This window comes from Diabrotica virgifera, chromosome 2 (assembly GCF_917563875.1).
Source record: "Diabrotica virgifera virgifera chromosome 2, PGI_DIABVI_V3a".
Classification (NCBI taxonomy): Eukaryota; Metazoa; Arthropoda; class Insecta; order Coleoptera; family Chrysomelidae; genus Diabrotica; species Diabrotica virgifera.
The window spans coordinates 271,535,654-271,664,827 of NC_065444.1; the positions used below are offsets into that span (position 1 = coordinate 271,535,654).

General features: G+C 32.7%; 3 protein-coding genes across 6 annotated transcripts; all 3 read right to left on the reverse strand.

Annotated features, from left to right (window-relative positions):
- Positions 1–30,145: 30,145 nt before the first annotated feature.
- LOC114331398 (C-type lectin BML-2-like) lies at positions 30,146–71,988 on the reverse strand. Of its 4 annotated transcripts, none has more exons than XM_050643206.1 (4): positions 71,881–71,985; positions 35,932–35,984; positions 31,285–31,393; positions 30,146–30,510 (listed from the first exon to the last, which is right to left on the reverse strand). In XM_050643206.1, the coding sequence occupies exons 1-4, from the start codon at positions 71,942–71,944 to the stop codon at positions 30,230–30,232; spliced, it is 507 nt and encodes a 168-aa protein (XP_050499163.1). In that variant the 5' UTR covers positions 71,945–71,985; the 3' UTR covers positions 30,146–30,229. The 4 variants fall into 4 exon arrangements, with proteins under 4 accessions (XP_050499163.1, XP_050499162.1, XP_050499161.1 ...); XM_050643205.1 differs by lacking the exon at positions 71,881–71,985 and adding an exon at positions 46,854–46,969; XM_050643204.1 differs by lacking the exon at positions 71,881–71,985 and adding an exon at positions 40,281–40,388.
- An 11,336-nt stretch (positions 71,989–83,324) lies between these two features.
- On the reverse strand, positions 83,325–88,813 carry LOC114331399 (C-type lectin mannose-binding isoform-like). The gene is made up of 4 exons (XM_028280978.2): positions 88,736–88,813; positions 87,086–87,138; positions 85,257–85,365; positions 83,325–83,700 (listed from the first exon to the last, which is right to left on the reverse strand). The coding sequence occupies exons 1-4, from the start codon at positions 88,797–88,799 to the stop codon at positions 83,426–83,428; spliced, it is 501 nt and encodes a 166-aa protein (XP_028136779.2). The 5' UTR covers positions 88,800–88,813; the 3' UTR covers positions 83,325–83,425.
- Positions 88,814–107,704: 18,891 nt separating this feature from the next.
- Positions 107,705–125,748, reverse strand: LOC114331400 (C-type lectin mannose-binding isoform-like). Its single transcript, XM_050643202.1, has 4 exons — positions 125,671–125,748; positions 121,408–121,460; positions 114,428–114,536; positions 107,705–108,035 (listed from the first exon to the last, which is right to left on the reverse strand). The coding sequence occupies exons 1-4, from the start codon at positions 125,732–125,734 to the stop codon at positions 107,752–107,754; spliced, it is 510 nt and encodes a 169-aa protein (XP_050499159.1). The 5' UTR covers positions 125,735–125,748; the 3' UTR covers positions 107,705–107,751.
- Positions 125,749–129,174: the final 3,426 nt, after the last annotated feature.

The window sequence follows — 129,174 nt, forward strand, 5'->3', positions numbered from 1 at the left end:
TCGTTAAAGACTGTTAGTATTTTGGACATTAAATTTTCATTTTTTTCCTCCGTTACTCCAGAAATTATCAACGAATTTTCTCTTCTCTTCTCTTCCATCTCTTCATATTTCGTGGCAAGGTTTTCAATATTATTTTTATTTGAATTTGCAGTCGTTTCAATATTAGTACACCGCGTCATTAAGTTGTTCAATTTTTCATTTATGACTTCAAACTGTTCAAAGATCTTATTCAATGTTTCATCAGTTTTCGCATTCAGTCTTGGAACAATTTTATTTAGAATAGTTTCCAGCATATCTTCATCCAGTGTGCCAGTAATACTTTTACTTCTAGTTCTATCTGTCATTTTGTTGAAAAATAATGAATTACAGGCTGGCAACAGTGCAAAGATGGACACTTTGTTTCTTTATATTCTAAATATTAATACAAGACACTTACAGGAGTGATATTTTCAGATAAATGCACATACAGACACTTTGTTATGCACTTCACTACTGATATTGCATTAGACAATAATTAATTTCGATTACAATACCACCTAAAATACTTCTTTTGCCAGGAGCTCACAGTCACGATGTTTACAGCGACAGCGACATCTAATCGACTCTCTTGACCATGTCCATCCTCTCTTGACATCCAATCGACCATGAAGAGCTCTTTATGAAGAATAACTTTTCTTCGTCAAATTAAAAATGCAAGAATTATAAATGAAAATGTTGATTTAAAATAAACCTTTTTTTCGTTTTCAGCACCATCAAAACCTTAGGTTAGACGAAAATTAGCCATTCACCACACCGTGGTCATTATCTTGAGAAATAAGCGTTATTTTAAGAGTGCCACTCGTCTATAAAGTCACATAACTTTTTTTTATTGCATACTTTGCCTTGAAATTTGCCAAAAAACTTCTTCATGAATTGTATTTTATTCCTGTGTTGGTGAAAATTATAAACTAAAAAGTTTGTCACTAAACTTTTTTAAGTAAACATGAAACTAACGAAATCTGACGACAAAATGTTTAAAAAATAACAACTCCTCTTTTGATTTGTATAAACAGTTTGAGTAAAGCACGTTGTTATTTAAATACTTCAAAGATGACACAGTAAAATTTTCAAAAGGAAATATTTACAGCGACCAAAGATACAGCGAGCTAAATTCGAAAAATTATTAGAATTGATTTTTCGCATTTTTGCATAAAATTGTATTTTATAACGTGTACCACCAAGTCTAGATAAAGATAAACTTCATATTCAGATTCAGGGTTATCGAAAATATAAAGAATTACCAAAATTGGTCATTCATCTTAAAGTTGATTTTCGTGGTCGGTATAACGTAATTTTAGGAGTTGCTACAGCGCGCCTAAAAATGGAACAGTCTATTTATCATTAAAGGTGGGTTGACATTAGTAGTGAATAACGAACGTGGCTCACGCTTACATATTTTGCCCGTGCTATTGCTAGATATTTTACTATCTATTTTCAAACTCAAGCAGTACATTTGTATTTATGTATTGCATACAAATACAAACGTACTGCTCGAGTTTGAAAATATATATAGTATTTTTACTACAAAAGCGATATTACGTAGGTCAAAATTTTTGACGTAAGAGAACTGTCAAAACATTAGAATGTGACTTTTCATTATTGCCATGTTTATTATAAACATGGCAATAATGAAAAGTCACATTCTAATGTTTTGACAGTTGTCTTACGTCAAAAATTTTGACCTACGTAATATCGCTTTTGTATTAAAAATCGTGACCCGTCAAAATAGCCCGGTCAAAACAGCCCCGTCAAAAAAGCCCCGTCAAAATAGCCTCAACACAAAATAGCCTCGACAAAATAGCCCGCACACAAAATAGCCCCGACAAAATAGCCCGCACACAAAATAGCCCCGGTCAAAACAGCCCCGGCTAAAATAGCCCCGGCTAAAACAGCCTCTTATAAACAATTACATAATTATTTATACAAGGTGTCCAAAAACTTTTTTTAATTTAAATTATTTGACAAAAAGGAAGAATGTATTTAATTTATTTAATTTAAAATGCATTTTACTGTTGCCCGAAAACAGAAAAAAATGTTTATATCATAAATTAACATTGATTTTTGCTTAACTTTATTGTTCAAACTTCCAAGAGGCAGGAAAGACAGGACTCGAGTTCTCTGAAAAGACAATTTTTATTTAATGTGGTTAAGATAAACATCTGAATAGAGGATAATTACCATTTCCGGAAAAATGTATTTTTAAGGAATTATTTCATGATGAATTCTGAAGGGAGCTTTTTTTTTTCGGGGCTATTTTGTCGGGGCTATTTTGTCGGGGCTATTTTGTCGGCGGGCTATTATTCCGCGGCGATTTTGTCTGCAGGCTATTTTGTCGGAGCTATTTTGTGTGCGGGATATTATGTCGGGGCTATTTTGTCGGAGCTTTTTTGACGGGGCTATTTTGACGGGGTACCATTAAAAATACTATAATAAAATATCTAACAATAGCACGGACAAAATACGTAAGCGTGAACCACGTTTCCTTATTCACTAGTAATGTCAACCCGTCTTTAAGGGGAGGCCGTATACTCGTACAAACCTTTGTTGCTCATATATTATTGCTTTCAAAATATACTCAAATTGTATTTTTAAACATCTTATTTATTTTATATAATAATTAAATTCACTATAAAATGCCATTTATATTTTATTATAAGCTAATTTAAAATTTAGTTTGATATTCACGAAGTGTCAAACTTAAATGTAAATACCAAATATCATATGCTTTGCTTAACAAATTCAGATTAAAACTAGGCTACTTACTAATAGCAACGATTTCAGATGACATTTAGTGTGTAGTGTGTCGGAAGAAAATAAAAGGATTGTGACGTCACATTTTAGATTTTGAGGTCGGTTATCTCGAAGATGGTTAGAGATATCGAAATGCCGTTTTCAGATTTAAATTCAGAAGACAAAACTACATAGGAGTCCATCGGTATATCGGCTCTAGGTATTACAGGAGCGGCGACGCAATAACACACACACTTTGCGAATTTATAAACGAAAAGTTTTCGTTGAAAATTATTTGGTTTTATATTAGCACTTAATATTAGAAAAATCACCTTAAAATGGGACATGTTAGATGTCTCGAATTTCCTAAACCTGTTGTCCGATTTGAGTGATTTTTCTAATATATTAGAGCCTTGACAGGTAAATGTCATTTTATGCAATGTGTAACAATCATACTGTGTTTTTCCTTAAAGTTCGGAACAACCTGTGGACTTTTCTAGCATATATAAAATATTGGAATGATAATCCAATTGTAGCCTTCGGCTTTTTTAATATTTTTTTGACTCATTCGCTCATGTTCGATAGTAAAAGAGTTATGTACTTTTATAGTACAAATGAGGTATGCTACTTGGTCTTGATCAATATCATTCCAAATCTCGAGAGCTACTGTTTCTAGGAGAGTGCATATAGATTTTCACTTCGGAAAAAATCAAACAATATAGAGCTTTTTGTAGTTTTATTAAGAAATGTTTAATAAACAACATATCAAAAAGTTCTACTCCAAAAGTGGGTGCCTCATTTTTTATTAAACAAATGAACTACGAAATTAGATGTTTTTTTAAATAACTCAGAAATCATAAATTTTATAAAAAAAACTGACTTAACCATTGAAACATTAAGAAAATTTTACAAAAAAAACCCTATATAAAGAATTTTCTAAAATTAAATCTGTATGTTCTATGATTTTTTATTTATAACGCTAAAGTCACCCTCCTCACAAACATTGGCGCACTGTAAACTAGCGTACGGTGAAGTGCACAGTTGAGTTATTTTAATGTTATTCTTTAACTAATGGATCAAATGAAATTTTACAACTTGATCTTGAAAGAAGAATAATTAAGCTATCTTATGGTTATAATAAAAAGAAATAATGTATGCGCATAAGTACGGTGGGGGCGGGAAGTGAGCCTTACATGAATTTTGTTTAAAAATGTGTAACTAATACAATTTTTCTGATAAAACCCTTTAAGTTTGCACAACTTACCTTTCAAGTATCTTGCTAAATGATGTTTCATTAAAAAAAATCTCAAAAATTTAATTCAAATGATATGACGTCTCAAAAAATGTAATTTTTGAAACTTTCGTAGTTCTATAGAATTACCAGCATTTTAAGACGGTATTACTCAAGTTTAAATAGATCAATTACAGTTTTATAAGTGCTTTTTAAAGCTTAGGATGTAGTCTTTAAAATGCACTAAATTATTATACTTTAGAAATGAAATATACTATTTCTTTTTGAGAAAATTAAGAAAGGTAACAAAAATGTAATATAAAAATCGAAAATTACCAACTAAAAAAATGTTTATACAAAATGATCAAAACTTTTTTCTGTAAAACTTACCTAAAATACATTTAATAATAAGCTTCAACAATAATAAATGTTTAGCAAAAAATTTTTTTAGCTGTTATACAGTATGTCTGCGTAACTTGGAACCTATTGATAACTTTTTTATTATCAGTTTTACGAAAAAAAGTTATTCCTTATAAAATACTCTGCATCGTATATAATCTAAGATGCAATCACCAAATATCAAATTTAATTAATTTTATACGAGGTATGTCAAAAAATATGAATTTCACTCAAGAGTAAAATACCGTTACATTTCACAATATCGAAAATTGTTATTAAGAAAAGTTGTTTGGAATTAAAAATTTTGTTATAGTGTTCAGTTACATCCTTCTAATTAAAATATTGTGAATAATAAAGGTACTTAACTCTTAAGAAAAATTCATATTATATTTTTTACATACCTCGTATAAAATTAAAAAAGTTTGATAACTGATGGTTGTATCTTAGATTTTAGACCAGGGAGAGCATTTTATGAAGAATAACTTTTTTTTGTAAAAGTGATAATAAAATAGTTATCATAATTGAAATAAAATGATGATGAATATCCGTAATTTGAGAAAAAATTGAATTTTTTTTTCGATTAGAATGATCTAATTGTATATTTAAACATAGTTTATAATTTCAAACAACTTTTCATAATATAATTTTTTGATATTCTGGAATATAAAGGTACTTTACTCTTTAACGAAATTCATATTTTTAAAATAACTCGTATAAATTTGATAAAATTTGATATCTGATTATTGAGTTTTAGATTTTTGACTATCCAGAGCATTTTATGAAGAATAACTTTTTTTCGTAAAATTGACAATAAAAAATTTTTCCATGTGGTTTCTAGCTACTCAGACATAGTGTATAAGAGCTTCTGTATAAGAATTTTCAAATTGCAATGCCATATTCGGATTCACCATAATCAAAAACAAAATAGAAACATATTTGATCAAAGTAAAATGATGAAATTACCGATATTTTTAAAATTACATATTTATACGAAACAATTGTTATTGTTTAAACAATTAGCGGCCAAATCTGCGAGTAGAACTTTTTACTTTAACATGTATATAAACTAACAAAAAAATTTTTAGAAAAGTATAAGCTTGTTTGAATTTTTCCGAAACAATGCATGCTTTCATTCTAATTGCACTCCCCTATTCTACCTCTTCTAAGGTTCTAGGAGGTGGCAAAAGCTGTCATAGTCTTCTGTCAATTATGTTTACAAAATTGTCGATCGGGTTGTGATCTGGACTATACGATGCCCAATTTAAAGTCCGAAGATTTACCTTTTATAAGTACTCCGATACAACAGTTCGTGAACGTAAAGTCTTGCATTATCGTACATTAGCAAAAAATTAAGTATAAGTAGCGATTGCAACTGAGAAACAGAAGTTCGAAGACGCATTGCTATGGCAAAAATACGATGGGATTCCTAACTAAAGTATAAAAAGGCAGATCTATATTTCAAAATATGAAGATTAGACTATTGAATATGTGAAAAATTTTGTACCTGTGAACGACAGACTAGCGATACTCCAATTAAATAGTAAACCATTTAATGTCAATGTTACCCCTGCTTCAGAAAAGAAATATGACAATGATGTTGAATCATTCTACAGTCATTTAAAACAGACACTTAATTAACGGAGATTTTAACCCGAAAATTGGTCAGGGACGAAGAAATCTGACCTGGTAGGTTAATATGGACTAGGGGAAAGCAATGAAAGAGGCGATAGATTATACCAGTTCTGTCAAGAACATGACATGGTAATCGCAAATACATGGTTCAAATTACACAAAAGAAGTTTATATACATGGAAAGGACCAGGAGATAACTCACTTCATATAATTAGAAATCAGATAGATTATATTCTAGTAAACAAGAGATTTAAGAATGGTGTCAAGAGATCAACGACATATCCTGGTGCAGATATCGGTTCAGTCCATAACTCTCTAATAGCTGACATCCAAGTGAAGCTCAAAAAAGTCGAAGAAAGCCCCAAAACAACAAAATTACATATATCAGCATCCAACAAAACGCTAATAGAAAATGACCTGAATAATCAGCTAAAGAATTCAACAAATGAAAACAATACAGAAATATGAAACACTTTTAAAGATCTTACCTGGAAAGTAATGGAAAAATATGCAACAACGAGGCAGAGGCACAAAAAACAACAATGGATGACTGATGAAAACCTGGAATTGATGGAGCAGAGAAGAAAACTGAAAGACAACAGGACAGAATACAAAGAAAAACAGAAACTGATTAAACAAGAAATAAAGGTAGCTAAAGAAAAATGGATTGAGGATAAATGCAAGGAATTAGAAAAGTTGAATGAAAAACCTGATACGTTTAATATGTTTAAAAAAGTTAGAGAAGTAGCTGGTCTTTATCATAAGAAAACTCCACATACTATAACCGATTCGTCGGGAAAAATGATAATAGACGAACACGAAATGATGATAGCCCGAAGAACTGGAGACTTTAGATGAAGACGTAGGACCAGAAATACTAAAATCAGAAATACTACATGCTATAAAATTGGCAAAAAACAAGAAAGCCTTTGGTCTTGACAACATACCTACAGAAATGTTAAAGCTTATAAATGAGGAAAACATTGGAATACTAGTCAAACTTTTCAATGATGTTTATTCGACTGGTGATATCCCTGAAGATTGGTTAAAGTCCGAATTCATAACCCTACCAAAAAGGCAACGTCCGAAAAACTGTAGCGATTATAGAATGATAAGCCTTATGAGCCACACTTTGAAAATCTTTCTACGCATCATCCACGGTAGAATCAGAGATAAATGTGAAGAAGACCGGGATGAAACACAATTTGGCTTCAGAAATGGACTGGGAACCCGGGACGCACATTTTGCACTAAATGTATTATTGCAGAAATGCCGAGATCAAGGGAAAGACGTCTTTACTGTATTTGTTGACTATGAGAAAGCCTTTGATCGAGTAAACATCATAAATTTATTAAAATATTAAAGGATAAAGGAGTTGATAGTCAAGATTATACTGGCGTCAAACAGCTACAGCTTGCATAAATGGAAAATCAACAGAAATATGCATGCAACATACAAAAAAGTATCAGACAGGGTTGTATACTATCCCCACTGTTATTCAATTTATATTCAGATAGAATATTTAAGGAACCGCTGTATAATTTGGAATGTGGTATGAAAGTTAATGGAATTCTGATAAATACAATCAGATATGCAGACGATACAGTTATTTTAAGTGATGATATAAATGGATTACAACACCTTTTAAATGCCATTGACACAGTGGGAGGAGAGTTTGGCCTAAATATAAACTGTTCAAAAACAAAATACATGGTATTTAGCCGTTTGTCCCATGAAGATTCACGGTTATATGTTAATTGTCATATAATTCAAAGAGTACCCAGTTTTAAATATCTTGGTTGCCATATTACTGAACAATTAGATCCAGATAAAGAGATAAAATGTAGAATCGAGATAGCCCGCACATTTTAAAAAATGAGGTCATTCTTCTGTAATGATAACTTGAAAGCGCATGGTTAAATGCTGCATTTAGGCAGCCCTCTTGTATGGTGTCGAAGCATGGACATTAAAAATATCCACCATTAACCTTTTGGAGGCCTTTGAAATGTGGCTGCACAGACGTATACTGAAAATACCATGGACGGCTATGATGACAAATGTGGCAGTCCTTAAGAGAGCAAATGCTACCCGCATGCTGCTTGATAACATCAAATATAGAAAGCTGGCCTATTTTGGACACGTAGTAAGGGGAGACCGGTATGATATTCTTCAACTTATTATGATGGGTAAAATCGAAGGACGCAAAAGAATTGGTAGAAAGCAGGCCTCTTGGTTGAAGAATATCCGGGAGTGGACAGGAATAAAGAAAGCAGAATACATATTTAGAATAGCTCGAGACAGAGACAGTTTCGCCATGTTAATCGCCAACGTCAAGAAGACTTGATAGGGCACGTTAAGAAGAAGAAGACTATTGAATGCTCTTGTAATCTTAATATTTTTTATAGGGCACAAACTTGCTCTTTGGGCTCTAATGCTGCGCATACCTTGGACAAATCATCAGACAGATTTTTCAATTCTTAACCAACTTAATATTTTTTTTACTGAGCTTAATGCCTCGAAAACTAATGGTCACTGTCATGATACATTGAATTTATCCAATCAGGTACCTAGTGTCATGTGTAGTGTGTTGAGTAAGTGTATTGTTACTTAGAAAAGTCGACGTCATTGTCTGCAATGAGACGCTAATTCATTTGCTTGAAAATTTGAAAATAAGTAGTAGATAGACCAAGGATCAAAATCTATATGATGCGTAATGGCGCTTTTACCATGGGGGTGGTTGTCACACCATTTCGAGGGTGGAAATTTTTTATTATGTTTTGACCGCAAAAGTTGATAAAAACATTCATTCTAAGCATTCTAACTCAAAAAATGTTCTATACATTTTTTGATAAAATTAACAGTTTTCGATTTATTTGCCATCGAAAATGTTAGTTTTATATCGAAAAAATCAATGTTTTGATAGGTACACTCATTTACCATTCACTCAATTTTTGCCGTCGAAAAAAATTTTTCAAACCAAGTTCTTGAGAATTGAATAACCTACAATTTTATATGGAAACATTTTTTCGCATCTCTCATGCTAATCTTTATATTCTGAAGAAAATGGCATTTTTTACCAACCTAAAAAAATTCGTTATTCGCTTTTAACTCCTGTTTTTAAAAACTAATCATTCTAAGCCAGTCAAACATCTAGAATTGATTAATAATACATAAGTTAATAAGAATGAATAAGGCCAATGACTAAAAACACCGCTAACTTACAATATTATGCTTCCAATTGGATTTCTCCTTTTTTTTTTCAAAAAAATATATTGATTTTTTAACCATAACATTTTCATAGAAGATTGGTGAAAAAGAATTTTGTAGGTTTTTATAAGGTCTATAAGGCGGTTAATATTAATTCTTGTTAAAATCCTCAGTCGCAAAAAGAGGTGACTTTGAAAGAGTTGGTAAAGGTGGTTTTTGCAGGTTGTTACAAGTTTTAATTGTCGATAGCTCACTCAATTTTTGCCGTAGAAAAATTTTTTGCAAACCAAGTTTTTGGAAATTAAATTGGCTACAAGTTCATATTTGAACATTTTTTCGTTTCTCTGATGCTAATCTTGCTATTCTGAAGAAAAAGCAATTTTTTCCAAACTACAAAAATTCGTTATTTGTTTTAACTCCATTTTTTTTAAAACTATTCATTCTAAGCCGGTTAAACTTCTAGAACCTATTAATAATACATAAATAAAAAACACCAACTAAGGTAAATGACTAATTTTAATTAGGGTCATGATTAGGGGGTTGCTTTCAATCATTGTTTCGCTGAGAAAAATGGGGACTGACATTATTTTCATTATAAGTTACTTAATTTTTGAGCTAGAGACTTTTTTTATTTCTGGAGATAGATATTTTTAATACTTTAAATTAGTTTGAACAAGTTGTCCTCGAAAAATGCATAGTTTTCTCGTTTTTTGACTTTGAAGCTACAATATTTAGCATTTGACGAAGAAGTGCCAACATAATATAATAAAATATAGCTCGATTACTATTGGTCTTAATAATAATTAAAAATATCGGTTTTGTTTATTTGTTCAAAAGGTACATTTTTGTTAGGCAAAGTTGTTTTGATAAAACGAAAACTTTTGAAGTTGTTAGCAGAAAACTGATTAAAAACATTGATTTTTTCGATATAAAACCAACACTTTCGATAGTGAACAAATCAAAAACTAACAATTTTATTAAAAAAATGTAGGTATAAAATGTTTTTTGCTAAGAATGAACGATTTTACCAACTTTTGTGATTAAAATATAATAAAAAATTTCCACCACTGAGATGGGGTGGCAACCACCCCCATGGTGAAAGCGCCTTTCGGCATGATATACATTTTGATCATCCTTGGAGTATCCACTACTTATTCTCAATTTTTCAAGCAAATCGGTCCATTCTGTAAAAATTGCGAGGTTTTGTCCTATTTTAAGCTTTATTACTTGGACTAAATCTCACTTTTAAAAATATAATATTTTAGTACATAAATATAGGTAACATAAATATTTGTATATTATATAAATGTTTTAAAAAAGTCGCTTTTTAAATTAAGTACACTTACCACTACTTCTTGCCTCGGTTATGAAAACGTAACAAACTGTTAACTGTTACCAATAAAATATTTAATATCAACATTTTGCAGTAACCATAACATATTATAAACTGTTGTGGTTCTATTTATACACTGTTCTGAAGATACAGCAGCAAATTTGACAATGGTACCGGAAACAATACTTAACCACAATGTATGTATGTACATGGTGTCCCAATGAAAATTGTTACCCGCTTCTTTTTTTAGGTACCGTCTCCTCTTAGAAGGTTGGTAATTATCACAGGCTATTTTCACCTTTAGTCCAGAGAAATAAGGTTTTTGTCGGGACACTTGAGCATCCAGGTTGCAAATGGATTTTTTGGGCACTATATACCTAACACATTATAAATACAAAGCCCGTCACAGTTCGGACGAGAAACTTAGTTATTAACAAATAAGGGTCAAAAATGGTAGTTTTTTCGTTTAAATCGCTACAGGTAAAAATAGGGTAACTAAATATCTTATTTATAATATTCTTCTTTTTATAGATGAGCCAAGGTTTAAAATGGCCCTTTTTGAATTTTGGTCCGATGCTATTTTGTTTCGGAAAGTGCAAAATAAGACTAAAATATCAAAAAAAAAATGTGCTATAACTTTTGCGAAAATGGACTTAAGAATTTCATATTGCACGAAAAGTTGAGTCAAACATTTCATATAATGCACAAATTTTAAGACGATTCGTTAATTAGTTTAAATTTTATTCAATTTGTTTATCGCAAAGAGCTTTTTTTTCGCAATATTATTGTTCAGAAAATAATAATGACATAGCAATTCTGTGGAAATTAGATGCAAGAATAATAGTTATGTTCTTAAAGTTTTGAAAAAAATTATTAAAGTGTCGTTTTTATCACTCCGAAAAAAGTTTAATAAAATAGAGTCATTTTTGGCTTCTAAACAATTTGAATAACTTTGTTAATATTGACTATGGAGTAAATCTACTTTAGGATTTCAAAAGCTGGTATTTTTATACGAATTTTCAGAAAAAATCTTTTTGCCTAGGTTAATTAGGTTTATAGTTAGCCACTTTTATTATTTAATTCGCAGTTACTTCTATATACATAAAATTCTCCTGTAACAGTGTTAGTTACCATACTACTCCGAAACGGCTTGGCCGATTTTTATAAAATTTTACACGTTTACCCTGTAGGACGTTGAAGAGGTTTTAATCTATTTTTATACCCATAAGTTATAAGGGGAGTTACCCCCCTGACATTTTTTTTAATTTTTTTGGATAAAATTATCTAGCTTAATTTTTATATGATGTAGAATTTAAAAATACACTCAACCCTTAATTTTCGCTCTTCTATCACCAACCCATATTTGTTAATAGCCATATATATATATATATATATATATATATATATATATATATATTTACATCTATAAAATTCTCCTGTCACAGTGTTAGTTTCCACACTCCTCCGAGACCGCTTGACCGATTTTTATGAAATTATACATGTATATTCGGTAGGTCTTAGAATCGGTCGTAATCTATTTTTCATATCCCTGAGTGATAAGGGGAGTTCCCCCTAACATTTTGTAATGTTAGGTGGGGTTGTGTGTACATAACGTACTCTATAAGACTACGAGTACATACAAATTTAAAAAAATATGATCAAAGTCCATCAACAAGTTCCAGCGATATTAATCGCAGCATATGTTTGCAGAATCAGTTTCATTTTTTGAGTGCACGTATCTTAGTAATTCCCCTCTTCCGACCACGAATTAATTCCGTTCGGACGCCATTTTTAAAGCTTTATTTACCACTCTGTTGAGGTTCAAAGTTTACTCAAACTTTTACACATAACCTATATATCTTCAACTTCAAAATGGCTCTAGTTAGGTTGCTTAGTTGTTATAAACAAAGTAATCGTCAATTAAATAAAAAAAGTGGCTAACTTTAACCGTAATTAACCACAGCGAAAAGTTTTTCTTTGAAAATTAGTATAAAAATAACAGTATTTCAAATTTCATTGTAGTTTTAGCCTACAGTCAATATTAACAAAGTTAATCAAATTATTTATAAGCCAAAAATGACTCTATTTTAGTAAAATAGTAAAATGTTTTCTGAGTGAAATGTTGTAAAAATGACTTTTTAATGATTTTTTAAAATGTTTTGAAAATATGACTATTCTTCTTTCATGTTGTTTTCACAGAATTGCTGTATCATTATCATTTTCTGAACAATAACATTGCGAAAAAAAGCTCTTTGGGATAAACAAATTAAATAAAATTTAAACTAATTGACGCATCATCTTAAAATTTTTTGTTCATTGTATAAACTGTTTGATTCAACTTTTCGTGCAATATGAAAGTCCTAAATTCATTTTTGCAAAAGTTATAGCAAATTTTTTATTTTCGAAATTTTAGTTTTATTTTGCAATATCCGAAGCAACAAATAATCGCACCAAAATTCAAAAAACGCTATTTTAAACCTTGGCTCATCTACTAAAAAAAATATTATAGATGAGACACTTAATTACCCTATTTTTACCTGTAGCGATTTAAACGAAAGAACTCTCATTTTTGACTCTTATTTGTCAATAACTAAATTTCTCGTACAAGCTGTGACGAGTATTTTTTATTTATAATGTATTAGGTACTATATAGTACCCAAAAAACCCATTTGCAACCTGGCTGCTCAAGTTTCCCGAACATGGTATATTTTTGCCTTATTTCCCTGGTGTATGTATTTTTCCCTGCATTATGGTTTGTAGCAACACTTTTTATCCCCTCTCATAATTTTGTCGAGATATTGTAACTTTCCTATCTTAATCGTATTCATGATTTCCTTTTCCTTTTTCATGTTTCTGAGGACCTCAACATTTGTTATTCGGTCTACCCAACTTTTTAATATTCTTTAGTAGGTCCAAATCTCGAATGCTTCAAGTCGATCGGTTATTTCTTTCTTTAAGGTCCAGGCGTCCACCCCATACAGTAGCACCGAAAACACATTCACTATTTTGAGTTGCAAACTAAGGTCTCTACTGCATATTACCGTGTTACTGCATGTTACCTCCTAAAACACCGCAAAATAAATCTATTAATAACAAGCTGAAAATGCGAGCATTATCATAACGAAAACTTTGTTTATTTACGTATTTTAATTCATAATATGGAAAATTGCTATTATGAAAAGTTGTTTAGAATTAAAAATTATGTTTTAATGTGCAATTATATCATTTTGATTTAAATGTTGTGAACTAGTAAAGGTACCTTACTCTTGATCTAAATTAATAAAATTTAATATATGATGGTTGCATCATAAATCTTAGGAGCTTTTTATGAGGAATAACTTTTCTTCGTCAAATTAAAAAAAAAAAGAGTTATAAATGAAAATGTTGTTGGTATCCATAATTTGATAAAAATCTTCAAATATTTTTTTCCATTAGAAGGATGTAATTGCACATATCAAACCATAATTTTTTTATTCCAAACATTTCATATAAGTAGTCAGTTCGCTAAACTCAGACACAACTGGCTAGTGATTTTAGTCAGTAATTTTACCAATTGAGCAAAAAAAATAATTACTAAATAGTTAATAATTACTAAATAATTAGTAATCTTGCCAATTTTGCCAAAATTTAAAAGAATAAAAAAATACCTACTAAAATCACTAGCCAGTTGTGTCTAAGTTTATTGAACCGACTATAATAACAATTTTCATTTCATAACAAATGGAACAGTCCATTAAATGGGAGGCCGTATACTCGTATAAACCTTTTAAAAATAATTGTTAATAAATTATTGCTTTCAAAATATACTCAAATTGTATTTTTGAACATCGTATTTATTTTATATAATAATTAAATTCACTATTAAATGTTATAGATATTTCTTTAATATTTTATTTAAAATTTAGTAAATAACTCAAATAATGTAAATAATCTATGCTTTGCTTAACAAATTCATATTAAAAAACTAGCCTAATTACTAGCAACGATTTCAGCTGACGTTTAGTGTGTCGGAAGAAAATAAAAGGATTGTGACGTCACATTTTAGGTTTCGAGGTCGATTATCTCGAAGACGATTAAATATATCGAAATGCCGTTTTCAGATTTGGTTTCAGAAGACAAAACTTCATAAGAATCCATTGATAAATCTGCTCTAAATATTGCAGGAGCGGCAACGTAATAACATACGACTTTGCGAATTTATAAACGAAAAGTTTTCGTTGAAAATATAAATTCTAACAATAAGACACTGAAAACGTTTGTTTTCTATACTTCCACTAAATTTATTATAACTAAGTGACTACACCTGTTTCGGCAGAGTGCCTTTCTCAAGTGATATAGTTTGCCACACGCCACATTGTTTGATTTGCTTGTCTAGATAATGTTTAGAAGAAATGCGTTCAATGTGCTTCCCCGTTTAGGATTTTGTCCTCTTCAGGGTTTGAGGTGAATGTATTGTGTTGGCAGCAAAGCAAACAGTCCGAAAACCACACCGGGGCAAGCGCCGTGTCCTGGTGTTCTTGGATCCTGGGTTATGCCAGACGGTGTTGTCCAGAAGGCCAGAAGTCAACAGAGAAGAAAGTTTGATGGATTGTTGTTGGTTCCATAGACATTTACGTGTACTGTCCGTGCTTTGCTTTCGACCAAGCTCCCTAGAAACCATTGTACAACGACAGGCGAACCTGCGTCCCTCGTCGGCGGTCAGGAGGTGGCTTTGAGCGCAGCGTGGACAGTGAGCGTTCGAGTGGAGAAAATAGTTGCGGCTATTTTCTTGGGACGAACAGGTATAATTGTGCAATGAAGTTGGGAAACCGCAAAAAACCAACTTCTCCCTGTTCGGGGTAAGGAAGAGGAAATGTTAGAGGTGGGTACGGAAGGCTAACGGGGTAGCCTCAAGGATGTTTTCGTACTCTACCGGGAGTTCGTCAATGCATGTTTGCATTAGAGCGGACGGTACGTGAATCTTTTTGCGTTTGGGCTTTCGGTAGAGTACGTGGCCGGAAGATGAACAGGAACATTTGAGAGATTCTTGTGTGTCGGAAGGGGGGCCGTTGATTACTTTGATTGTGAAGTTCCTGTTCAGAGAGTTTATTCTCTCGGTGATTTTGGGGACGTTCGAGATGTTATGGATTTCGTTTGAGGGATATCGCCAGTGCTCATAGTTACATCTACGCAAGACTCTGCGCTCCGTCCTCAACAACCTCTCTTGTTTTTGTCTTGAGCAAAGAGAGTAGATACATGATTTGTACTCCATGACGGGTCGAATAAAGGTCTTGTAAGTGTGAATGAGAGTCTTCTTGTGTGTCTTGCCAATTTTTCCCGAGAGAGCGTTGAGAAGTCTGGCCCTGTTCCTTACCCTATCTAAAGTTGCCTTTAGATCTGCGTCCCAGTTGAGAGTCCTGGTAAACAGTACTCCCAAATAGTTCACAGTCGGGCTAACAACAAGCCTTTCTCCCAACAAACTCAGAGGATATTGGTCGTCTTCATTGCGAATGATTCTATTTGACACAGTAGGGGCGCGAAACACAATTGTTGTTGTTTTGTTCGCGTTGAGCGTGACTCTCCACTTACAACACCATTCGCCGACACCGTCCAACAGAGCCTGTGCTCTTCTGAAGAGGAGTCTTGGGTTGTATCGAGAGGTAGTTGAGAGCAGAGTCGTGTCGTCTGCATAGAGAAACAGCCGAGTACCTGGGATATTTTGGTTAGTGATGTCGCTGTTGTAGATGATGTACAACAGCGGCGCTAGGACTGAACCCTGGGGAACTCCAGCTTGTGGAGTGAAGGGGGTGGACTTTTGATCGCATATTTTCACTCTGACAGTACGGTTGTGGAGGTAGGAGTGTACAATTTTGGTAAATTGCAATGGAAGCCCGATGTCCAGAAGTTTCCGAACAAGCCCGTCGTGCCAGACCTGGTCGAAAGCCTTCTGCACATCCAGAAATGTGGCTATGGCGATAGAACCATCGTTGATGGTTTGAGTGACTTTGGTAGTGAAATCTATTAATGCATGTTTGGTAGATTTACCTGACTGGAATCCATATTGGAATTTTGGTATGATATTGTGGTTTTCGAGAAAGTTATTGAGCCTCTCCTTTAGGATTAGCTCAAGAACTTTACCCAGAGTATTGATTAATGAAATTGGTCTGTAGGATTCCACGTCGGTTGGGGGTTTGCCTTTTTTCAAAAGCATGATGGTGTTGGCCACTTTCCAAGGAGTAGGAAAATGGCTGTTTTTGAGACATGCATTGAATATTTTAGTTAGAAGAGGGATGATACTCTCTGGAAGTTTTTTGAGGCACCTTCGGTTGATGCCATCGGGTCCGGGAGCGCTGTTTTTGCCGATTTGGCAAAAGCTCTCCGTTTCCCTGTCTGTGAGGGGGTCCATGATAGGATCATAGACTGGAATGTGGTGGTTGAGAGTAACATTTACAATGTATTCTGTGTTGAATTTAAATATGCGATCAAAGTTCGGGTTATCTGGCGTTTGAAAATTGTTTTGAAGCGAATTTTTGAATGCTTCGGCTTTCCCTTCTGGGGAATTGACTATGTGATTGTTGACCAACAGATGAGATGGTTGAGATAATTTTTGTTTTGTTAGGACTTTGAATTTTTGCCAGAATTTACCTCCGTCTCTGTAGTCCAGTTTTGAGGTAGTCTCTTCCCACCGGCGAGCCGTTAGGACAGATATCTCCCTCTTTATCCTGGCACAGATTCGGTTGTACTCTGTTTTGATTAGTGGGTTTCTGTTGGCCTTGTATTGACGTAGAAGACGTCGTTTTTGTTGAATTTTGGCAATGATGTATTGTGGAAGTGCCGGTGATGTATAAGTTATTTGTTTGAGTGGAATTGCGTGCGTGATCGCCTCAGTGATGAGGTTCTCGATATTGGTTGCACTGGTGTCGATACTATCGTTAGTATCGAGTTCGCCTAACATTGGGAGATTTTGTGTGATGAAGTTTTGGAATTCAGTCCAGTTAGCGTGACTATAGTCTCTTATAGATCTTGGAGGGTTTGGTTGTTTTGGAGTGAGAATGTCGGTGTCGACAAGAAGAGGTACGTGGTCTGACGTTATCGAATCGCCTATGTGGCATCTATCCCCGAACCGATCCAGAATGTTACTAGTAACTAGGATGTGGTCGATAATAGAGGCCCCATTGGCGTTCAAAAACGTGAATTCAGTGTTGGTGATTCTTGAAATGGGAAGGTCTAGTAGATAATCCGTGAGGCGGATGCCTTCTGGGTTTTGATGGTGATCACCAAACTGTGTATGTCTACAATTTAGGTCACCCATCAACACAGCCTTGCCGAGCCTCGAAAAGTACTCTAGCAAATGCCTGTTGAGTGGTTGACCCGGGTGTTTGTAGTAAGAGACTATCGTGAGGGTTTCGTTGTTGGGGATGTGCACGTCAATTGCCAGGAAGTCCACATCAGGTGGACGAAAATTTTGTGGGAATGTGTGTGTGTTGTGCGGTATTCCGTGTTTCACGAGAATACCATTCCCACGTGAAACCTGACAGCGGCTTCGATGGATGATCGAATATCCTGCGAAGTGTGGATCGTTTTTCGACAGAGTATCTGTGAGTGCGAGGATCTGGATGTTATGCTTCGACAGGATATTCTTGATGAGGGGTCTCTTTTTGGAGAGACCCTGACAGTTGACTGTGCCTAGGGTGAAATCCATAAAGGGAGGGTGTTTAGTGGTTGGAGCGGAATGTCACCGTGACATTGCTCCCGTACCCGTGGACCACTGTCGAGTGGTCGTAGACTTGGCTAATCAGATTAGCCGTGATTGCAGCGATATGCTCACGAAGTTCAGGCAACAAGTTAAGCAACAGAGCGGTCTGAATAGACAAGATGTTTTTTGTTTCTGTAGGGAGTTCGAAAGGGGGGAATGATCTTTCGATCGTAAGTGGCTGAATTTCATGTTGGGCGGAGGGGATGGTGTGTCTTTGAGGACACTTGTTGGAATATGCGGGGTGGTCACCGCCGCAATTCGGGCATTTTGGTTCCTGCTGTTTGGTGCAGGCGCTGGATTTATGGTTGCCGCCGCAGTGGGGGCAGACGAATGCTTTTTGTGGGCATTCGTCGATGGAATGTCCGTTGATGCAGCATTTGCTGCAATATTTTGGAGTGGGTATTGTAGGGTCGGAGCCATGAGGGAGTTCGGCATTATAGATCTCGCCATCTAGAGTTATGCCTCGGCTCAGTGCTGACGTGAATTTTTCCAAGGATTTGGTCACCACCTTGATCACTTTGGAGTCCTTGCCTGTTTTATAGGATTTGACTCTCCACAGTCTTTCGACTGGGAATTGCTGTTCTGTGAGCAAGTCGGTGACCTCCTGCTCGGAGTAATCCACGTCGATTCCGGTTATGCAGAGGAGATAGGTGGGCTCTTTTGCGGAAGTGTTTGCATTTCTGCTACGGCTATGGACCGTAACCATGGTTTGGCCAGTTGCTGTGTGGATTGCTTTCTCGATATCCCCTGCATTTATAGGATTAAAAAGTCGAAGATGTGCGATTCCATGTGAGAGGACTTTGCAAGAGTGAATTTTGTTGGACAAAAGAGTGGTGGCATTTATTTGCCGAAAGAAGGTACGTTTGTTACAAAGATCTTTTGGGAGATCTTTGATTAGATATTCGGACAGTGTGGGATCGTTTATGGCGTTGATGACGTTTTGATTTCTGGCTTGGGTTTTGGGGCGTGGATTGGCTGCGGCATTGGCGTAAGACATTTGTCTTATTTGTCTTCTCTGGAAGACGAAATCGTTGGGTTCAGGATTGTTTGCAGTGCTGATGGTTGCTTGTTGTTGTTGAGAAGAGGGTTGCTGTTGAGAAGATTGTTGTTTCGATTGTTTGGGTGCTTGTTTTGATGGTTGAGTTGGGACTTTTGGTATTGCACCGTGAATATTCCGAGCGCTCTGAAGTTGAGGACCAGCCTGTGCTGGTGTTCTTAGTGGCGGAAAATCGTTAGCATATCGCTGCAGAAGGGGGTTGGAGGCGTCGTCCTGCTCGATGCGAAGGTAGGCCTCGCGATACTTGTTGCGGACGATTTGCATCTCCGCGCTAAGCGTCTCGAGGTCTAGCTCCGCCGTGAGCCGGTTGTAACCTCTGGATGGGGGCACAGTGCCTTCCTGATGCAAGGAAGAGAACTGGTTGGCTGTAGTGGTGGTGGTGGTGGTGGCAACGCTTGTCGCGGTCGTCGTCCGAGGACGAAGCGACCGGGTGGAGCTGACTGACCTTACAGAAGAAGGCATTTCAAATGGGTGAGGATGCAAGTCTAGCGATCGGAGGGCACCTCAGCCTCAAGGTGTTCTGGGGGGTAAACCCCAGGGATAAAGGTGGCTTGTCCACCCCTCCGTGCTTTTCCGGCGTAAGACAGTGACTATAATTACCTGGTGGGTGCAGTTTACCCTGCCGCTGGTGGGTCCCTCGTTGAAAGCCTTTTTCGCAGTTAGTTTGGCCCCCTTACTCGCACTTGTTCTTGTAACCGTATGTGAACACTAGGTAGAGTTCGGGGCGAGCGTGCTCGCTCGAGCCCAGGGCCAGAGTATTCCTCTGAAACCCAGTAATCCGTCTACCTTTTGGTTTACACGGCCAAGCGTCGTTGGTTTTTCACACTGGTTCCAAACTAATAGCTTAGGGCTAACCGTGCGCCGCTTCTTCAGCACTTGGTGCTCTCAGGCTTCTCGCTGTTCGTCGGTAAGAGTGGGGTGTGCACGCAGTGACCTTACTCTTCGACGTCCGGGACGAGAATGATATAGTTTGCAATGTGTTTACCTTTTTAAGTCTTTAACTGAAGAGGTTGAGGAGTGGGGAGCTGTTTGTCTCGAGTTGGTCATTCAGAATTACATCTGTATTTTTCAATTTATTAATTGCCATAGATTCTAAAAAAGATAGCTTAAGGCCTTTATTTTGGATATGCAGAATTTGAAACTCTTCATTGAAAGAATGATTATGATCTAGAAGGTGAACTGCGTATGTAGAAGTGTCTGTTTTTCTATTGTTGAAAGCCATTTTGTGTTCTGCTATCCGTTTGTCAAAGGTTCTGCCAGTTTGACCGATGTAAGTTTTCGGACAGTCACCACAAGTTAGTTTGTACACACCACTCTGTAGTTGCTTTCTCTTTCGGCTTTTATTGTTCTTAATATATTTACTTAAGTTGTTGTTAGTTCTGAAAGCTGGTATTATTCCTTTCTTTTTTATGTATCTGGCTATTTTTGTTGTTATCTTGCCAGTATATGTGAGAGAGCAGAATGTACTGGGTTCTTTTTGTGGTGGTGGATACAATAATTTCAGGGCTTTCTTATGGAATTTTTGGTTTAAAATTTTGTTAACTGTTTGTTCGTTATAGCCATTGTTTACTGCTATTTGTTTAATGATGTTTAGTTCTATCTCGAAGTTATTTTTTGTCATGGGAATTTCTGTCAGTCTATGTATCATGCTATGGTAGGCTGCTAATTCGTGTAGGATGGGATGATGAATTGTGTATGGTTGCGTCAGTATGGGTAGGTTTATGATATATGGAGAACTCATGTTTGTTGTGTAGTCTGGTAATCGTTACATCTTGAAAGTTTATGGAATTATTCTGTTCTGTTTCTATTGTAAACTCAATATTACTATGAAGTGAATTAATGTATGGTCAAGTCAATTGGTCAAAATATAAATCATATTACACACAGTACACACTAAAAATACCGGTGACCGGTGACAAAACACAACCCTGTCGTAGTCCACGTTTGATGGGTAGTTTTTCAGTACGACTATCTCCAACTTGGATAGACGCTACTTGATTGTAATAATATAAGTATTTTAGCGGTCTTATATCGTAGTGGTGAGAGTCTGAGAGTGTGAGTAAGAATGATTAAAAGATATATTTCTTAGTGTTTTTAAATGATACTCCTCGTCTAATTTAAAAAACTGTAAAGGGTTGCAACCACTGCCTAGAGATCTCGAAGCAAAAATTCTTTTTACACAAAAATTGGTCTCCTTAAGATAAACATCCGGTTTTGAATTTTTTCTTTTTTTATTTATTTTTTGTTTATTTTTATTAGGAGAACAAAATTCGTTGAGACGCCGTATATGTATATTAACTGATTAACTTTTATCAAAGTTTTTGGATAATTCAGACGGAGTGTAAATAAATTAATAAAAAATATTGATATTAATAAAAAAAATATCAAATCAAATTGATAAAAATGTCCTAGAGGAAGTGAGGAGGCGAATCTTCATTGCCAATAATAAAAAATTTTACGATTGCTTATTTAGTTAACTACTATCCAGATAACGACTTAAAATCCGATCCTAACGCTTCGGCCACACGGGCGATTTTTTACGGCGCCGTAAGAGCAGTAAACCTGACGAGTTGTTGTTCGACTAACTCCTATTTCACATAAAATTGGTGGAGGAGTTAGTCAACCAATGAGCGCCGTAAATTATCGCCCGTGTGGCCAAAGCGTAATGGATCTTTTCCTTCTTCTTCTTTGTGCGACTAGGATTACTCCTGTTTGTCTTATTCTATTTCAGTTGTTGTTGACTTTACATTGTCTTTCCACCTTTTTGGCGGCCTTCCAACGGGTCTTCTGCTATACGGCTTGTTGTTTTTACAGATGTTCGTTAGTCTATCTGGTTCCATCCGGTTTACATGTTCGTTCCAGTTTTTCTTTCTTGTTTTTATCCACATGTTAATATTTTGAATTTTGCATCGTTCTCGTATACTTCTGTTGCTTTGTCTTCTTTTAATGATATGCCCGCTATTGATCTTAATACTTTCATTTCGATATTGTTGCTTTCCGTGGTCAGATATTTGTTTCTCTATATGGTTTCTCGGAGGCAACCACTTACTCTTGCCACTTTTGTTGCTTGTGTTATGGTCTCTGTTCTTATATTCCTGTCACTAGTGATCTCTACTCCTAGGTAATTGAATTTCATTGCTTGTACTACAATTTTGCCGTTTATTTCTAACTTGCATCTACGCAGCTCTTTACTTATCACTATACATTTAGTTTTTTCTACTGATATTCTCATATTAAGTTTATTTGATGTGATATTAAAAGTGTGGAGCTGCCTTTGTAGGTCATCCTCGTTATCAGCAATTAGTACTGCATCATCGGCATAGCATAATATCGTGATTTTATGCTCTCCCAATTGGTATCCATGCCGTTTTCTTACTTCGTGAATTATTTGATTCATCACCATATTGAATAACCACGGGCTGAGTGAGTCTCCTTGGCGGATTCCTCCTTTTAGTTCTATGCATTTTGTTTCTCCTGTTGACATTATAACTCTGGTCTTGTTGTTCTTGTTAATTTCATTAATTAGCCTTATTATTTGGTGGTTTATTTGTTCAGCTTGTAATAAATTTAAGATATCATTTCGCCTCTCCCTGTCAAAAGCACTTTTTAAATCTACAAAGCACATGTATGCTGGTTTTCCATATTCAATAGACTTTTCTACTATTTGCCTGATAATAAAAATTGCATCTATTGTGCTGCGGTTCTTCCGGAAGCCTTGCTGTTCATCTGCCATATTCGCTTTTTCCTCGATTTTATCTTTTATGACTGCCGACAACAATTTTAATGTGCTGTTCATCAGACTAATGCCTCTATAATTTTCAGGATTTTTCGAGTCTCCCTTTTTGAGTATCGGTAGCAGGAGACTTTCCTTCCATTCCGCTGGTACTACTCCGATATTTATTATATCGACAAATAATTTTAGGAGCCATTTGAGTAGTGTTCCTCCTCCATATTTTAGCAGTTCATTATTTATCTTATCAGGACAAGGTGCGTTTCTAGTTTTTAATTTTTTTATTCGTTCTTGTAGCTCTTTTTCTGATATTAGTTCTCTATAGTGGGTTTCATTAATGTTTATTTCTCTGTTCTCTTCTTCTCCTTCTCCATATAATTTCGTGAAATGCTCAGTCCATTGTGTCTCCGTAATGTTATCTATCCGTACAAATTCATTCATTTCTGTTTTTTGTCTCCTTATCATCTTCCACACTTTTTTCTGGGATCTATAGAGGTCGTATTCCATATCTTTGGTAAATTTCTCCCAGTGTTCTTTTTTGATGTTATCTATTTCTTGGTTTACTCTATTCCTGATTGTCACGTAGTCGTCTCGTGCCTCCGGTGTCTTCACTCTTTTGTATGTCAGGAAAGCTTGTTTCCTTTAATTTGGTAGTGCTTTCACCCTTTCGTCATACCACAGAGTTTTGTATTCCCGTTTATTTCTGTTGACTTTTCCTTTGCCTAAAGCTTCTTCTGCTGCTTGTTGGATAATTTTTCTAATAATTTTCCGTAATGGATGACGTTGTCTATTTTTTAGGATACCTCATGAATTGGTCCATAATTTTTTACGTTTTCTGCCTTTTGTTGATGTTTTTCCATAACATTACATTTGATAGATTCGTCACATTCATCAGACAAAATAACAAGTCGATAAATCACATTCTATCAATATTTTTTTAAGGAAACTTGTGAACGATTTTTCACTGCACTGAAGTTCTGATTACCCAAATTTTCAATCATTTCTTCAGCTGTTTCTTTCAAAACTAGTCCGCTGATAGGAACATTAAGGGCTCTTTTCACAGTAAACCACTCTGTTAATGCCTGTTCGACGCCTCAATCTCTCCTAGTGCGTTTTGAGAGAAAAATAGGTTAAATTTATTAAGGATAAAATGTAAACGTGGTTTGGTCACGTGCTTCGGATGCACGTCAAAAATTATTAAGGGTAAGAACAGAACAAGTGGGTCGCGGTGGAGGTGTAGGTGTCGGTCGCGGTCGATGTCGACATCCACGTAAAACAAACACATTGTAATGAATGGAAGCGAACAGAGCAGGTAAGTCGCGATGGAGGTTTAGCGCGATGTCATCCAGGAGTTTTACATCGATGCTTTTGAAAATCAAATGAGTTTGTTTTACATGGATATCTACTGCGCGGCCTACAAGGATGCTTCCCTGTGATTGGTCCGTTCGAAGCCAAGTTGTCATTACCTGCGCTCTCTGAGTTGATACTTTTTATATAATTCCTTTTTTGTATTCAGTTTATTTTTGAATTTCTAAAGCACTTAAATACATTAAATTTTTGAAATATGAAGGAGGATCTGATTATTTACAGCTGACATTTCATCACTATCATCACTTGACTGATAGTCTGGGCTGATTATCGGAGAATAGGCCATTTTTGGGAAAAGTTATTTACCAGCAATTTTATTGCTAGAATCGAATATTATGATTGTATATATTAATAATATAGATATGCAAAGTCCGCAGATAGTGTGCTGCTTTCTTTATAAACAAAATGGCGCCCGAAAATCGTATTTTTTTCAATTTTTCCTCTATAACTCCAAAGACTTTAACTTTAGACCAAAAACACTCAAATAAAAATTCACCGCAATTAAATTCTGCATAGAAACTTGTTTTTTCCAATTTACTTCGACGAAAACTTTCCCCGGAAAAAGCGGGTTTTTCCAACAAAATCTTTAATTTTCAACTAAACTTTTAGATAAGTAGTTGTTAATCAATAATTAAATAACTTGGTAACGTAAAAGCCCTTTACGTAAATATTATAATTCCAGAAGCTGATGGAACTTGAGTGAACAGTTTAGCAACAATTGAAATGTTAATTGAAAATTTACGGTCGCTATAATAACGACAATAATTATGATGCATAAGAATAACTATGATTTTTCCATAAAAAGACACTATACCTATCTAATGTACTTTACAGAATTGAAATTGGACTATTTGAGCGGCCTGAGGAAAATTTTAAAATTATAAACAATTTTTTGGCTTATAAACAAATCGAATATCTCGGGAAATATTAAACTAAATTAAATTATGAAAACGGTATTCGAAAGACAGTGGCATGACACTTCTTGTAAAAGAAAAAATGTTTAATTATGACGAGCGGTTCCTGAGATACAACCGGTCAAAGTTGATCGAAATTTACGGCAAAGATATAAACAACAGTATCATAATTTTCAAACCACCAACTTTTTATTTTTGTCCTCTTTCTCCACACCAATTTTCGTATCTTTAAAATCTTCATAACATATATTATTATAATAAAAACTATCGATAATACGTGTGAAAATTGCCAAAAATAGCAAAATTCCAATCAAAAATTAGGTTGAAAAAAATGTAACCCTCAAAGTTCAAAATCGGTATACGTTAAAAAAAATGCATTTTCTCGGCTTCCCATGGAGCAATTTCCTTCATTATTTTTTTGTTCCCAGGTAACTCGAGTAGAGCCATCGAACTAACGCATTATTAAATGTCAAACTTGTTTTGTTTTGTTATAATAAATTAATTTATTTATTATATCACAATAATTTAATTTGTTTAAATAAAACTTGTTTAAATAATTATACAGCTTTTAAATTAGAATATTTATGTTTTTAACTTTAAAAGGTACACTTGTAGTAAGTTTATCTAAAAAAAAGCCTACAACTCAAAAAAATATGTAATTTTCTGTTCTTATAAAAAAATTAATCTATTATAACAAAACAAAAGCAAGTTTGACATTTAATAATGCGTTGGTCCGATGGCTCTACTCGAGTTATTAGGGAACAAAAAAGAATAAAGGAAATTGCTCGATGGGAAGCCGAAAAAATGCATTTTGTTAACGCATACCGATTTTGAACTTTGAGGGTTACATTTTCTACAACCTAATTTTTGATTGGAATTTTGCTATTTTTGGCAATTTTCACACGCATTATCGATAGTTTTTATTATAATAATATATGTTATGAAAATTTTAAAGATATGAAAATTGGTGTGGAGAAAGAGGACAAAAATAAAAAGGTGATGGTTTGAAAATTATGATCCTATTGTTTATATCTTTGCCGTAAATTTCGGTCAACTTTGACCGGTTGTATCTCAGAAACCACTTGTCATAATTAAACGTTTTTTCATTTAAAGGAAGAATCCTACCGCTACCTTTCGACTACCGTTTTTAGAATTTAATTTAGTTTAATATCTCCCGAGATATTCTATTTCTTTATAAGCCAAAAAATTGTTTATAATTTTAAAATATTCCTGAGGCCGCCTAAATAGTCCAATTTCAATTCTGTAAAGTACATTAGATGGGTATAGTATCTTTTTATGAAAACATCATAGTTATTCTTATGCATCATAATTATTGTCGTTATTATAGCGACCGTAAATTTTTAATTAACATTTTAATTGTTGCTAAACTGTTCATTAAATTTCCATAGACTTCTGGAATTATAATATATACGGAAGGGACTTTTACGTTACCAAGTTATTTAATTATTGATTAACAACTACTTATCTAAAAGTTTAGTTGAAAATTAAAGATTTTGTTGGAAAAACCCGCTTTTTCCGGGGAAATTTTTCGTCGAAGTAAATCGGAAAAAACACGTCTCTGTGCAGAATTTAATTGCGGTGAATTTTTATTTGGGTTTTTTGGTCTAAAGTTAAAATCTTTGGAGTTATAGAGCAAAAATTTAAAAAAACACGATTTTAGGGCGCCATTTTGTTTATAAAAAAGTAGCACACTATCTGCGGACTTTGCATATCTATATTATTAATACATACAATAATAAGATTCGATTCCAGCAATAAAATTGCTGGTAAATAACTTTTCCTTGTATTTTGCTAATTAGCCCAGAGTATGACACAACATCGCAAAAGCACAGTATTTTTGTCATTCAAATTTCATTAAACTACATCAATTGATAGTGGTTCTAGCTAGACTGACAGCGCAGGTGACCTCCTTGCTATGTGCTGTCGACATCGACCGCGACTTAACTAGTAGCATCCTCCGCGACCTACACCTCCACCTCGACCTACTTGTTCTGTTCTTACCCTAAAGTGGAAACCTCCAGGTAAGAAGAAGAGCGAAAGGCCTAGTCTGTCCTCGAATGGAAATATAAAAAAAGCCGTGGATCATCGAGATTTGGAGGAAGAGGACGTCCAGGATAGGAATAGATGGCGATTAGATGTGGGGATGCGGCGTAGGCCATTTTAAACCCCGTATATACAGTGTGTCTGCGTAACTTGGAACAGCATGGGAAACTTTTTTATTATAAATTTTACGAAAAAAAGTTATTCTGCATATACTGCTCTGCAAAGTATAAAACATAATAGACGGAGAGGCAGCGGTGAAAAATCTATTTAAATTTACTAAAGCTAGATTTTTCACAGTTGATTACTGTGAGTGTGTAGAGAAACATACTGCGATCGGTCAAGCGAAACGTAGAACAGGGGTTACTTGAGAGGGTATCAAAGTTGCTTTCCTACGAAGGTAATTATTTCCATTTACTAAGGCTGAAAATCAGTACACACATTATAAATTAATTATAAGGGTCATTCCATTTCAAATCACTCAATTTTGGAGCAAAAAAAATTTTGGACCTCCGATTTGTCTGAAAATTGGTATATAGCTTCTGCGGGACGTACACATAAGATATTTAAGGTCAAAAAATCTTCTTCTCTTTTTTTCTCAAAATGTTATTTTATGCGATTTTACAGTGATTTGGTGTTTATTTATACAAATTTGCATTTTCTATCGTAAAGTATCAATGAAAAACATAATATTTTAATAGAATGGACTCAAAAATGTCATTATGTGGCATTATAACAAGTTACTTTGATTCAAAACAAGCTTTTGATCAAATTTTATAGTGTAGAAAACGTTAAAATACCGTTTTTTACATTTTTCTCCATTCCCAAAATACGTCATAATCGATTTGGCTGAAAATTTGCCCACAGATGGATAAAATATAGGACTTTTAGTGGTGAGAAGGATTTGAATTATATTACAGTACCAAAAAAGTTACATGCAATATTATAGTCAAAAATATAGGCGTCTACTGTAAGTAAAATTTTCCAAGTTCAGTTCCTACCATTTTTGTCGAAAAGTTAAAAATGGCGGAGATATTGAGCCAAACAGGTTCTCCTTTAAAATCAAGATGGCGGCTAACGTGACGGAGCAATTCATTCGTGATTTTAAATTTAGGCTACTATTGACTCCCTTAAAGATCAGAAAAATAAAATTTTGGACAGCTCGGCATTCAAGGTCAAATGCTATCCCGACTGGACTAATATATACTTTTGAGTCTGATATTACTGCATGTAACTTTTTTGGTATTGTAATATAATTCAAATCGTTCTAACCACTTAAAGTTCTATCTTTTGGATATCTGTGGGCAAATTTTCAGCCAAATCGATGATGATGCATTTTGGGAATGGAGGAAAATGTAAAAAACGGTATTTTAACGTTTTTTACACTATAAAATTTGATCAAAAACTTGTTTTGATTCAAAATAACTTGTTATAATGCCATATAATGACATTTTTGAGTCCTTTCTATTAAAATATTATGTTTTTTATTGATACTTTACGACAGAAAATGCAAATTTGTTTAAATAAACACCAAATCACTGTAAAATCGCATAAAATCACATTTTGAGAAAAAAAGAAGAAGAAGATTTTTTGACTTTAAATATCATATTTTTACGTCCCGCAGAAGCTATATAGCAATTTTCAGACAAATCGGAGATCCAAAATTTTTTGCTGAGTGATTTGACATGGAATGTATGTACCATAAATATGTTATTATAGTCGGTCAGCTCTCCAAAGTTTCTCCAATCTTCTTAATGTCATCAGCCCATCTCATTTGTGGCCTTTCTCTGCCTCTCCTTTCTAAACATAGTCTCCGTTGTTGTATTTCGTGATTCCATCTTTTATCCTTCAGTCGGGCATTCTGTCCGGCGAAGTTCCATTTTCATTTTGGAGCATGTTCTCCTGTATCTTTTCCTTCTTTGGATTTTGCTTATAATCCATGTGTTTGTTTTTTTGTTTATAAGTCTCACCCCGAGCGTTGATATTTCCATCGCTTCTTGTGAATTTTCTATTTTATCCATATTGGCCTTGGTGAGTGTCCACGACTGTGAACCATATATGAGTATAGGGAGGGTTGGAGGATACACTGATCGTAAACTCAGGTTGTCAAATATTGTTCTATTTTAGTGTTTTTCAAGATCTAACTCAGTATTCTTCTGGTAATTTCGGCAGTTTCATTTTGATTGTCAACATTCATTATCTGTCCCAGGCAAATGTATTCGTTTACTGTGTCTTTTATGTACTTCAACGTTATTTTGTAATGTTAGAAGTATTCGTCATTATTTTTGTTTCCTTCAAGTTTATCTTAAGGCCTACTTTCTCCGAAGCTTCAAATAGTTCCGTCATAGTCCGTGATTAATTAATCTGCTCAGTTAATGTCTTTGAACGCCTTTTAGTCCCAATGTGAATAGCTTTAGAATTTCTACGTCATACAGTAATCTTTTTGTACCCTATTCTTGCCATTTTTTCTTTTCTTCAACAGATTTAAAGACATTTATTTATTTATTTATTTATTTTTTATTTATAATTTAAAGGTAGATTGTATAACTGAATTCAATAAAAACTACTAGCAATTGTCATATTTGTCTTTAGCGTAGAATACAGTAATAGGCTAGGACAGACAGATAGGTCTGAGAAAAGCTTAAAAAAGAATTTTTTAAACTGGGTATATTTTCATAAGTTTTTGATTTTGAAATAAAATGCATGTAATATGTATTATTCTTTTTATTATAATATTAATACCATTATTATTAAGTAAATAGCAAAAATTACTTTATATGGCCGTTAATCAAATTAAGAACAGCCACAATTGCAACCAGAACAACAAATCTGTTTCTCGCATAGAGGATAAAACAAGCGATTACAAGCGATATCGTTCCAAGTAGTAGCTGTTCCATTATTAGTAATTATGCTCACGCATTCTTCGTCCCCAGTAGCATTGTTTGGTTCATGAAAGACCAGGTCCCAACTAGTGTACACAAGAGCTTCTTGAGCTAACCAAAGCCAATGAACTTTGTCCTGGCGTCTATTTCCTGAAGTCCATATGGCGTTATCGATTCCTATATTCTTCACTCCTAAAATACAATGGAAAATAATTTGAAAGACATGCTGCTGGGGAAAGGTCAGGTATCTTTAAATGGATAAACATACAAAAGATCAAACAAGAAACCTTCAATGTATAGTAGGATACAAAAACATAAATTCAATAATGATTAAATCCCGTCTATCCGCTGATGATATAGTTTTAATCACAGTCACAGTAGAGGAAATGCAAAAACTAATAGACATTTGGCAAAAAGAGATACAGAATTTCAAGATGGAAATGAATCTCAATAAATCAAAGCTTATGATAATAAATGAAGATGAGAAAAAAGGAAGGAATTCCAATATAATAGTAAAGGAGCAAGTCATAAAACAAGGATCTACTTTTGAATATTTGGGAAATATAATAAAACAGATGATGGGAAAACGGGCATGGCAAGAAGTAACAAACTCATGAAGGCTACTAACGTGTATTACTCATTATGACGAAATTTTTGGGAAATCAGAAACGGACAATAAAACCAAATTCAAAGTATACAACAGTATAGTTAATCCGATAACAGCTATGAGCGGAAACATGGACTGTGCAAAAGAAACATGAATCAACGATAAACATGGTATGAAGTACATGAGAAAAATAGATGTAGTTGCAAAGTTGAAAGATTTAGAAATGAAGATATAAGGAGAGAGCTGGAGCAAAAACCGATAATTACCAAGTTCGAATAAAACTATAGATAGAAAAACAAAATGATAAATACTATCTTCCACTAATATTAATATGCAGTAAAAAGTATCGTTTTTCTTACCTGAGGTTCGCACAAATGCAGAGATTTCCTCATTCTTAGCTTGACTCTGGATACTTACTAATCTCATTCCAACGAGTTGGCATGCTAGCACAGCGTTAGCCCAATTTACCTAAAAATTGTAACATGAACATTAAGAATCATCATAAACACAAAAATTGTAATCTAAATACAGAAATTTTATGTGACAGGTATCAAGAATGGCTATTTATAATATGTATATTAGGGTGCATCGAAAAAATAAAAGTTGGAAATGTTATATCTAATAGCGTTTTTCATCATATTAGTATTTTTATTTTTTTTCTGAGCGAATTTTCTACCATCCCCCCCCCCCCCCCCAACGACCTTGAATTTTATTAAATATCTGATTTTTATGGAAATTTCAATTTATATTATTTGGAATAAAATATGAGCTAAGTCGATCTAAGATCAATCAAAGAAAACTAAAAATGTTGTCAATTACAAATTTAAACGATATTTAAAGTTTTATTTGTTTTTTCAGTCTCCCCAGGCCCTTTGAAATGTCCCACTTTGTGAGTCCGTGCGTGTAATTTTCGCTTATGTTTGATGCGATGCGTTACTTTGTTATTTGTAAATTAAAGATTTTTAAAATAGATAAACCAGGATCATGGGGAATAAAATCAAGATGTGCTGTGGACCGCCCCATTTTTGGGCAACCACCAAATATACCTGAAAATGTTTTACCGAAATACAAACAAGCGATGAAGTTTTGTGGTTGCAAGAGGATAAAAAACTCAGCAAGAAAGAGCCAGAATTTTCTGGTATTGCCGAACACGATGCAATTAAATTGGAGGAAATATGGAAAAAGGCTTTAATTCCAATAATTTAACATACAAGAATTATTCAGCTTTTAAAAGCCTATCATGACAAATATAAATATAAAACTTATGAAACCATTTAAGAACAAGCAAAACAGTGAATTTTACAAAAATAAAATTCAATGCTTTAAGAACAAAAGTAAAACTACACGTTTCCATCTTGCAGCATGCAAATGTGACACTCTGATTAATTGTCTTTGTAGCAAATCTCAAAAAGTGCCTCTGGGAGAGCGCGAATTTCTATTAAATCAAAGAGGTCCCAGAAAAATGGTGATAAGCTCGATTGATAGGGAAAACAAAAACAAATATAATCAGAGAGAACAACGGTAAAAGAAGAAAGTTACCGACGCAAAGACAAAACTTTAGCTCAAGTAAAAAACAGTACCAAGTTTTATGGTCAATCGATCGTGGAAGAACACATAACATTTGTGCATGAGCCAGGGTGCAAATATTTCGGATATGGGTGTCCGCTGTCTGGTATATCAGAAGGTATCAAATCCAGCTATTGCATGTGACGAAACATTCGTAAATACTGGCGTTAAGGGTGATGTAATACGGCTGTTAGGAGAACATATTTAAAAACCGCTTCAGTGGTTTGTATGTCTGCGACATTCAAATGATCTACCCCTTGGACATCAAAAGAAGTTTGCCAGTGACCAAATAAAAAAACGTGAGGGTCTTCAAACTTTCTCCTATAAAAATTTTGATTCAAACGACTACTTTGAGTTAATTAACTAACAAGAATATCACCTTACAGAACCACCTATATTCATATTCTCTAGATTTTCGAGTGACAATCTACGAGATTTTACAAAGAATCCTAACTTAGACCCTTTTAACATTGAGATTGAGAAATATCACTGCCACAAACAATAGAACGATGTGTCAAGCTTGTGACACAAGCTTCTCTATCAGTTTGTGGAGCGTATTCGAGGGATGAATTTATAAAAATTCGAATTGATTCCAGAAAAACTATGCCTCACTTTAATGCGAAATCGGAAAACACCTTCGAATAGAATGCTTTTACCTATTTTTTTGTAATATTCTTATACCTAATTTTGTACTTTGCTTTATATTTATTTTAGTATTAAAAAAATTGGGTGACGTCAGGGAGACGGATAAGTTAGCCTATTTTGTTTTAAAAATAATGTTTTAGTATACTTTTCTTAAGAGGAAACAGTAGCGATCAACAGGTAGCAAAAACGTTTCTAAAATTGCGGCTGTAATTTTGAATATTTTTTCGAGATATTTGGCACACATATTCGTAATATAATAAACAATGGCGGTACAGAGCCCAATTTAAAAAATATATTAATATGTGGAAATTACTCCGTAATTAAATACAATATTAAAAAAACGGGCCTGTACCGCCATTAAGATGAACAAAAAAATACACTTTTTTCAAATAAACTTTTTTATCTGATGTCTAGATTTTGTGTCATTTTGGAACTACTAATGAAATAAAAAATTTTAGTAGTTCCAAAATGACACAAAATCTAGGCATCGGAAAAAAAAGTTCATTTCAAGAAAGTGTATTTTTTTGTCCTTCTTAATGGCGGTACAAGCTCGTTTTTTTAATATTGTATTTAATTAGAGAGTAATTTCCACATATTAATATATTTTTCAAATTGGGCTCTGTACCGTCATTCTTTATTACATTACAAATACGTGTGCCAAATATCTCGAAAAAATATTCAAAATTACAGCCGCAATCTTGGAACGCGCTTTTGCTACCTGTTGATGGCTACTGTATCACCTTAAGTAAAATTTTTAATTGCCTTTTGAAACCAGAAAATATTTTCCAATTTAAACCGAATTTATTTATTCAAGTTCTATAAGGTGTATAAGGTATTACATTTCCCTTACAGAAGAAATTCGCATATTAATGTATTTTTTCTAATTTTTAGTTGCCGTGGGGGGCAGAAAATATTTTTTTATTTCAACGCAATTTTACTAAAATACTAAATAGTGTGTTAGGCAACGTTTGTGAGCTTAACATTTTTTCAAAATTTTTAACTCTCTTGGGGGGGGGGGGGCAGAAGATATTTTCCAATTTCGAAAAAATTTTACCAAAATACTTAACAGTTGATTGGGAAACTTTTGTGAGGTATTACTTTTCCCTAGCAAAAATATTTTTTTTCGTCTGTTAACATTTTTTCAAAATTTTTAACTGTATTGAGGGGGCAGAAGATATTTTCCAATTTCGAAAAAATTTTACCAAAATACTTAACAGTTGATTGGGCAACTTTTGCGAGGTATTACTTTTCCATCGCAAAAAATTTTTTTTTCGTCTGTTAACATTTTTTCAAAATATTTAACTGTTGTGGGGGGGCAGAAAATATTTTCCTCGAAAAAATTTTACCAAAATACTTAACAGTTGATTGGGCAACTTTTGTGAGGTATTACTTTTCCATCTCCAAAAAAAATTTTTTTTCGCCTTTTTCGATGCACCCTAATGTATATCCATATAAGACATTGAAATCAATTTTATTTTGATTGATGATCTTATAAATTTTTATTGGTGTTTGATTACACCAGGGACGTTAAACTGTATCGTTGATGTGAGCTAATCAAGAGCAAATAAACTAAATAAACTATTTTTAATGGGAAACAAGCCACAATTTTACCAAAAGTGATTTTATTAACGTTTCGAAGCCCAAATCGGGATTGGTTGTCAAAATACAAAATACTACTAAAATAAACAAAAATGTTGTTGCTAAGTAAAAAAAAATCTTCTAACAATTTATTTAATCTGACTCATTTATATTGGCAATTTAGACGTATATTATACATTTTAAAGTAGAAGACTTTAAAATGATATCGCCAATATTTATGAGTTGCGTTCCTGGGACGACTTTACTAAAAGATAGTTCATTCGATTACATGAAATCAATCCCAACTCAAGAATATTCGTCACAAAAAATATCAGCATGTGATCTGTCTTTAAAAAGACAACCAAATGCAACGATGACAGTAAAATTCTCGCGTTAGAGATCCCATAGTAAATCACGAGGGAAAACCAGGAAAAAACCTCGTGATACTATCCCATCGTAAGTATTTGGTCTTACATTTAATTTACTTTCAAAAAACTAATACCAAATTCTGACTTTAATATGTTTAAATTATAAATAATATTAATAATACATAGATATACATCAGTAACACTAAAATATAAAATTTGTACTAATTTTATATTTGATTCTAAAAATGCCACAAGGAAATAGCTTCAGACAATCCTAATTAAGAGCGTAGACACAAAATTTCGGACCACTGCTTTTTTAATGAATTAATATTTTTCGTATCCTGAGAAAACTAATAAATATTTTTGAAAAATTTAAGAGCAGAATGAATGATTACATTATTAGTGAGGGCCGAAAGTCCCTTATAATAAACAGAAAGTTTCTATTGAATGAGATATTTGAAATTAAAAATCACACTAAATTTTACCTTCTTTTCACCCCTGTAACTTATTAAAATAAACATTAAAGAAGTTTTCAGGTACTTTCGACCCTCGGTAATAATGCTACCTTCCATTTTGCTATTAAATTTTTCAAAAATACTCATTGGTTTCCTGAGGATTAAAAAAAATGAATGTATTTAAAAAACATTGGCTTTAAACTTTGCGCCTACACTCTTAATAAATTGAATAATCATTATATATTAGCAGATTACATCACTATGTACCTATATGGTTAGAATTTTTATTACTCAAAAAGTAGTATGTACTGAAAATTTTAAAAAACAATTAACTGGAAGAATAAAAAAATTCCAAAAATATGTATCCTTTAAGAATAAATAATGTATACTGTACCTGTTTGTCTCCTAAATAATAAATATTTTTTGGATTAGCTGCACAACATGTGTCTGAAAATGAAGAAAAATTTGAAAGTGCTTATTTAATTTAGAAAAATATTTTAATTATTTTTAAATGTGATAAGAAGAAAAGTATAGAAAAAGGGCGCCACGCAATTTTTGTCAATAAAAGGCTCAATTAAACAACAAATTACCCTTTGAAAACCAAAAGTATAAAAAATATGGAACTTACAATTATTGATTAAATATTGGCAATACATTCTACAAATAAATATCAAATATTTTCGGTAGAAATAGCGCACACACTTACATAAGGCTTACAGAACCAGGTCTTTCTTTCTCGTCCTAATAAAACTACCAGATTGTTTAAACTATAATCTAATCAAGGTGCTGATTATTAGTAGAAGAAATAAATACATTACTTGAAATGAGAAACGATTTCCTATCTCTATGTTTGCTTTAAGGCGGAAATACATATCCGCGCCGCGAACTCCGCGCCGTGTGTGTGCCGCGCGTTCGTGGCGCGGTTATTGTTCGTTAAAATTTTTCATTTTGACGATCCAGAGGAAACTTACGAACGTTTAGTAATTGTAGATAATCATGTCTCTGTCCTGTACTTCTACTACATCTTATTTTGGTATTGTTCTGAAACTATTTTCTTGTGTCATCTTATGCAATTTACTATTTTATGTGGAATAAGCCACAGTTTGGGAACATTTCGGGAACTACCTTTTTCGCTTCCTGGCAACACAAATATAATGGTAGGGGAGCCCAAGCGGGGATTTTTGCAGTTACTCGAGCGCGTCAGATTATCATATGGGGAGAAACGTGGTACCCTGCAGATGTACCTCCACCATATATGGGCTCTTAACACAGGGGAGTTCGTTCAGGGGGGCCCGAAAAAAAATCTATCCTTAAAATATTCGAAATTGTCAGATTAAGATAAGGTAAGTTAGGTACATGCAAAAGAGTCTATATTTCAAAAATATGACGATTTGAGCGGATCGTACGGCAATGGGTGAGTCAAAAAGTTTCACAAAAAAAGCGAATATTTCGCGAAATGAACGTCAGATTGAAAACTAAAAACTACGTATTCAATATTTTTCAAAAATCTATCGAAAAATACCAAACTTGACCCCACAAGGAGAGGGGTGGGGGGTAAATTTAAAATTTTAAATTCAAATCCCGCGATCTTTCGCAAAATAAACATCATATCGAAAAACTGCAAAATACACTTTATCAATGTTTTTGAAAAATCTATCGAATGGTTCCAAACACGACCCCCCACGGAGGTGAGGTGGGGGGTTACTTTAAAATCTTAAATGGTAGACCTCGTTTCTTATTGCAGATTTGGATTGTTTGTATAAAAATAAACAACTTTTATTCGAAACATTTTTTTGAATTATGGATAGATGGCGCTATAATCGGAAAAAGGATTGTTGGAAATGGAAAATTAAATTAAAAAATGGGAAGTCCCCACTAAAATGGAAGATTTTACTTAACTTTTTTGGTTTTAGGACCTAATAATCACAACCCAATAGGTCGCCAAAGCGCTCGAGTGACTGCACATTTAGCATACTTTGCTCCCCTACCATAATATATCTGCTTGTTCCTACAACCAGAAACAAAATTAGAGAACTATAGGTACTTCCAAGTCATGCGATACCTTTTTCGTTTTCCGGTGACACAATTGTAATGTATCTGCTTGTTTCAACTGCGTAGCTTCACTAGAAACGAAATTACTATAGGTTCTTCCAAGCCCTGTGTTAACTTTTTCGCTTTCCGGTGACCCAATTATAATATATCTGCTTGTTCCAACTCAGTTGCTTCACCAGAAGCGAAGTTAGGAAACTATAGGCTCTTCCAAGATATGCGTTACCTTTTTCGCTTTCCGACGACACAATTATAACATATCTACTTGTTCCAACTCCGTTGCTTCACCAGAAGCGAAGTTAGGAAACTATAGGCTCTTCCAAGTTGTGCGCTACCTTTTTCGTTTTTCGGTGACCCAATTATAATATATATGCTTGTTCCAACTACGTTGCTTCACCAGAAGCGAAGTTAGAAAACTATTGGGTCTTCCAAGTTGTGCGTTACCTTTTTGGCTTTCCGGTGACCCAATTATAATATATCTGCTTGTTCCAACTCTGTTGCTTCACCAGAAGCGAAGTTAGAAAACTATTGGGTCTTCCAAGTTGTGCCTTACCTTTTTCGCTTTCCGGTGACACAATTATAATATATCCGCTTGTTTCAAATGCGTTGCTTCACCAGACACGAAGTTAGAAAACTATAGGTTCTCCAAGTCGTGCGTTACCTATTTCGCTTTCCGGTGACACATAATATATATCTGCTTATGAATGTTTTTTTGATGTTGATAACTATTTCCGAAGCGAAAGTCGAAAGGTCAAGTAAACTTGATTTCAAACTCGAATTGTGGCTTATGCCCAAATAAAATAATAAATCTTATTTTTAATACATGTTATTTTTAGTACAACAATGAACTAACATTTTTTAAAAAGGTCCGCATGTACATTTTTTTATTTCAGCTTCTATTTCCGTTCAGATCGGATTTAAGTTGTTTCTTTAAATTAAATGGTTCTTTTTTGAGGATCCCACAATAATGATTTTCCACGGTAAACATCAATTTCCTTCCGACAGTTCCGACCATTCCATTACTAACAAATATTCAACTCATGCGCGCCAAAACCAACAAACCACTCGCAAACCCGTCCAAATACGTATTGTGAACCATCAAAGCGTTTGTTGAAAAACCGACAGAATTTAGATCGTGGTGCGCCGTGTGCGTGCCGTTTGTGCGTCGCTTGAAAACACGTACTAATCTGACGAATACGCTGCGCGCGAGCGGCTCGCACACCGAGCAGAGCGCATATGTATCTCCGCCTTTATAGATTATCAAAAGGCTTTTTATAAAGTACGGCATCAGAAATTCGTAGAACTTTTAAAATAAAAGAATGTGGACAGCCGAGATATACCTCTCATTGTCAATCTGTACTGAAATAAAAAAGCAAAGGTTAGAATCGAAAATGTCGAAGCAGAAACTATAGAAATTGAAAGAGGTGTTAGACAGGGTTGCGTGTTGTCCCCATTGTTATTCAATCTGTACAGCGAAGCTATTTTTAAGCAAGTCATATCAGAGGAAGAACATGGTATATCAATAAACGGAAAAATCTTAAATAACATAAGATTCGCAGACGACACCGCTATTTTTGCAGACAGTCTAGAAGCACCGCAACGAGTAGTAAATAGATTACATTAAGTTAGTATAAAACATGGACAAATGAAGGTTAAGAAAACCAAGTTTATGATTATTTCTAAGCGACATGCAGTAGGTAGACTAGATATAAATGGAAAATAAGTAGAAAGAGTGGATCACTAAAAATATCTGTGAGCCTGAGTAAATGAAAACAATGACCAAAATGGAGAAATCAGGACACGCATTGAAATTTTAAGACAAGCATTTATAAAAATGAAAAAAAAAACACAATGCTTGTTAACGAGACCATCTTCTGGAGCTTAGGATGAAAGCCTTAAGATGCTACGTGTTCTTGACTTTGTTATTTGGAATGGAAGCTGCGCAATGAAATTAGATAATGTAAAGAAGTTGGAAGCATTTAAGATGTAGTGCTATAGAAGAATTTTGAAAATAACATGGATCCAACAAATGTCAAGATGACTACAAACATTGTGATTTCGAGGTCATAAAGAATGTAAAAACACGAAAGCTGAAATATTTAGGCCACATTACCAGAGATCATAAATATGAGACATTACGGCTCATAATGCAAGGTAAAATTAAGGGTAAAGATCCATGGAAAGACGAATAATTTCCTGGTTGAGAAACCGCAGAGAAAGGTGTGATTACAGCTCAGTAAATCTTTTCAGAGGAGCCGCCAATAAGGTACGGATAGCAGTGATGATATACCACTTTTGAAAGGAGAAAGTACCACAAGAAGAAGAAGAAACAATTTACTTCAACAAATGGTTAAAGTACACAAACGATCAATAAATATTATTATGAATATATACTTATAAATGGAAATATGCTGTAATTATATTTATGAACTCAACGAAATCAAGAAAAATCGAGAAAGAAAGGCACGTAAGCTTCCCAAAAGAACTTTACTAGAAGTGGTGATTTTCACTTCAGGAAGTTACCACCTCAACACATGACAAATTTCTAATGCCATCGAAATCCGTAAATAAAAAAAGGCAGTTTAAAAATTTCAAAGCGCATAGACACTCAGTATAGAAAAATATTCAATAAAAAACTAAGAAGTTCAAAAAAAAATAAAAATAATATTTGAAACCTGTAGGATGAGATCTTACCCCCTTGTGATCCAGAGAACAGAAAAGAGCTGGAGAGAAACAAGAAAGTTACTAAACTGAACATGTTGTGAAAGTGATTAAAACTTATGTATGTCCAAAAGGTATTTATATAGTTAGAAATCTATTCAAATTTTAAATTATGTTAAAATTGTAATTAAAAATATCAGCACAAAATGTAAATAAGCAGATTTGGAAATCAATTTACGTAAAATCCACAAAAGCTATCGAATTAAAGCAAAAATATTATAGTCCAGGGCGCATCTGTTTTGAGATGGACGTTGAGAGGTGACTTAAATTTTTTTGCAGAAATTGCTTGAAAATAAATCAAATAATAATATTTGGGTTATCCTCCCTCTCAAAAGGTCCGGAATATTGTTTAAATAATCAAAATGTCAAAAATTGAAGGAAAAATTCGATTTTGTTCTTGGTTTTTTGATTATAACTTTAAAATTATTCATTTCCGAGAAAAGTTGTACTGACATAAAAGTTGCTTAATTAAATTTTCTACAATATAGAATTGGCAAAAAATTTAAAAAATAGTCAACCTAGTTGCAAAATAGCAATAATTGCGAAAAAACCATACAAAAACAAGTATTCGCATTTTACGTTTTTCAACCATTTATACTACACTTAGGACCTATATATTTTACCCAGAAAAACTTTATGATACAGTAAAACAAAACTGTAAATTTCGTTAAGATTGGTTCAATAGATTTTGCAAAATAAATTTTGCAATCCAGCCTTCGCAAAAAAAATTCATTTTTTCAGAATGTTACAGGACTGAAAATAAAGCAGATAGCAAGTTGAAATTTTTTTTGCTTATAGAAGTGTACTGTACCTTTCATTTTCAATTTTCAAAATTAAAATCGATTAATTACCACGGCGTCAGAAAATTTTTGAAATAAACAATAATTTTTGGTGCTACGCGCAGGACAGCGGTGTTCGATTGCCAGCGAAGTTGATTTCCACCAAAATTTCTTCCAATCTTTATCTAATATATTATTTTCTTACTCTTAGTTTGTTGTATTTTAATATTTTATTTCCACAAAAATCAAACTAATTTTATTATTGTTTGTGAAATATTGTTTAAACAATTGCATATGTTTAAAAATAATAAACTTTTATTATTTAAGTTAAAATATATGAGCAAAGCAAGTTTTTGCTAATAAAAGTATTTCAAAGGATAGAGTATGTGTTTTTATTTTGCAATAAACAAATTTATTTATTTATATCGAAATGTAATAAAAATTAAAATGTATCAATCATTATCAAAGGTCACTGGAATGCCCAATCAGAGCAAACTATCCGCTGTCCTGCGCGTAGCACCAATAATTAATGTTTATTTAAAAAATTTCCTGACGCCGTGGTGTTAATCGATTTTAATTTTGCAAAATTGCAAATGAATGGTACAGTCCACTTCTATACGCAAAAAATTTTCAACTTGCTATTTGCTTTATTTTCGGTCCTGTAACATTTTGAAAAAATGAACTTTTTTTACGAAAGCTGGATTGCAAAATTTATTTTGCAAAATCTATTAAACCGATCTTAATGAAATTTACAGTATTGTTTCACTGTATCATAAAGTTTTTCAGGGTGAAATATTAAGGTCCTAAGTGTAGCATAAATGGTTGAAAAACGTAAAATGCGAATACTTGTTTTTGTATGTTTTTTTCACAATTATTGCTATTTTGCAGCAAGGGTGACTATCTTTTAAATTTTTAGCCAATTCTATGTTGTAGAAAATTTAATTACGCAACTTTTATGTTAGCACAAGTTTTCTTGTAAATGAATACTTTTAAAGTTATAATCAAAAAACCAAGAAAAAAATCGAACTTTTTCTTAATTTTTTGACATTTTGATTATTTAAACAATGTTCCGGACTTTTTTGAAAGGGAGGATAACTCAAACATTATTATTTGCTTTATTTTCAAGCAATTTCTGCAAAAAAATTTGAGTCACCTCTCAACGTCCAAATGTACTAATATTTTTACAGGTGCGCCCTGGTCTATTAATATTTTAGGTAAATATAGATTTTAAAGACTCAATTAGGAGTGAACAGATAGGTACAATATAATATTATTAAAAAATGTGTATATTATTTAGACTAAAATACACTGGTGTATCGAATTGACTTATGGATGAGCAGTACGGCAAGGGATGGTGGCTTGTGGTACGTTGTTATTCACTCTATATATCCCTACCGGACAAGTTTGTCTTCTTCTTGTGCCGTCTTCTAACGAAGGTTGGCGATCACTTCTTTAGACGCCTTTCTATCTATTGCAACGTGAAATATCGATTTAACACTGAGGTTAGTCCAATCTCTGATATCCCTCAGCCAAAATTTCTTCTTTCTTTTCAAACCTTTTTTTTCCTCTTCTGTTCCTTGTATGATGATGTGTAGCAGCGAATATTTATCGTTTCGAAGTATGTGGCTCTGATACGAAATTTTTCTTATTTTAATTTTGTTAATAAGATTTCTGCCACGTAAAATTCGTCTTATCAATTCTTTGTTTGAGATTTTTGCGCAGTCCAAGGAGTTTTCAGAATACACCTGTATAGCCACATTTCGAATGTCTCCAATTTTTTATGGATTGGTCGCTCAGAGTCTAAGCTTCTACCCCATATAGTAGTTGCGACCAAATATAACATTCGACGAACCTGAATCTGGTGGCCATACTTAATTTTTAATTTCTTTTACAAACCAGCGGCTTTCCTCACGAGATGTCTTTAAATGATCATACATATACAGGCCCTCAGGATATTGCTATGGCTTTCTCTCATCATTTTAGCTCAATTTATCATGTATCATCCACACATCAGGGTAGTTCACAGGGATCTTTTAACTTTTCAGTTATTAGTGAAGAAGATGTGAAGGTTAGTATAAAAAAATTAAAGCCAAAAAAGGCCACTGGTAGTGATAATATCCCTGCCTATATCTTTAAAGGATGTTCTGATATATTTCAAAAACCATTATCACATCTATTTAATCTATCTCTTAAAACTAACACCTTTCCAGACAAACTCAAAGAGGCTACTATTACTCCAGTTTTTAAATCAGGTAACAGAAACAATATAGAAGACTATCGTCCAATAAGTATCCTTAATTCCGTGGCTAAAATATTTGAATCTATTCTCTATATGAATATACTGAAAAATTTTGAAAATGAATTTGCTCCATAACAACATGGTTTCTTGCCTGGGTTATCCACAACTAGTAATCTGTGCATTCTGTCTAATTTTGCTAGTGAGGCAATAAACAATAAACTCCAATTAGATTTAATAATGACCGACTGCTCAAAGGCATTTGATATGGTTGACCATGGCATTCTTTTATTGAGATTGAATGAGTTTGGTTTTTCGCATGATGCTTGTACATTTATAAAATCGTATGTGGAATCAAGGTTTCAACGAGTCAAAATTGGTAGGTGTTTTTCAGATAAATTTCAGGCTACATCTAGTGTCCCCCAAGGGAGCAACTTAGGGCCTTTGTTTTTCTTAATTTTTGTCAACTCACTACCACAATCTCTTAAATTTTCTTCTAGTTTGATCTATGCTGATGATTTTCAGCTTTTTAAGACTATACATAATCCAACTGATTGTCAGTTACTACAGGAGGACCTGACCTCAATTATAGAATGGTTTAGGGACAACAATATGATCTTGAATATTAAGAAATGTGGAGTCATATCATTTACTCGCAAAATCGACTACATTCAAAATAATTATAGAATTGACAACTGTTTAGTATCTAGGAAAACCAAATGTAAAGATTTGGGAATATACCTACTGGCTAACATGAAATTTAATGAACACTATATAAATATTGTTAATAAGGCCTACAAAATATTGGGATTTGTAATAAGAAATTCCAAACACTTTAGTATAAACACAACCATTAGACTATATACCGCTTTAGTCAGACCAAACTTGGAATATGCATCAGTGGTATGGGCTCCTGAAGCCAAATTTCATACTAATCATATAGAAAAGGTACAAAAAAGATTTCTAAGGTATTTATACCTTAAGAAATACAACGTGTATACTCCACCTTACGCCATCAACAGAGTTGCTTCAAATATTTGGCTTGCAGTCATTAGAGCAAAGAAGAAATATGCATTGTGTTGTGTTTATTCATAATATTATTAACAATGTTAAATATAAGACATGTGGTTTGATCAATTTTATTAGGTTTCATGTGCCAAAGGTCAACCTAAGAGTAAACAGTAATGACCTATTTTCTTGTAGTCCATATATAATCCTTGTACAATAATAAACTATATGCAATATCAGTGTAATGCATTAATAAAGATCTGTGATATAGACCTCTTTAACTGTAGTGTAAGGGATATTAAAAAATGTTATCATCAATAGATATTAAGTAATGGGCTCAATTTTAAAATTTTATTAACTTGTGCCTTTTTTTTTAATGTGTTTACTTCCTGTACTTTTATTTTTTACTTGTGTGTATATTGTATTTTTTTGTACTTTTTGTGTGTATTGTTATACCAAGTAATGAGCACTCTTACATGTAATTACTACCTAGGCGGTGTTTGTAAGTTTTAATTAAATAAATAAATAAATTTCTTATTTGTAAACATTGACTTTGTATTTTATAAATCAATTTCAAGCTATTTCTATTGTCACCTTTATCTCCTCATTTTGATTAACCTGTGAGTTTATAATTGCTCCGAGGTATTTATACTCGAACTTCTCTAGAGCTTTACCCTTCAACAGCAGATGTATGTTGTCTACAGGGTTTTTTAATATCACCATATATTTGGGTTTATGTACAATGATGAGCGCGCTAATAGCCGGGAAAATAACGCAAAATATGAAACACCTATTAAGTTGTGAGATAAAAAGGAATGAAACTAGTGGAGGTGGGGAATTTAGCGATAGAAACCTATAAATTTACATTATATTTATTGTTTCCCGTCTTTAGACGTATCAGAGGAGTATGCCAACTAAAACTGTCACTGTCATAGTGGCAGTTGCCAAACTCGTCCGATACGTCTAAGGGTAGAAAACAATAAAGATAATATAATTTTATAGGTTTTTATCGCTAAATTTCCCACCTCCACTAGTTTGATTTCTTTTATCTCACAACTTAATATGTTTTCCATCTTTTGCGTTATTTTGCCCGTTATTAGCGCGCTCATCACTATATATTCATTGTTAGTCCTATCTTTTTGCTTTCTCTGTTAATCATTTCTTGGAGAATTTGTAAATCGTCTATATTCTCTGCCATGATTGTGGAATCGTCTGCAAATCTTATGTTATTAATGATGCTCCTTTCACTATCCTAAAATATTTGTTGGAAGTAAACATACAATAATTGTGGCCACAGCACGCATCCCTGTCTGACTCCTCTTTGAATGTCTACTTGGCTTTTTTAACTATCTTCCACGCGTACGAACGCTATTTGATTGTAGATTGTAGTATAAATTTTGATTAAATTAATTGGTGTACCAATCAAACTGTATTTTTTCTCAAAGTTCGCATCACCCTGTGGATATTCTAGCATTTATAAAATACGGAAATTAAAATCCAACTATAGTCTCATGTTTTCTAAACATTTTGTTTTTTGATTCATTCGCTGTCATTAGACTATAAAAAAGTTAGGTACTTTAACAACTAGCCATGTTTTTCATCAACAAAGGGTGTTTTTAGATAAGTATGGCAACCTTTAAAGGGGCAATTCTGCATGAAAAAATAATGACAGTTTGCTTTATAAATGGTATGTCCGCAAATGCTTCATTTCCGAGATAGGGGGTGTTGAAATTTTTCTTACAAACTGACGATTTATTTATTGATTTAAAACCGGTTGAGATATGCAAATGAAATTTTGTGGGTTTTAAGACGTCGTTATTGCACATTTTTTGACATACAACTAAGCATTTAATATTCACCATTGGCGCGCATACGGGTAGTATGGCGGCTCATATTACCCGTATGCACGCCAATGGTGAATATTAAATTCTTACTTCTATGTGAAAAAATTTACAAAAACTACTTCTTAAAACAATAAATAAATCGACAAAAATTTTAATACCCTCTATCTCAGAAACGAAGCATTTGCGGACATAGGTTTATAAAGCAAACTGACATTATTTCGTCATGTAGAAATGCCCTTTGAAGTTTGCCATACTTATTTATGAACACTCTGTATTGACGAAAAACATGGCTAATTGTTAAAGTACCTAACTTTTTCACGGTCCAACATAAGCGAATGAATCAAAAAACAGAATGTTGAGAAAATGTGAGGCTATAGTTGGGTTTAAATTTAAGTATTTTATAAATGCTAGAATATTCCACAGGGTGTGGTGAACTTTGGGAAAAACACAGTTTCATTGGTACACCCGGTATACAATGAAAATTTACATGTTTCACAACACTATTACAGACAAATGGTTAAATAATAAGGTTATAACATATTAAAAAAATCACTTCAATGGGACAACAGGTTTAGAAAATTCGAGACATAAAAAATGACCATTTTTTAAGGTGTCCGGTTAATTTTGCACCTTAATGTATATTATATAAATGGTCGATTAATAAATAAAATACACTTACCAGTTGTTGCCTGGGTTATCAAAACGCAAGAGATTATTAGCAATAAAATATTTAACATCAGCATTTTGCAGTAGCTGTAAACATATAAAGTGTTGTGATTCAATTTATGCACTGCCCTAAAGATATATCAGCAAATTTGACAACAGTACCGGAACCCATACTTAACCACAATATACATGGTGTCCCAAATGAAAATTGTTACCCTAAAATACGGGAACATAAATGTTTTAATAAAAATACAACAAACGGTAAATTTTTAAATAATATGTTTATAATTGTTTCAACCAAAATGTTAAACGGTCCTAAAAGACAGTAACATTAAATGGTCCCTTCGTATCGATTTTTTAAGTAAGAAACTAAGCCTCAGCTAGTGTTTTACTAAAGCTCTGTTTCAAAGGCAATCAATTTAGCATCTTCCAAAATAACATATTATTATGTATTCTTCTTTATTTGAGTCTCATCTTCGATATGGTCTTCCTTTTTGGGATTGTAGTACAGTTGCCCAATTCGATGTTAATTTTCAAATTAAAAAAAGGGCAATAAGAAATCTGTTTGGTCCTAGACGAACAACACATTGCGGAAGCTGTTTTAGAAACTGTTTGCTTAATTCGTAAACACCTACATGTTTTTCCAGCAAGACTTATCATAGTTACTCCACAAGAATTTCAATGTCTATTTACCGTCTACTGAGTTAGTAAAGAAATCTATATTATACAAATTCTGCAAAAAAATTATACAACAATCTTACTTTGTTACTTAAACCTGTAATATTTTTCCAGAAGTTCCGTAAAATGACGAAAGCCTATTTATCTAAAAGACCATATTATTAAGTAGAATAATGGCCTATGCCTATGCACGTGGCTTGCTCATCTTAGTCGCTGCGATTTAATTTCTTGGACAATATCGTCGTCATTGTAGAGTGCTTTTAATTTTGATAGGGGATCTGGTCTTATACTGGTACTTGGTGAGGTCGTGGTGAGGTGCGAAAATTTTTTTTAGTACTTTTCGTTTAAAAAGTCTGAGCTTTTCTTCGTTTGCTTTGGTCAGGGTCCACGTTTCTCATCCATATGTTAGCACAGGTCTGACGATACATTTAAAGATTTTGATCTTTGATCTTCTTGTAAGATTTTTGATTTTATAAGCTTATCCAGTGCGAATAGACAGCGATTTACCGATTGGATTCTGTCTTTTATTTCTTCAGTAGCATTATGGCCCCCAGATACTTAAAAGTTTGTAGGTACTCTTTCGAGGTTTTGAAGGTGGTGACCGTGACATTTTATCATATATAATCTCTTTATGTCGTTCTATTTATACACATATATTTTGTCTTCATTTCATTATTATTCAGCCCTACTTCACTTGATGCTCCTTCCACCTTACTGAAAATGCCTTTTATGGATAGGATGAAGTCTCCAACAAGATCAATGTCATCTGCGTATGCTAGTAATAGCTTGAGACCTTGAACCGATAGCAAATATGTTTTTATTTCTGCCGATCTCATGGATTTCTGTAATATAAGGTTAAAAAGTAGTAGAGATAACACATCGCCTGGTTTTAGTCCATTGTTGATTTTGAAGCTGCCAGAGAGTTTATTATTTTCACGTACTTTAGATATTCCACCCTCCATACATACTTTGGTCATCTGGATGAGTTTCTTTGGTACTCAGAACTCCGTCATGGCATTCCATACTTGGCTTCTTTCTACGCTATCATATGCCTGTCAAAAAAGCTATGAAGAGCTTGTGTATGGATCTGTTATACTTCCATCCCTTTTCTAGAAGCTGTCTCAGCATGAATAGTTGATCTATTGTTGATCTATTTGCCCTAAAACCGGCTTGATATTCTCCTAGGACATTTGCTAATAGGAAATGGACATATATTCTCCTAGGACATAATTAATTGATCGATGTTGAAAACATCGATCATTGAAAAAAAACTTTGCCTAACAAAAATGTACCTTTTGACAAAATAAACAAAACAGTTTTTTTTTTTCTATTTTCTTTAAGACCAATAGTAATCGAGCTATACTCTATTAGGTATATGTTAGCTCTTCTTCGTCAAACGCTAAATGTTGTAGTTTCAAACTCAAAAGACGGGGAAAACTGTGCATTTTTCGAGGATGAGGATAACTTGTTCAAACTAATTTAAAGCATTTAAAAATATCTATCTGCAGAGATAAAAAAGTCTCTAGCTCAAAAATTAAGAGACTTATTATGAAAAGAATTTTAATCTCTATTTTTTTCAGCGAAAAAGTGATCGGAAACTTCCCCCTACTTACCACTATAAATAAAATTAGTCATTGACCGTATTTGGTATTCTATATTCATGTATTATTAATAGGTTCTAGAGGTTTGACCGGCTTAGAAGGATTAGTTTAACAAAAATTGGAGTTAAAAGCGAATAACGAATTTTTTTAGTTTGATAAAAAATGCATTCTTCTTCAGAATAGAAATATTAACATCAGATATACGAAGAAATATTTAAATATAAAATTGTAGACTATTTAATTCCCAAGAAAAGGGTTAGCAAAAATTTTTTCTATAGCAAAAATTGAGTGAGACATTGACAATTAAAACTTGTAATAACATGCAAAAACCACCTTTACCAACCCTTTTACAGTCACCTCTTTTTGCGACTGAGGATTTTAAAAGGATTTAATATTAATACCCTTATAGACCATGTACAAACTTACCACATTCTTTTTTACCAAACTTTCTAGGATAAAAAATAAAAAAGTTACGGTTAAAAAATCAAGATATTTTTTTGAAAAAGAAAAGGAGAAATCCAATTGGAAGCATAATAATGTTAGTTGGCGGTGTTTTTAGTCATTGGCCTTATTCATACTTCTTTATTTATGTATTAGTAATAGATTCCAGAAGTTTGACTGGCTTATTATTATTATTTTTGAAAAAACTGGAGTTAAAAGCGAATAACGAATTTTTGTAGTTTGGTAATAAATGCCATTTTCTTCATAATACAAAGATTAACATCAGAGATACGAAATAGCTATTTGTATAACAAGGGAGGAAAGTGCTACTTTTCCTCCCGAGAATGAAGTTTACTGCCCGACGCGTAGCGGAGGGCAGTAATCATTCAAGGGAGGAAAAGGCACTTTACTCCCATGTTATACATATGGTTTTTCCACCTTCCTCAAATAACAAGTCATTTTTTCATTTTTACTTAATTTATTTATATAACTAACCAACAAAATTTATTAGAACTAAAACTAACAAGTACGTACAATATAACTGTCAACTGTCAAATATAAGTCAAATTAATAATGTAAACATTGTTAAATCAAAATAACAATTTACTGTTTTTTACCATTCTGCAAAATACAGAGTGTTTTATAAATAAACGTTAAAATGTATAGAAACTTACGTAATAGAAAATAGATATTGTACAGGGCGTCAATAAGTTACATTTCATGAATGAAATACCATGACGTCACTTTTACTTTTCCTCCCTAGGGAGGAAAAATATTTTCCTCCCTAGGGAGGAAAAGTACAACTTTGCTCCCTACAATCAGGTCCGGAAAAGTATACTTTCGGTAGAGGTAGGTGGAAAAAATATTTAAATATAAAATTGTAGGTTATTTAATTCCCAAGAACTTGGTTTGAAAAAAATTTCTATGGCAAAAAATTAAGTGAATCGTAAATGAGTAAATTATCGAAAAACATTGATTTTTTCACTTTCAATAGCGAATAAATTGAGAAATATTAATTTTATCAAAAAAATGTACAGAACATTTTTTGCTTAAAATGAATATTTTATCACCTTTGCGGTCAAAGTATAATAAAAAGTTTCCACCCCAAGATGGGGTGGCAACTACCCCCATAGTAAAAGCTCCTTTCGGCATCATATATATTTCGATCCTTAGACTATCCACTACTTATTGTCAAATTTTTAAGCAAATCGATCCATTCTGTAAAAATTGCGAGGTGAAAAGGTTCGGTTCCTGGACTACTTGTCTTATTTGGAAAAGTATGAAGGGTTGTAACCACAGAACAGGAATAAAATAGCAAGAATTATTTTTGACAAAAATTGGTCCACCCAACACAATTTTTGGCAATGAAAATTTCCGTTGGGACGCCATATTATGTACCCTATATTAGCTGATTAGCTTGTATCAGAGTGTTGTGGTATTTGATAAATACTAAACCATTATCTTAGTTTGAGGTTTCCTGAATCTAAAATTATATCAATTGCTCATATTACGGTAAACACAATTATAATAAAATATATAAATAAAGTTTTATGTATGTAAGGGTAAATAAGGTCCCGTACTTACAATCAGTATTAAGATTTTATTACATTAAAGTAAGTTGGGGTGACAGGTAAACGCTATATACATCATCGGGCCCACAAGAAACTTAGGATATCAGTACAAGATATATTTTTTATAGTTTCGTTAAATGTTGATGGTTAATGTTAACTAATGGTTATGTTGTTGGTGTTTGTCAAAGGGCCATATCCTCCAGTCACTGATTTTCTGTGTGTTTAAAAAATTATGAACAAAACACACTAATATCATACGAACATCAGAAACACATAGTATACAATGATGAGCGTGCTAATAACCAGCAAAATAGCACAAAAGTTGGAAAACGTATTGAGTTGTGAGATAAAAAGAAATGAAACTTGTCGAGCTGGGAAATTTAGCGATATTAACTTATAAATTTACATTATATTGATTTTTTCCCACCTTTAGACGTATCGGACAAGTTTGGCAACTACCAATGTCACAGTGACAGTTATAGTTGACATACTCCTCTGATACGTGCAAAGGTGGGAAGCAATCAATATAAATAAATTTATAAACTATCTCTACTAGTTTCATTTCTTTTTATCTCACAACTTAATACGTTTTCCATCTTTTGCGCTAATAACCGGCAAAATAGCGCCAGAGATGGAAAACACATTAAGTTGTGAGATAAAAAGGAATGAAATTATTGGAGGTGGGAGATTTAGCGATAAAAACCTAAAAATATACATTCTATTTATTGTTTCCCACCTTTAAATGTATCAGAGGAGTATGTCAACTAAAACTGTCACTGTGACAGTGGCAGTTGCCAAACTCGTCCGATACGTCTAAAGATGGGAAACAATAAATAGAATGTATATTTTTATGTGTTAATCGCTAAATCTCCCACCTCCACTAGTTTAATTTCTTTTTATCTCACAAACAATGTGTTTTACACCTTTTGCGCTATTTTTCTGGTTATTAGGGCGCTCATCATTGCATATTAGCCCAGTGGTTGTCACATTTTAATTAGCATTTGTTGGTTCCCCATTTTCATTGTAACTTTGAAATCTTAAACTACTTATTAAAAGATTGGGGTGTATGATTAACTATTTATATGTTTCATTTCATTTCATCTCAAATCAAGGTTTTTTGTATAAATTATATATAAAATTGAAATAACTTCAATTTCAAAATGGGAGTAACATATTCAAAACCACCAAATACAAGGGGGATATTTTGGGGAGCTTTTTTGCGGTTTTAACATTTTATGCGGTCCCATTTTGAAATATCCTGAAGGACTTAATTATTTCAAATTTGGATATATATTTTAATCAAAAATCTTGACTAGTTTTATTTTTAAATCTGAAAAATTGTGAGAATCACAAAAAAACCTAATAAAACAGTTTCTCTGATTTTTAACGATGACGCAATTTTGTAAAAGCAACTTGTTTTGTAAAAGTCTTAACTAGGTACGCGTATGAATTTTTTAAATTTTTTACTTAATTGCATCCCATCTATAAAAAATAAAAACGATAAAATTACTTCTTTCATGGAGGATGGACGAGGAAGGTGGGTGAAAGGTTAATATTACCGCCGTCGTATGTTTTAATCACAAAGAACTTAAAAAAAAATGAAAAAAAATGTAATTCTAAGAATGGGGACATTTTGCTTATTATCAATGCAAGCGGATATTTCAAATTCTGATCCAAAACCATGAGTAAATGGACTAGTAATATTTATTATTCTTTTTATTCTTAATCCTATTTAGAAACAAAATATTTATACATTTTTACAATAAACATACATAAATATAATTTTACCCATTCGACAGGAATTTGAAAGAATGAATCGTCGAATTTTCCAGAAAATAATAATCACTTACACAGGGCCAATTAGGCCCCTTTAGACTTCTATGGTAGATTTGTTAAAAAAACCATTTAATAAATTTAGTAAACAATATTTTTTGTGTTAAATAAGGCTTTGTATCAAAATATTAAGAGCAATAAAATATGAAATCATTATTGCCTCAAATAAAAAAAACTACAATAACTTTAAATCGTAACAGGGGCCTAACTGGCCCCTCGGATTTTCTAGTGTTAAATGCCTAAGACCTAAGTGATCTTTAATTCTGTATAAGTTTTTTTTATAAAAGTTTATTTTCAAGGATAGGGAGTTTCCGCAGGGATGTCGTAATAATCATAATTACATATTTATGAAAAACCCTATTGATGGAGCATAAATCCATATGGGTCAAAAAGCACAAATTTTTTTTTTCCTACCCCCCCTTTATTTATTTTTTGTTTGGCTACAGTCTGATATGAAATAATTTTCATCTGTTAAACAAATTAGTGAAGGTAATAATAATAATATCGTATGGCATTTTTGCCGGGGAGATTCTTTCGGATAGTTCCAGAGCCAATTACATCTTTAACCCTGTTTCAAGTAACTAGTGTCGATGTACAACTAGCCCAGGGGGACCGACGGCTTAACGTACTCTCCGAGGCACGGTGAGACGGCTCGTGTCATTATTGGAAATGAAAATGGTTTGTCCATAGATAAGGTATATATAAGTAGAATAGATAGGCAACTCTTTAATACGTAAAATTGCAATGTATACAGCGCCCTCTGTCCGGTGTAGTCATGAACTAAATGGACAATGGCGGGAATTTTAAACGTTCAAATAAGCTTTGTTGCTAATTATTGTAGTAAAACAAGATTCTATAACATAATGCAAATTATAAAAATAATCGACAATTGTTTCTTACATTAGCGATTTTTTTTTGTAATTTGCATTACATTATGGAGTCTTTTACTGCAATTATAAATATAGTTAGTTCATACAATAGGAAAGGTAGAAAAACAAAATTCAAAAATTAAAATATTTATTTAAAAAATTAACGGCACAATTTACAGGAAAGTACCAAAATTAAAGCTCATAATAAAATTAAAATATTTCCAGTATCTTTTTGTAACATTGCTGAGTTTATATTAAACACATCAATCCTGACATTAAGGCAGCGCCGAAATTAACACAAAATTTTTAAATTACATGGATGCAAAGTAACCCAAAAGATTATTCCTTACTTCTCAGTCCTGTTTGGTACACAGCATTTAAACACCATTGACTTAAAAATTTGCACACAAACTGAATATTTTACTTTATAGTAAGAGAACAAAAAAGTCTTTGTTATACAGGGTGTCCGGAAAAGATTGGTCATAAATTATACCACAGATTCTGGGGTCAAAACTAGGTTGATTGAATCTCACTTATCTATATACAATAGTGCACACAAAAAAAGTTACAGCCCTTTGAAGTTACAAAATGAAAATCGATTTTTTTTTCATATATCGAAAACTCTTAGAGATTTGTTATTGAAAATGGACATGTAGCACTCTTACAGTAGCAACATCTTAAAAAAAATTAAAGTGAAATTTGTGCACCCCATAAAAATGTTATGGGGATTTTGTTCCCTTAAACCCCCCCAAACTTTTGTGTACGTTTCATTTAAATTATTATTGTGGCACCATTAGTTAAACACAATATTCTTAAAACTTTTTTGCCTCCTAGTACTTTTTCGATAAGCCAGTGTCTATCGAGATATTTTGAATATTTTTCGAATCCGCCACATATTTGTATATGGTTAAGTACGATTGTAGCGACCTGTTAATAATCTGAAAATTTGTTTATAATTTACATTTTTAAGTATATTTTGAAAAAGAAGCCACATCTCGATAAAAGGTGACTTATCAAAAAAAGACTAAGAGGCAAAAAAGTTTTAAAAAAATACTGTATTTAACTAATGGTACCACAATAATAGTTTATTTAGAACGTACACAAACATTTGGGGGGTTTAAAGGAACAAAACCCCCTTAAAATTTTTATGTAAACATATTAAAAAAGAAGCCGCATATCGATAAAAACTAGTTTATCGACAAAATACTAAGAGGCAAAAAAGTTTTAAAAACATTGTGTTTAACTAATGGTACCACATGAATGAATTAATTGGAACGTACACCTAAGTTTGGGGGGCTTTAAAGGAACAAAACCCCCATAATTTTTTATGGGGTGGACAAATTTCACTATAATTTTGTTTAAAGATCTGCCATAATAATGATACATGTCCATTTTCAACAAAAAATCTCTAATAGTTTTCGATATATTGAAAAAAAATCGGTTTTCATTTTGTAACTTCAAAGGGCTGTAACTATTTTTATGAGCACATTTGTACTAAGGTAAGTTAGGTTCAATCGAACTATTTTTGACCTCAGAATGTGTGGTATAATTTATGACCAATCTTTTTGGGACACCCTATATTTAGCTAATCTATAAGTAAAAAGTAAAAAAACAATTTAATAAAATAAATCCAAACACGTATGTAAACAAACAACGATGTCATAATCAGATGCCATTGACAAGACAAAATAAAATGACATTTCTGCACAGCGTTGCCACATTTTATTTAGAGAATCTACTGTGTCTGTAAGTTTAGCTAAAATCTACTAAATCAAAAACTAAAATATTCTATAAAACTTTATTAACGTATTTGTATATAATTTAGGACTTTTTATAATAAAAACAACAGCTGACTAACTAGAACTTAATATAATATGAATATTTGTAAAAAAACCAAACTTTTTTAGATTTTAACTGGGAAAAAACTATAATTAATTTTTATCAGTTTCATATTTAATATTTGTATATAATATTTTGTCATCCACTGATTTCTGCATGTCAGGATCAAATTCTTCACACAATTCTTTCGCATTTTACATTGGACACACGTAAACACAACATTTTTTGTTTTGCAAAGTTACATAATATGCTTAGATATTTTAGTTTTCCATCGTTAGCTTCTAAAGGCCGCGTCCCACCATCAAATAATTTGATCAAACTGGTTTGAGCAAACTGAAAGTGACAGTTAGTGACGTCACATCCTGAGTGTTCATTGTGGATAATAATGAAAAATTTTAATTTTAAATAAAGTACAAACAAGTTGGACAACTCAATACAAAAAATTTGATCAAACTAGACTGAAGACCGCGTCCCACCATCAAATAATTTGATCAAACTGGTTTGAGCAAACTGAAAGTGACAGTTAGTGACGTCACATCCTGAGTGTTCATTGTGGATAATAATGAAAAATTTTAATTTTAAATAAAGTACAAACAAGTTAGACAACTCAATACAAAAAATTTGATCAAACTTGACTGATAGTGAGAGCACAGATTTTTAGAATTTCAAAAAAACTGCAATTGTGACGTCACTTTGACGTACTTCCTCAAGTACGTCAAGTTTGCTCAAACTGTTTGATCAAATTATTTGATGGTGAGACGCGGCCTTGATAGTGAGAGCACAGATTTTTAGAATTTCAAAAAACTGCAATTGTGACGTCACTTTGACGTACTTCCGGAGTTTGCTCAAACTGTTTGATCAAATTATTTGATGGTGAGACGCGGCCTTAATAGGCTCACCGAATGCTATAACTCTTCAATAACACCTGAAGGCCGCGTCCCACCATCAAATAATTTGATCAAACTGGTTTGAGCAAACTGAAAGTGACAGTTAGTGACGTCACATCCTGAGTGTTCATTGTGGATAATAATGAAAAATTTTAATTTTTAATAAAGTACAAACAAGTTAGACAACTCAATACAAAAAATTTGACCAAACTAGACTGATAGTGAGAGCACAGATTTTTAGAATTTCAAAAAAACTGCAATTGTGAAGTCACTTTGACGTACTTCCTCAAGTACGTCAAGTTTGCTCAAACTGTTTGATCAAATTATTTGATGGTGAGACGCGGCCTTTTTACTGCTTGCACTGCTACTTGAAATCTGCAAGTTTGTTGAAACTGCACCAGAATCCAGTTTCATTTCTCTGTTTAAATTCATCATCTACGTCCTGAATCTTATTTTCGGTAATGACATTGGGAAATTGTAACAAAATGTCTGAAAACTAATTTAGAAATGGGGTAAATACTATAAAAAGCAGATTTTATTTCAGTCATAACAAAATGTTGAAATATAAAAAAAATTTACTAAAAAATATTGCCTATATACTAGAATTTTTTAAACAATATCAAAAATCTACCAAAAAAGTAGAAATCTACTAAATGTGGCAACGCTGTTGCAGTTTCTGCAGATGCGATGACATGCGCATTTGGAAAAGTCTTTAGTGGCGCCACCTTTCCAGTTTAGTCAAGAATTAAAGAGAATGAACCGTAATTGCCATTAAGGATAACAGTGCATGGGTTTGTCTTTGGCAGGGATCGAACCCACGTCTACTGGCGTATGAGGCCAGCGTTTATGCCGTTACCCACGGCCGCTCACTTACCCACGCCCGCTCGCATTAGTGACGGTAAAAATAAATTAAGGGTAGAGTGACGATAACGCCATTTTAACTGTTTATAATAACCATCCAAATAACATTTTAGTTGTAATTACATTAGCCTTATCTCTTTTACCGCGACATGTAAAAAGAATTGCTTTTCGGTCTTCTGCTGTTCGGTCTAGTGAGGTTTCGGTAGGTTGCATCTCCAGGTTGCATCAAGAAATCGCTTTTGGTGTCCATACATAGGTAATAAGAACGTGCACAAAATGATATAATTATGAAACATTTTAATAAAGGACATTGTGTGTGAAGGATTCCAAGAAAATCATTTTCTTTATTAATTCTCCTTTTTTTGGGTGGTTTCGAAAAAAAAATGGGGGTACATTATAGACATTTATAAATAACATATAACATATTTTATAATTAACATTTACATCAAGTCTATTTCCATTTTTACAGACTATCTATCACAGTGGGAACGACTGTTTTTATTGTTATTAATTGAACAAATTTTACAATAAATGCCACAAAACAACAGAGAAATTATAACTTCCTGTGGAACTTTCATTCCTGTCATGTCACCATTCAGAATTTCCGTTATCAAAATCACTTGCTTCCATACAGTCATGATGTGAACTTGTCAGATAGAGCTCATTGGTACCTCGGGCGAAAAGCATTGGATATCTTAATCATCCATGTTATAATTCACATCTTTGTCATATGTTCCGATGACGGATCAATTGTAAAGGGTTTTTACCCTGTTATTTTTACTTTGGTGGCTTGCATGTAGATTCTAAGTGAGTATAACCTATAACTTTTTATAACCTTAGTCAACATTTTAAATACTTTGCATCATTTTATCTGGTTGTACACATTTTAGGATTGCACTGATGATGATCGGTCAACCGATCGAAAACTAGTTCTGTCTTTGATGTAGCCCTGTATAGGGATTTTAACAAATATACCTTTTATAAAGGATTTTATGGATTTATAAATAAGACCAGTACATGGATAGTCGCTGAAAGTTTTTCTACTCTAGCTTAGGCAGCTCAGATGGTATAAGGGGGTTTTTTAGAATGTAACGCACTGTAATTAAAAATTTTCAGTTGCCCTTAAATGAAACCTATACCAAAAAATCAGCCACTTAATATTTGTGATTAATTGCCGTAGGGCTCCTTCTTTACTTTCATTACAGTTAGGGAAAAATAATTTTTTTAAAACATTTTTTTTTAATTTTGTCAACTTTGGGGCGCCACCCCCCCTAAACGGTGGGTGATAGATATATGCTGTCGGGAAATAAATAGTAGGACATATGGTCCTCTTCATTTTACTATTAATTAAATTTTAAATTATTTTTTAAATAAAAACCTTCAGGAAGAGCTACGTTTCGCAAAAACCACAAATTACCCCCTTTAAAAAAGTGGAAAGGGAGGTTCCAGGGCGAAATTTTTTAAGAAAAAGTTAGTCTCAGAATAAGCACCCCTTGATATACCAGAAAAAAAAATAAAACCGGACTTGTGTCCATTTTGCGAAGTTCAACCCCTGTTTCTTACACTATTAAGCGTATCAGAAAACTTCCGTAAACTGCTAGTGGGCAGCTTTCCCCCGAGTCAATACTTCTTTCTATTATATTTCTTATGATGTAAATTGTATTGTTTGTCTGTTTTTCTTTTCTAAACGCTGCTTGTTCTTCTCCCAGTCTTTTTCTATCTCTGGTCTTAGCATATTTTCTACTATTTTAAAAGATATCGATGACAAACATATCGCTCTATAATTTTCGCTGTTGAAGTGTTCTCCTTTTTTGTATACTGGCACTATAAGATCTTTTGGAATTTGTTGCTTTTTCTATGCTTTTTCTTTTTATATTTTCCATAGCCAGTTTATCCTTTGTTGTCCCATGTATTTGACCATTTCCGGGCCTATGCCATCATCTCTTTCAGCTATTATTGTTTTGTTTGATTTTTCTGATTTTTAAATAAAAATGCCTGTAATGTGTAGGATCGGTTTTATTATAATTATACCGTTATTATTATGTATTACATAAATAACAAAAGTAATTTATATTGCTGTAAAATTGCTTAAATGAAACAATTAAATTAAGAACAGCCACAATTGCAACCAGAACAACAGATCTGTTTCTCGCATAGAGGATAAAACAAGCGATTACAAGCGATATCGTTCCAAGTAGTAACTGTTCCATTATTACTTATTATGCTCACGCATTCTTCGTCCCCAGTAGCATTGTTTGGTTCATGAAAGACCAGGTCCCAACTAGTGTACACAAGAGCTTCTTGAGTTAACCAAACCCAATGAACTTTGTCCTGGCGTCTATTTCCTGAAATCCATATGGCGTTATTGATTCCTATATTCTTCACTCCTAAAATACAATGGAAAATACTTTGAAAGCCATGCTGCTGACTAGAACAATTTAAGATAATGATAACCTAACCTAACAAAATAAAAACACATTCGAAGTAGTGTTGCCCAAAATCGGTCTTGGTCTTGCAGTCTTGGTCTTGTTCTTGCGTTTTCGCAAGGACGAGACCAAGAACAAGACCGCCTAATTTTAGCAAGACCAAGACCAAGACTTACCGTGCAAGAACAAGACTTAGCCTGCGAGACTCTTGCGTCTTGCAGTTAGAACTGAGGGTCGTTTTAGGGAGTATGTATAATTAGTTCAGCTATATTCTTACATACTTTATGAGAAACAAAAAAAAAATTGTAACAAAAATTTTGAAAATTGGACTTATGTTCACTACGAACAATACCATAAACATACATAGCGATTCAAAATATCCATTTAAAGAACACTTGACACATTTGACACGTACTCAGGTCATTATTAGAATGTAAAAATAAAATATTTTGTACTTTCCTTCCCATCAGACGGCTTCTCTGAAATTAGTTGTCCGGGTTATAGGTCTGGATCCCGCGTATGAAAAAAAAGTTGATTGATAGGAAGCTGAAAATTTGTTAATAGCTTAAGGGTGTCTAATCAGACAAACTTTGATATATGGGAACACTGGAACAGAGAAAGTTTTAATTGTGGAACAGTTTAAAAATTTGGAACGGTCAGGCCACGAAAACGTTACACGTATTTTGTCCGACAGAACTTAAAATTGATTTGTTACCCTTTCATTAAACTCTCATGCAAAAATCAGGCTGCTATTTATCACCAAATGGGCATGATAATGAGTGGAACACGTAGAACATGTCAAATGACAGGAATTATGACAGGTGATAAATTGCAGTCTAATTTTTGCATGAAAGTTTAATGAAAGGGTAACAAATCAATTGGAAGTTCTGTCGGGCAAAATACATGTGACGTTTTCGTGGTCTGACCGTTCCAAATTTTTAACCTGTTCCACAATTAAAACTTCCCCTGTTCCAGTGTTCCCATATATCAAAGTTTGTCCGACTAGACAGCCTTAAGCTATTAACAAATTTTCAGCTTGCTATTAATCAACTTTTTTTTCATAAGCGGGATCAAGACCTATTATGAGAATAGTCGCCTTCTAATCATAACATAACATTCTTGCTTTGCGACGCCGATAGTAATATCAAATATCGTATCCAAACTTTTTAAAAATATGTCACCTTGCTGATAAAAAATATACCTAATAAGTAATTAATTTTTGTCATTATTACTTTTCTAGGAATTTAAACACCACAAATTTAATCTTATCGGTATAAAGAATAGTAGTATTATGTATTGTTTTTGCTGAATGTGCTATGACCTATGCTGTGAGATCACTGGGTTACAGAAAATTTGCCGAAACAGCGCGATTATTATTTAAAAGTATGATAACGAGACAAAGGAACAGTGTAAATAAAATACCGAAATTAACGATATACACTTCTCCAAAAAATTTACTCACCACCATAAAAACAGGTCATTGTTAATGTATTGAATTTCCTAAGCCTGTTGTTCGATTTAAGTGATTTATTTTTTCGTATGTATTGTCGTATTTTTATAAATATCTCTGTAATATTATTGTTGCTAGACAGGTCAATTATTATTGTCACTGTAGACCGGGTGTACCAATAAAAGTGTGTTTTTTCACAGAGCATCACTCTGTGGAATATTCTAGCATTTATAAAATACTGAAATTACAACGATAACCTCATATTTTCGCTTATATTGGACATTACATTCGCTTATATTGGATAATAAAATACACTACTACTACTATTACTATCGGTTTACAGCGTTCTTCGACGCCTTCCGACTCCTAACCGCCATTCTTCTCTGTTTAACCATAGACCTGGAGGGATTTCTCTTTCCTCTAGTTCTTTTTCAATTCCCTCCCTCCAGCTTCTTCTCGGCCTTCCTCTTTTTCTTCTCCCTTGTGGTGTCCATGCCAAAATCTGCTTAGGGATCTTGTCATCTGGCATTCTCTGTACATGGCCGTACCATACTAGTTGTTTTGTTTTTATGTCATCAATTATTGTGTGTGTGACTCCCATCATTTCTCGTATTCTCTCATTTGGTATCCGATCTCTTCTTGATTTGCCTGCTGCTCTTCTCCAGAAGTCCATTTCTGTTACTAGTAGAATTTTCTACGTTCTTTGTTTCAGTGGCCAAACTTCACTGCCATATGTTATTATACTTTTCAGTATGCTATTGTATATGAGCTGTTTGTTCGCTTTAGATATTGTCTGGTCCCACAGAATGCCGTTCATCATGGATATGGCTTTTCTACACTGTATTAATATAATAAAATATATAAGTTTCTAATAAACTTTAGTTAGTTAGAACATAGGCACGGATCACTTAGATCATGGGTTCAAACTTCACCCGGTATCAGTTGTCTAGATCAGTAATTCTCAATCTTTTTGAGTCATGAACCACAAAATACTTTTTATTATTTTTGTTACCAACTAACTGAAATATGTATCTAGCTAGGTAATCTAATTAAGTATAATAATAATTGTGGTGCTGATTTTAGCTGTGTTTGCGTTTTGTGTACCACCGCAAATAATGATATGTACCACCAGTGGTACATGCACCCCAAATTGAGGACCGCTGGTCTAGATATTTATTAATTTGGCTGATCTTTACTATGGCTATGATATTCTAGCTTAAAATGTACATCTCTGTCAGGTTGTTCAAATATATGCAATAGGCTAATAGGCAACTGCGAGACTTGCAAGACTCTTGCTGCAAGACCAAGACCAAGACCAAGACCGGGAGCTCAATACCAAGACCAAGACCAAGACCAGGTGTACTGGCGCAAGACCAAGACCAAGACTGTCTAAGTCTCGTCTTGGTCTTGTATTTGGGCAACACTGATTCGAAGGTAAAGTACAAATAAATGGGGAAAGGTCGGATGCCTCAAAATGGGATAAGGGAATTAAAAGGGATGGATTACGTCCTCTCATTATAATAGTCATAGTTACCATATAGTCGAAGCAATAAAGCACTGAACATCCGAAAAAAAAAGGACAAGACGGATCTTAATAATTATTCTTTTTGCATTCGATTCGTGAATGCGCCAGGAAACTTTGTGAATCAGAGCCATGATATAATATTGAAAAATGGCATAAAAAAGATGCATTCTTAAAATGCATCTCAAACAGACAATAAAAAAATTCAGAACTCGTCAATTATCGGCGGAAATGAGTTCAATTTTGTTACTCGGAGGTTTTTGGGGTCGCTAAAAACGAATATGACGTCAAAAGCGATCTCCGGAGTACCTGGTTACCAGGGTACCTACTGTGTACCTCGTCTAGTGGAGTTTTCGGCAAATTCATTAAAAATTTGTCAAAAATCATTACTCGGGGGTTTTGGGGCCGTTAACGACGAATATGACATGGGAAGTAATTTCCGGAATACCTGGTGCACAGGGCACTTACTGTTTACCTCGTCATGTGGAGTTTTCGGCAAAAAAATTATTAAAAAATTAGTCAAAAATAATTACTTGGCTGTTTGTGGGGTCGTTAACGACGAATATGACATCGGAAGTGCTCTACGGAGTACTTGGTACCCAGGGTACCTACTATTTACCTCGTTTACCCCGTTTGGCAAATTCATTATAAAAATTAGTTAAAATTCATTACTTAGGGGTTTTTTGGGTCTCTGACGATGAATATGACATCGGAAGTGATCTCCGGTGTACTTGGTGCTCAGGGTACCTACTGTTTATCTCGTAATTGATGTTGATTAATATTTTAATGAATTTGCCGAAAACTCCAAAAAACGAGGTAAACAGTAGGTACCCCGGGTACCAGGTACTCCGTAGATCATTTCCAATGTCGTATTCTTCGTCAGCGACCCAAAAAACCCCGAGTAATGATTTTTATCTAATTTTTTAATGAATTTGCCGAAAACTCCATAAGAAGTAGGTACCCTGGTCACCAGGTATTCCGGAGATCGCTTCCGATGTCATATTCGTCGTTAGCGACCCCAAAAATCCACAAGTATTTATTTTTGACTAATTTTTTAATAAATTTTTGCCGAAAACTCCACAAGAGAGCTAAACAGTAGGTAACCTGGGCACCAAGTAATCCGAAAATCACTTTCGAAGTCATATTCGTCGTTAGCAGATCCAAAAACCCCCGAGTAATGATTTTTGACTAATTTTCTAATGAATTTTAATGACGAGGTAAGCAGTAGGTACCCTTGGCAACAGGTACTCCGGAGATCACTTTTGACGTCATATTCGTTTTCAGCGACCCCAAAAACCCCCGAGTAACAAAATTGAACTCATTTCCGCCGATAATTGACGAGTTCTGAATTTTTTTTATTGTCTGTTTGAGATGCACTTTAAGAATGTATTTTTTGTATGCAGTTTTTCAATATTATATCATGGTTCCTGTTGACAAAGTTTCCTGTCGCATTCACGAATCGAATGCAAAAAGAATTATTAAGATCCGTCTTGTCCTTTTTTGTCAGTAAGGCCGATTTTAGTGCTTTATTGCTTTGTCTATTAACAAAATATACAAAAGACCAAACAAGAAGCCTTCAATGTATTGTAGGATACAAACGTAAATACAATAATGATTAAATCCCTTCTATCCGCTGATGATATAGTTTTAATCACAGACACAGTAGAGAAAATGCAAAAGCTAACTGACATTTGGCACAAATAGATATAGGATTTAAAAATGGAAATGAATCTCAATAAAACAAAGCTTATGATAATAAATGAAGATGAGAAAAAAGGAAGGAATGCCAATATAATAGTATAGGAACAAGTCATAAAACAAGTATCTACTTTTGAATATTTGGGAAATATAAAAATAGGTCTGGATCCCGCGTATGAAAAAAAAGTTGATTAATAGCAAGCTGAAAATTTGTTAATAGCTTAAGGGTGTCTAGTCGGATAAACTTTGATATATGGGAACACTGTAACAGGGGCAGTTTTAATTGTGGAACAGGTTAAAAATTTGGAACGGTCAGAACACGAAAATGGCACATTTATTTTGTCCGACAGAACAGACATAAACTCTCCGAACAGAGATTAAACTCTCATGCAAAAATCAGACTGCTATTTATCACCTGTCATAATTCCTGTCATTTGACATATTCTACATGTTCCACTCATTAAAACGCCAGTTTGGTGATAAATAGAAGTCTGATTTTTGCATGAGAGTTTAATCTCTGTTCGGAGAGTTTAAGTCTGTTCTGTCGGACAAAATACATGTGCCGTTTTCGTGGTCTGACCGTTCCAAATTTTTAACCTGTTCCACAGTTAAAACTTCCCCTGTTCCAGTGTTCCCATATATCAATGTTTGTCCGACTAGACACCCTTAAGCTAATAACAAATTTTCAGCTTGCTATTAATTAACTTTTTTTTCATACGCGGGATCCAGACCTATAACAGATGATGGGAAAACGGGCTTGGCAATAAGTTAAAAACTGATAAGGGCTACTCTAACGTGTATTACTCATTATGATGAAATTTTTGGGAAATCAGAAATGGACAATAAAACTACATTCAGGGTATAGAGCAGTATAGTTAATCCGAGAATGGTTATGGGCATAAACATAGATTGTGCAAAAGAAACATGAATAAATGATAAACGAGACCGAAATGAAATACATGAAAAAAATAGATGTAGTTAAAAAGTTGAAAGATTTAGAAATGAAGATATAAGGAAAGAGCTGGAGCAAAAACCGATAATGAACAAGTTCGAATAAAACTATAATAGAAAAACCAAATGATAAACGCTATCTTCCACTAATATTAATATGCAGTAAGGAGTATCGTTTTTCTTACCTGAGGTTCGAATAAAAGCAGAGATTTCCTCATTCTTAGCTTGACTCTGGATACTTACTAATCTCATTCCAACGAGTTGGCATGCTAGCACAGCGTTAGGCCAATTTACCTAAAAATTGTAACATGAACATTAAGAATCAACATAAACACAAAAATTGTAATCTATATAAATACACAAATTTTATGTGACAAGTATCAAGAATGGCTATTTATAATAGGTATATCCATATAAGACATTGAAATCAATTTCAGTTTGATTGATGATCTTATAAATTTTTATTGGTGTTTTATTACACCAGCGACGTTAACATGTATCGTTGATATGAGCTAATTAAGAGCGTAGGCACACAATTTCGGACCACTGTTTTTTAATGAATTAATTTTTCTCGTATCCTAAGAAAACTAATAAATATTTTTGAAAAATTTAAGCGCCGAATGAATGATTACATTATTAGTGAGGACTGAAAGTCCCTTAGAATTACAAAAAGTTTCTATTAAATAAGATATTTGAAATTAAGTATCACACTAAATTTTCCCTTATTTTCACCCCAGTAACTTATTAAAATTAACATTAAAGAAATTTTAAGGGACTTTCGGCCCTCGGTAACAATTTTATCTTCCATTTTGCTATTAAATTTTTCAAAAATACTCATTAGTTTCCTGAGGATTCGAAAAAAATGAATGTATTAAAAAAGCATTGGATCTAAAGTTTGCGCCTACACTCTTAATAAATTGATAACCATTATATTATATTAACAGATTACTTCATTATGTACCTATATGGTTAGAATTTTTATTACTCAAAAAGCATTATGTACAGCTGGTTCCTAAAAAAACTGATACGACTCTTAAAGAGTATTTTGTAGAAAATGGAGCAGTGTATTTTGAAGGATAAATACTTATGTCTACATACTGCGTCACTGTCACTGCCAAACTTAAAATTTGTCAGATAACTTATTCTGTTCAACCTCAAAAATGGCGGCTTGAATATTTTATTTAGCAAAAATATATTTTATTCTAATTTATGTAAAAACTATTATTTATATACTCTTTATAAAATGCTGGAATTCAAAATAATATCAAAATTTAGACCTTAATAATTATTACAATTTATGAATTAACATACATATTTTGTAGTCAGTTGTTTGTTTGTTTATTTTATTATTTGTCTGTCCTGTCATAATAAATATAATATAATGTCAGACCAATCAAATACACTGCTCAAAATGATCAAATCTTACTAAGAGTCATATCAGTTTTTTTAGGAACCAGCTGTACCTACAGAAGCAAAAAATATGTACTGAAAATTTTAAAAAACAATTGACTGGAAGATTAAAAAAATTCCAAAATAAATATCTTCAAGAGTAAATAATCTATACTGTACCTGTTTGTCTCCTAAATAATAATTATTTTTTGGATTAGCTGCACAACATGTGTCTGAAAATGAAGAAAAGTTTGAAAGTGCCTATTTAATTCAGATAAATATTTTAATTATTTTTAAATGTGAAAAAAAGTATAGAAAAAGGGGGCACGATATTTTTGTAAATAAAAGGCTCAAGTAAACAACAAATTACCCTTTGAAAACCAAAAGTATAAAAAATATGGAACTTACAATTATTGATTAAATATTGGCAATACATTCTACAAATAAATATCAAATATGTTCGGTAGAAATAGCGCACACACTTACATATAGGGTGTCCCAAAAGTAGCGGAACGGTCGAATATTTCGCGAACTAAACATCGGATCAAAAAACTGAAAAATACGTGTTAAATCATTTTCAAAAATCTATCCAATGACACCAAACACCAATCCCCATTACACCCCCTGGAGGTGGGGTGGGGGGTAACTTTAAAATCTCAAATGGAAACCCCCAGTTTTTCTTGCAAATTTGGATTCTTTACGTAAAAGTAGGCAACTTTTATTCAAGACATTTTTTCGAACTGTGGATAGATGGCGCTATAATTGGGGAAAACGATTTATCCTGATACCATAGGTAAATTATAGAAACGGTCTAATATCTCACGAAATACACTTCCAAATGAGAAACCAAAAAACAGATTTTTAATCTTTTTCGAAAACCTATCGAATAACACCAAACATGACCCTCCAACCCACCCCCTCGAGGTGGGGTGGGGGTAACTTTAAAATCTTAAATAGCAACCCCCACTTTTTATTACAGACTCGGATTCGCCATAAAAAATTAAGCAACATTTATTCGAAACATTTTTTAAAATTTCTGATAGATGGCGCTAATAAATCGTATTTTTCCAATTAAAGCGCCATCTATTAACAATTCTAAAAAATGTTTCGAATAAATGTTGCTTAATTCTTCGTGACGGATCCGAATCTGAAATAAAAAGTGGGGGTTGCTATTTAAGATTTTAAAGTTACCCCCCTCCCGTCCCCAGGGGGTGGGTTGGAGGGTCATGTTTGGTGTTATTCGATAGGTTTTCGAAAAAGATTAAAAATCTGTGTTTTAGTTTCTAATTTGGAAGTGTATTTCGTGAGATATTAGACCGTTTCTATAATTTACCTATGGTATCAGGATAAATCGTTTTTCCCAATTATAGCGCCATCTATCCACAGTTCGAAGAAATGTCTTGAATAAAAGTTGCTTACTTTTACGTAACGAATTAAAATCTGAAAGAAAAACTGGGGGTGTCCATTTAAGATTTTAAAGTTACCCCCCTCCCCACCTCCAGGGGGTGTAGTGGGGGTTGGTGTTTGGTGTCATTAGATAGATTTTTGAAAATGATTGAACACGTATTTTTCAGTTTTTCGATCCGATGTTTAGTTCGCGAAATATTCGACCGTTCCACTACTTTTGGGACACTTTGTATAATAAGGCTTACAGAACCAGTAGGCGAATTCTATAATTTTCGTTATTATCGCGAAAGCTAAGCTAAACGATAGCGAAGTTGATTTATGTTCATATTCTATAAGGTTAGTTTTCGCTTTCGCTTCGTTATCATAGCGGCATACGATAATATACGAGTTTAAACGACGTATGAATAAATAATTACGGCAACGTTGCAAATATACGTGCAGGGAGTAAAAAAAAAGAAGAAGTAAAGAAAGAAGAAGAGTAACTAGCAGTTACATGACGTATTTATATAACCTTATTGGCTTATAATCACAAGTTTGATTGAATTATTTCCTTGAATAACTATATTTTTATTATATTTTAATAAAAATGTTGTGTGTGTGTATGTGTGTGTGAAAATGGCTTGGATGCGGGTCCGTTAGCCACAGATTTTTATTTTATTTTTACCTCAATTTATTAGTTTTGTTATATTCCCATCTATCTGACTCAAATGACTATATTTGTTTCTTTCAAGTAGTTTATGTGTAATTTAAATATTTCCATTTTATTACAACTTAGTAGATATTCTATACTAATTGGAAAATGAACTTGTGTTTGTCGTAAATTGTAATACAATTTATTTATATATCTCTCGTTAATTTTGCATTCAAAGAAAATATGGTTCAAATCTCTAATCGAAACATTATCACAAAAACAGACTGATGAATTAACTATTCCTAATTTGTGCAGATGTGCCTCATATTTTCCGTGTCGAGTTTTTAATCTGACGATAGTAGAAATATCTTGCTTTGGCAGGTTATACTTAAATATGTATTCAGGTGGCGGAGGAGGTTCTTGATGTAAAGAAAAATATAAATTTTTTGATATGCTTGAAATATTTTTCCATTGTTTTTTCCATATTTTATTTATTCTATCTTTGACGTCATTTATTGCATCTGTCGATAAGATCTGAGTTAGGATCTCACCATTTTTTATTGCATCTTTGGCCAACTCATCCACTTTCTCATTACCCAGTATACCGGCATGCCCTTTTGCCGATATAAATACTACTTCCACTTTAGACAAATTATTTTTTATATTACATAAAATTTTTGATTTGTATGAATTAAAATCAGTGTTTTGAATTGCATATATTGCAGATCTGGAGTCTGTTATTATCACAGCTTTTTCAATATTATTCTCTTTGATCAATTCTAGAGCTTTTTCGATGGCTATAATCTCAGCTGTAAAAATACTACTAATACTAGATAATTTATAATTATTATGTTTTATAAATAAATGTTTTATAAATAAATAAATTTTATTAAACATAATAATTTATAATTATTATGTTTTATAAATAATTATTATGTTTTATAAATAAAAATATTGCCGGTGCAATTTGTTCTATATTATGGAAAACTCGCGAAGAAACCATCTACGGTTAACGCGAGAGGAAAGCGGGCTGCTTCGAGATAGAAGTGACCCATTTAGTTTAACAGATATAAGGTTTATTGATAATTTTCGCTTAAGCAAAGAACTAGTTCGATTCCTTTTTGATGAGCTACAGGAACTTACGGAAGATATGGTGTAAGAGCATCACGAATTCATTATCAACAAAAACACAGAATTCTTGTGGAATCAACAACAACGAACAACCCACTTAGCGCTTGCGCTTTTGTACCACGTGAAAATGATCGACCAATCTCTATCGAAAGCGAAACGAAACGCAATCCAAAAGTTATCGCTTTCGCTTTGTAATCGGCTTCGTGATCTGCTTCTCCGGTTCTTCCCGAATGAGCTTACAGAATAGCAAACCGTCGGATAACGAACGTAATTGTTTCGCGTTGATCTTATAGAATCGGTCCACAGGTCTTTCTTTCTCGTCCTAATAAAACTACCAGATAGTTTAAACTTAATATCTAATCAAGGTGCTGATTGCTAGTAGAAGAAATAAATACATTACTTGAAAAGAGAAACGATTTCATATCCCTATGTTTACTTTATAGATTATCAAAAGGCTTTTGATAAAGTACGACATCAGAAATTCTTAGAACTTTTATAAGAAAAGAATGTGGGCAGCCAAGATATACCGCTCATTGTCAATCTGTACTGAAATCAAAAGGTAAAGGCTAGAATCGAAAATGTCGAAGCAGAAACTATAGAAATTGAAAGAGGTGTTAGACAGGGTTGCGTGTTGTCCCCACTGTTATTCAGTCTGTACAGCGAAGATATTTTTAAGGAAGCCATACCAGAGAAAGGACATGGTATATTAATAAACGGAAAAATCGTGAACAACATAAGATTCGCAGACGACACCGCTATTTTTGTTAAGAAGTTAGTATAAAATATGGACAAATGAACGTTAAGAAAACCAAGTTCATGATTATTTCTAAGCAACATACAGTAAGAAGACTAGATATCAATGGAAAATAAGTAGAAAGAGTGGATCACTACAAATATCTGGGAGCCTGAGTAAATGAAAACAATGACAAAAATGGAGAAATCAGGACACGCATTAAAATTGTAAGATAAGCATTTATTAAAATGAAAAAAAAAATGTTTGTCAACTGAGACTTTCTTCTGTAGCTTAGGATGAGAGCCTTAAGATGCTACGTGTTCTTGACTTTGTTATTTGGAATGTAAAGCTGCGCAATGAAATTAGATAATGTAAAGAAGATGGAAGCATTTGAGATGTAGTGCTATAGAGGAATTTTGAAAATAACATGGATCCAACAAGTGTTAAGATGACTACAAAAATTGTGATTGCGAGGTCATAAACAATATGAAAACAAGAAAGCTGGAATATTTAGGCCACATTACCAGAGGTCATAAATATGAGATATTAAGGCTCATAATGCAAGGTAAAATTAAGGGTAAAGATCCATGGGAAGACGAATAATTTCCTGGCTAAGAAACTTCAGAGAAAGGTGTAGTTACAGCTCAGTAAATCTTTTCAGAGCAGCCGCCAATAAGGTATGGATAGCTGTGATGATAGCCAACTTCTGAAAGGAGGAAGAACTACAAGAAGAAGAAGAAACAATTTAGTTCAACAAATGGTTAAAGTACACAAACGATCAATAAATATTATTATGAGTATATACTTATAAATGGAAATATGTTGTAATTAGATTTATGAACTAAACGAAATCAAGAAAAATCGAGAAAGAAAGACACGTATGCTTCCCAAAAGGACTTTACCAGAAGTGGTGATTTTCAGTTGAGAAACATTACCACCTCAACACATGGCAACTTTCTAATGCCATCGAAATCCGTTAACTAAAAAAAGGCAGTTTAATAATTTCAACGCGCATAGACACTCAGTAGAGCCGTATGTTAAAGAAAAATATTCAATTAAAAAGTTAAATAGTTCAAAAAATAATTAAAAATAATATTTGAATCATGCACGATGAGATCTTACCCCCTTGTGATCCAGAGAACAGAAAAGAGCTGGAGAGAAACAAGAAAGTTACTAAACTGAACATGTTGTGTAAGTGATTAAAACTTATCTGTGTCCAAAAGGTATTTATGTAGTTGGAAATCTATTCAAATTTTAAATTATGTTAAAATTGTAGTTAAAAATATCAGCACAAAATGTAAATAAGCAGATTTGGAAAGCAATTTACGTAGAATTCAGAAAAGCTGTCGAATTAAAACAAAATTATTGTTATTTTAGGTAAATATAGATTTTAAAGACTCGATTAGGAGTGAACAGATAGGTAATACAATATGTTACTTTTATAAAATGTTTATATTATTTAGACTAAAATACACTGGTGTATCGAATTGACTTATGGATGAGTAGTACGGCAAGAGATAGCGGCTTGTGGTACGCTGTTATTCACTCTATATATCCCTACCGGACAAGTGTGTCTTCTTCTTGTGCAGTCTTCTAACAACCGTTGGCGATAATTTCTTTAGACGCCTCTCTATCTTTTGCAACGTGAAATATCTATTTAACACTGAGGTTAGTTCAATCTCTGATATTCTTCAGCCAAGATTTCTTCTTTCTTCTCAAACCTCTTTTTCCTCTACTATTCCTTGCATAACGACGTGTAGCAGCGAATATTTATCGTTTCGAAGTATGTGGCCCTGATACGAAATTTTTCTTATTTTAATTTTGTTAATAAGATTTCTGCCACGTCAAATTCGTCTTATCAATTCTTTGAGATTTTTGCGCAGTCCAAGGGATTTTCAGAATACGCCTGTATAGCCATATTTCGAATGTCTCCAATTTTTTATGGATTGGTGGTTCAGAGTCCAAGCTTCTACCCCACATAGTAGTTGCGACCAAACATAACATTCGACGAACCTGAATCTGATGGCCATACTTAATTTCTTATTTGTAAACATTAACTTGTATTTTATAAACCCAGTTCAAGCTATTTCTATTCTAAAAGGTATATTTAAAAGACCCCAATAAGGGTTACATCACAAAACAAAACGTTTTCGGATTAACAAATAATCCATCATCAGTGTAAAGCCCTAAAATGATAAGTATAACCTAATTAATAAGCGAAATGTTGTAAAAGTTGACTAAGGTTAAGACTTGACTGAGGTCATACTTACAATAGCATGCATGCGTGAGCCACCAAAAAGTTATGGGTAAAAACCCTTTAAAAGTTATAAAATCTTATATTATACTACATATTATGTTTAAGATAGTTGGATGTTGCAAATATTCCTATTCCTGGATATTACCCACGGCAACACGGGACTCTAACCCACGTGGATGTGATATGAAAGGGTGAACCTCATATCACATCCACGTGGGTGAAAGTCCTGTGTTGCCCTGGGTAATATCCAGGAATATTTGAATGCATCCAACTATCTTAAATAAAATATGTAGTATAATATAAGATCTTATAACTTTTAAAGGGTTTTTACCCATAACTTTTTGGTGGCTAACGCATGCATGCTATTGTAAGTATGACCTTAGTCAATTCTTAACCTTAGTCAACTTTTATAACATTGTCTCTTATTAACTAGGTTATGCTGATCATTTTAGGGCTTAACACTGATGATGGATTATTTGTTAATCCGAAAACGTTTTGTTTTGTGATGTAACCTTTATTGGGATCTTTTAAATATACCTTTTACAAAGGATCCTGTATTTTTTGTGATTTATATTATACAGCCAGCTACAGGAATTTTATTTTGCTGTGAGTTTATAATTGCTCCGAAGTATTTATACTCGATCCTCTCTAGCGTTTTACCCTTCAATAGCAGATGTATGTTGTCAACGGGGTTTTTGATATCAGCATATACAGGGTGTTTCATTAATAATTGTCCATATAATAACTGGAGAAACCTTAGTAGAAAATACGAAGATTTAACCTAAAACACTTAAATAAAATGTGGTTCCTTACCGAGTTACAGGGTGTTTTATCTAAAAATTTAAAAAAATTTTGATCAGCATTTTAAAACTATTAGACGTATTTTTTTCATACTTGGTAGAAAGTATAGATAATGTATAAACTACTAAATTATGTTAAACAAACGTTTCTGCCTATTACCAGAGGCGTACGACGGGGGAAAGTGTATAGTTGACCCTTTCCAAATTCTACGCCACTGGCGGAATTGCTATTTTAGTTACATTTTTGGACTCTCCAATACTTTCTATGAAAATAATATACTCTTTATTTCTAACGATAAAGTCATTAGTTTTCGAGATCTTTGAAGTTAAAAATGAAACCACAAGGTTATTTTGATTAATGTATTATGTCGCTTCATTTTTAATTTCAAACATCTCGAAAACTAATCATTTTATCGTTACGAATGAAGAGTATATTATTTACATAGAAAGTATTAAAAAATCAAAAAATTACAATAAAATAGCTATTTCGTCAGTGGCGTAGAATTTGGGAAGGGTCAACTAGCCACTATCCCCTGTCGTACACCTCTGGTAGTAGCTAGAAACGTGTATTTATATTAATTTAGTAGGGTGTACAGTGCCTACACTTTCTGCCAAGTATGATAAGTATACGCCAAATAGTTTTAAATTACTGGGTACAAATATTTTTTAAATTTTAATCATATGAATCATATCATAAATTAATCAAAATAACTGTGCTGTTTCATATTTACCTTCAAATATCTCGAAAACTAATGACTTTATCGTTACCATTGAGGAGCATATTATTTAGGTAGAAAGTATTAGAGAATCTAAAAATGACACTATAATAGTAATTCCATCAGTGGCGTAGAATTTGAGAAGGGTCAACCATTCACTATCCCCTGTCGTACGCCTCTGGTAGTATCTAGAAACGTTTGTTTATCATACTTTAGTAGGGTGTATAGTAGTCGCACTTTCTGCCAAGTATGAAAAGGATATGTCGAATAGTTTTAACATGCTGAGCAAAAATAGTTTTTAAATTTTTAGATAAAACACCCTGTAACTCAGTAAGCAACCAAATTTTATTTAAGTGCTTTAGGTTAAATCTTCGTATTTTCTGTTAAGGTTTCTCCAGTTACTATAAGGACAATTATTAATGAAACATCCTGTATTCCAATAGATGGAAAACATAATACATTGCGAAACAAAACGAGATGAAACTAGTGGAGATGGAAGTGATCGTTATAAACGTATAAATTAACATTACATTACATAGTTTCCCACCTTTAGACGTATTAGATTAGTATGACAACTGTCACTGTGACAGTAGAATTTTATAAAATACTACTGTCACAGACGTCTAAAGGTTGGAAACTAAGTAATGTAATGTTAATTTAAACATTTATAACCATCATTTCCACCTCCACCAGTTTCATCTCTTTTTGTTTCGAGATGTGTTATGTTTTCCATCTTTTGCTCTATTTTGCCGGTTATTAGCGCGCTCATCATGCTCATCATCAAAATATGGAAAACCTATTAAGTTGTGAGATAAAAAGAAATGAAACTAGTAAAGGTGGGGAATTTAGCGATAAAAACCTATAAATTTACATTCTATTTAATGTTTCCCATCTTTAGACGTATCAGAGGAGTATGTCAACTACAACTGTCACTGTCATAGTGGCAGTTGCTAAACTCGTCGGGTACGTCTAAGGGTAGGAAACAATAAACATAATATAATTTTATAGGTTTTATCGCTAAATTTCCCACCTCCACTAGTTTGATTTCATTTTAACTCACAACTTAATAATGTTTTCCATCTTTTGCGTTATTGTACCGGTTATTAGCGCGCTCATCACTGTATATTCATTGTTAGTCCTATCTTTTTGCTTTCTTTGTTAATGATTTCTAGAAGAATTGGTAAATCGTCTATATTCTCTGCCACGATTGTGGAATCGTCTACAAATCTTATGTGATTAATGATGCTCCATTCACTATCCTGAAATATTTGTTGGAAGTAAACATACAACAATTGTGGCGACAGCACGCATCCCTGTCTGACTCCTCTTTGAATTTCTACTTGGTTTGTTTAAGTATCTTCCCTCTATCTTAACCCGTACGACTGCTGTTTGATTGTAGTATATATTTTTGATTAAATTAATATCCTTGGAATCTAGGCGTATGTATTTCAATGTAAGTATGAGTTTCTCAAACTCTTTCAAAGGCTTTTTGGAAATCTTTAAAACATGAAGACGTTTTTGTTATATGCCTTGCATTTTTGAAGATATACTTCCTTAGGCACGAGGGTGAATTTTTACATTCCCTGGCGCATGCTCACACCGACAGTTTGTTATTAGTCGCTACATCTTTATGTAGCGCAAATAAGATGTGCGTGAAAAGAATATATATTATATTATTAGTGTTTTTAGTAAATATATTTATTATAATTTTTTTCTCTTTGGATTTGTCTTCCTCGGGAATAAGAAAACTCCAGGGGGCACAAATCTATGATTGACTTTATAGTCACTAATAGAAAAATTCACCCAGAGCAGATTCTAGATATTCGAACTTTAAACTCGGCAGACGCAGGGAGTGAACACAAATTAGTCCTAGCAAAAATAAGAATGAAACTAACACCAAAACATTTTCCACAGGAAATCACCGAGGAAAAATTCAATGTAGAATCACTGTGGAACGATTCTACCAAAGAAATGTACCAAAGGAGGCTAGCACAGAAGATACAGCTGAAGCAGATAGACGACATCGAAGATATAAACGCGAGCTGGGAGAAAATTAAAAACAATATTGAAGAGGCAGCAACAGAAGCTCTAGGAAAACGCAAAGTCATACTGAACAAAAGAAACAACAACAATACACCATGGTTCAGAAAAGAAATAAAAGACAAATGTAAAGAGAAGAGAGACGCCTACATGAAGTATAAAACATCAAACACTCCAGAATCCAGAGACACCTATAGAAGAATACGAAATGAAACAAAGCAATTGGTACGAAGAACAAAAAATGAACACTGGGAACAGTTTACAAAAAGGATGGAAAGCGACTTCTACGGAACACAAAAACAAATATGGAGATTCATAAGAAACCAACGGAAAGAAATGGCAGAATTGAAGGAATACAATAACATACCAGCAAACGAATGGGAAAGATACTTGACGGAACTGTTTAAAGGAAAGGAAAATCATAATCAAAATAATATATATCAATCGGTTTTAAAACGTCTTGCGACGTTGTCCGATGCCTAATTTCCATGACACTCTATCATCCCATTGGCCCTCTCTAAGATCTCTTGCGCTCATCGCCTTCGTTACTCCCTCTCTCCAAGATTTCTTGGGTCTTCCTCTCTTTCTGCGGTTTGGTGGTACCCATTGCATAATTATTTTAGGGAGTCTTGAGTTATCCATCCTCTGGACGTGTCCGTACCATATCAGCTGTTTTCTTTCTATGTCTGTTGTTAGAGAGCCGTCAACCCCCATTCGCTGTCTTATCTCATCATTACGTATTCTCTCTCTGCGTGACACTCCTACTGATCTTCTAAAAGCGTCCATTTCTACTGCCTCCAGCTTTCTTCTGTTGTTTTCGGTTATCCGCCAAGTTTCTGCTCCGTACAATAGACTGCTTTTAATAAGAGATTCGTAGATATTGTGTTTTCTTCTTTTTCCTATTTCATGATTCCACAGTACGCTGTTTAGACAACCTATTGTTTTTCTGGATTGTGTTATTCTTCTCTTTATTTCTTCATCATCTTTCCCGGTTGTGTCAAAAACGATTCCTAGATATGTGTAATGGTCGCAGGGCATGATGATTTCATTATTTTCTAATGTGATGTTCGATAGTTCGGTACCTATTGGCAGGTATTTTGTTTTTTCTGTATTAATTTCTAGTCCCCACTTTCTATATTCTTCTTGTAATTTCCTTGCCATGTACTCTAAATCATCTTTATCGTTTGCTATAACAACCTGGTCATCAGCAAACTGCAACGTATATAAGCAAATCTCTCCAAGGTCTACGCCCATGCCTCTGCATTTTCGTTTCCACTCTTTCAATGCTTTTGCAACATATATTTTAAATAAGGTCGGTGATACACAACATCCCTGACGTAGACCTTTATTAACCAGGAAGCTTTGCGATAATCTGTTTCCAGTTTTTATTTGTGATGTTGACCCTTCATACAAATTTCTTAAGGCTTTTATTAAGGTGACACTAATATTCGTCTGTCGTAACACGTTCCAGAGTTTGTTTACATAATCAAAATAATAACCTACCTGAATTAAGACACGAAATTGAAATCAGTTTTCAGGAAGTAGGGGTAGCCATAAATTCACTCAAAAATAGGAAGTCACCAGGACCAGACGGAATAACCAACGAGCTTCTAAAATACGGAGGAGAAAGTATAACCCTAGAGATGACAAAACTTATACAAAAACTAATATTGCACTGCAAGATACCAGACGCATGGAGAAACAGCATAATGATACCAATGTTCAAAAAAGGAGACAAAGAAGACCCCAACAATTATAGAGGTATAAATCTACTAAACACCGCACTTAAGCTAACCACAAAAGTCCTAACCAACAAAATCAATAAACTAACAACTTTATCAGATGAACAACAAGGATTCAGATCCGGAAGATCCTGCGTAGACGCCGTATTTGTACTGAGACAAATCACAGAAAAGGCCATTGAGTACAATAAACCAGCATATCTATGTTTTATAGACCTGACAAAGGCTTTCGATTGCATCCAAGTCGAAGACGTCTTACATTTACTGTATGGAAGAAACATACCAATCAATATTATACAAACCATCGAAAACATCTACGTTCATAATCGAATACAGGCAAAGATAAATGGAAAACTAACGCAGTTTATACCAGTACAAAGTGGAGTCAGACAAGGTGACTCATTAAGCCCACTGCTCTTTAATATAATAATGGACGAAATAATAGAAGCAGTACGTAAAGGTCGTGGTTACAGAATGGGGAATAAAGAAATCAAAGTATTGTGTTATGCAGACGACGCCGCATTAATCGCCGAGACAGAAGACGATCTCCAAAGATTAACACACATCTTTAATACAACAGCCAAGAAATACAATATGATAATATCAGCAGAAAAAACCAAATGTATGACAACATCTAAATACCCACTACGATGTAAAATCGAAATTAATGGGAAAATAATAAAGCAGGAAGAAAGGTTTAGATATCTGGGAATTGATATAACCAGTTACGGAGATGTTGAAGAGGAAGTACGACAACAAAGCTTAAAAGCAAGTAAAGCGGCGGGATCTCTTAATGACACAATCTGGAAGAACAAACACTTAAGACAAGACACAAAAGCAAGAATCTATAAAGCAGCAATTAGACCTATATTAACATACACGGCGGAGACAAGGCCTGACACATCTAAAACGAGACGACTACTAGAAACAACAGAGATGAAAATACTCCGACGAATATCAGGGAAAAGTCTGTTGGATAGGGAGAGGAGCGAAAACATAAGAAGATCATGCAATATAGAAGACATAAATGGATGGGTGACAAAACGGAAACAGGAGTGGAACGAACACATTAGTAGAATGGCAGAGGATAGGATAGTACGAATAGCACGAGATAAGTCACCAAATGGACGAAGAAGTATTGGCAGACCAAGAAAAAGGTGGTGCGATAACCTAAACAATTTAGGAGGATAATATTGAAGAAGAAACAGGCTTTAAAGCCTACATACAAGAAGGAAGAAGAAGAAGAAGGGAATAAGATATTTTATAATAATAGTAAGTATATTTAAAGTATTTTTGTATACTTCACTTGGTCTGTTAAATTTATCAGTATGCATGAGAAATGAATTACAATATTTGTAACTTTTCAAAGCAAAGGGAGTACAGCTCAGTGGTAAAGCGTGTGACCAGAGATGGAGAGGTCCCCGGTTCGAATCCGTGTGTTTTCCATTTTTTTTATTTTTGGTATTGTTTTAATAAAATTTTTTGGAAAGTAGTAAGTAAAAATTTTTGTACGCCAGATATAAGAATTCTACTGCAAATATATTTAAAAAAATTTAATTTTTGACCTTGTTTATCTCCCTAACCTATCACTGGAATGTGCTTTGCAAGTTGGTTTTAGTCTCATTATAATCGGCGTTCTGCGAAGATCGTAATTTACAGTTTATTATTTGTTGTTTCCGGCGGTGGACAATATACGCCACGATTATATTAATATAAGTCGTAATATAAATACATATTTCAATTGTTTTTTAGTCATTATGGCACAAAATATATTTTTCTTTATAAACAATACTTTTTCTCCTGTAAAAAATCACATTTCAAAAAAATTTTTATCAGTAATTTTATTTATCATGGAATCCAGTTATTCCATGATTCCAGTTATAAATCCCAAGTGGCTTACTGAGAAGGAACTCCAAGTATTCACTGATGCCGAATAAGGTTTATAACAAACAACCAAGTGTATTTTTTCAAAAAAAAAATAAACAAATCCGCTGTTTTTAAGTGTACTTTCTTGTGGCGTATAAAGTACGCCACGCGTGTAGTTATGTTATAACTTGATGCGCGGGTAGTTAAAGGTTAAATAAAATACAAATAACCTGTTGAAAGTATATTTATTTCGTTGAAATCATATAACAGAAGTATAACTTCTTACGTGCGTATAAAGTACACACACATTATTATAGAGGAAGTGAATGAATACATATACTTGGGACAAATAATAAAATTGAATAGAGACAACCAAGCAGCAGAAATAAAGAGACGAGCGAAGTTACCGTGGGTCTCGTTTGGTAAGCTAAGCTTCATATTAAAGAATAAAAAATACCCTCAATATCTAAAAACGAAAATCTACGACCAATGTGTTCTTCCGGTCCTTACACATGGATGTAAAACATGGACGTTCACAAAATCGAATATGGACAGAATTGCGAAAACACAAAGAGCAATGGAAAGACAAATGATCAACGTAAGACTGTCAGATAGAAAAAGGAATTCCTGGGTAAGAAGTATCACAAAAGTTAAAGATGCTACTAGTCAAACAGCTAAACTAAAATGGAAATTCGCCGGTCATACGATTAGACAAAAAGACGAAAGATGGAATAAAATTATTACAGAGTGGAGACCATGGACATATAAACGAAAGAGAGGGAGAAGACAGATGAGATTGGTAGATGCAATAAAATACCAAGCAGGCTCAAAATGGATGCACATGGCTCAGGATAGGGAAAGATGGAGGAGCGAAGGGGAGGCCTATGTCCAATATTGGATGTCGCAAGGGTAATAGAAGACTGTCATTGCGCACAATGCCCCCCTTGTTCCCACTCCTCCTCTAAATCCTAACTGTGCGTCTAATTATTATTGTTCTTCACATTTTTATATGTACGCTGTTGAATAGCTGAGTTTTAACTTTGACTTTGAGGACAAGTGTGTAATCCTTAAAACCAGAATAAAGGTAATATGTTTATATTAGATATAATATGATATAGCATATTTTCTTATTAGGAAGCCATGTTCCTAAGACATGTCAAGTTGTTTTCTTTTTTTTTGTATAAAGAATCCATTCTAATATTTCGAAGTTATCCATTTTTTATATTTCTTTATCATCCCTCTTTTCTCTACACCGTAGCTTATATTTTGATTTAATTTCATTTTAACATCAACATATTCAACCTTAAAATTATTAGTGGCCGAGTCATTTTGATGTTAATGTATCTTGACAAAACATCTGCCTTGAAGTTCATTATTTATTTATATTTAAATATTTCAAAAGTTGATAGTGAATAGATAGATAAGTTTAGTTAAGAATCTATCGATCTTCATATAATATGACCAAGCCATCTAGCTCTTTGGGCTCGTATTTTGCTGTTATCATTGATTTATCGTACATCCTCATTATTCTTTTATTTGTTCGTCTTCGCTGCCAAATATTCTCTGCCCCATATATCTATTTTTCTTTTTTTTCTTGCTGGTTCATAATCCACGTTTTGCTGGCATACATCACTATTGGTCTAATTAATTTCTCGCAGATTCGCACAAAAAAACTACAATTCATCAAAAAGGATATTGCCTTTTGCATAGTACTTAAACCTATGTACTTTAATACTTACACAAATATAACTTGAACTAGAAAGTTATTGCAATTGATTCAATTCTGCAGGAAGTTGATTAAACTCGTAATTAAACTATATGATCAATAACTACTACAATGTTACACAGGAATTAATTTGTGGTTGAATAATTATATTTATTTTTTCTGTACTGTCTCTAATATTTTCAATTTCTGCGTTTTTCCGATGGACTAGGATCTTTTACAGATCTCATCAAACCACTGTTCGCTCGTGTCTTTTTATATTTTTCTAATGCTAAAGCCTGCCGCTTGTATAATGGATGTTTGTATTAGTTTCCATTCCTGCCCATCATGATCCTTTCCAATCGTTTTTTTATTTGTTCTTCTGTTCTTTTTGGTACCTATTTATCTTGGACCTGCTATATTTTCTATTTTCCCCTTGTTTTCCATTTCTTGGTTGTTTGTGAATTTTTATTCCAGAGAGTTGCTCCTTTTCTTGATCCCATCTCCATTTTCCACCGGCTACTGTTAACTTTTCGTATTCTTTATGTATTTTTACCGTTTTGTTTACTTGTTTCTGTTGATGTATTTATTTTTCTTTCATTGTTAAGTCATTGTGGTACATGCGGTCGTTGTGGCTTTTTAAGTTGCTCTTGTGTTTGAATATCTGTTTTTTCTATCATTGTTTTTTATTTTATAATGCAGATATTCTCCCCAATATTTGTGGCATGCCTAAGTTCAATTTTACTTGTAGTTATCTGGCTATGACCTTTTCCATTCTTTCTCTTATTTTTCTATCGTTATTTTAATCAATTTTAAATCCTGATTTATCAGGAAACTATCGTAAACTTATACAAAGCAAAAGACTAAGTTTTCAATCTAATGGCATATAAAACAACATAATGTTACTCTACATCCCACCAAACTGAGAAAACAATGGGAACCTTCTCTGGTTACACATCCGAGGCTTCTACAATTTGCAAGCCATAACGGATGCTGAGACTAAGGAAGATGAGGGATTTTTACAATTTATAATTCACGGCCTATCTGCTCAGCGCGGTAAAGTTCCAACGAGAATGTATCCCTTCGTACTCCAATCTGAGTAAACATGTAAATATAAAATAAAAAATGAAAAAAATTTAAAACGGTTATTCATTTTTTATACTGAGCAGTTTACACTATGAGACAACTGCTTTTGATACATTAACTTTGCTTATAAATTTACTTATTATTTTATATATTTAAAGAGTAGACTGTATATTTGCATTCAATGAGAAATCCTGGCAACTCTCAAATTTTCTTACACTAAGTTGCTTGCAATAATTCCTAATAAACCTAGAATAGAATAGGTCACGATTGAAAGATGGCTCTGAAAAAAACTCGGAAAAGAATTTCTCTTAAACGTAGTATATTTTTATAATTTTATAATTTTTAATTAAAAATGCATTATGTAGGTATTATTATTTTTATTATAATATAAACACCATTATTGTTACATAAATAAGAAATTGTAATTTATATTGCTGTAAAATTGCTTAAACAAAGCACTAAGATCTACAGTTGCAACCAGAGCAACATACCTGTTTCTCGCACAAAGGATAAAACAAGCGATTACAAGCGATATCATTCCAATCAGTAGTTGTTCCGTTATTAATTACTTGTAAGCATTCTTCGTTCCCAGTACCATTGTTTGGTTCCCCAAAAAGAGTATCCCACTTGGTGTACACAAAAGGTTCCTGAGCTAGCCAAAGCCAATGAACTTTGTCCTGTTGTCTAGTTCCTGAAGTCCAGATACCGTTATTGAATCCTAGGTAGTTCACTCCTAAAACACAAAACAAATATTAAAAGATATTCTGCTGTCCAGAATAATTATTTAACATAATGATCTAAATTCTGGATGATAACCATTTTGCTTTTATTTTAAAGATATGTTACTAACTTTATTTATTTTGCTTCTTATGATAAACTATAGTTAAATTTTATGTATTACTTCCTATCTTAAGCAAAATTCTATAAGTATAAAGAGCTATAAAATCCTAATAATGCAATAAACCATAAGAATTTTAATCCCTTACTCTCTCAGATTCTTCTCAGAGGCGGATATGGGACTACTGATGAGGGGAAAACAACCCCGAAACCGGTGTATACTCTTCCTGCACTCTCAGATTTGACCTTAGTATTATGCAGCTGCTGAATTTTCGTGTTGCAAAGAAATTGAAAATATTTATACATTTTTAATTCATTTACTCTTTTGCTTGAGTGTTAAGGAATCTTTCTTGTTGGAGCTTTTACCACGCTGAGCAGATGAGTTGTGAATTATTTATTCTCTCATCTTAATTTCCTCGGCATCTTGTATGATTTATAAATTTTGAAAATCTCAGGAGGTGTAACCAAAGGAAGTATTCCACCTGTTGTCAATCTGGTGATATGGAGACGATATTTATTATCGTTTTCTATGCTACTTTGATTGATAACTTACTTTGTTTTACTTTTTTTTTCTGTTTGGGATTGTGCGGAGCACAACTTCAGTGCATACGCATACATGATTATATATTGTAATGCAGCTAGATATTGTTAAGATAATATTTAGTGGTGGTACTTCGATTGACCATTAGCTCCGATGATGAGAGTTTTGTCGAAAGTGTTTTTCTAAGGAAATAAGTACTTTTTACACACTTTGACATTATAATATGTAATAATTTGACATACAGTCTGTTCCAATGAAAATTTGACCCCCTCAGAAATTCAGAAACCAAGAGCTTCTTCAAAATTAAAAAAAAAACATTTCAATTTTTCATGAAAGCGGGACGAATTTTCATGCAAAATTCATGCCCTCAAATGTAACCCCCTACTGCCCCGCATTGACCTCCACTATTTTTTAAATAGCAAGTGTGGTCGAGTGCACATCATTTGAAAGGTAATTGTTTTCTCTAAACGACGCTGTATTTGTTTTTAATTTATTTAATAAGTTTGAAGATAATTTGGGACTTTACAAATTTATTATAAATTAGTTAAATCCAAAATTATCTTTAGGTTATTCCGCAAATTAAAAAAACAGAGGGCCTGTAGAGAAAACAAATACCTTTCAAATGATGTGCCACTCGACTATCCTTGTTATTTAAAAAAACTGGTGGGCTGATGCGGGGCATGGAAAGGGGGATGAATTTTTTATGAAACTTCGTCCCTTTCTCAATACAAATTGACATGTTTTTTTTTTAATTCTGATAAAACTCTTGGTTTTTGAATTAATTTGGTGGGGGTCAAATTTTCGTTGGAACACTCTGTATATTATATGTACTATTTTTTAGTTCCTTGAAAATGATATATATTCTATTTCCACTACTGTTAATATCTAGTAAGCAAAATCGTTTTTCTCACCTGTGGATTGCAAAAATGCGGCGATTTCGTTATTCTTAGCTTCACTCTGGATACTAACTAATCTCATTCCAACGACTTGGCATGCTTTAACAGCATTAGCCCAATTTACCTAAAAATATTAAGTAACAGAAACTAAATGCAGACTTGGAAAACAATTAACTGGAAGAATAAAAAAATTCCAAAAATAAATAGTATCTAAAAATAAAACACTGAAAACGTTTGTTTTCTGTACTTCCACAAAATTTATTACAACTAAGTGACTACAGCAGTTTCGGCAGAGCGCTTTTCTCAAGTGATATAGTTTACAATGTGTTTGCCTTTTTAAGTCTTTAACTGAAGAGGTTGAGGAGTAGGGAGCTGTTTGTCTCGAGTTGGTCATTCAGAATTATTATATCTGTATTTTTCAATTTATTAATTTCCATAGATTCTAAAAAAGATAGCTTAAGGCCTTTATTTTGAATATGCAGAATTTGAAACTCTTCATTGAAAGAATGATTATGATCTAGAAGGTAAAGTGCGTATGTAAAAGTGTTTGTTTTTCTATTGTTGAAAGCCTTTTATGTTCTGCTATCCGTTTGTCAAAGGTTCTGCCAGTTTGACCGATGTAAGTTTTCGGACAGTCACCACAAGTTAGTTTGTGCACACCACTCTGTAGTTGCTTTCTCTTTCGGATTTTATTGTTCTTAATATATTTGCTTAAGTTGTTGTTAGTTCTGACAGCTGGTGTTATTCCTTTCTTTTTTATGGATCTGGCTAATTTTGTTGTTATCTTGCCAGTATATCTGAGAGAGCAGAAGGTAATGGGTTCTTTCTGTGATGGTGGATACACTAATTTCAGAGCTTTCTTATGGAGTTTTTGGTTTAAAATTTTGGTAACTGTTTGTTCGTTATAGCCATTGTTTACCATTTGTTTAATGATGTTTAGTTATATCTCGAAGTTACTTTTTGTCATGGGAATTTCTGTCAGTCTATGTATCATGCTATGGTAGGCTACTAATTTGTGTTGTTTAGGATATGATGATGAATTGTGTATGGTTGTGTCAGTATGGGTAGGTTTATGATATACGGAGAACAAACTCATGTTTGTTGTGTAGTCTGGTAATCGTTACCCACAAAGTTTATGGAATTATTCTGTTCTGTTTCTACTGTGAACTCAATATTACTATGAAGTGAATTAATTTATGATAGAAATTGGTCAAGTTGTCTGTTAGTTCCTGTAAAGCATTTTAGTATATCATCCACGTATCTCCACCAATATAAGAACTGTTTAAATACGGGATGTTTAGTATTACTACAGAGTGGTGTGTACAAACTAACTTGTGGTGACTGTCCGAAAACTTACATCGGTCAAACTGGCAGAACCTTTGACAAACGGATAGCAGAACATAAAAGGGCTTTCAACAATAGAAAAACAAACACTTCTACATAGGCACTTCACCTTCTAGATCATAATCATTCTTTCAATGAATAGTTTCAAATTCTGCATATTCAAAATAAAGGCCTTAAGCTATCTTTTTTAGAATCTATGGAAATTAATAAATTGAAAAATACAGAAATAATTCTGAATGACCAACTCGAGACAAACAGCTCCCCACTCCTCAACCTCTTCAGTTAAAACTTAAAAAGGCAAACACATTGTAAACTATATCACTTGAGAAAGCCACTCTGCCGAAACAGCTGTAGTCACTTACTTGTAATAAATTTTGTGGAAGTACAGAAAACAAACGTTTTCAGTGTTTTATTGTTAGATAAAATGAACTTCCATCAAGTAACGGTCGAATCCATCAATTATAAATAGTATCTCCAAGAATAAATAATGTACACTGTACCTGCGTATCTCCTAAATAGTAATAGTTTTTTGGATTAGCAGCACAACATGTGTCTGAAAATTAAGAAAAACGTAAAAGTGAATATTTAATTCAGATAAGAGTTTTAATTGTCTTTATGTCCATGCCAACTGACATTAGTTGTCGAGGAATTACGCTTAACCCTCGCAGGACCAACCTTTTAGTAGAAACAGCGAGGACCAAGGAGGGTCAATAAATGTCCACCACACACAAATTAATCAAAAACGTGCTTCTTTATTTAACCTAATTTAAAAATAACACTTTTATATTATTCCTTGACCTTGACGGAACAGTTAAAAGATACGAATTTATAATTTACCCGGAGTCTTCTGCTTCTGTGGAATTGGCATCATCGTAGGATACAGAAACATTTTTGATTTCTTGCTGTGTTTACTGTTGGAAATTCCATATAATTGATTTGTTGTGTAAATAGTTCGAAATCATGTCCCTTTTTTTCCCTTGTCGACGCCAGTGTTGTTCCTGGCGATCATGTTATCGAAATTCACATATGTCGCGAAGAAGAGGGCGAACCACTTGAAATCCAAAAATTCTTCCTAGAAGAGATGCATTGAGACCGCTGCAATGTGAAGACGTGAAAGAGTGTTGATTTCGTCGTTCGTTGACGCGTCCTGATTGTAAGTACCTTGTATTTTTACCTTGTAATTTGTTATTACCTATATGTTTCCTTTGTTTCGTTTTTGAAATATTTACCAATTAAATTGATTTGAACATGTGTGTATTATTATTATGTTTATTGCGCCTATGGGAATTTCCATTCATCTCTACCAATAGAAGCCATCGAAGGCATAGTAAATTGTAGGTATTGTGACTATTGTTGATTGCTCGGTTTGATTTTATTATTGTTTTCGTTCAATACCTGCTGGTAACCATACACTTACCGCATACATACTTAAATTTTGAACAAACTATGGTTGTTTTTATCCACTTATTGGCCTTTTTCTTTTAGATTTTGCTAATTTGACACATGAATGATATCGTCCCTTTCCATTTTGGGATGGTGTTGAAGGTATTCAAAGGGATTACTTATACACTGTCAAGTTTTTATAAAAGTATGAGAAAATGAATTAAATTATAGAAATGCTTATTATATTATTATGCCATCTAATAGGGCAGTATTACGCCGACAACTACTAATTATTTGAGATTTTTAGGAACAAAGGTATTTAGAAAATCGGATGTAATGCAATGTTGTAGATACTTTTTAAGCCTCCTTGGTCCTTCTAGGGTTAATAAAAAAATTGCTAAAATCAGCTTAAGTTTCATTTCAATTCAGAGATGATCCATCACCTCTATACGTTCATTTCGGTGTCTCCAAAGCTCTTCAGTGGTCCTACATGAACACATAAAAAGATGAACTAAGAAAAACGATAATGTTCTTCATTAAAGTTCCTAATTAAATCCTTCGATAATATGTATAGCAATAAGAAAAATAGCAGTTATCAATAGTACAAATATGTAAGAAACAACTGTAATTTTGAGATAGCAGCATACAAGAACGATTATTGATGACCAGGTATATTCATGTCAAAATGTGGAACAAAGAAAAAAATAGAAAAATTAAAAAGTTTAAAAAATGTTATGCTATTTAAGTGCTGCAAGATGAGATCTTACCTCCTTTTGATCCAGAGAAGAGAAAAGAACTGAAGAAAAACAAGAAAGTTACTAAACTGAACATTTTGTGTGATTGAAACATAATATGTCGAAAAGGTATTTATATACCTATATCTGTTCAAATATTAAATTATGTAAAACTTTTAGTTAACAATATCAGCAAAATGTAAATCGGTAGATTTGCAAAACAATTAAAGTAAAACGAAGAAAAGCTCTCGAGTAATATGAAGAAAAGCAAGTTTAACTCGAGAGTTTAAGTAAAAATATCGAAATTTTAGATTAGATAAATATCGATTTTAAAGACTCATTAGGAATGATCAGACAATGACAGTATGTTATCTTTATAAAATATTTATATTACTTAGACTAAAATGCACTGGTATTTCGGATTGTCTTATGGATGAGCAGTACATCAAGAGATGGAGGTATGTGCTCACTCCATTACACCCCCATCGGATAAGTGTGTAAACTCTTTAAATCCGGATTATAGGTAATTAGTCCTGTCGCCAGGGGGGGTACAACGGCCTCCTTAATTCAGATGGACTTACACAAGTTTTTTTTATATATTTTGACCCGCAGAATACGAATTTTTTGGGTAACAGTTGATCCGGATGTCGATAAGATTGTTATAGACAAAGAACTTGAGGAATTACATAACAGCGATTTCTCGCAAAACAAAACATCTTTTTGTATTTTTTGGATCATTTTAAGCAAAAAATATTCCTACAAGTTTTTTCGTAGAATGCATAATTTTTGAGAACTTTCAAAAAATCGAAAAATTGTAATTTTTGAACCCGAATAACTTTTGATTAAAAAATAAAGTAGCAATTCTGCTTACCGCATTTGAAAGTTTAAGTCAAATTATATCGGTTGTGATTATTTGCATTGCTAGAAATTTATTATTTTATTGTTAAACAAAGCTATAAACACCTAGTATGTGAGTGATGTTTTCAATGATTTCTCATTTAAAATCGAACGAGTAGGTAGAGTAGCTACGAATGCAAGCGAGGCAATTTCTACGTAGCATGCGTTAAAACGCATGTATTAGGCACGGGAAACACTATGTGTTTATAGATTAGTTTAACAATAAAAAAATTAATTTTTAGCAATGCAAATAATCAAAACCGATATAATTTGACTTAAACTTTCAAATGCGGTAAGCAGAATTGCTACTTTATTTTTTAATCAAAAGTTATTCGGGTTCAAAAATTGCAATTTTTCGATTTTTTGAAAGTTCCACCGCGGTTATCTCGAAAACTATACATTCTACGAAAAAACTTGTAGGAATATTTTTTGCTTAGAATGACCCAAAAAATACAAAAAGATGTTTTGTTTTGCGAGAAATCGCTGTTATGTAATTCCTCAAGTTCTTTGTCTATAACAATCTTATCGACATCCGGATCAACTGTTACCCAAAAAATTCGTATTCTACGGGTCAAAATATATAAAAAAAACTTGGGTAAGTCCATCTGAATTAAGGAGGCCGTTGTACCCCCCCTGGCGACAGGACTAAATAGGTACTATATTATACAGATTATAAATATATGATATAGCACAATGATAGGAGAGCCCAAGCGGGGATTTTTGCAGTAACTTGAGCGCGTCAGATTATCATATGGGGAGAAATCTGGTTTCCTGCAGATGTACATCTGCCATATATTGGCTTTTAACACAGGGGAGTTCGTTAAGGGGGGGCCGAAAAGAAAAATCTATCCTTAGAAAAACTCGAAATCCTCAGATTAAGATAAGGTAAGTTAAGTACATGCAAAACAGTGTATATTTTAAAAATCTGACGATTTGGGAGGGCGTAAGGAAATGGGTGAGTCACAAAATTTCACAATAAAAAGCGAATGTTTCGCGAAATGAAGGATATATCTAAAAACTAAAAAATACGTGCTCAATATATGTCAAAAATCTATCGAATGATACCAAACACGACTGCCCACGGAGAGGGGTGGTGGGTAAATTTAAAATTTTAAATACGAATCCCGCGATATTTCACGAAATGAACATCAGATCTAAAAACTGAAAAATACACTTATTCAATATGTTTGAAAAATTTATCGAATGGCACCAAACACGACCCCCACGGATGTGAGGTGGGGGGTTACTTTACAATTTTCAATAGGAGCCCCCATTTTTTGTTTCAGATTCGGATTCTTTACGTAAAAATTAGTAACTTTTATTTGAAACATTTTTTCGAATTATGGATAAATGGCGTTATAATCGGAAAAAACGATTGTTGGAAATGGAAAATAAAATTAAAAATGGAAAGTCCTCACTAAAATGGAAAACTTTACTTAACTTTTTTTGGTTTTAGAACCTACTCTTCACAACCCAATAGGTCCCCAAAGCGCTCGAGTGACTTCACATTTAGCATACTTTCACCCCTACTACAATATTATATTCTTCTCAGGGAGCCATGTTCCTAGGGCATATGAGCAATTTCACGGTGATAATATTTTTAATATTAACTTTAAACTACGTGTTGAAACTGGCTCACAATTAAACATATCTTCTTCTTCTTATTATTGCGCACTGCCCAGTCAACTTTTGAATATAGGTGATCCAAACGGCAGTTGTAGCTATGGAAACTGCTGCAAGAAATGTTTCTGTAGAAAAACGGTCAAAACCATCTCGTCAGGTCTTAGAGTCACTGAGTTTTGGCGTCTTCCTACTAATTTTTTGTCCTATATTTTACCCTCCAATATGAATATATGACATCTTCTTCTTCTTATGGTGCCTATCCGTACCGGGAGTGGGCGATAAGCATGAACTTTGCTTGCCGCTATCCTGAATAGTCCGGTTGTCGCTGTACTGAACCACTTTCTCAGGTTTTAAAGCTAAGATATTTTTCTTCTGCCTAGTTCGCTCTTTCCAAATACCTTGCCCTAAAAAATGAGTTCCAAAAAGCCATGTCTGTGCTCATTCCTCATAACATGTACAAGATATTCTAGTTTGAGCTCTTTGACGGTGTTAATTTTCCCCATTCCTTATCCATTCTACATAGGACCTCCACATAAATGAAGAGTGGAGATATATAACGGGGCAAGCCAAGGTTAATAGATTAGGGCGTAGGTTGTCTCATAACTGTAGGCCAATTAAAGGCAGGCATTTTAAAGGCGGGAAAACGTCAACCGTACGACAATTTTAAAATTGTCATAAGAGTCAATGCTAATAAAAGGTTCAAAAACTTAGGTTTTGCAATATATTTTGAGATTTTCTTGGGTATAGGTATATTAAGTGGTTCTTATATTGGTAATTATATCAATTTTTCCCTTAAAAATCAATAGTCTGCTAACAAAAAACTAGAATTCATTTAACACTTATTATGTGTGTTTTAAATGGAGAAAACAATTTAATTAGCACAAAAATCCAAAAAAATAGAAGAAAAAGTTTAAAATCAACAATACTAATATAGGTACTTACTTATGTTTTTCGTGGAATGTGCAGCACTTTTATCATTGTTGGTGGTATGCAACAACAGAAGAACGAATAATATAAATAATTTATTATTAGGTTAAAATATAAAAAAGACGTAACATAGTATTAACATATTCAGACACGAGGAAATGTTTGCTACCTATTTTCTTATGTTTAGAGGCCCATTTATTTTGTAACATTTTATTATCCATTATTGTTTGATAATGTTAAGGTATTTGGGAAATGTCCAAAAACATTATTTTGTTTCCATCTGGTTCAGGAATTTTGGAGTTGCTTTTACATATAGCTATGATACAAATGTTACCACCACTCATCTAAAAAATGTTTTATTATTATAACATACAAAACTACATATTATTATGTGTAATATTATACTTGTTAAACTAACCTTCACGATTACGAAAACACACTTCACAAGTCATTACTGCCTTTGTATAGGACCCAAATAAGTAATTATAGTAATATAGTCCTTATATGCTTAAAAACTCAACAAATATTAAACAAATAAACGATATTATAAGAAAATTCCACAAAAATATACGGAAATATAACCACATACAACTGTCAAACTTGACTTTGTCGTACGAGTGACGTAGGCATTCCCCTCCCTCTCGCTTCCGCCCACATAGTTATGAGATAACCTAACCCCTATCTATGAACCTTGGGGGCAAGCGACAAACATGTACAATCGAGAAAAATGAGTTTTTATCAGCAAACGGAACACTATACTTAACGGCGGACGCTATTTGTTGAAATTATTTAGAACTATTTCCAATGCGACTATTATTTTGCAACTAATAATACAGGTTAACGGCTTTGTTGTATAGATCATTATAATAGCAAAATCAGAGAAATTTATTTCTTGTCGCTTGCCTCATTGGACACGCGCCAACTCGTAACTCTTAATGACAAACTTTTTCAAATCAAAATGTACACCGGCCAAATGTAACGGATTAAGCCAACACGGGGCATATAGCATATTATGTAAGCGAATGGTTCTTGGTTTGCTTAAAACATGTTGTGTATTATATGTACCTACAAAAAAATAACAAAAATTAAATTCTCTTAATAAAATAATTGAAACAATATGATATATGTATATATCAGGGCGGATCCGTAAAAAAACGTCTATTTGCGGATGTGCGAGGTGGCATTCGGATTTTTGCAGATAAAGTTAAGTGACAACTTCAATAATAATAATTGACTTATGCTCCTTCTTATACAAATATGCCCGAAACATTAATAAAAAAATTAAAATATTTAAAAATTTCGAAAAACATTGATTTTTCTACTTTCTTTGCTTATAACTTTAAAACGATTCATTTTGGAGCAAAGTCGTAGGGAAATAAAATAAAGATAATTGAATTTTGTATGATATACGACTAGTTAAAAATGTCTTATATTATTACTTTTTCTGTAAAATAGCAATAAATACAAAATAAGGGGGCAAAATAAGCCTCTTTTTATCCAGTGTTTTTCAACAACTTTGGTTGCACTTAGAACCTTCGTAATTCGCATAGAAGATCCTTATAACATACTTAACCCTGGAAGACCACACCTATTTTTTTTACATAAACCTCACACATGGGTGTCAGATACCCAATGATTTTTTGTGAAGAAATAAAAAAAAAGTAAATATTTTATGATTTCCAGAGACTCTCTAATCACTATTGAATACATACGAATAATTAAATCAATAATTTTATTTTCTCTCTCTTAATTGCAGTAACACAAAAGAACAAAATATTAAAAATACCTAAAAATAATTTAAAAAAATTTTCTAAAAAACCGGAAACATAATTCAAAATATTTTAATTTAATTTCTTTAATTAATATTTAAAATATTTAATTTTAAACAAAATGGTCTTTCTAACTAAAATATAACACCTTTTGATTATAGAACTCATATTCATTCTTAGCCAGGTATTTCAGTTTTACTCAATTTAGTAACGACACTCATAAGAGAGTGTGGCTCTATGCTCCATGCATTATGCTTTATAGCAAGCCGAGCATGCACGCTTAGCTTTTCCATCTTTGCCTTTGCAGAAATAACACCTAGTTTTCTTTACTAAATTTGTGGGATGTTGTGTTGTTGGGTCATTAACTTGAACGCACACTTGATCGCAAACCTCACACATGGGTGCTACATACCCTAGCCTGTATTCAATAAATTATATGAGACCGCAAGAAATATTGAATATGAGAAATATTGCTCAAATGAGACCGCAACCACACACCCGTCCTTGGCAGACTAGAGACTGAATTTACATAAAGCAGCATTACCATTGAAATGTAGCTACGCAAGCTACATGCAGTTAAGTGTCGCGATGGGTATCTCACACCCAAGTGTGAGCTTCCAGGGTTAAATCGCCTTAAATCGTCCACCAAATTTCATTAAAATCCACCTTATAGATTTTGCATAATAATTTTGCAATCTAAATTTTTTTAAAAAAGTTCAAATTTTTGATAAAATTTACACCATTTAGAAGTTTGCTAATTTTTCACATATAAAGAGACTCTCTACCTATCTAATACATTTTACAGAATGAAAATCGGATTATCTAAGCGGCCTGAGCACTGTTTCAAAGTTATAGACAATTTTTTGGCTTATAAACAAATACAGTGATTACGTTTGAGTTGAAATAAATTCATTTTCTGGAGAATGGGCGTCTCTGGAGATAAATCCCGAAATAGGTCGATTTTTATTTTTAAGTTCTAATTTTTTGGTATACATATCATACTAGTGATGTCATCCATCTGGGGTGATGACGCAATCGATGATTTTTTTTTAATGAGAATAGAGGCCGAGCTCATTCGAAAGGCTATTCAATTTTGTATTCACTGATATAAACATTAACATAATTATTTATACAGGGTACCCAAAAAAATTTTTTTTAATTAATTTAATTAAGACAAATTGTATAACAAGGGAGGAAAGTGCTACTTTTCCTCCCGAGAATGAAGTTTACTGCCCTCCGCTACGCGTGGGCAGTAAACTTCATTCTCGGGAGGAAAAGGCACTTTACTCCCATGTTATACATATGGTTTTTCCACCTTCCTCAAATTAATAACAAGTTATTTTTCATTTTTACTTAATTTATTTATGTAACTAACCAACAAAATTAATTAAAACTAAAACTAAGAAGTAGGTACAATATAACTATCAACTGTCAAATATAAGTCAAATTATTAATGTAAACATTGTTAAATGAAAATAACAATTTACTGTCTTTTACCATTCTGCAAAATACAGAGTGTTTTATAAATAAACGTTAAAATGTATACTTACGTAATAGAAAATAGATATTGTACAGGGCGTCAATAAGTTATATTTCATGAATGAAATACCATGACGTCACCTTTACTTTTCCTCCCTAGGGAGGAAAAGTACAACTCCACAATCAGGTCGGGAAAAGTTTACTTTCGGTAGAGGTAGGTGGAAATAGTTATTTTCCTAACTAGTGCGGAAAGTGATACTTTCACGCACGAGACTGCCGTTGACCCGAACGACGCGATATCGGAGTTCGGGCAAGCAGTCGAGTGCGGGGAAGACACTTTACGCATGAGTTAGGAAAAATATTTTTTCTAGGGCTGTACGTTTGGAAAAAAGCCACAAAAATAGAGTTATATCAATTTTTGTTTATAAGTGAAAATACACAAATTAATTATTTGACAAGGTTGACGACGATTCAAAACCATTGTAATTGTCTACTGATCCGACTTTTAAATATTAAGTCAAAATAATTTTATTTCTAAGAGCTCTAAAATTCTATATTAATTTTAGAGATCGAGTGCAATTTGTTGCGATTATTTCATGAATAAAGCTGTTCAAAATCAAAATTTTATTGTAATTTATTGATGTAAGTACAAATTAGTACAACTAAACACAAAGTTGTTATAAATATGTATTTGACGGTTGGCAGTCATCACTTTTATAATTTTTACATTTGTCATTAATGTCACTGAATGTATTTTTTCGTAGCAATAAGAGCATCTGACGTAATATGCTTGACGATGGGCAATTATAAAAAAAGTTATCAGTTTAATTTAGATTTCTGTAGCTTTCTATTGGTCAGAATCTCCTATGAATGAAATAATCAGTAGTAATTGCACAAGAGCTCTGAAATTATTGAATTTTTCCCGAGTGACACTTTGAGAGTTTTAATTTTACTCTCTTTGATTTTGCTGAGTAATCCATTTTATTTACTCATGCGGCGAAGTATCTCATCATTGGTAACTTTGTGTACCCATGGAATTTTGAGCATATGTTTGCATATAAACATCTCAAGGGCGTCTATTATTTTTTTGCTTTACACAGTCCATTGTCCAATTTTCAAAGCCATAATATAGCAAGACAGAGAAAACGTAACATCTGATCAATCGGATTGTGAACTCATTTAGTTTTCTGAGATTCTTGTTTGTTCGATTCCTGATAAAATTTATTTTTTGGATTACTCTAGCTGTTGATATTTGCTACCAAATATTTGCTACCTCTTCTATTATTTGTCCCTTGCCATTAAAGGTATCTTTGAAAATATTTTATTTTTGGAAACGTTGTATTACACCATTTAACATTTAGTTATGACGAACTATCGCAGTTAATATATTTTGTAGCTCTTGTATGTTGCCGTTTATTAGGACAGTATCACCAGCGTACCTCATGTTGTCTGTACTGGTTTGGTTAATCTTGATTCCACTTTAAACATCGTCTACTCCTTTTCTGAATATAGATTTCCAATAAAATATAAGTAATGGCGGTAATAATTCGCCACCTTGTCGCACTCCTCGTTAGTTTCTTCTATGCTTTTTGCTCTATTTCAATTGTTACCGTTTGTTGCAAGTAAGTCACCAGTGTTAGTCAATTTCAGTTTTTCGCAGAATCTTGATCCTCTTTTGGTGATTATCTCATCAAATGCTTGTCGATAATCAATAGAACATGCATTTATATCGACATTCATGCCACTGCATCATTTTGTTAAGGGAATGGGTACGTATTTTCGGCTGCAATGCTATTCAAATGGGGATCCATTTTTTCGAATCCTGAGAAAACTACTAAGTATTTTTGAAAAATTTAAACGCTGAATGAAATATTACGTTATTAGCGAGGGCTGAAAGTCCCTGAGAACTTCTTTAATGTTTATTTTAATAAGTTACAGGGGTGAAAAACTAAGAGAAAATTTAGTGTGATTTTTAATTTCAAATATCTCATTTAAAATAAACTTTTTATTTACTCTAGGAGACTTTCGGTCTTCGGTAATAATTTAGTCTTTCATTTTGCGTTTAAATTTTTCAAAAATATTCATTGGTTTTTTCAGGATTCGAAAAAAATTAACACAATGTCCGTGGTAATATTTTCCAAATCTATCTTTGTCTTACAATGCACTCAGTCGAATAGAGTATTGTCAGTCAGACAGTGACAGTCAATGACATTTAAATATTTTTGACATGGCATCGGGAATATTTTGAGTTGCTGATTAAATAATATTGATATATAGTGTATTTGATAAATAATTGATTTAAGACGTGAACTTAATAAAAAGTTATTTATTGTGTATTATTTGTGGAAGATTCAAGCAGAGAATACATCAGGATAATATATTCTGTGATCCAAGTATTTTGTTGTTAAAGATGTTCAAAATTGTAAGAGTTCCATAGTAAAAATATATTATTAAAAATCACTTTAACACTTTTCCTCTTTTTTCGATTGAGTATTATTTTTCCTCTCGATTATTTTTGTTGTACATATAAATTATTACAATCACTGAATACATAGTTAGTGAAAAAAATATCACATTTTTAACTGAATTAATAATTTGCAATTATACAAATAACAGTTATTCAAGAACATTCAAAAGCCATCTCTTTAAGTTAATGATGACATTTTCAAGTAGAATGACATTCTAGTAATGTTTAAATATCCATACCAGTGTGAATTTTACTACACTTAATTTGCCGTGTAAAGACAGAAAAAGTAGGGATAGCCGTAAAATATTTGCGAATTATGTACCGATGGCCTTAAAACATTTAAGGCAAAAAGAGCTTCCAGTGGTCCCAATATTCTTTCCAAAATCCAAATTCAGTATCTCTCATGTGAAACTCACACTTTTGGTGCATTTAGAATTTTGTAGAGGTCACTTTAAGGCTATGGGTACATAATTCGCAAATATTTTACGACTATCCCTACCTTTTCTGTCTTTACATGGCAAATTACGTGTAGTAAAAATCACACTGGTATGGATATGTACATATTACTAGAATGTCATTCTACTTGACAATGTCATAACTTAAAAAGATGGCTTTTGAATGTTCTTGGATAACTGTTATTTTTTGTATAATTGCAAATTATTAATTCAGTTAATAAATGTGATATTTTTTTCACTAGCTATGTATTCAGTGATTGTAATAATTTATATGTACCTACAACAAAAACTAATACTCAATCGAGAAAAGAGGAAAAGTGTTTAAGTGATTTTTTAATAATATATTGTTACCATGGAACGCTTTCAATTTTGAACATCTTTAACAACAAAATACTTGGATCACAGAATATATCTTAATGTATTCTCTGCTTCTATCTTCCATAAATAATACACATTAAATAACTTTTTATAAAGTTCACATCTTAAATCAATTATTTATCAAATACACTTATATCAATATTATTTTATCAACAACTAAAAATATTCTCGATTCATGTCAAATAATTATTTAAAATTGTCACTGATTTTCAGTGTCTTACTGACAATATTCTATTCGACTAAGTGCGTTGTATGACAAAGATAGACTTGGAAAATATTACAACGGACATTGTGTTCATTTTTTTCGAATCCTGAAAAAACCAATAAATCTTTTTAAAAAATCTAAACGCAAAATGAAAGACTAAATTATTACCGAGGGCCGAAAGTCCCTTAGAATAAATAAAAAGTTTGTTTTGAATGAGATATTTGAAATTAAAAATCACACTACATTTTCTCTTAGTTTTTCACCCCTGTAACTTATTAAAATAAACATTATAGAAGTTCTCAGGGACTTTCGGCCCTCGCTAATAACGTAATCTTTCAATCTGCGTTTAAATTTTTTAAAAATACTTATTAGCTTTCTCAGGATTCGAAAAAAATGAATCCCCATTAGAATAGCATTGTAGCCGAAAAAACGTACCGATCCTCTTAAAGGGTTTAAATTTTATGACGATTGTATTGACTTTGAGCAGTTTTGCTCTATATTTTAGTAATACGTGGTTACTTATTTTGAATTTAACGTTAATTATGAAATAGTGAATATTAAAATCTGTAAGAACATTTCATCTACCGGAAGCCTAATAAATAAGGAAATACATCAGGAAGGAGAAAAATGTATTTTAAATTGAATTTTTCTACTTGTTAATAATTTATTTATCTGCTTTGCGGTATCTTGATTAGTTGTTTTGCATAATGTTTCGGTAGAGCGGCTGTCTGCCCGTTAAATCATGCAAAATTATTTTATTATTGGTAATAAAATATTTAACTAGTGTCGGAAGACAATGTTATCTTTGCAAACTACACGATTATGATAGTTTTTGTATGAAAAATTCATAAAACGAGTAACTAGCAAATGAAAATGCGTTAAAGATAGTGGTAGCAAATAGATAACTTATATTATTTTTTTTTAATTAAATTAACGTGCCTTAATATAACAACAAAGGCCACTGACATGGTTACAAAAGTAAGGATTAGAGTATACAGTGATGAGCGCGCTAATAATCGGCAAAATAGCTCAAAAAATAGCTAACATAATACATTGCGAAACAAAAAGAGATGAAACTAGTGGAGGTGGAAAGTATCGTTATAAACCAATAAATTAACATTACATTACATATTTTCCCACCTTTAGACGTATCAGAGGAGTATGAAAACTGTCATTGTGACAGTAGAATTTTATAAAAAAACTCCTGTCACAGACGGCTAAAGGTGGGAAACTATGTAATGTAATGTTAATTTATTAGTTTATAACAATACTTTCTACCTTCACTAGTTTCATCTTTTTTGTTTTGCAATGTATTATGTTTTCCATCTTTTGAACTATTTTGCCGGTTATTAGCGCGCTTATCACTTTATTTATTACAACATGAGCATTTATTTATTACTTTATATTTATTAAGGAGTAGAATGTATTCCTGTCACTAAAAAAATTCTGGCTACTGTCAGATTCGTCTTAAGTTGTTTGCAATAATTCCCAGCAAGCCACTTTTCCTTCTTTTTCTTCTTGACTAGCTTTACAACTCTGGGCGAGGTTGGACCGCATCCAATATAGCCCCCATCTTCTACGATCTTGCGTTTCCATTTCACAATGTTGTACCCCAATGTTAGATAAATCGGCTTCAACATCTAGTCCAGGGCGCATCTGTTTTGAGATGGACGTTGAGAGGTGACTCAAATTTTTTTGCAGAGATTGCTTAGAATTAACTCATACAGTGTGTCAATTTTAAAATTTACAATGGCTATATCTCACGAACAAAAGCTGGTATCGAAAAATGCTTGAAACTGTTTCTAGGATAGTAAGGGGGAACTAAAATGACATGAAAGAGAACTCACCCCCATCAACCCCCTAGGCCCCACCCATCACAACCAAAAAAGTTTAAATTGCAAACCCCTAATTGTGATACATAATTGAAAAGGCTATAAAAAATGCTATTCAATGGTATAAATAATAATTATACAGGGTGAAGCAATAATTGTGAAACTTTGGCTTAAATGAAAAATTTAATAAAGTTTTGTTGAATTACAAATTTATTAAAAATGTCAATTAAGTAAATACTTAATGTGAATTCCGTTGTTTGGTAAACAATAATACAGCCTATTTTCAAATTCTGCACGAAATTTAGCAAATGTCCTAGTAACAGGGCGACATGCTTGAGTAATTCTTTCTCGCAATTCCCCAAGTGAAGCAAGTTGAGTTTTATAAACAACTGATTTAGGGTAACCCCTTAGAAAAAAGTATTATACTATCCTACTATAAAAAGTACTATCCAATGGTATAAATAATAATTATACAGGATGTTAATATCAGCTGGCTTACTATGACTTTTGTATTTGTAATGCTATCTCCCGGACTATTATTTTAAATGGTAACTGTCCGCTCGTACTTTTTTTTGTTAATTCAAACTTAATTTGCCATTTTTGCCTTAAATCAGTTGTTTATAAAACTTAACTTGCGTCACTTGGGAAATTGCGAGAAATAATTACTCAAGCATGTCGCCCTATTACTAGAAAAACATTTGTCAAACTTCGTGCAGAATTTGAAAATAGATTGTATTATTGTTTACAAAACAACGGAACCCACTTTGAACATTTACTTAATTGACATTTTTATCAAATTTGTAGTTCAACAAAACCTCATGAAATTTTTCAATTAAGCCAAAGTTTCACAATTATTGCTTCACCCTGTATAACTATTATTTATACCATTGGATAGCATTTTTTATAGCCTTTTCAATGATGTATCACAATAAGGGGTTTGCAATTTAAACTTTTTTGCTTGTGGTGGGTGGGGCCTAGGGGGTTGATGGGGGTGAGTTCTCTTTCATGTCATTTTAGTTCCCCCTTACTATCCTAGAAACGGTTTCAAGAATTTTTCGTTTTCAGCTTTTGTTCGTGAGATATAGCCATTGTAAGTTTTAAAATTGACACACTGTATAATAATAATTGAGTTATCCTCCCACTCAAAAAAGTGCGGAACACTGTTTAAATAATCAAAATGTCAAAAAGTGAAGGAAAAATTTGACTTTTTTCATCGTTTTTTTATTATAGCTTTAAAAGAATTCACTTCCAAAAAAAGTTGCACTAACATAAAAGTTGCATAATTAAATTTCCTACAACATATGATTGGTTAAAAATTTTAAAAATTGTCACCCTTGTTGCAAAGTAGCAATAATTGCGAAAATACTATAAAAAGACAAGTACTCGCATTTTACGTTTTTCAACCATTTACGCTACATCTAGGGCCTTCGTATTTTACCCAGAAAAACTATATGATAGAATAAAGCAATACTGTAAATTTCATTAAGTTTGGATTAATAGATTTTGCAAAATAAATTTTGCAATCCAGCTTTCGCAAAAAAGATTCATTTTTTCAAAATATTGCAGGACTGAAAATAAAGCAGATAGCATGTCAAAATTTTTTCTAGATATAGAAGAGAACTGTACTTTCACTGCGATTTGCAAAATTAAAATCAGTTAACTACTACGGTGTCAGGAATTCTTTTACATTAAAATTAATTTTTGGTGCTACGCGCAGGACAGCGTGTCCGATTCACACAAGTTGATTTCCACCAAAATTTCTTCTAATCTTTATCTAATATATTATTTTCTTATTCTATATTTTGTTGTATTTTAATAGTTTAATTCCACAAAAATTAACTAATTTGATTATTGTTTGTGAAATATTATTTAACAATTGAATATGTTTAAAAATGATATACTTTTATTCTCCAAGTTAAAATATATGAATAAAGAAAGTTTTTGCTATAAAAAAGTGTTATTTCAAAGGACAGAGTATGTGTTTGTGTTTTGCAATGGACAAATTTATTTGCTGATATCGATATGTACTAAAAATTAAAATTTATCAATAATTATCAAAGGTAATTGGAATGCTCAATCAGAGCAAAAGTATCCGCTGTCCTGCGCTTAGCACAAAAATTAATGTTTATTTAAAACAATTCCTGACGCCGTGGTAGTTAATCGATTTTAATTTTGCTGATGTCAAATAAAAGGTACGGTATTTTTCTATACGCAAGAAAACTCAACTTCCTGTCTGCTTTATTTTTAGTCCTGCAACATTTTGAAATATTGAATTTTTTTTGCAAAAACTGGATTGCAAAATTTATTTTGCAAAATCCATTAAACCGAACTTAATGAAATATACAGTATTGTTTTACTATATCACAAAGTTTTTCTAGGTAAAATATGAAGGTCCTAAGTGTAGCGTAAATGGTTAACAAACTTAAAATGCGAATAATTAATTAAACTTTTATGTCAGTACAACTTTTCTCGGAAATTAATACTTTTAAAATTATAATCAAAAAACGAAGAAAAAAATCGAACTTATTCTTCATTTTTTGACATTTTGATTATATAAACAATGTTCCGGACCTTTTTGAGTGTGAGGATAACTCAAATATTATTATATGAGTTATTATCCAGCAATTTCTTCAAAAAATATGAGTCACCTCTCAACATCCAAATGTACTAATATTTTTAAAGATGCGCCTGGTCTAATCATCTTTCTACCTTTTCTGGGACCCACTACTTATATTTTACAGTCTGGTCTCTTAAAAAAACTGTCTTTAACACTTTGTCTTCCTGCAATCTTACCACATGATTTGCTCATCTTATCCGGTTAGATTTTATTTATGTACGAAAATTTGGCGTACTTCTCGATTGAACTCACAGTTTTTTTCATATATTTGTCGGATCGTAAATATTTTATCTATTCGCACACCTAGTTCAATTGTGCCACAACTGTAAAAAATTCGAGTTTTGTGTTAAGGCTGTAAAATATTGCCTATATAATGTCCCATCCTATGCAATACTGCCTGAACTAAAATATTGTTTTGGATAAGTATAAAGTAAGTTACTTCCATATTTCACTGTAGGGGTTTGGAGATTTAGAAAATGCAATATGGCCATAACTGGGAGATGTGGCGATAATATACACTGCCAGAATATAACCGATGTAATTATTCAATACGTTCAATATGGCCACAACTGCAAAAATCAATTGATTTTTTCATTATATTGCCGCCGTATCTCCTAGGTATCGTTTTATAAATGACTTTCTTCACAAATTTAATAAATTGTAATAAGATCCAGCGAATAACTGTATAATTTGCTACCTAAATTGTAATTTTGAAGCCTGTCATTCTCAAAATAAATTGTTTACAGGGCATAACACGTTTGCTACAGAACGTTTTGCTCATTTCTCGAGAATATTGTGTTTTGCACTTGTGGCACTATTGAACTAGGTGTGCGTATTGTTGACGTTCCAGTACGAAAGCCGCCTTGGTAGTCACCTATTTTAGAATATCTTCCAAATATGTAGTGAACCTCTTTAGCAAGGTAATTGTCAGAACTGATTATTCGTCTCTATTTCCTTGCTATAATTCCCAATAAGCCTAGAATACAGTAATTGGTCACGAATGGCAGAAGGGTCGATATTAGAAGAACTGAAAGAAGAATACCTATACTATGTGTATGTGCAAAGTGCAAAGTACAGATTGCCATGATGGTCACAAACATCCGAAGCAGATAGATACTATAAGAAGAAGAATGTGTATGTTTATACTTTTTTCTTTTTAATACATGTAATATATGAAATAATTAGTATTCTTTTTTATCCTATATTATATGAAATTCCGTTAAAATTACTTCTTGTTTTTTAAGTGCTGTCCCCCAATCAGAGATTGGATATCATCATCACTATCTTTACTCTACCTACCGCAGCGCTGAAAACTTCTACCAGTCCCTTAGCCTTCGGATGACCAAGGGGGCTAAATTTAGACCCCAATGCATATTTTTATTTAATAAATTCAATTTGGGGTCAAAGACGAACTCCCTTGGCCTTTAATGTTAAAATTTTATATTAAGTAAATACCGTCTATTATGTGGAATTGTGTGTAAGAAACATTTCAATATTGAAAAAAATTGTTTGTAAAACCTGTGGCGACGTAATTCCTGTATATTTCTGAAAGTTTTTAGTTCTAAGTTTATAATGATGATTCCTGTTTTTGTTCAGTTGTACCTAATTAAAAATATGTTTAACTAATGTTTATTTATAATTTATTGATACAATAGTAGCATTAACATTACGAATAAATTATTACATTTCTTAAAACAACTTCATTTTTGTCAATTGTCATTTTTTACTTGGGGTCATATTTTACCCCCGTTGGTCACCCGTGTAACAAAAAAAGGTTGGTCATCGGAAGGTTAAACTCTTCAACCATGATACTCTCCTTCTTCCTATACTCCTTCCGCCTCTTATCCTTCCCTGTATTATTAGCATTAGCATTTCATATCGCTGTTCCCTCATTACGTGTCCCAGATATTGTAACTTTCTTATTTTTACTGTGTTTATTATTTCGCATACTTTGCCCATTTCTCGCAATACTTTTATTTTCTACTGTGTCCATGCTATTCTAAGCATCCTTCTGTAACATCACATTCTAGATGACTGTGGCTTATTTATGTGTTCTTGCTTCAATGTCCACCTTTCAAGTCCATATTGCACTACAACATGTAGCGTATCAAAGCTCTTACTCAAAGCCCTAATCTAAGGTCTTGGTTTGGGAGAATTGGTTTCATTTTTACAAACGCATTTCTTGCTATTTTTATCCTGTTACCTATTTCTGTTGTTTGATCATTTTTCTCTGAAATCCAGGTTCCTTGGTATTTGTATTTATATATTAACCCTTTCTATCGGTACTTTTCCCAAATATATACTTGTTTGTATGTTTGTTTTCTTAGTTATTACCATGTATTTGGTCTCTTTTATATTCATTGTTAGTCCATATTCTTCACAGAAACTGTTTGTTTTGTTTAGTAGTAAATGGAGTTGTTCAGCAGATTTGCAAGGCAGTTGATGGAAAAATACAGGAGTAAAGAAACAAACGCTCATATAGTATTCATTGATCTTGAGAAAGCATCTGATAGAGTTCCTTGAGAGATTCTGTGGTGAAAGTCTCCAATAAGAAAGAAGTCCCTGGTGAATATGTAAATATTGTGAAAGATATGTATGAGGGAGTAACGACAAGTGTTAGGACAGGTGTGGGAGAGACTGATAAATTTCATGTGAAAGTAGGATTGTACCAAGGCTCTGTGCTTAGTCCGTATTTATTCTTATTAGTTTTGGACCAGTTTACAGCGAAACTCCATGGTGACATTCCATGGTGCTTAATGTATGCTAATGATGTGGTATTAGTAGGAAATAGTGAAAGAGACTTAGAACAAAAACTGGAACAGTGGAGACATGCTCTGGAGGAAAAAGGTTTAAAACTTATTACGACAAAAACAGAGTATTTGGAATGTTCATTTAAAGATGGAGTTACAACAAATAAAATGGTATCTTTGGATAATGAACTGATTGTAAAAAGCAATAGTTTTAAGTACCTGGGATCGGTATTACAGAGTAATGGAGTAATAGATGGAGATGCATGCAGTAGAAAGATGGATGGATGAAGTGGAAAGAAGCGAGTGGTGTGTTGTGTGACAGAAAAATTCCAATGAAGCTGAAGGAAAAATTCTATAAAACAGCCGTAAGACCGGCTATGATGTACGGAACTGAATGTTGGGCAGTGAAGAAGAAAGAGGAACAACGAATGCATGTGGCGGAAATGAGAATGCTTAAATGGATGAGTGGAGTGATAAAAAAGGATAAAATTAGAAATGAGTATATTAGGGGAAGTCTAGGTGTGGCACCAATTGATTCCAAAATGAGAGAGCATAGGTTAAGACGGTTTGGTTATGTTCAACGTCGAGACGTTGATCAGCCAATACGAAGAATAGCTGAAGTGTAGATTCCTGGAAGGAGTAGGAGAAAAAGACCAAAGAAGACCTGGGGTGAGACGATAAGGCAGGACATGTTGGTAAAGGGGATTAACATTGATATGACCCAAGATAGAATTCTGTGGAGAAATGCAATTAGGGAAGCCGACCCCGCATAAGGATAAGGCAAAGAGAATGATGATGGAGTTTTTCCATGCGCCATCTGCACATCCTATGTTGTTAATAGATCTTCCGTTAATTAATATTCCTTCACTTTGAGATAGCAATGCTTCTTCAAAAATATCTTCACTATATACCTTAAAGAGTAATGGAGACATAACACATCCCTGCCTAACTGCTCTCCTGATCTCAACTTCTGGACTGGGTGCGTTATCTATTACAATTTGTGCTCTTTGATTCTAGTAAAGGTTTGTTCCTTTAAAAGGACGTCCCTTTTGTCTATGTTTTTGTCTTTAAAATTTAAATCAATTTTTCATGTTTTACTTTGTCAAATGCTTTCTTAAAACCAACGTAACAAACGTGCACATCCACATTCATATCCATGCATCTTTGAGCTTTAATATGATCAATATATTATTGAAAGCACATATCGCATCTCTGGTTTTTATTCCGTTTCTGAACCCAAACTGACTATCTTTCATTCCTCCTTCCAGTTTCTTATTTATACGACCATGTATTATTTTCAAGCATAGATTGAGAATGTGACTTATTAATGATATTGTTCTGTATTCACTGCAATCTTTAGCGTTTATATTTTTAGGGATAAGTAGCACAAAAGGTGGAAAGTAACCATTGTTATGGTATGTTTTCTGTTTTGTACACTGTGTTAAACAAGTCTACGGTAATGTCTAAGATTTCATCATTTATGTATTTTAAGCTTTCCACTTTGATTTGGTTTGGACCTACTGCTTAACAATTTTTGCTGTTTTTAATGCCGATTTAATTTTCTCTTTTGTTACCTTTAAAACCATTGTTAAAATTACATAAATACCAAAAAGTGATTTATATTACTATAACATTATTTGAATAAAACAATCAAATTTTAGAACAACCACAATTGCAACCAGAACAACAAATCTGCTTCTCACATAAAGGATAAAAAAGGCGCTTACAAGCGATATCGTTCCAATTGGTACTTGTTCCGTTATTAATTACTTGTATGCATTCTTCGTCTCCAGTAGCATTGTTTGGTTCATGAAAGAGAGTATCCCAGTTAGTGTACACAGGAGGTTCTTGAGCTAACCACAGCCAGTGAACTTTGTCCTGAAGTCTATTTCCTGAAGTCCATATGCCGTTGTCGAATGATGTGTAATTCACTCCTAGAATAAAACACAAAATGTAAAAGAGCTGCTGCTCTCTAGAACAGAGGTTCTCAATCTGTGGTACATATACCATTGGTGGTAGAAACGCAGAAAAAATTAAAATAGTAGTACTTAGTAAGTATTGATAATACAATTTAAAAATATAGGTGGTACCAAAAATAATAAAAATAACTGTAGGTGGTACATGACTCAAAAGGTTGAGAACCGCTGCTCTAGAACAGGGGTCACCAATTAGCGGACCGCGGTCCGCATCCGGACCGTGAGCTAGTTTTTTGCGGACCGTCAATAAATTCCGAATATACCTAGTGTTTGGCAATTTTGAAAATGTTTGGCCATGAAATTGTGTACTATGTTTGGCTCAACTTATGTGTGCAAAGCCGCTTTATCAAGAATGAGCTTTATTAACAATCGGTAGAGATCTCACTTAACAGATGAATATCTCAACTCCCTAATGAGACTGAGTTGCACTAAACTCACTCCAAACTTCAGACAGGTTGTACATAAAAAATGTCATTTTTCTCTCTGATAATTTAATTTTGTAAAATTGTTATACTTACTAATCATTAATTTTGAAATTAAGTAAGCTGTAATATAAAATTTTCATGTGCATTTTTTTATATTCTTTTCCTCTCTCCATATGTTAAGTAAGAGTACTTTTCAGATGTGCATTTAATTAAAATAATTTTCAGATTTAATAAGTTTGCAACACACACTTTGCATAGAAACTAATGTAGAAAATATAACATGTTAATTAGCATTTTGTACTATGCACCAATGTACCAATATATACCAATTCTCCACTCCCAAAGCTTAAAAATCTCTTGCTATAATTATCTCGCCACGGGAGTCGAGGGCGTCCGCGTGATCTTCTTCCAGTTGGGACTTCCTCCCACACAAGCCATACTGTTCTTTGGTCAGAATGTCTTCTGAGATGCTCTGCCCAATGGTCTCTTCTAGACTTTAGTTCTTTTATGGCGTCTAGGTATAGTTTTTAGTTCTTATTTTATATTGTTCTACTGCTTCATCCTAAGCATAAGATCATCCTTAGGATTTTTCTTTCCCAAAGACGTAGTCTCTTTTTAGTGCAGCCGATATGTGAAACAATTGTTCATTTAATGATAGAAGCATATAAATTGGACCACATATACTACATATACAGGGTGTCCCGAAAAGATTGGTCATAAATTATACCACACATTCTGGGGTCAAAAATAGTTCACATGAATCTAACTTACCTTAGTACAAATGTGCTCATAAAAAAAGTTACAGTCCTTTGAAGTTACAAAATGAAAATGGATTGTTTTCAATATATCGAAAACTATTAGAGATTTTTTATTGAAAATGGACATGTATCATTCTTATAGCAGGAACATCTTAAAATAAAATTATAGTGAAATTTGTCCACGCCTTAAAAAATTTATGGGGATTTTGTTCCTTAAAACCCCCCAAACTTTTGTGTACGTTCCAATTAATTCATTATTGTGGTACCATTAGTTAAACACAACGTTTTATAACTTTTTGCCTCCTAGTATTTTTTCGATAAGTCAGTTTTTATCGACATGCGGATTCTTTTTCAATATATTTACGTAAAAAATTTATGGGGGTTTTGTTTCTTTAAACCCCCCAAATGTTTGTGTACGTTCCAATTAAACTATTATTGTGGTACCATTAGTTAAACACAGTGTTTTTAAGACTTTTGCCTCTTAGTCTTTTTTTTATAAGTCACCTTTTATCGAGATGTAGCTTATTGTTTAAAATATGCCTAAAAATGTAAATTATAAATAAATTTTCAGATTATTAACAGGTCTCTATAACCGTACTTAACCATATACAAATATGTGGTGGATTCGACAAATATTCAAAATATCACGATAAACACTGACTTGATCGAAAAAGTACAAAGAGGCAAACCAGTTTTAGAAACATTGTGTCTAATTAATGGTGCCACCATAAAAATTCAATTGGAACGTACACAAACGTTTGGGGGGGTTTAAGGGAACCAAACCCCATAAAATTTTTATGGGGTGCACAAATTTCACTTTAATTTTTTTTTAAGATGTTGCTGCCATAAAAGTGCCACATGCCCATTTTCAATAAAAAATCTCTGGGAGTTTTCGATACATGAAAACAAATCGATTTTCATTTTGTAACTTCAAAGGGCTGTAAGTTTTTTTGTGTGCACTATTGTATACAGGTAAGTGAGGTTAAATCAATCTATTTTGGACCACAAAATCTGTGGTATAATTTATGACCAATCTTTTCAGGACACCCTGTATAAAGGTTCAAATTTAGATGGGAGGCCATCTCAGATTTTGCCTTTTACAAAAATGGCGGGGATTCAAAATGGCGACTATACATATATGACTAATAGCACGATAACTTTTGAACGAGACTTCAGATTTCAACCAAATTTGGTATATAGGTTTTTTTTTGATGTATAAGATCGAGGTCTTGAACTAGAAGAATCGGTTTATCAGAAGTTGTGATTTTTTTGGTTTTTATGTAAATATACGCTGTTTTTTTTTCAATTCTTTCACCCTGTATGTATTAATTTTTAAAGAAGTTAATACCGCCATTGAAAAGAGCGTAAAAATATATTTTAGGAAATATTTTTAATTTTTTAGTTTTGTTAATTACCATTTAATAAATGCAAAACGTATCTTCACATGTACCTATATGCGGCAGATTCGTGCAAATATTATAAGAATTATTGTGCATTTAATGGTAGAAGCATATAATTTGGACCACATATACTACACATATAAAGGTTCAAATTTAGATACGAGGTTATCTCAGTTTCTGTTTCTTTTACAAAAATGGCGGACATTCAAAATGGCGACTATACATATGTGACTTATAGCACGATAACTTCTGAACGAGACGTCAGATTTGAACCAAATTTGGTATATAGATTGTTTTTTTGATGAATAATATCGAGATCTTAAACCGAAAGAATCTCTTTAAAAAGAATTTGTGTTCTTACTGTTTTTTTATGTAAAAATATTTTATTCTTTTTCAATTCTTTCGCCCTGTATATATAAATTTTTCAAAAAGGTAATACCGCCATTAAAAAGAGTGTAAATTTATTTTTTACTAAATATTTTTAACTTTTCCGGTGTGTTCTTTACCATTTAATAAATGCATAACGTATGTTCACATGTACCTATGGGCGACAGATTCATTTTGAATGCCCGCCATTTTTGTAAAAGACTAAATCTGAGATCGCCCCATATCTAAATTAGAATCTTTGCATCTGTAGTATGTCTGGTCCAAATTATATGCTTTTACCATTAAATGCCCAATAATTCTTATATTATTATTTGCACGAATCTGCCGCACCTAGGTATCTACATGTGAAGATAAGTTATGCATTTATTAAATGGTAATTAACATAATTAAAGAATTTAAAATATTTCCTAAAAAATATTTTTACGCTATTTTCAACGCCGGTATTACCTTTTTGAAAAACTAGCATATACTGGGTGAAAAAATTGAAAGAGAAACAACATATTTTTACATAAAAAAACATTAACACAAATTCTGGTACACCGATTCTTCCGGTTCAACACCTCGATATTATTCATCAAAAAAAGAACCTATATACCAAATTTTGTTGAAATCTGTTATCTCGTTCAAAAGTTATCGTGCTATTAGTCACATATGTATAGTCGCCATTTTGAATGCCCGCCATTTCTGTAAAAGGAACAAAAACTGAGATGGCCTCGTATATAAATTTGAACCTGTATATTTGTAGTATATATGGTCCAAATTATATGCTTCTACCTTTAAATGCACAATAATTCTTATAGTATACAGGGTGTCCAGAAACTCTACCCACAAACGAAGACAGGAGATTCTTCAGATAATTTTAAGATAATTTAACCCAATTCACTTAGTCCGAAAATGCTTCCTAAGGGAGCTAGAGCTCTTTGAAGATGGCGTCTTGTAATTAGTTTTTCTTAAATACCTCCAGAACGCTTCTATTTAGAAAAACAAAAGTTGGTACGCGTATTTATCTACAAGGCTACAAGATATAAATCTAATTCATCTATTGCAAATTTCTAGTACCGATCATAGGCGTCTGTTTTGGGTAGGGCAACGGTTATTTTATCGCATAACTTTTTTATCTTTAACTTTTATGCATTTCTGACACTGGATTATGAAATTGTGAACTATTCTATTACTTAAAGGTACTCTTGTTTTAAGTCGATAGGACACACGGTTTTCTAGAAAAATCGATTTGAAAATTTTTCGCTATTTAAATAAAAAAAAATTCAAAAAAAAAACTGTTTAGAAAGACGAAAACTGGTACATTTATTTGGGTCTAGGACGTTTCATCGCCGCCGTTTCGATGCCGCCAGTTCGATGCCTATGCCGGCCGCTTCATCGCCAGTCAATTAATCGCTATCTGATATATTTCCGAATTTTCGACAGTTACAATTATTAGTTATTTTTAGTATTAATTAGGAGTTCTAGGAAATGTGAGATATGACGGCGATGAAATGGACTGGCGATGAACCGGCGGCATCGAAACGGCCGGCGATGAACCGGCGGCATCGAAACGTCCCATTCCGCATTTATTTATATTCCAGAGATAAATCGATTTCATTAGCTGCGAATTTCTAGTACTGGTCATAGGCGTCCGTTTTGGGTAGGTCAACAGTTATTTTATAGCATAACTTTTTGTCTTGAATTTTTGAGCATTTTTGACACTAGATTATTAAATTATGAGGTATTCGAGTACTAAAAGTTACTCTTACTTTATGTTGGTAAAATACTTCGTTTTTTGTTGAAAAGTTCTTTCAATTTTTTTTTCAAATTCCAAAAACGAAAAACTTTCAAATCTATTTTTCTAGAAAACGGTGTGTCCTACCGACTTAAAGCAAGAGTACCTTTTAGGACTAGAATACCTCACAATTTAATAATCCGTTGTCAAAAATGCATAAAAGTTAAGGACAAAACGTTATGCGATAAAATACCCGTTGCTCTACCCAAAACGGACGCCTATGACCGGTACTAGAAATTTGCAATGGATGGAATCTATTCATCTAGTAAAAATTCATCTGAAAAGTAAATATGCTTACCAATTTTCGTTTTTCTAAATAGAAGCGTTCTGGAGGTATTTAAGAAAAACTAATTTCATGGCGCCATCTTCAAAGAGGTCTAGCTCCCTAAGCATTTTCGGACTAGGTGAATTGGGTTAAATTGTCTTAAAATTATCTGAGGAATTTCCTGTCTTCGTTTGTCGGCAGAGTTTCTGGACACCCTGTATGCACGAATCTGCCGCATATAGGTACGTATGTGAAGATACGTTTTGCATTTATTAAATGGTAATTAACGTATCTAAAAAGTTCAAAATATTTCCTAAAAAATATTTTTACGTTCTTTTTAATGGTCGTATTAACTTTTTGAAAAATTAATGGGTGAAAGAATTGAAAAAAACAACATATTTTTACATAAAACCAGGAAAAACACAACTTCTGGTAAACCTATTCTTCCAGTTCAAGACCTTGACCTTATACATCACAAAAAGAACCTATATACCAAATTTGGTTGAAATCTGAAGTCTCGTTCAAAAGCTATCTTGCTTTTAGTCACATATGTTTAGTCGCCATTTTGAATCCCCGCTATTTTTGTAAAAGACAAAATCTGAGGCAAAATCCCATCTAAATTTGAACGTTTATATGTGTAGTAATTATATGTGGTCCAAATTATATGCTCCTATCGTTAAATGCACAATTCTTATAATATTTGCACGAATCTGCCGCACTACTTCGTTTGTCTTTGTTATCGTCCAAGTTTCGCTTACATACATCACTACGAGTCATATGCTTGTTTTAAACACATGTATCTTTGTATGTCTTTTTAGTTGTTGTTTCGTGTTTAAAAAGGTTTTAAAGGGCGTAAAGACATCTGTTGCCGGCTTGTATCCTATTGTTTCTTTCTTGTGATCCGTTATTTTCTTCAGTTAATACCTAAATTCTCTGGCGCGCTAAAAGTTAGAGTCATCGAAATCATGGATACTCGGAAGTTTTCAATAGTTATGGAGTAAATGATCACGCTTTTGACACGTTTCATTTTGTATTTGCTGAAGTATAACGAAATGAAAAATAATTTTTAGTGCTAGCGAAGCATTATCGAAGATAAAATAATTGTGATGTTCTGATTTCTTTACATACATCTTCCTTTTTATAGCATTTCACGTTTTTTCGGAATCGATTGTATCATCATCATAGTCATTAATAGCTTGACAGATATGCTGTGTTCATAACTGAGCTTTAGCAGCTCAGACAGTTTGAATAATGGTCTTTCTTCATTGGTCTCGGATATTTTTTATGATTAGTTTTTGATTACTTTTATGTGGAGTGATATTTTTACTATTTTCTCACCTGTCGTTTGTAAAAATTTACGGATTTCGTCATTCTTAACTTTACTCTGGATACTAACTAATGACATTCCAACGACTTGACATACTGTAATAGCGTTAGCCCAATTTACCTAAAAGTAATAATAGTCCGTTCTTTAACGGTAAAATATTGCAGAACCTCTAAATTTTAAAGAACCGCTTGGATTGACATGAAATTTGGCATACACATAGCTAATAAGTCAAAGAAAAAAAGTGAAATTGTGCCGATATGTGCTTTTGTCCTGGGGGTGGTTTGCACCCCATCTTGGGGGTGAAAAAATATTAGTCCAAATAAAGTCAGGAAATGGATAAACTGGCTAATTTTAAGTAACTTTTGTTCTGTAGAGTTTTTTCACTAAGTCAATACTTTTCGAGTTATTTGGCAGTGAATGTGTTCATTTTTTCAACAAAATAACCACGCTTTTAGACGGTTTTTCGCAAATAACTCAAATAGTAAGTATTTTGTCGAAAAAAGATTTTTAGCAAAAATATCGCCTGTAAAAAACTAAAAAAAATTGGTGTATATATTACGTCTCTACACCTAGCAGAAGCAGAGTTATAGCTATTGAAAAATAGGTTCATATTCGTCAAATTCCAAATGGAATATTTTAACGTGAAATAACCCAAAAATTAAGCACTTTTTGGGAAAAACTCATTACAACTTATTTAAAGTATTTAAAAAAAGCTTTATTTTTTATGAAAAAAAAATTCTAGAATCAAAATTAAACAAGTTACGCTCAAAATAAAGTTATTCCCTTTTGGTTTTGGTAAAAAAATCGAGAAAATCACCCCCTAATTAATATCTTAAATGAACTTAATCGTTACGACTTCACAAATTTATTGACTCGTGTATATATTGTTTATATGATCTGTAAGTTTCATCGGTTCAAAGTCTTTATTATTGAAAGGGCTGTAGTTAAAAGGGGTTAAACGAGTCACTGATCACGAATGTGTGCAAATTTCGAAACACCAAATCTCAATCAATTTTTGTCTAACAGAAAAAAAAAGATACGTAATATTCAGAAAAGCAAATCTGACTATTTTTTGTTTTTCGAGATTTTTGGTATCTCCAACCATTTTCAAGTTATTTTGAAAAAAAAAGCATATTTTTCAAAATTTAAATTTTTAAAAATTATACTTTGAAACCAAATTGTTTCAAAATTAAGGACTTTGAATCAATGAAACGTACAGATCATATAAACACAACATAAGTAAAATAATTTGTAGAGCGGTAACGATTAATTCATTTAAGTTGCTAATTAGGGGGTGATCTTCCCGATTTTTTTTTGCAAAAACAAAAAAGATCAACTTTATTTTGAGCGTAACTTGCTTAAATTTAATGCTAGAAACTGTCTATAAAAACAAAAATAAAGCTTTTTTTAAATACTTTAAAAAAGTTATATTGGCTTTTTCCCAAAAAGTGCTTAATTTTTTGGATATTTCACGTCGAAATATTCTATTTGAAATTTGGTGAATATGAATCTATTTTTCATTGGCTATAACTGTGGTTCTACGAGATCCAGAGACCTAACGTGTACACCATTTTTTTTTACTTTTTTATAGGCTATATTTTTGCTACAAACATTTTTTTCGACAAAATACTTACTTTTTGAGTTATTTGCGAAAAAACGTCTAAAAATGTGATTATTTTGTTGAAAAATGAACATATTCACTCGCATATAACTCGAAAAGTGTTGACTTAGCGAAAAAGCTCTATAGAACAAAAGTTACTTAAAATTAGTCAGTTTACCCATTTCCGGACTTATTTTGGACATATATTTTTCACCCCCAACAGGAGGTGAAAGTCACCCCAGGGCAAAAGTACACATCGCCACAATATCACTTTTTTTCTTTGATATGTAAGCTATACGTATGCCAAGTTTCATGTCAATCCAAGCGGTTCTTTAAAATTTAGAGCAAAAACCGTGAAAGAATGGACTATAACATGAATTAATTACGAAATATCACAAAAAGAAAAATTGTAAGGTTAATAATAAACGAATATTAACAAAAACTTTTGCTTAACCAAATGAGAATAAATACAAATGATTTTTGACAGTCTTGATGACTGATTTTCTTCCTGCCCACCTCGCTTTTTACTTCGATCTTTCCTTCAATTAAGGTTTGCCGAAATTGGTACCTTTCTTTTCTAATTACGTAACCCAGTTATGCCATTTTTCTCTGTTAAATTGTACGGCACATGCACAGCAAATAAGACACATGCACAGCATGAGTCGTTCTGTACCAATTCTCCTCAAGATTCCTTCATTTGTTATTGCAGGGCCTATTTTACTGCTAGGCCCGTGAGGCACCTGCCTCAAGCCCGCATTTTAATGGGGACCGTAAAGATCACACAAAAAGTCTTATTGCAATAACAAAATAAATTTTCAAAATTCTTTCATTTTACGAACAGCAAAAAATGATAAATGATAACAATAAGAGTTATATTCATAAGAAACTGTACTATGTGCAACTATATTTCTATTAAATAACTAATACATTTAAAAAGGTTATTAATATTATTAAATTGTATTAACGGGCCCGAAAATTGTGTAGTGCCTCGGGCCTGATTTGAAGTAAAATAGGCTCTGGTGATGTAACGAATGTCATTTTTTTAACATTCGCGAATACGAATGCGAATGCGAATATCTCCTACTGACATTCTCGAATGCGGATGCGAATGCGAATGTCCAGTTTTTTTAATTTGTTTCTATTTTTGTTATGTTTCCTAAATTTTTAATGAAAAGTTAATTGATATTTAGTGTAAATCAATCTGAATCTTAAGCTTTATTACATAATACCAAATAATAAAAAAAAGTGAAGGCTGATAATGTGATTATACAAGGTTAAGTTCTATCTATCTGTTGCCCTTCATTTGTCCAAAGTTGAACGTAGGCCTCCCCCTTACTTTTCCACTTTTCTCGGTTCAGTGCTAATGCTGTCGATCTGGTCGCTGCGTATCTCTTTAGGTCATTCGATCATCTCGTCTGTGGTCTGCCCCTTTTTTTTTGTAGTCCCAAGGTCTCCAGTGAGTTATCGCTTCATTCCATCTTCCGTCTCTTTGTCTGCTGTTGTGTCCTGCATATTTCCATTTGAGAGTAGCTGCATGTTTGAGGTTAAGTTACCTTTTCTTAATAAAAAAGATGAGAAGTGAATAGATTTTGATTTTATTAACCTAATATTATCTTAAAATTATTTTTTTTCTGGTTTTCATATTCGCAAAACATTCGGACAAATTTCGCGAATGCGGATGCGAATGCTAATATGCAAAAACATGCGATTATTCGCGAATGCGAATGCGAATACGAATATTCGTTACATCACTACTCTGGTTATTCGTGCGGATCAGGAAACTTTAAAGATTCGTCGATAAATCCATATCTTAAATGTCTCCAGTTTATCCATGGTGTTTATTTTTAAAGTCCAATCTTTCATGCCATATAGGAGCACCGACCATACATAGCATTTCGTCAATCTTAGTCTTAGGCTCAAGTCAAAGTCAGAGCTCGTAAAGACGTTTCGGAATTTTCGGAATGACAGTCACTGTAACTAATATCTCACAATTTTTTTAGATTCTATATGGGCACAACAACAAAACTAATATAAATAAATACTATTATAAATAAAAACTACTTATAAACGTATGCATAATTATCCAGCTTTAATAAGAAGTAATTATTTATAATTACTTTTTAAATTATGTATGTAATATTTTGAATAATATTTATTTTTGTTTATCAAATAAAGAATTTAAAAATAAAATATTATTTTTCAAAAATAAAACTGACAGTAAAATGTTTAAACAAAGTAATTAGTTACTTTCCAATTTCCAAAAAGTTTTCCAAAGTTTTCCAAAAAGTTAATTGCATATGTGCATAGTACTTACAAAAGCTAATACAAATTTAAAAAAAAAATTCGTTTATGTTGAATAATATTCGAGATATTACAACCTACTTAAATATTAAGTTGTAATGTCACATTCACTAGTCACTAGTCACTTCAACTCGTCGCATATGCAGATGATCTAGTCATCATAGCGAATACGAAGATGGCACGTATAAAAGTAGTTGAAATATTAGATAAGGAAGCGAAGAGAATAGGGCTACAGATAAACCAGCACAAAACAAAATATATGACGGTAGGAAAGCATGAAACAACAAATCAAAAATATCTAATAACTAAGAACCATATATTTGAAACTGTATTTTTACCTATAGCTACTTGGGAGTAACAATAGGGAAAACCGGAAAAGAAAGACCAGAGGAAAGAATTCTGAAAGGCAAAAAAACAAATGAAAAATGAAAAAAAATGGGCAAAAGAGAGATAAAAATACTCTGTTACGCTGATGACACCGTGTTAGTAGCAGAGTGCGAAGACGGCCTACAAAGATTATTGCACGAATTCAACATTAACGCAAAAGAAATGAATATGAAAATATCAGCCCAAAAAACAAAAAGCTTAGTAATTTCCAAAGAACCAATAAGATGCAAATTGGAGATTGACAATCAAATTATACAACAAGTAATGACTTTCAAATATCTGGGAATTAATCTATCAGCCGACAACAATATCGAAGAAGAGGTAAAAGACCAAATAATTAAAGCCAGTAGAACGGCCAGATGCCTAAACGACACAATTTGGAAAAACAAACACCTAAGATTGGAAACAAAGGCCCGAATATATGTTTAAGTCAGTTATTAGGCCAGTTATGACTTACACGGCCGAAACAAGACCAGATACAAGCAAAACACGAAGACATCTGGAAACCAACGAAATGAAGATCTTAAGAAGGATTGGTGGAAAAGGACTACAGGATGGGATAAGAAGTGAGGAAATCAGACGCATATGTGGAGTAGACAATATAAATACCTGGGTAAAGAACAGAAAAGAAGAGTGGAATGAGCGCATAAGCAGGATGTCTGAATCAAGGATAGTAAGAATAGCCAGGGACAAGTCACCGTTAGGCAGGAGAAGTATAGGACGCCCAAGGAAAAGATGGAATGACAACTTAGGGGCAGAATAAAAGGCACCGTTGAAGAAAAACAGGCAGTACTGCCTATATAAAAGAAGAAGAAGAAGAAGAAGAAGAAGAAGAAAACATATGGAATGGATAGAAATCTGCTGAGAAACAAGACCCTAAGTAAGAGAACCAAGATGAATTTATATAAGACCTTAATAATACCTGTTGTTATATATGGGATGGAAACAACAATGATTAACAAGATAGAAGAAGATATTATTCTGAAATTTGAAAGAAAAATAACGAGAACAATAATTTGCCAAAATGTAACAAGAGAGGGAAAAATACGAATTTAAACAAATGCCGAAATTGAAGAAGAATTAAAGAGAGAAAATATAGTCAGATGCATAAAATCGTTTCGCTTAGAATGGATAGGACATATACAAAGACGCCCACAATCAGATATGCTAAAAAGGATAACTAACTGGACACTACTATGGCTTAGGTGCAGAGGAAAACCCAGAAGAAGATGGCTGGATGATGTAGAAGAAGACATAAGAGGAATGAATGTGAAAGACTGGAAAGTTCAGTGCAAGGACAGTATGGTGGCATGATGGTTGTAATCCCCGATGATGGGGTTGATTAAGTTAATACACCAATTACCGGAATATATTTATTTAAGTCACCATGTACGAAAATAACTAGTTGGTGTAAGAAATGGATAACGTCTATACTCTAACCACGTCGGTTTCTAAATAATGAATAATCTTTTTCTTTACTTTCTACGTATCTATAAATAAATCGCAATTGTTTGTTATGATTGACCATACTTGAATGTGACCTTGAATTACTAATAGCAATATAATTGCTGACTTCAGTGTTTTCAAAATGCGTGGCCTAGATTACAAAACCAATGTCACTCATTTACGAAATCCAAACAATGCATGTAAATAATATTTGCTTAAGACTTTTAAAAATTAAATCGATATGGATTAACTCTTAATTTTTAGATGCATAAAATCGTTTCGCTTAGAATGGATAGGACATATACAAAGACGCCCACAATCAGATATGCTAAAAAGGATAACTAACTGGACACTACTATGGCTTAGGTGCAGAGGAAAACCCAGAAGAAGATGGCTGGATGATGTAGAAGAAGACATAAGAGGAATGAATGTGAAAGACTGGAAAGTTCAGTGCAAGGACAGTATGGTGGCATGATGGTTGTAATCCCCGATGATGGGGTTGATTAAGTTAATACACCAATTACCGGAATATATTTATTTAAGTCACCATGTACGAAAATAACTAGTTGGTGTAAGAAATGGATAACGTCTATACTCTAACCACGTCGGTTTCTAAATAATGAATAATCTTTTTCTTTACTTTCTACGTATCTATAAATAAATCGCAATTGTTTGTTATGATTGACCATACTTGAATGTGACCTTGAATTACTAATAGCAATATAATTGCTGACTTCAGTGTTTTCAAAATGCGTGGCCTAGATTACAAAACCAATGTCACTCATTTACGAAATCCAAACAATGCATGTAAATAATATTTGCTTAAGACTTTTAAAAATTAAATCGATATGGATTAACTCTTATTTTTTAGATGCTAATATAAATCCTTTAAAACAGGAAGAAATGGAAAAGAGTCACGAAAATAGCAAATACAGACAGCAAGCTATAAAATGATAAAGGAGTAATCAACCTCACCCAAGAATACTATTTTAAACGCCATGGCGTTAGCTATAATCCCTAGGAATGGTAATGCTTAATAAATAAATGAATGTCACCTAAGTCCATTAATTTTATACTTCCCCAACTAATCTTTAAGTTGCTCTTCAATATTTCCTTGCATTTAAATCTTTGCCAAGTGCCTATTTCAAAAGGGATGCTTTTGCAGTTTAAACTAATAAAACTTATACTGAATATTACTGAATAAATTAACACACAAACAATAAAAAAAAATCTAAAAATACATAATTTGTACTGTACCTGTTTGTCTCCTAAATAATAAGTGTTTTTTGGAGTTGCTGCACAACATGTATCTAAAAATTAAGAAAATATGGAGAAAAATTTATCAAATTTAATAAATCGTTTAACTGTATTTATATATGATGTAGTTTTTGTTCGTTATTATTTCTCGTTTTCGAGAAGAAACAAGAAATATAGAAAAAGGTTCAAAGCTGAGGTTCTAACACAAATATCGTCAAACGCAAAATTTATTATACTGTGGAGGATATAATATGAAGACAATGAGAGAAATGAAGGAAATAACAGATGCTTGATAGTTCCTTCCTTGAAGGTCTTGCCTATAATATTCTACAAATATTACCAACCAACAGTACAAATATACAAGAACCAACATCAATTCTGTGATAAGAATCGTAAAAAAAAACAGTATTGTCCACGATTAATGCCAAAGACACGGAACATGTATCAGTAACTGTTTTTCAAGGAAGCTTTCAAGCTTTTGTTCGAGAAATTGGCAAATAATACGAAATAATAAACACGACAAAAATAACAAACTTACAATTAGTGCAGTCAATGAAGGTGGATATGAGCTATTACCTCCGATTTTGTAGAACCTCCATCGATTTGCTTGAAAATGGGTGAGTGGTTAGAGGTTATCTCAAGGAACAAAGGTGACATGGTGCCAACTTGCGCTTTTACCCTGGGGTGGATGCCACCCCTCATCGGGGGTGAAAATTATTTTATTAAAAATAACCCCACAATTTGATAGAGGGACAAATTATAAAAAAAATTAGCTATATAAAGTTATTAAAATAAATCTAAACTTTTTGAGTTTAAATTTTAATTTTTCGTGAGAAAGATTCATGTTTTTAACCGATTTTTCATAAATAACTCAAAAACTATAAGTTTTTACAAAAACTTTATTACTTTCAAAATTGTGGCTAATAAAAAATCAAACAAACTTACTAGAAAAACCTTTCAATGTTAACTAAAAGTGAGTTATAGGTAATTGAAGGTATATTTCTTTCGTCGAGTATAATGATGATAAATACCGGGAAAATGATGCATTTTATAATATAAACTTATTAAACATTTGTCAAAGTTCATAGAAATATCTATCAAATAAGCCCTCGAACAAGTTGATAGCATTAAAATTTATGCACCAAAAATGTTTCAAAATGTATCTTTTAAAAATTACTCCAAAAAATGTTGTTTTTTTGTAAATAACTCCGTTAATTTTTAAGACATCAGGTTCACCTAAAAACTAGTTAAAAGCTTATTCTAAGAGCTATTAAAAACGTCGAAATTAGTCTTTTAAACCTCTTACTTGTTTAAAAATAAAAGGTTAAATGGCCCCAGATACATGGTTCTCGCAGCAAAATTGAAATTTTAAACGTTTCTATCTCGATTATTTTTTACTCTACGCAAATAGTAAAATGAGTAAAGTCTTTGGAATAGAGAAAACTAAAATATAGTCATATATCATTTTTTACGTATATTGAGTATTTATTTTGGAGTTATTTTCAAAAGAAAATGAAAAGTACGATAATTTTAAAAATTCTGATTTTCTTAAATTATACCTTTTTTTAAATATGCATTCTAAACCGATCAAAATTGTTGAAATCATTAACTATGTTAACCTAAAGAAATTCTTGTGCGGATTACTAAAAATTTAAATTTTTTTGGAAATGGCATGTTTTATTTTTCACTTTTTCCTAAAAAAATCCAAAGGGTTCTCTTATTTTCATCATAACTTGCTTAATTTTGATGCTATTAACTTCTACTGGAGCTCATTTGATAGGTATTCCAAAGTACTTTGACAAGTGTTTAACAAGTATATTCTATAAAATGCATCGTTTTCCCGTTATGTAAGCTTGGATCCTTAGATTTGAATACTCGTCGAAAAAATTAACATTCAATTACCCGTAACTCACTTATTATATAACATTAGCTTAGTTCTTTAAGTGGGGACTGTATTAAATGTTTTATTATTTTTAATTTTGGTAATAATAGCTTTTTAAAAAAAAGCTTTTAGTTTTTAAGTAGTACGTGAAAAACAGCTTTAAAACATGCATTTTTTTTAAGAAAAAATGAAATCTTTGATATTTAATAACTCAAAAAGTATTGATTTATGTTAATAACTTTATAAAACAAATTTTGTTTAGAAGTTGCCCCTCTATCGATTTATGGTATTATTTTTAATAAAAAAAATTTCACCCCCGAGAAGGGGTGGCATCCACCCCCAGGGTAAAAGCGCAAGTTGGCATCATGTCACCTTTGTTACTTGAAGTATATTCTAACGACTCACCAATTTTCATGAAAATAGATTAAGGTTCAACGAAATCGGAGGTGAAAACCTTCAGTGACTCCACTAAATATTTGGGATACGTAATGAGTAGAGTTCGGGAAATATGCACTTAAAAAACCCTAAAATATGCATGCAAATATGCACAAAAAACAGTTGAAATATGCACTTAAATATGCTTTTATGCATTTAATGCATATACGGTAATCCTTGTTTTGAAGGTATTTAATTATTTATTTGATGCCAATGGACTGTTGAGGCATTGAAGCTAAATAAAAAAAAATATTTATTTTATGCTAAAGTCATAAAAAATATTTATTGAAATTTCTATAACCTACATCATTATATTCATTTATTCTTTATATTTATCATCATTCTCTATAATTTATTATTACAATTATTATTAAAACTGTACATTATTAAACGTTTTCTAAATTTTCTACAGAAAAACAGCCGTAGGTATATCTGATTGTAATTGTTTAAGCATACACAGAAAAAATTCTTTCTACTTCACATGAAGTTAAAGAAGCTTACTTAAAATATTGTTTAATTGAGGGTTCTACCTATAAAATTAAATTATCTTCACATTTCCGCATCATAATAATATTTTTTTTAATTATTTTGTGATGTTCCTCATTTTTCTTTAACGCCGTGCACAATGTTTGATACATTTTGTTGGTTTCTCCAAGGTGTTTAATTATTTCATTTAATGAATTGATAATTTCAATACTTTGGTCTAGAGAAATGTTTCGCTTTTCTAATTTAGTAATTGGCTAAGCAATATTTACAAAATTGGTTTGGATTGGATATGTGTCAAATTACTTTTTAATAACGGTTTTTTTAAAACATCCACACATTTTTCATAGCACCTGAGTTACGTCTTCTTCTAAATTACAAATTGACGTCTCTAATTCCTTCAAAATATCGGTTATGAAATTTACAGAATTTAACCATGTTCTCCATCTAGTTATCACAGGTTCAGGTGGTAAAGGCACATTAGGTAAACGATCTTTATACACCTATACTCGCAGAAGGGCTTTCAAAATTATGTTTTTATTTTTGATAGAAGGGTATTAATCATTGGAAATTCCATCCTTATAGTTTGTAGCCTCCGGCTACTCTATTTGTAGCAGAAGCGTGCTCTAGACAGGTAATAAATTTGAAAAAATATTTTTAAATGTTGTCCACTTTTGGTCATATGGCGCAGCATCACCTAACAATAACAAAATGTTTTCACTAACAAAATGTGACTGCATTGCATATTGTAGAGTCTGCTTCGTCTCCTTTATTCGTCGCCTTAAAAATTGTAAAAGGCAGAGAAAGGATGTTACCAGAAAGTGGTTCCACGAGAATTTTCAGGTTTATTGTTTAGATCTGGGACTTTTCATTTCTCTTTAAAATGCATCTATGCAAAAAATGCAAAAAAGTCTAAAAATATGCAATTTTAATAAATGCATATGCACTTACAAAATTTATCCAAAATATGCAAATATGCACTTAATATGCATTTTTCATATTTATCGAGCTCTAGTAATGAGGGTACAGCGATATGAAATGGTAAGACAGATAATACAGGGATAGAGAAGCTGAGGAAGGAGTATAAGAATAAGGATATTGTCATAGTTGAAATATTTAAGAGACTGATTTAAATGCATTTCAGTAGCAGTAGATAGAGTAAAATAGTGACGATGATATTCAACGGCAAATTGGAAGACAACACTTAAAAAAGAATAAGTCAGCAGTGAACCAGATCGACTTACAAACTTTAGTTCAGAGTTCACTTTATCAAATTAATGTTATGATAGATAAAGAATAAAAACTTATAGTTTACTATTGTGTAGAATAAGAAAAAAAGAATACACAAAAATGTCCTATGTTTGAATAGAATTACTGAAAGTTATATACTTTAACATCAACATCAAGCAATATATAAATATGGCCTGCTTATATGTACTATTATACATAGTATTACATCTTACCCCCTTGTGATCCAGGGAACAAACAAAAACTAAAGAGAGATAAGAAAGTTACTAAACTGAACATTTTGTCTAGTGTATTAAAACCCATGCCAAAAGCTATTTATGTAGTAAGAAAGTCAATGAAATATTAAATTATGCTAAAATTTCAATTAACCATATCAGCAAAATATGTAAATCGGCAAATTTGCAAAACAATTAACGCAAAATGCAGAAGAGCTGAGTATTAACTAAAAATATTATATTTAATGATATTGATATGAAAAGTGAATAATAAATTTAAAGACATAAAAGCATATTTTTCATTTATAGTCCAGAGGAATAAGATTTTTCTCGTAACACGTCCCCCTCCAGGCGGATACCAATGTTTTTTTAGCAGTATGGACATCTATATTAATAACATATACAGTGAGCACGTAAAGGTTGGACTAAATTCATTTTCTCGAAAATGGACAATTCTGGAAAAAAATCCTGAAACAGGTCAATTTTTATTTTTAAATTACGACTTTTTAACATATATATTATACTATTGACGTCATCCATCTGGGCGTGATGACGTCATCGATGATTTTTTTTAATGAAAATAGGGATCGTGTGATAGCTCATTTGAAAGGTAATTCAACTCTCTATTCAGTAATATAAACATTAACATAATTATTTATACAGGGTGTCCAAATTTTTTTTTTTTGAATTAAATTTATTGACATAAAAAGAAGACTGTGTGTAATTTATTTAATTCAAAATTCATTTTACTGCTATCAGAAAACAGGAAAAAATGTTTATTTGGCAGATAAATATTGTTTTTTGCTTAAATTCAATACTAAAGCAGCCACCCACCAGACTCGTGACAGTTTAAACATTTAATCTAAGCGAAAAGCCATGATTAGTTTTCAAATAAACATTTTTTCCTGTTTTCTAATAGCAGTAAAATGTATTTTGAATTAAATAAATTACATACATTCTTCTTTTTATGTCAATAAATTTAATCCAAAAAAATAATTTTTGGGCAGCCTGTATAAATAATTATATTAATGTTTATATTACTGAATAGAGAATTGAATTACCTTTCAAATGAGCTATCACACGACCCCTATCCTCATTTAAAAAAATCATTGATGCCGTCATCATGCCCAGATGGGTGACGTCACTAGTATGACATATATGTCAATAAGTCGTAATTTAAAAATAAAAATTGACCTGTTTTGGCATTTTTTTCCAAAATCGTCCATTCTCGAGAAAATGAATTTATTCCAACCTTTACGTGCTCACTGTATGTTTTCTGTAACCGATTTTGATGATATATATACTTATAAACAAATGAAGATCAAAAAACGGTAAATTTTCGTTTTTTCGTCTATTACTAAAAAGTTAAGCATTCTAAACAAATTTGAGAATAAGAGACTCATAAATCAAAGCAATTGGTCAAATAGTTTATAAGTTATTTAATTTGTTTATCCCAAATACATTTTTTTGCAACAATATAAGTCAGAAAATTATGAGGTTACAGTAATACTTCGGACAGTTTATGAAAGAAGAACATTTATTCTATTAACTTAATTAAAAAAATAACCAAAATAATTTTAAACAGTGTAAAATTATTTGCCAAAAATATGTCGATTTTTTGCTGACTTAAAAACAATTAGAATAACTTTTTAACCGTTACCCGTAGAAAACTTATTTTTTCACATTTAGAAAGAATGAATTTTTATACACATTTAGAATGAAAAATAATAATTGTCCTAGAACAATTAGGCCCCCCCTTTTTTTAATTCACATGTTCTTGCAAAATAATCTTGCAATATTTGGAATTATTTTTTGTAATTTTTTTTTTTAATTAAATTAATAGTGTCAATCTTCTTCTTTAATTAACTATCCAAAGTATTACTGTAACTTCATAGTGTTGCAAAAAAAGATAATTTGGGATAAACAAATTAAATAACTTTTAAACTATTTGACCAATAATTGCTTTGAAATTTAGGGCATGCGTTAAGCACCAGAAGTCTCAGCATTCCGTATAATAAGAAGGTTCTAAGTTAATAGCCCGGAAGGTAGTGTCAAATTTGACTGGAGCATTTTAGCATGGCTGTTTTCTTTTTATTTAGGTAGGTGTTCCAAAGCTTATTAACAAATGTTGCGTCAGCTGGCCCAAAACCGGGGATTTTAGACAAGAAAAGGTAAAATATGAAAGTTGATGGACAAACGCTACAACTTAAATGTCAAATATTTATATACGTTATTCAGAACATTTGATAGACTTGCTTACTTGGCTCCTACCTTTCACTCAGGAGATCCGGGTTCAAATTCTGGCGCGGAAAATTCTTTTTGTTTTTTAAATTGACATTTTATTTTGAAAAATAGTTATTTTTATAATACCACGGCATGTTCACTTGGCCAGCTAACATTTTTTGCAACGTACATGATGCAGCTGACGCTTTTTTATTACAATCTAAAATTCATAAATTATTGATTTACCTCTACTTTTTAATCTTTGCCTCACTAGTCCAAGAATATTTTTTTATTATTAACTAGCTGACTCGGCAAACTTCGTACCGTCTTAAAACTAAATAATGTTTGAAAGTTTAATACCTAAAAATTATCAGAAAGCCAAAAAATACTAAAAAAATATTGCGTACCTATACTTTTTTTCTACCAAATGCATAGTTTACGATTCTATAAGGGACATAGGTACAGACAAACATTCATTTTTATGTATTATAGAGAATAGAGAAATATTTAGATTGCTATTAAAGAATGGGGGTTGGTGAGAGAAAAGTGAAAATTTAGGGTTGTATCTTTCGGTTCTACAACATATAAAATTAAGAAAAAACAGTTTGTCCAAAAAAATAACAAATACCTAATGTCTCCCTTTCCACTTAGATTGTTGGTCTTACCAACTCAGGAACCTTCAGAGGTTCATGTACAACAAATTTGCTTATTAAAATCAATCATAACATTATGACCAAAAATGCATAGTTTTCGATTCTATAAAAGACAAACAGATTTTTTTATATTGTCTCGTATAAATAATAAAAACGTGGTATTATAAAAATAAATATTTTTCAAAATAAAATGTCAATTTAAAAAACAAAAAGAATTTTCCGCGCCAGGATTTGAACCTGGATCTCCTGAGTGAAAGGTAGGAGCCAAGTAAGCAAGGATATTAAATGGTCTGAATAACGTGTATAAATATTTGACATTTAAGTTGTAGCGTTTGTCCATCAACTTTCATATTTTACCTTTTCTTGTCTAAAATCCCCGGTTTTGGGCCAGCTGACACATCATTTGTTAATAAGCTTTGGAACACCTACCTAAATAAAAAGAAACCAGCCATGCTAAAATGCTCCGGTCAAATTTGACACTATCTCCCGGGCTATAATTTTTACATAAGTTTTGAATATTTATATAAACTCAAAATTTGTGACTTATTATGCAATTTTCTAAGCAACAAGGATAGACATATTCAGCGAACGCATATTGAAGTTTTTTATACGATTTATGAGTTTCCTA

Excerpts from the sequence above, each read along its gene's own strand:
- LOC114331399 (XM_028280978.2), bottom strand. The coding sequence starts at position 88,799 with ATGTTCAGTTTAGTAACTTTCTTGTTTTTCTTCAGTTCTTTTCTCTTC. Across the intron at positions 87,139-88,735 it reads CTTCTCTGGATCAAAAGGAG|ACACATGTTGTGCTGCTAAT; the intron begins GTAAGATCTCAT and ends CTTAATTTTCAG. Across the intron at positions 85,366-87,085 it reads ACTATTTAGGAGATACGCAG|GTAAATTGGGCTAATGCTGT; the intron begins GTACAGTGTACA and ends TAATATTTTTAG.
- LOC114331400 (XM_050643202.1), bottom strand. The coding sequence starts at position 125,734 with ATGTTCAGTTTAGTAACTTTCTTATCTCTCTTTAGTTTTTGTTTGTTC. Across the intron at positions 121,461-125,670 it reads GTTCCCTGGATCACAAGGGG|ATACATGTTGTGCAGCAACT; the intron begins GTAAGATGTAAT and ends CTTAATTTTTAG. Across the intron at positions 114,537-121,407 it reads ATTATTTAGGAGACAAACAG|GTAAATTGGGCTAACGCTAT; the intron begins GTACAGTACAAA and ends TATTACTTTTAG.
- LOC114331398 (XM_050643206.1), bottom strand. The coding sequence starts at position 71,944 with ATGTTCAGTTTAGTAACTTTCTTGTTTCTCTCCAGCTCTTTTCTGTTC. Across the intron at positions 35,985-71,880 it reads GTTCTCTGGATCACAAGGGG|ACACATGTTGTGCAGCTAAT; the intron begins GTAAGATCTCAT and ends CTTCATTTTCAG. Across the intron at positions 31,394-35,931 it reads ATTATTTAGGAGACAAACAG|GTAAATTGGGCTAACGCTGT; the intron begins GTACAGTATACA and ends TACAATTTTTAG.